This window comes from Danio rerio, chromosome 6, assembly GCF_049306965.1.
Source record: "Danio rerio strain Tuebingen ecotype United States chromosome 6, GRCz12tu, whole genome shotgun sequence".
Taxonomy (NCBI): domain Eukaryota; kingdom Metazoa; phylum Chordata; class Actinopteri; order Cypriniformes; family Danionidae; genus Danio; species Danio rerio.
In genome coordinates, this window is record NC_133181.1 from 16,099,905 (window position 1) to 16,232,500 (window position 132,596).

Here is a 132,596-nt window from a genome sequence, read left to right on the forward strand (position 1 = left end):
TTATAGGCAATTAGACCCTCAGTCAAGTCATCTGTAAAGTTAAATGAACATAAACAGCAAAATAACTTGTACAAAACATACCAGAGACGAATGCGGCATCATATCGATAGAAATGTCTCCTCCTGGTGGCAAAGTTTAAAACAGATTTTTGACGTCTTTCTCTGGATGCCACGTCAAATTTGTGCGACACTAGATGTAACAGCGGGCGCACGTTGAATCAGCACCGGCGAAGACTTCTAACATGACGGTTTTTCACGACGAGGTCGAAATAGAAGATTTTGAGTACGATGAAGAAACAGAAACATATTATTTCCCTTGTCCTTGTGGCGACAGATTCGCGATAACAAAGGTTAGTTTGTTTTACTGAGTAAGCATAATATAGACAGTCATAACTTGATCCATAACTGTACGTTATCACGATCTAGGCTAACAAATTACTTATGTGTGTATGACTTAATGTATTGTTTTTCTGATGACTTGTATGTTGATTGGTTGTCATTGTTTGTGAATGAAATCTGAAGGACTACAATAAAACCACTAATATTATTATACAAATTAGGGAGTGTCAGAATGACAATATTAAACTACAGTCACAATTAATGTAAAATAATAATAATAATAATAATAATAATAATAATACCAGTTGTTTATTAAGAGAAAACTTTTTTTTTTTTTACTTTTTAGGAGGATCTTGAGAATGGTGAAGAAGTGGCCACCTGTCCAAGCTGTTCGCTAATAGTAAAAGTAATTTATGATAAGGTAAGGTCAACATGACAATATTCATTTATACATGTGTATTTTCTTGACTTGTATATGGATGATAAATATAGTTTTTTTTAAATGTATGCATGAATAAGGAATGTGTTATTTATACACTTGCATCAGGGCTCTCTTTGTTATGTTTTGTTTACACTTTTACATATTTGGTAGTCTTATTAAAGCTTTGTTAGACAGCAAAGGTAGCACAGAAACAATACTTGAAGAGGCATAGTTGTTCTAAAATGTGGTTTGGGTGCGAGAGGTCTGCCGTGTGGATGGCAACATCAACAACTTGAGGTACCAAGATATTTGTGCTGTCCTTTACATTACAAACCACAGAAGAGGGCAAATTCTACCCCAGGATAGCACTTCAGCCTCCACATTAAAGTTCCTGAAAGCAAAGAAGGTCAAGGTGCTCCAGTACGTCTTTATCAAGGTTGCTTCGCTGGATCGTGTCTCATTATAGTTGTTAAATGTGATATTCAGACATCCCAAGTCTCCCAGAAGTTCAGTCTATCACCGACCAACCCCCCAACCTGCTTGCTCTTCACATGATGACGATGCCATCGTCCATCGCAATGTTTCACATTAGACATCGTACGATGCCACATTGGTCAACATCGCCCAACCCTAATGTCAGGACCATTAAAGATGAATCCAAAGAATTTTGATTAACTGGGAATCCTGCAAGAATGCTTTCTTTGCCATTCCAATGTCTTTATTAAAAAGTTTTTCATTGCAGAGATGTATGGATGCGGCCTTCCAAGTTGATGACAGTCATACACAATATTGATTCTTTTTCCACTGTAGCATGACTTTTTATTCTATACTGTACATTATTTCTGTTACGTGACAAGACTTTTGTCTCAGCTAAGTCAGACCTTACTGTCTGTATGAAATAATTAAAAATCAAGGCATGATCATATTTTGTTTTGGTAAAATAAACATAATTTAGAGGCCTTTGCCTTTCATGTAAGCCACTTTTGATACTAAATTGCTTAATTGATACCAAGTTTTTTATTGGTGTTCCTAAAACTTGGATGGGTGACGAGACTTTTATCAGGTAGTGTACAAATAAATCCTAAAGTGAAAACTTTAGGATTTTAAGTAGATATTTTAGAAAAGACCATCCAAATTAGCTGTTTTTATTATTTAGTTATAAAAGTCTTTAAACTTAAAAAGATATATGTAGAGAGGCATTAATTTCCCCATGACTTTCTTATATTTCAGCACTAATTAGATCAAGTTTATGAGATGATGTGAAAGTGGATGCTGTGCCATTGAATGAGTTTGATTATTTATTAACCAAGCAAAACCAAGACTTTTTTACTAACTGGCTCTTCTCTCAGAGCCAGAGTGTCAGTTTACAGTAGAGGGCCATTTTAGAACATATAGCACATATTATTTAAGTATTTTCAAGATAAACAGAATGTATAAGTGCAATATATATTAAAATATATATATATATTTGCACTCTTTCAACATATATAAATTTAGCATTGCACAACAAGAATTGTGATTTAACTTTTCAACTATGAAAACAAGTTTTACAAAGATATATTTTGCCACTGATTATTCAAAACTTAAGGTGGTGAACTAGCAGTGTTATGCTGCGTTGAAACATCACTGTCACTGTAAACAACAGGCTAATAAAAATATAACAAACCAGCAATCTTCTTGCTGTGAGGTGGTCAAACTACCCACTGTGCCACCGTGACACCCATTATTTTTATCATTATTATTATTAATATTATTATTATTATTATTAAATAAAAATTAACAGGAGGAGGTGTTTAAAACCTTCGTTCTCCGTGACACTAGGCTGAATATCTTTGCAGATGAACAATGCAATAGCATTAGTTATTGGCGTAGAGCGAGCAGAACTGTTGCGCATGGAAAAAAAAAAACTTGCAATGCTTTTCTCACCACTTTTGGAGCTGGTTGAAGCAGTGCGAAAGCCGGGGATGCAGGGACACTAGAAGATGCTTTCACAACAACACCGTGGCGCCGCTTCAAGTGAGATATCAGATTAGTCGTACTGCCCGCGTATTTTACAGATGCGCGGCACATTTTGCAAATTGCATCTGTCCTGTCATGTCGTCCATCCTTAAATCCATAATGTTGCTTGCCATACTTTAGATTTAAAACTCATTGGGGAATAAAATGTTTGTTTTGCTTCTCGCGCTTTCTGAGGGCGCTCCACTAGCTTCATCCGCACACCTGATACACTGAGTTGTAGTGTGAGTGTACACATCCGCAAATCCGTTGCTAAGGCTTACTTTATGTAGGTCGATTAAATTATGCGCCAAAAACAGGTTGACAACACTTGTTAATAAATAAAAAATACATTCTATATTAAAAATATAAGCTGTATCTCGGAAAAATATATATATATATTATTGCAGTGTTTATTATGAATGATTTAACTGTGCATACATTTGTAATGTTTAAAGTCCTTAAGAAATCTAAATCGAGAGTGTTTACAGCGACATGAAATGTCACTCACATAAGACCTGCCAATAGCAAACAACAACAATACAGGTTATTCCTTACGGAAAATGTGTCACAATATGTAAAAAATACTATTGCAATGTGCATCTAATGCTGACTTTAAAATGGCTTTTTTGTTGTATTCTGTTGTCATAGTATTCTGTGGTGTACATGTATTAATTAACTACTCTTTGCTCTCTGATCATATTAAACTTTATCTGATTTAAAGATAAAATTAGGAGAAGCTATTCAAAATTTTGTTACGTTATTTAAAAGTTTAACATCTGCAATGCATGTTTTGCTCTTGTAGGAGCAGTTCATGTGTGGGGAAGTAATTGAAGCACCAAAAACATCAGAAAACAAACTGGAGTTGGCTCAGAGCTGAGACGCTGATATGACTCCTTCAACTGATAATGGACTGTCATTTCACACTCACTCACTACATATGCAGATGTTTTCTGAAGAAACCGACTGGATCTCATGGACTTGATATATTTAGCGCCAGAATTTTGCACATTAACTACTATTCTTTTCAAGATATTTATTTTTTTAGAAACTTTTAAATATATGCTGTGTTCTTGTTGCAAAATAAACGCACAGGAATTAGGAGTTTGAACACATACATGCATGTTCATTATAAAGACTTTACTTTTTTGGTGCCTTTTCTAAAATGCCGCTTGGTGCTCCGTGTCAGTCAGTACTGTTGTTGGGTTTATTTTCACAATTTTATACCTCTTTTTACCAGATCTGTCCTTACTAGCTTTTTAAAACTGAAAATGATTTGGAACTGTGGATCTTACAACGCTTTTGGCATTGAACACAATAAGGCACAATGAACAAAACTTTACCCCATGACTTAAAAGATCCCTGATTATGATTTCACTTTTTTAACTTATTTAGTGTGTAATGCTGTTGTTTGGGGATAAACAACACTTGCAAAATTGCTCTTCAACTTCAAGTTGTACTTGCTAACCTCCCATCGTCTCAATCGCTGAGATGTACATCATTAATTACATCACACAAGTCCAGTACTGGTGGAATATCTGAATGTTTAAAAAGGTATATGCATCAGTAAGGAAGGTTTTATTAATATACTTGCGTCTTGATTCTTTCTGTTTTCTATACACATTTACATACAGTTGCAGTCAGAGTTCTTAAACCCCAATTGAATTTTTTTCTTTTTGAAACAAAGAATTGCCAAAGCAGTGTAGAATCAAATTACTTTTATCACTTTTATTGTCACATCATCAGCAGCACATGTACTTTGAGTGAGCGTAGGTGCTGGCTCCAGACAGTACAAAATACAGACAGTGCAAAATACAACAGGATACTCCCCCCCACCCCACCACCCAAAAAAAAATAGATTAAATAAAAAATAAATTTAATAGAATAAATTAACACTGTATTAACACATTACAGCTCCCTTCATAAACAGAACCAAGCTATTAAAAATAGCTGACTGACCACCTGTTTAAAGACATGCCACTATAATGTTAAAATAAAGACGTATTTATTACCTCTTAAATAAATTCCAAATGAAGTGCCATAACTTTTGAACACTAGAGGGCGCCATTGTTCATTAAAAATAAAACTCCAGACAGGGTGTATTACAGTAGGAGAACTAAACCAGATACAGAATTTGCATGTATTTGTTTGTGGTCAAATTGAATGACTGTAGTTGTGCTTGAAAACAGGAGCAAGAGCATGATCGGAAACTAGCAGAGCAGTGCTTCTCATCCAGTATACCTCAATACTAGTATAGTTTATTTATTTATTTACTACAAAAATATTGATGATGATTGAATATTTAAATGAACTAATTAAGGAGTTTAACAATTATAATTTTAAACAAAGATATATACATACAGTGCTCAGCATAATTGAGTACGCCCCATTTTGAAAGTGAATATTATTATCCATGTTGAAAGTGAATATAGGCAATTTATTTTGGTTTATTTAAACAAAACATGTTTATAAAACAGATATATATTTATTAAATTAAAAGTTTTGTCACCAAACATTTAGAAATTAAAAGATAATGCAATTAAATTTAAGCAAAATGTTGCAAAAAAAAAAAAAAATATATATATATATATGTGTGTGTGTGTGTGTGTATTATTACAACCTATACAAAATACAAAATTTCAACAAATTTTTCAATTTTTTTGCTTCTCTTGACTTTTCCTCTTTTTTTAAATTTGTATTTAATATTTTTCTATAGCATACATTTGGGTGTGCTAGTTTTTGGATTTATTTTTATTTTGGGTGCACTAGTTAGATAACCTCCAGATTTGGCTTCAGTACTTACTAATCTAATGTAAATGCACAAATATAATATTGTATAGCTTCCTATTAAAAATATGAATTTAAAAGATAGATTTGTGAGGGGTGTACTTATATATATGCTGAGCACTTGTGTGTGTGTGTTTGTGTGTGTGTGTGTGTGTGTGTGTGTGTGTGTGTGTGTGTGTGTGTGTGTGTGTGTGTGTGTGTGTGTGTGTGTGTGCGCGTGTGTGTGCGCGTGTGCTTGTGCGTGTGTGTGTGTGTGTGTGTGTGTGTGTGTGTGTGTGTGTGAGAGAGAGAGATGAACACACACACATATATATATATATATATATATATATATATATATATATATATATATATATATATATATATAGATAGATAGATAGATAGATAGATAGATAGATATTAAAATTAGAAAAGTTGTATACATAAGTAAGAAGTTACATAAAAAATTATAATAAAATGCTATCAGCCTTTTTTTCCTCGACTGTCAGCCGCATATATTTAAGAGTTAATAATAAAACAATAACAATGTCATAATTTTTCTTTAAGCACATTAATCTAAGCTTTTTTGTGTGTTATTTATATTTGACCGATATCATCATAGTTTATTTGTTCATGCTAAAGCTGTCATTTAATAATTAATGGAAACTGTATGTATAATAAGTACAGAAACATTCATTCATTTTCCTTCGGCTTAGTCCCCTATTTATCAGGGGTCACAACAGTGGAATTAACCACCAACTATTCCAGCATATGTTTTACACAGCAGATGCCCTTCCAGCCGCAACCCAGTTCAGGGAAACACCCATACACACTCATTCACACATACACACAAATACACTTTGGACAATTTAGTTTATTCAATTTGCCTATAGCTCATGTCTTTGGACTGTCGGGGAAACCAGAGCACCTGTAGGAAACCCACATGAACACATGCAAATTCCACACAGAAATGCCAACTGACCCACCTGGGACTCAAACCAGAGACCTTCTTGCTGTGAGGCGACAGTGCTAACAACTAAGCCACTGTGAATCCCCCTAAATACAGAAATGTTATAAGTTTCTGTGTGGAGTTTGCATGTTCTCCCTGCCCTCGCGTGGGTTTCCTCCGGGTGCTCCGGTTTCCCCCACAGTCCAAAGACATGCGGTACAGGTGAACTAGGTAGGCTAAATTGTCCGTAGTGTATGAGTGTGTGTGGATGTTTCCCAGAGATGGGTTGCGGCTGGAAGGGCATCCGCTGCGTAAAAACTTGCTAGATTAGTTGGCGGTTCATTCCGCTGTGGCGACCCCGGATTAAAAAAGGGACTAAGCAGACAAGAAAATGAATGAATGAATATATTAGCAATTTCATAGTTGAAACACTGCTTCAGCAACAAGTCAATCCTGGATCAGTGCCTCGAATTAATCCCTTTACTGAATCTATCGGGTATATTCACCAATCATAATTTGGCTTTCATTGAATTCCTGTCATCTCAATCTTGTTATTTGGCTTGTCAGCAGCAGCCAGTGTATGTATGTGTGTGTGTTTTCTGTCCTTCAGATGATATTGAAAGGCTCATCCCTCTGATGGCTGTGGCTTTCCTCATGAGGCAACAGCAGGAAAACTGCATTCGGTCAATAGCATTTTAACTGACCCTGTCTCCGAGGCCATCACTGATAGGATATGGACTGCCACACGCCCTTATATTGCAGTGTTCTAAATACTATCTTGTATTGTACACACTCAAAAATATCTGCCGAGATCTTGGAAGTCTATTCAAAATATTTATACTAACATCTTTTCCACCTACAATGGAAATAATATATAAAATATTTTAGGATATTTAATGCTTGCATGACCAATTTGAAGATAAAAAGTCCATCATTATGCCTTTTTTTAAATAAAACCAAAATTTTACTCTAGCCCACTGTCACCTAGGTCTGCAGATACAGAGACTAATGGAAACAATGAAGTACACACCAACAGTCACAGGAGCAAGGCCCTCTCCCAGCTGGGAAGAGTTCCTATGAGCTGTACCCGATAAAAACAACAACAAAAAAATTAACATTTTTAACATTTCCAACTTTCCTTAGTCTAGTAGACAAGCAGCGTAAGCAGACTTTTAATTTGACTGGTTCCAGATTGGTCTTGGCCTTCCTTACATAATGTGTCTGTCTCTTTCTCCCCCATACCCTTGGTTCGGGTGTATTTACTGGTGGTGCTTCCTGCAGATCACCAAGTTGTCATGAAGACTTGAGCTTAAAATTGAGATCTGATGATCAATCTGAGTATCAAGGTTCAAAAGTTGCTCATGGAGTTCTGAATCACTCATGGAGGTAGGCAGGAACAGACTGAAAGACACATAGATTAATCAGACAAATACAGATGTGTTAACAAAGATAAAGAGAGGAACAAGTGCAATTGAACAATATAGACATGGGTTCTAAAAGTGCCTTTAGCTTTTGTTTAAAGTTTAAAATAGTATTTTTAAAGTAATTTGAAAGCCCTGAAAAAAGCTAAGAAAAAACATTCATATCTGAACACCTTTTAATTTACACCCATATAATATAAATTTTTTTTTAATATTTCCTAAATGATGTTTAACAGAGCAAGGAAATTTTCACAGTGTGTCTGATAATATTTTTGTCTTCTGGAGAAAGTCTTATTTGCAAAATTTCAGCTAGAATAAAAGCAGTTTTTAATTTTTAAAAAGCCATATTACGGTCAAAAAGCATTAGCCCCTTTAAGCTGTATTTTTTCGCTATACCATCATTATACAATAACTTGCCTAATTACCCTGCCTAGTTAACCTAATTAACCTAGGTAAGCCTTTAAATGTCACTTTAAGCTGTATAGAAAAATATCTATTAAAATATTCTGCACTGTCATCAAGGCAAAAATAAAACAAATCAGAAACGAGTTATTAAAACTATTATGTTTAGAAATGTAAAAAATCTCCTTTCTGTTAAACAGGAATTAGGGGAAAAATAAACAGGGGGGGGGTTGGGGGGGGGGGGGGGGCTAATTCTGACCTTAACTGTATGAATATGTATATGTAAGCTGTTTTTGGGTTAGTTTTGTTTTATAAAATAAAATGTGCTCAGACAGGCAGAATTTCTGTTATGTCTGCCTTTTGTGTGTCTTTTAAGGCATGGAAAATAATTGCAGTTATAATGTAGCCCGTAAACCTTTGAGAAACAATTGATTTGTTTTAATAATAATGCTGTTATGAATACAATTGTACTATTAGAGGTAATATTTATTGCATATTGCATCATTTATTTAGATTTTGGATGGTTGCTAATGTGGAAAACAACAATCTGATAACGCTGTTCCTCATCTTCAGATGTATAACTATATTGTTCTGAGCTATGCATGTCTATTTACTTTTTACTTACCGAGTGAAAAACTGCAGTGGACCTTGGGATCGCGAACATAGACTATAAAAAAATATATCGCAACAATGACCCCGACATCAATGAATAATTTAATAGTAAGAAACTTCAGCTAAATATATTTTTTGAACTTAGTACTTTAAATGTAATATTTCTTCAAGTAAAAAAAATTAGTCATAATTACCCTAAACTGGGCAATCAAATATAATGTCACTCATTAAATATAAAGTAAATAATAACATATTTATCAAGACCAACTAATCTCCACTACAAAATACATTATGCAGCCTTAAATTACCACTTAGTGCTGTAAGCCTGTAAGTCCTCGTGGAACAGTTGAACATCACTGGTGAGTTCACAGATGATGCAATTTGACCAATAGCTGAGTGATGTTGAACTCACCATTGAATGGAAGTCCACTCTATACATAAACACATGATACACTCTATACATATGCACACACGAGACACTCTATACATATGCACACATATTACACTCTATACATATGCACACACGAGACACTCTATATACATAAACACACGATACACTCCATACGTAAACACACATGATGCACTCTATACATATGCACAGATGTTACACTCTATAAAAAAGATACATATGATATATCTATGCATATACACACATGATACACTCTATACATATGCACACACACACAATACACTCCATACATAAACACACGACACACTCTATACATATGCACAGATGATACACTCTATAAAAAGATACATATATCTATACATATACATACACTCTATACATATGCACACTCTATACAAATGCACACATGATACACTATATACATATGCAAACATGATACACTCCATTCATATGTACACATGATACATTTTATACATAGACACATGATACACTCTATACATATGCACACATGACACACTTTATACATATGCACACACAATACACTCCATACATATAGACATTTGATACAGTCCATACATATGCACACATATTAAAACATGATACACATACAAACATGATACATTTACACATGTCAGGGTTTGGGATAGAACCCGGGGCTCTGGTGTGAAAGGTGAATCACAGAACCAATAGCCTACAGAAGTTGATGAACTCCTACACGATAAACTCCATACATATGCACACATGAGGCAATCTATACTGTACATATATACACGTTACAGTCCATACATTTGCACACATGACACACTCCATACATATGCACACAAGATACACTGTACACATGTACGCACGATACACTCCATGCATGTAGACACATAACACACTCCAGATATATAGACACATGATACACTTCATACATATACACACAATACACTCCATAAATATGCATACGTCAAACTCCAAACATAAGCACACATTTTACACTCCTTACATATAGACACATGATAAACATACACACTCTATACATATACACATGTCAGTTTCTGGGATAGTACCCGAGTCTCTAGCATGAGCTGATAAACTCATACACAAAAAACTCCATACATATGCACACATACCATACATACAATCACATAATACACTTCATACATATAGACACATGTAACACTTCATACGTATAGACACATGATGCACTCCATACATATGCACACATGTCACACTCTATATATATGCACACGACACTCCATACAAGAAAAAGTCCATACATATACACACATGACACACTCCATACTTATGCACACAGGACACACTCCATACATATACACACATGATACCCTCCATACACATGCACACATGATACACTCCATACATATTGACACATACCATACACATAGACACATGATACACTCCATACATATACAAACTGGAGACATATACACACCATACATACACACATTTCAGGGTATGAGATAAAACCCAGGTCTCTGGGGCGAAAGGTGAATCACAGACCCACTGAGCTACAGGAGTTGATGAACTCATACTCTGAACGATACACTGCATACATATGCACACGATATATTCTATACATAAACACACGATACACTGCATACATATGCACACATAATACATTCTATTCATAAACATACTTGATACACGTTATACTAATCCATATATATGCACACATGACACACTTAATACATACTGTATGCACCAATGACTTCATATATATGCACACGATACACTCCATATATATGGACACAATACACTTCATATATATGCACACATGATACACTCCATATATATGCACACAATACACTCAATACATATGCACACAATACACTCCATAAATATAGACACATGATACACTCCATACATAATACACTCCATACTGTACATATGCACACATAATACACTCTGTGCATTTGCAAATTCTATACATATGCATACACGATACACTCCATACATGTAGACACATAACATACTCCATACATATAGACACATGATACACTGCATAAATATGCACACATGACACACTCCATACTAATGCACACATGATACACTTCATACATATACAAACAATACACTCCATAAATATGCATACGTCACACTCCAAACATAAGCACACATTTTACACTCCCTACATATAGACACATGATAAACATACACACTCTATACATATACACATGTCAGTTTCTGGGATAGTACCCGAGTCTCTAGCATGAGCTGATGAACTCATACACAAAAAACTCCATACATATGCACACATACCATACATACAATCACATAATACACTTCATACATATAGACACATGATACACTTCATACGTATAGACACATGATGCACTCCATACATATGCACACATGTCACACTCTATATATATTCAATTCAATTCAATTCAGCTTTATTTGTATAGCGCTTTTACAATGTAGATTGTGTCAAAGCAGCTTCACATAAATGGTCATAGTAACTGGAACAGTGTGGTTCAGGTTTTAGTGTTTAAGTTCAGTTCAGTTCAGTTTAGCTCTGTTCAGTGTGATTTAATCATTACTGAGAGTTCAAACACTGAAGAGCAAATTCTATATATATGCACACGACACTCCATACAAGAAAAAGTCCATACATATACACACATGACACACTCCATACTTATGCACACAGGACACACTCCATACATATACACACATGATACCCTCCATACACATGCACACATGATACACTCCATACATATTGACACATACCATACACATAGACACATGATACACTCCATACATATACAAACTGGAGACATATACACACCATACATACACACATTTCAGGGTATGAGATAAAACCCAGGTCTCTGGGGCGAAAGGTGAATCACAGACACACTGAGCTACAGGAGTTGATGAACTCATACTCCGAACGATACACTGCATACATATGCACACGATATATTCTATACATAAACACACGATACACTGCATACATATGCACACATAATACATTCTATTCATAAACATACTTGATACACGTTATACTAATCCATATATATGCACATATGACACACTTAATACATACTGTATGCACCAATGACTCCATACATATGCACACGATACACTCCATATATATGGACACGATACACTTCATATATATGCACACATGATACACTCCATATATATGCACACAATACACTCAATACATATGCACACAATACACTCCATAAATATAGACACATGATACACTCCATACATAATACACTCCATACTGTACATATGCACACATGATACACTCCGTACATATGCACACATAATACACTTTGTGCATTTGCAAATTCTTTACATATGCATACACGATACACTCCATACATGTAGACACATAACATACTCCATACATATAGACACATGATACACTGCATAAATATGCACACATGACACACTCCATACTAATGCACACATGATACACTCCATACATATAGACACATGATACAGTCCTTACATATACACACATGATACACATACATACATGATACATTTACACATGTTAGGTTCTGGGATAGAACCCAGGTCTCTGGCATAAGAAGGTGAATCACAGAACCACTGAGCTACAGGAACTGATGAACTCATACACAATATATCACACATATAGACACATGATACACTTCATACATATACACACATAATACACTCCATACATATACACACAGTACACTCCATACATATGCACACATGACACACTCCACACATGATACAGTCCATACAAAAACACACATGACACACTCCATACTGATGCACACATGATACCCTCCATACACATGTGCACATGATACACTCCATACATATTGACACATACCATACATATGGACACATGATACACTTCATAAATATAGAGACTTGATACATATACACACCATACAAAAACACATGTCAGGGTCTGGGATAGAACCCTGGTCTCTGGCGTAAAAGGTGAATCACAGAACCACTAAGCTCAGAAGTTGATAAATTCATACACAATAAACTCAATACACATGCACACATGATGCACTCCATACATGTACACACATGTTACAGTCCATACACATGCACACATGATACACTTCATACAAATTGACACATAAATTATACAGTCCATACATTTTGACTCATGATACACTCCATACATATACAAACATAATACATATGCACACGTCAGAGTCTGGGATAGAACCCAGGTCTCTGGCGTGAAAGGTGGATCACTGAACCACTGAGCTACAGGAGCTGATGAACTCATACTGAACATTGCTGCATCTCTCCAGAACTCATTCTACGCCCACTTTGAAGCCCAGGACAGCGCGCACTGTGCGGCCGATACCGAAACCGCCAGCACACTCTCTGTTTCTGTAGCGGACGTAATGTGATCTTTCCGTCGCGTGTACATCCGGAAAGCTACGGGTCCAGATGGCATCCCTAGAAGTGTACTTAAAGCATGCGCACACCAGCTAGCAGGAGTTTTCACAGACATTTTTAACCTCTCTTTCTCTCTCAGTCTGTGGTTCCCACATTCTTTAAGACAGCTACTATTGTGCCCATACCGGAATCAGCTAAAACCACATGCTTAAATGACTGGCGTCCAGTTGCTCTGACACCCATCTTCAGCAAGTGCTTTGAGAAGCTGATTAAAAAGCACATCTGCTCTATACTGCCCGCTCACACTGACCCTCTGCAATTTGCATACAGAAATAATCGCTCCACTGATGATGCAATTGCTTTCACATTGCACACTGCTCTGTCTCACCTGGAAAACAAAAACACATATGTGAGAATGCTGTTTGTGGACTACAGCTCAGCATTCAACACCATAGTACCTGCCAAGCTGGTGGTGAAGCTCCAGGCTCTGGGGCTACACAGCTCTCTGTGCAACTGGATCCTGGACTACCTGTCAAGCAGAGGCCAGGTGGACAGAATGAACAACATTACCTCATCCACACTGATCCTCAACACTGGTGCTCCACAGGGCTGTGTTCTTAGCCCACTCCTGTACTCCCTGTACACACATGACTGTACAGCCAAACACAGCACCAACGGCATTGTTAAATTTGCTGATGACACAACGGTGGTGGGCCTAATCACAGATAATGATGAGACGGCCACCAGAGAGGAGGTGCACACTCTGATGCAGTGGTGTGAGGAAAACCACCTCTCAATCAACATCAGCAAAACCAAGGAGCTGTTGGTGGATTTCAGAAGAGAGAAGAGAGAACACACCCCATCACCATCAACGGGACACCAGCGGAGAGAGTCAGCACTTTCAAGTTTCTTGCAGTCCACATCGCTGAGGATTTGACATGGACTGCTTACACAGACGCAGTGCTGAGGAAGGCACAACAACGCCTCTTCTTCCTCAGGCATCCCAGGAGGTTTGGAATAAGCCCCCACATCCTCCGCTTGTTCTACAACTGCACTGTGGAGAGCATCCTGTCTGGCTGTATCACCACCTGGTATGGAAATAGCACCAGCAGCAATCGCAAAGGCCTACATAGGATTGTGCGAACTTCTGGATGCGTAGTAGGTGGTAAGCTTGCCTCCCTACAGGGACCTCATGTACAAAGACTTGCGTTGAAATTATACTAAAACATTGCGTACGCACAAAGCTGTAAATGTGTGTACGCAGTAAAAATTTCAGAGGTATGAAACACTGCATACGCCGAATCCCACGCATACTCTCTTTGTACATCCGAATGAATGTGAAATTGTAATGTAATGTGTATTTATATAGTGCATTTATTGTGTATGGCCATACACCCAAAGCACTTTACAATCATCAGGGGCGTCTCTCCACACCAACACCAGTGTGCAGCATCCACTTGGATGATGCGACGGCAGCCACAGGACAACGGCGCCAGTGCGCTCACCACACACCAGCTATTGGTGGAGTGGAGAGACAGTAATAGAGCCAATTCAGTGGAAGGGGATGATTGGGAGGCCATAATCGTAAGGGCCAATAGAGGGACATTGGCCAGGACACCAGGGTTACACCCCTGCTCTTTCACGAGAAGTGCCATGGGATTTTTAATGACCACAGAGAGTCAGGACCTCGGTTTACGTCTCATCCGAAAGACGGTGCCCACTGACAGTGTAGTGTCCCCTTCACTTTACTGGGGCATTAGGACTCACACAGACTGCAGGTTGAGCGCCCCCTGCTGGCCTCTCTAACACCACTTCCAACAGCAACCTAGTGTTCCCTAGTAGTCTCCCATCCAGGTACTGAACAGGCTCAGCCCTGCTTAGCTTCAGTGAGTAACCGGTCTTGGGCTGCAGGGTGATATGTCACATGCACGAGCGCAAAACCCCACCCTGCCTCCTCCCGCATATGAATATGCTAATTACTATACTTTGGCAAAACCCAATGAAAAAGCAATGGCAAAAGCAAGCAAGAAGAGAAACTTTGAACAGAATGTGATTTGGAGGTGCTGCTTTCAGAGGTAGACCGGAGAAAAACTGTGTTATTTGCAAGTTTGTCCTCCGGAATTAATAACAAAAGAAAAAAAAGAGTGGGAGAGTTTAACTGACGCTGTTAACACTGTTGGGTCTGAACATCAAAGAGTTGATTAAAAAAGAAATAGTGCGAACTAAAGGTATAAAATTTTGTAGTGTTTTTAACAGCGTGAGTGGTGTAGCTTGTAAAACACATTGCAACATGTTTTGATACGTACGAGCATGAACTCGGTTCGAATCCAGCGTCTGATGGAGATGTTCCTCTTTTTTCCCCCGCTACAAATCAGATTTTGGCTACTCTTCATCACGAGGAAGACAAGTAGGAATCATTAGTAAGTCTGTGCATCATATTTTATTTGCACGTTTATTGAATGGAAATGTTTCTGATTCACATATACAAATTCATCTTCAGATGGCGCCTTTATAGAAATGTGTGTGTGCAGTCGATCGCTCCGATTACATTGGGCAAACTGGCGACCGCTGCAAATTGCACTTTAATGTTTGGCTGGTCAACTCCATGGTATGGAAACCTTATATACCTGCTAGACATGCAGATGAACCTGTCCCATACAGCTTCCATTGCACGGCTCAGATACTTTGTAGTGTGCAATTTAACACAACTGCCTCTAGGAGTCGCCAAGGGAAAATAACAGACACACACAAGAAATGCACGTACGCCAGTCATGAAGTTGGCGTAGAACAGCGCACATTCCCACGTTCATTTCATCATTAGTAATTAATTAATAATCAATGTAATTTCATCATTACAGCATTTTGAGGGATGTTTAGTGTATTCTCACCTACAGTATTCTCTGATTAGCTATTTCAGATGTTATAGGTCAGACTACAGACAATATTATGCATCTAATTTTACTTTACTTTCAGGCTTAATGTAGATACTAACAACTATTTTATTGTTAATTAATATTGTCATCGAGTGAATATTTCTCAGTATTAAAAAACTGACCCCCATTTATTTTTGGTTGAACTAACCCTTTAAAGATACACACATGACCCAGGACCACACTTTCTGCAATTTGTATGGGTATGTTTGTGCAAATAGCCATAAATATATTGTATAAGTTAAAATTATGGGCAGCTCAGTGGCTTAGAGCAAGGAGGTTACTGGTATAACTCCTGGCTCCATGGGTTTCCATTAGGTTCCTCCGCAATCCAGTCCAAATATATGCGGTAGGTGATTAAGGTAAACTAATTAGGCCATAGTGAATGTGTGTGTGTGTGTCAATGAGAGAGAGAGAGAGAGAGAGAGAGAGAGAGAGAGAGAGAGAGAGAGAAAGGGTGTTAGTTTAGTGCAAGGATGGATTGCAGCAGGAAGAACACCTGCTAGTAAAGTAATTGCTGGTTCATTCCACTGTGGTGACCCCCTCATAAAGCAGGGAATAAGCCTGAGGAAAATGAGAAAGTGGGTCAAAATTCTCAATTTTTCTTTCATGGAAAAGGTCATTAGAATATTAAGTAAAGGTCATGTTCTATGAAGACAATTTAAAATTGCCCTCCATAAATATATAAATATAATACATAAATATATATATATATATATATATATATATATATATATATATATATATATATATATATATATATATATATATATATATATATATATATATATATATATATATATATATATATAAAGATATAAAAAGATTTTTTTTTAAACTCTCAGATTACAGATTTTCAAATAGTTGTATCTCAGTCAAATATTGTCCAAATATACCAAATCATACATCAATTGAAAGCTTATTTATTCAGCTTCTGGTGCACAAAAGTCTCTCTCACACACACACACACACACACACACACTCACACAGATGCACCATTCCTATATCCCAACAGCATGCTGGGTTGTGATTTTAACCCAACCATTAGTTAAAAATGACTGCAGGGCAACGCAGTGGTAGTGCTGTCACTTCACAGCTGGGTCAGTTGGCGTTTCTGTGTGGAGTTTGCATGTTCTCTCCGTGTTCGCATGGGTTTCCTTCGGGTGCTCTGGTTTTCTAAACACATGTGGTACAGTACAGGTGAATTGGGTAATCTAAATTGTCTGCAGTGTATGAGTGTGAATGGATGTTTTCCAGAGATGGGTTGCCGCTGAATGGGCATCAGCTGCGTAAAACATGTGCTGGATAAGTTGCCGATTCATTCCACTGTGGTGACCCCAGATTAATAAATGGACTAAGCCGAAAAGAAAATGAATGGATAAATCACTACACTGCTGGGTTATATATAATCAGAAATTTAATCTAGAAACTTTGGTGATTAAAATTACTCAAAGAAAAACTATTCTACAGCAATACATATTCCAACGATGGATTTTTATTTATGACAAAACATGCAAAAATTTGTCCATATTAATTTAAGCACAATCGCCTCACAGCAAGAAGGTCAATGGTTCGAGCCCCGGCTGGGTCAGTTGGCAATTCTGTGTAGAGTTTGCATGTTCTCTCCGTGTTTGATGTGGGTTTACTCCATGTGCTCTGGTTTCCCCCACAGTCCAAAACATGTGGTGTATAGGTGAATTGAACAAGCTAAATTAGTCGCATAGTGTATGTTTGTTAATGTGAAAGTTTATACATATGCTGGAAAAGTTGGCGGTTCATTCTGGTGTGGTGACCCCTGCTTAATAAAGGCACTAAGCCAAAAAGGAAATGAATGAATGAATAAATGAAAACCATCTATGCTATTCCCTACCCCTAAACCCAACCATCCCAGAAAACAATCAGCATTTTTACAATTTTGTGAAGTCAAGTCCCCTTGAGTCTGTGTGCATTCAGGTTTATACCCCCACCGGGATAGTACACACACATTAACTAAAAGAACCTAAAAGCACAAGGTATCGCACCAGAGACAGCTGTCCCTTTATTTTTGAGAGGGGATCCCTGGGATGGTTGAAGTGTGGGCAGGATATCACTGGTAATATTAATAAGGACACACATTGACAACATTGTGTTGACAATGAATAAATCTTGTAATTGCTTTTCGCTTTTGAACCACGAACAGTCCAGCCCTGGCAGCGGTGACGTCAGCAGCGCTGGGTTGAGCAGCAGGGAGAGCGAGCGAGAGCTGCAGCGGAGTTCCTACAGGGCCTGCGAACGGAGGACTGAGGACAACGAAAAGCACGCTGAACGGGATTTTCCAGCGCTCTCTTCTGCATGTACCCACGCCGAGGCTAACCGGGAATAAAGGCTGTTTCCACCCGCCTCTCTTCGCTTCTCCAGATTCGTCCTGAGGCAACCTGTAAAGGTAAAGAACGGCGAGAGCGTAAAGTTGGTGCGCGAGCGAGCGTGTGTGGCAGCTTCACAGGAGGTGCATTCGGTGTTTCGCGCTGCACTCTAGTAGAGGTTTCGAGAGAAAAAGAAAGTCAAGCCAAAAAGCGAAAGTATAATTTAAAGGATTTTTGTCCTCGCATAAGACTTTTAAAGTCACCCACAGTGAATACGTCTGCTGAATTTGCCGCTGGTTTTTAATGCTGAATGAAGCTTTTGTGTGCCAGTACAATAGCAGCGAGGTCAGAGAGAGTCGAGTCTTCGAATCTTTCCTTGAGATTCAAAGCGCATAGCTGTTGTTATGGCACCGCGACCAGCTGACTTTCAGTCAGTGTTGTTCTTGTTAGTTTATCTTTGACACTGTGAAACACCCTTTAGCAGATGTTTATAATTTAATTTTGTGCTTGTAGTAAAACATTTTACGCGCTGTGCTAATGTAACAACCGCTGCAATCTGTTGAGTGCATGGGGATGTTTTTGATGGCTGGTTATGGTGGGCTCTTCTGTGATTGCTGAAAAGTGTTTTTCCTATGAAGTGCTCTTTTGTTTGTTAGTCTGTTCTAGCCTTTTTTATGGAGGTTACTTAAAAAGTAAATGAATCAACAGCAGATGAATACTGAAATAGTTTTATTTTAAGTATATTTTTTCATGGTAACTGCACAATTAAATTAATGCACCTTAATATTTGAGTATTGTTTTGTATGGTTGTAAAGATAGACTTCAAAAACTGAAATGTTTCTCCTCTGTGCAAAATATCAGCAATAACAATGCTTGGTCATAACTGATTACATGTAATCTGCATTATGTAATCAGATTCCAAAAATGTACGCATAAAATGTAACATTATTTGAATTATATGTGACCCAAGACCACCAATCCAGTAGCAAGGGTCAATTTTGAGAAAAAGAGAAAAAGATAAGATTTGCACATAATCTAAAAGAGGCATAAATAAGTTTTCTGTTGATAAACAATATTTGTCCAAGAGGAAACGATTTTTGAGGTTAAAAAACAAATTTGTGTATTTAGGGGAAATCATATTTAAAGTTGCCTAAATGGCAATGCATTCTTGGCAATGCATATTATTTCTCAAAAATTAAGTTTTTATATATACCAGTGGTAAATTTACAACATCTTATGTTGATCTTTGTTTAATAACTACTTTCTACTTTAATTAAAATCTGCTTTACTTAATATTCTAATAGTTGGATTGACATTCTAATATATATATATATATATATATATATATATATATATATATATATATATATATATATATATATATATATATATATATAAACTGCAAATTTTAAGCTGATCTGTATTTGAAATATACAATAGAGATAATATTTGTAATAGTTATTTGTCTATGCATAAAAAGTTAGTCCAAAAGTTCAAGTCCTGTCATTGTTTACCTACTCTCCTTTCAACCCTGTATGCATTTCTTGTGACATTTAACACTTGGGCCCATTAACTTTAAGCCAAGTTTTTGTTTGTTTGTTTGTTTGTTTATTTATTTATTTATTTGCATTATTTATTTATTTACTTATTTATTTACTTGTTTGCTTATTTACTTATATTTTTATAATTTTTTTATTTTCATTTATTTGTTTATTTCATTATTTATCTTTATTTACTTATTTTCATTATTTATTTTCATTATTTATTTATATATATTTTTATTATTTATTTTCATAATATATTACACACACACACACACACACACACACACACACATATATATATATATATATATATATATATATATATATATATATATATATATATATATATATATATATACACACATATACATATATATATATATATATATATATATATATATATATATATATATATATATATATATATATATATATATATATATATATATATATAATTTTTTTTTTCATTATTAATTAATTAATTTATTTATATAAGGGGCTGCACGGTGACGCAGTGGGTAGTACGTTCTCATCACAGCAAGAAGGATGCTGGTTAGAGCCTTGGCTAGGTCAGTTGGCGTTTTTGTGTGGAGTTTGCATATTCTCCCCGTGTTCGCGTGGGTTTCCTCCGGTGTCCCCCACTGTCCAAAGACATGCGGTATAGGTGAATTGGGTAGGCTAAATTGTCCACAGTGTTTGTGTGTGAGTAACTGTGTATGAATGTTTCCCCATTGTTGGGTTGTTGCTGGAAGGGCATCCGCTGCGTAAAACATATGCTGGATAAGTTGGCTGTTCATTATGCTGTGGCGACCCCAGATTAATAAAGGGACTAAGCTAAAAAGAAAATCAATAAATGAATGAATTAATTTATTTGTATATTTTCATAATTCTTTTTAATATGTTTCATTATTTATTTATTCATTCATTTATTTATTTTCTTACTTTATTTACTTGCTTATTTATTTATTTTCATTATTTATTCATTTATTTCTTTTCTTTTTTTATTTACTTGTTTATTCATTTATTTATTTTCATTATTTATTTGTGTATTTAAATTTTATTTTATTTATTTTATTTTGAACGTTGTTTCCTTTTTAATGATGTTTTAATGCAGTCACCGGTTGTTTCTGGATCCAACAGTTTTATCATAATACAGTATTGGTCAGTTAATATCCCCTGACTGCTTTTCCTTTTAGATTCTGTTACTCAGCCTCTCCATGCCTATGATAGTTCTGTGGAAGTGAGCATCCCTGGCTCGCTCTCCAGTTTTCTAGGCAGTGTGCATTACAGAGATAACAAAATTGGACTGCTTCTCTGAATCCTGTAATTGTCTTGTTGGCTACGGGCAGGTCAGCATAATGAACTAGCACTATTTCCCTTGGTATTTTCATTTGTGGGCTGCGGTCGATATTGGAAATCCGGTTGGTCATACATGAAATATAACAGGATTATTTTGCTAAATTGGTCAGTTTCATCTTGTAACGGAATCTGATGTTTGTTGTCTGCAACATTAGCGATGCTGGTTACTCAAGATTTTCCATTCACAAATGAGTCTGTCATGGTTTAAGATGAGTCTCGTTTATTACAGTAAATGCATGATGTAAAATCCATCTTCATGGTTGCAAAAAACAAACACTCAGTAAAACATTCACATCAAATTGGGTGTAAGTTTTGGCCGAATTGGTCACAATGGCACATTATTAACCCTGAAAAATCTAATTAAATATTTGGGAGAACAGTTAGTTCGTTTGTTCATTCATTTTTTCATTCGTTGGTTCATTTGTTGGATCTTTCATTAGTTCATTCATTTGTTCATTTGTTTGTTCAGTTGTTGGTTTATTCGTTGGTTCTTTCGTTGGTTCTTTCCTTTGTTCATTCCTTTGTTCATTTATCAAAAAGGAAACATTATTTTGAACACCCTTTTACAAGTATCTTTTTATACTTTCTAATAAAATAAGTTAAATAAATAAGCTTCATGGCTCGTATTTTATTTAACTATATAGCTATATAACTTAATATAACTTATAAAGCTATATAACTTAAAACAATGCTTTAGCTTCATTCAGATGTCTAAACTGAGCAGACAAGGTGCAATAAATATTTCTGAAAGGAATTTTTAAATCTGGGAGTGTGTAGAGCAAATGTATTAATATAAGTTGTGATTCTGCATATTTCATATGTCTTTGCTGATGTTTTTTTTATGTTTTTTTATTTCACTGATGGCCAAAAATGATAATTCTCATGCAAAAGGAACCCTTAGCATAAAATGTAAAAGTCATATATATATATTTATATATGTATGTGTGTGTTCTTGGAAAAGAAAAACAAAAATTATTTATAAATAATTGCTAAAATTATTTTCAAGTTTTGTAAAAAGTGTTATTTTCAAATTATTTAGTTAACATAAAGTTAAATCATATTTTTCTGAATCATTATAGATTTGTAATTAATTATTTAGACATTTATTTACTTTTCTTATTTACATTAACCGTTAAAAATCACTTGGATTTTTTTTAATTTTAATTATTCAGTCAGTGTTTCAATCAATAATAGTTATTATTTATAATCCAGTTTTTAAGATAAAAAATGTTATATAACTTAAAAAATTTTTGTGTCTTTTTAAACTTTTCCAAGTCTTTTTTTAAAGCCTTAACAGGTTCACTGGGCCCTAGGCTTAAAACCAATACCTTAGATAGTATTTAATATATAATTCCCCTGAAAAAAGCTATTTTTTTTTAGCTGTGTTTTAATAATAATTTTTTTTAATGATCATCCTAATATAAGCAGGTACAATTTTTTTTCTGATCTAATTATTTAATTAGTTTCAAATTTTCAGGCATCAGGTTTGATTTTGGCCTATAGTCTAACCAACAGCATAATATCACCTACAGGTGAGATGAGTAAAAAGATAATAAGCCCTCTTCTGATTTGTCAAATTTGTACCGTTCACATAAAATAAATAAAAATTAGCACACTTCTTAGCTATACAGATATGGCATATAATATTATAGCTATAACAATAATGTTTTGATAAATAGTGCAGCCAGCCCTTATGCTAAAAACAGCAGTATTGGTCTTTACTTTGCATGACCATTTTTACAGGGCCTGAAAATGTACATTTTAAAAACGTGCATGATTTAAAATTTTATGAATTTCAAAGTGATGATTTAAAATCTGTACTGGTACTGTTTTTAAATTACATAAATCTGCATGAGTACTTAAAGGTCCCATGATATTAAATTAAAGCTTTTTAGATGTTAGAAAGAGTATTGTTAGTTTTAAGGATATCTAAGTTAATGTGCACCAAACAATGACAAAATTCAAGTTTGAAAAATATAAACGTTATATAAACATCCAAAGCTTGCAGTTTGTCACTTCTAACTAAATGGATCAACAATTTTTTCATGTCACCTCCTACTTCAGTTTCTCTTCCAAATTTGACCAATCAAGTCTGACTTGCCCTGCCCCCTTCAAGACCCTTCTCATTGCTTTTCAGTTGATGAGCTTGAGCTCAAGCAGAGCTGTGAGGAAAAACAACACTATTGGCTGTTTTATTTAAAGGGGTAGAACTTAATGTTCCACCCTTTCTTCATGTTTGGATTGAGATTACGTCAAACATTGAATAAAAAGTGCACATTTCGAAGCACTTCACTGGACCTTTTAACAACCAAAACAACTAAAGTAAGTCACAGAATACTGAAAAGAACATATCAGCAACTACTGGATTTGCATAAATAATACAGCATTTATGGCATTTATGGCAGTTTTTTTTTATCTATGTGAGCACGAAACGGGAATTGTCTTGACAAACATTTTGTCTCTTGCAAAACTTTTCAGAAACACAAAGGAAAAGCCTTTTCGTTTGTAAAGTTTTGACTTTAGTTGTGTAAACATGCTCGAAGTTGCTTTAGTCCAGTAAGTGCATCTATAAATACTAATATTGTTATAGTGTCCTTTTAAGAATCAGTAATAATTTTACTAAAAGATTGAAGGGATTCATTCTTTGAATTTAACTTATACATTTAATTGGCAAAAAAATGTAAAATGTCAATCAAGCCTCAAAACGCATTTTTGATTGTATGCAACAAGTCATCAATTTGTGAATCAAACATCCTAAAGGTCAGCTCTGCCAAAAATAACATCCTTTCTCTCCAGGTTTGAAACTCAGGAGTCTTGTCCCATTAGAGGTTGAACTGCTAATCATGAAACAGCATTTCAGAGCTTTTCCTATCAATCTCAGATGATAGTAAAGAATCTGTTTACACAGAGGTTATGATGATAAGCCCTGAGAATTTTTAACCTGGAAATAAATTACACAGTGACAGAAAAAAAGTAAGCATCGTGATTATTTTGAACTATTACGTTTATTAAAATAAAATCTTAAAAAAACAAACTTAAAAAAAGTGTGTAACAGAGTGATGATCTATGATGATAATTTCTAAAAAGGTTTTCAATAAAATATTTGCAACTTGAATTTATAAATGACGTTAAAAAAACTTACAGACTTACAGACACATACAGACTTTTGCCGCTAGTAACATTGGAAAACTACTAGCCATAGTGGCTGGTGATCAAAAAAGTTAATAGCCCTGTTCACAATACTTATCCATCCTCAGAATTTGTAATGTAGTCAAAGATGTAAACACGTAGCTGCGGTTCACGCTTCTGCCTTTGGATGTCTCTGGGACAAAAACAGCTACATGAATGCTAAAGCTTTAAATAAAAGTGAAACCATCAACTAAAGCCCGACCCCTTCTATGTTTATAAATACAAGTGCAGCCGTTTAGAGGTCATTTCTGGTTAATGATGTCAGAATTTACCAGTATTTAGGAATGGATGTGTGAAAATCCGGAATGTCCTTGCTTTGACGTTGTGAACATCACTTTTTTAAATCTACCAGTAAAATGGTTCCGTAAATATTTCGGATATTTACTGTTATCGCTGTGTGATAGGGGCTATTGAAAAAATGATTAGTTTTTATTTATTAATTATTTAGTTTTTTCTAGGGATGCACCGATATGGATCTTTTTTTTTGGCCGATATCGATAACCGATAGCTCTTCAGACTTGGAGGCCAATAGCTGATATGTATAGGCCCATAATTATAAATATTTCAAAATGTTACATTTTTATACAGCTAACTTCATAAAAGATTGAACTGCTTTTATGAACTGAATAGTCTATACTCAAAGCAAAAAAAGCTATCATTTTAAAATTGAAAGGTGATAATATAGACCTATATTCACGATTTCACGTAAATCGGCATGCAAAAAATAAATGATTTCCTTTTCTTCATAGCAAATTAACATGCTGTAAAAAAAAAATAGTAAAAAAAAAAGTTAAATAACAAAATGGAATTTAGTTAACAAACAAGTTAAATATATTTGAAATAAAATGAAAATGAAAGAGCTAAGGACTAAAACCAGCTCAAATGTTCTTACAGTGATTTACATGTGTACAAATCTGTCATGTCCGAAAAAGCCTTTTTTAGAGGTGTTTTGACAGTTCAGAGCCACAGTAAAAGCAAAAAACTAGATATAGATTGTATTACTTTAGAACAGTGGTTCTCAAACTTTTTTCATTAAGTAACACCTCAGAAAAAAATTGTCTCTCCAAGTACCACCAAAATGTGCAGTATTGAAATACAGTAGCGTAGTAGGCCCAATAAAGCAGCTACAACTCTGCACAGTTAAAAAAACGTGGCAGATTACCTCAAAAATATAGGCTATATGGCATATATGGCATATTATGCATAATTTTTTTATACATTTTGAAATGTGTGTAGCATGTACATGACATATTTCATTCCTCCGCGTACCACTAGAAGGAAGCCTGCGTACCACTAGTGGTACACGTACCACAGTTTGAGAACCACTGCTTTAAAAAATGCTGCATAGATTCATCCTATTGGCGTTTTAGATTCTTTTGAACACATGTAGCTGCTGCTTGTCAATCTGACAACGCTTTTGCGTTCGTTCTTGCTGTCAATTGCGGGAAAAATGATCGATGAAAAGTTTATGATAAACCGCTGTGAGTGCGCAGATTTGCCCTTGGATTCAGATTTTGATACCTGAGCATTGAGCACAGATGACTTCATGACAAACACAGAGGATAATATAAAGACAGACTGTGGCGGCGAGTTGAGGGTGCAACTTTCCCCCGTGCTGCGGTGAAGGCTGTCAAATCTGTGTGTGTGTGTGTGTGGTGACAGCTCTCATGCGCGCTCCTTATAATCTATGAATTATCTTATCAAAATGAATACAATCTTACATCAACAACACATGGCAAGCAATGTGTTGATAATTACAAATAATCATATTAGATTACAAACAACCCAACAAGTTGTTTAGCACGTGTGCATTGCTGCTGTTATGTTTACACATGTAATAATTTTTTCTTGAGGCTTAAAGCAAAATACAAAATGGCAGTCAATCAAACATATCTACGATGGTAAGGAGCATGGTTACTTACTGAGTTAATAACACACAGTAATACCACACAAAGAAAGGACAGACTTTAAAGGAATAAACAGTGTGAGGAGAGCTCCATTGTAGTGCACTGGACAAGTCTGAACAAGCATGAGCGAGGCAGGCAGTTTTGTAGAATTACGTAATTTATCGGTTTAAACATATCGGCCTAATTTTGACATTGGATCGATAACGATAATCTTAAAAATAGTATTTATCTGCCGATAACGATATGGTTGCCGATATTTCATGCATCCCTAGTATTTTCAACATGTACACTCACCACTCATAAAGTTCTGTTACTTAAACTTCTACTGACACAAAGAGTACATTTCTAAGAACATTGCCTCTGTTTTAAACTACAAGAATGTTCCCTTCTCTTTAATGTGGGCACTCTTATTAGTCGTGCTGGAACATTGAATTCTCAGCAGCAGTGTGTACAGAACTGTGTGTAAACTGTAAATTATATTGTCATCAAGAAAACTCTGTCTTTATAGTCTTGTACTCTCCCCGCATGCAGCGCAGGAACAGAGCAATTTGCAGCTCAGCGTGGATGATGCATATTTTATTAACAGTCTGGGAAAATGTAGCATCTCAATATTTCATCAGTGCACAGCTTGTCATCGGTGCCAGGAAAAAGTATGAAGCCCTCCAAAAATAGGCTCTGTTAAAAGTTACCGTGAGGAGGAACGATTACAGGAGCTGTGCCTCTTTGTTTCTGACAGGGAATGATTAAAACTTTGGATCTCCAGAATAAGCCCCATGCTGAGCGGTGATCTCAAAAGACCTTGAGAAAGACACTGAACTTTGGGTACTTTCTGTGTCAAAATAATTGGAGCAACAGCATTAAAGAAACAAATTGTATTAGGGCTGCACAATATATCATTTCAGCATCGATACTGCAATGTGCACGTCCACAGTAGTCGCATCTCAAGATATTCAGTGTTAAATGTTTTGTTTTCCATTTACTTCCATTGGAAAAATCTTTGAAAAGCATGCTATAAATTACCATCTATATGCTAAAGACTCGCAAATCTACTTCCCCATAAAATCTGGGAATCAATCCTTCCTTCACCATTTGTTAAATTGTTTGGCTGATGTGAAGGGTTGGTTAGCGAATAACTTTCTCCAACTGAACGAGGGCAAGTGTGAATTGATTGTTTTTGGTCAAAAGTTCAGATTCTAACGGCAATCTGTCACTGCTTCCTGAAAAAATACATTCCTCTGTAAAAAGTCTTGGTGTTATCTTTGACTCTGAGCTTAAATCTGATCGCCAAATTAATACAGTTGTCAAATAGTTTAGTCTCTTTCAGTGATTTAGAGAAAGTTGTTCATGCCTTCATCTCTTCTTGTCTGTATCTGAGTGTAGGCACGGGATGAGAACCATTTTCAAGGTATACCACAATTTGGAAAAGTCAAGGTTTTAAAGCCGCCAAAACATCCCTGTAATACCGTTTTTATAGTATGAGTAAGATTTTTTTATTTACATTTTTTTTTTGTTGGACAACAGCATCTTCAGCAGAAAAAAAAAATCCAAAGATGCTATTTTAAATTGTAAGGAAATCAGTGTTTTTGAAACAAATTAAGAGAGCAGAAGTCAAGGATTCACTTGAATTATTTAGCTTGACATATTTACTGCTCCAAAATATTAGAAACTTTCAAAAAGTAAAATATATTGTGTTCAAAGGGGAAATAAGTTGTAGTTTTTTTACCCAGACATAAAACACACACACACACACACACACACACACACACACACACACACACACACACACACACATATATATGTATGTATGTATGTATATATATATATATATATATATATATATATATATATATATATATATATATATATATATATATATATATATATATATATATATATATATGTATATATGTATGTATTTTTTTAGTTCTTCATTTTGTACCCATGCAATTGTCTGCTTCCAAGCCTTTCGAAACAGACATTTTCCTTCAGCCTCATAATTTGATGTTGCCGTCATGTTGCCATTTTTTCGCTGTACTGGTTGTTACCAGGTTATGAAAAAAATAATGTGCTTATAGGAACGATTTTTGTCTACTGTCCTAAACGTCTTTCACGCTGACCCCCGGCAGTCCTTATTGTTGAGCCCTGCAGAATACAGTTAGACTTTCCAGAAAACCATAAGGTCCATTTCATTTGTGTCCAATTTGTCTTTTATCAATGCATGTAATTCACTCACTCGCTTTCCTTCGGCTTATTCCCTGCTATCAGGGGTTTCCACAGCAGAATGAACCACTTATTGTTCTGGCATTTGTTTTATATAATGGATGCCCTTTCAGCCACAACACAAAACTGAGACCACAACCTTCAGTGCTGAAAAACACCCACACACTCTCCATTTGCACACACACTCACACACTCCGGCCAATTTGATTTATCCATTCATGTCTTTGGACTGTGGGGAAAAATGCAATATAATGTTGATAAAGAGATGACAGTGCACATAAACCTTTTAGAATAATAAAAATGTCAATGAGAGTCCCCATGTTAAATTTTATTATCAAAATACGAGTTATCAATGTTCAAATTACATTAGCAATGCATGTTACTAGTCAGAAAATAAGCTTTTATCAATGTAATGAGAAATTGTAACTGAAACATTACAGGCTCTTTCTTTAAAAAAAAAAAAAAAAGACATAACCTGATGTTGGTTAACCAAACCACCAAATGTGTTTAAAGTGAGGAAGTGGTAATCTTGTGTACAAATTCTTGGTATTATAGTGATTTAAAAAGAAAACTTAGACCTGTTGATTTAGTAAATATCACTATCTTAAGCAAATATATATCCCATATCAATTGTAACTCATGAGGCATATCAGAAAGTGGCGGTGGTTGTGAAAGGGTTTGCTTGGTTTATGGACCTTGTAACATAGTTGATAGACATGTTCTGTGAAATATATTAGAAACCCATATGTGCAGCAAATTGAATATGCCTTCTATGATGAGCAGGTTTTTATATAGTTTCTGAATTACTTTTGAGGCTTTTTAGTTAAATAAAGATCTAAAGTACCGTTTTACTAAGTCAAACCCATTACATTATGTTGTCTCCATAGATTTAATTGCACTTAACTGATAGCCAAATATGCCAACTTGTCAACATGGAGTGTGAGCTGCATGAATTGACGGATGAATATAGACATTTGTTGAACAGTTTGTGAGTGTGATGTGACAGTTGTTGTTGTAGCTGTCAGTTGTCCTTTTAATAGTGACTTGGAAGAAATGTCTACTTTATTAGACAAGACATTCTCCTGTGGTTTTATTTAATCTTTTGGTGATTGCATTTACCATTCCACATATTTCATAATAAGCTGTACATAAACTGCTGCAGAAAGATGTTTGAGGTCAGGACGATTACAGTCTTTGCTTGACGAGAAGCTTTTTTTTAAAATTGCATGACTTGGTTAACTCATCATTTGGTCAACATTTAGTCCACTAAAGTCACATGGATTGTTTTGAAAGATTTGATTCTTTTTCTGGACTTAAGACATTTAAGGCTGATTTATACTTCTGCGTCAAGCGTATGCGTATGCTAGGGTGCTGACGCATAGCCCTACGTCATGGCCGTTGGCGTCGCTGACGTGCACCTCTCAAAAAATGTAACTACACGTCGCAACGATGCGTAGCGGAATCTCTGTGATTGGTCAGCTTGGTAGCGCTGATGAGTCTGGGCGGGACCGAGAGCCCAGTGGAGCAGTTGTTTACAAGTGTGGAGTCCCGCGAAGGAGCTCCTAATGGAAAGTTTTGTTTTGTGTTTACCTCATAGTTAAAGTTGTTGCAGGTCCGCCGGTTCCTGCCTCAAAATGAGCGAGTTTGAGCCACTTGTACATCCCGGAAGCGTTCAGAAGTATAAATGCACAGCCACGCACGTTGCAATGCGCCGTTGGTTACGCCGGTCACTTGACGCAGAAGTATAAACCAGGCTTTTGGGACCATTGCTGTCTGTGAAGGATGAGAGAGCTCTCTGATTTAAAGGGCACCTATGGTGAAAAGTCTACTTTTCAAGCTGTGTGAACAGACAAGTGTAGGTATAGTGTATAGACCGTCATATTGGGGTGATATAAACACACTCAGTCCTTTTTTTTCAATTTAACAACATAAAAACGGTGGACAAATTGGAGCGGCTTTCAGAGCGACCGCAACAAAAGAGTGCGTTCCCCCCACCCACCAATATTGATTGACAGGCGCGTCACCATCCTCAGTTTGTTGTTTCACGTCTGCCATTTTCAGCGTGTGAGTCAAAGCGATATCCCTAAAGGAACACCCTTGCTCTGTTTTTAGATGCAAGGCTCATTGGGCTCAACACAAGATTAATATTCTCCACATTATGGCTCTAATCGAAATTATTGTTTGTACCTTTAGGTAGGTTTGCAAACGTGTACTTTTCTTTGCGTCTACCTTAAACTTCCGCCGTTTGGATTTCTTGCGAACACAGAAGCTCTCTGTGATCTTAGGTGCAGCTGGAAAAGTGCAAGCGCGTTGCCTCATGTGCGCATCTCTCCATTGGAAATAAAAAAACGAACTTGCCTGCAGGTCGCACACCACAAGCGCCACTCGGCGACCTGCAGCAACATGCATTTTAGAATTCTAAACAGGTTTCTATCAGGGTACACATAACGGCACTTCAAGTCGGTGGCTTTTTTAACTAAAATGCATGGCGCTGCGTGGCGCAACGATTTGGGACAATTCATGTTTCAGCCACGCCTAAGAGAGTGTCTGGTGTGCCGTGTCGCGGCTTCGAGCGGTGCATCCGGTGCCTCAGTCAAAGTTAATTCAGTGTGCGTGGTTATTAGTCTTGTTGTACAAGCTCAGAACTTGAAACTATCACACAGTTGGCTGTAAACTACGGTATACAGAGCACAAATGATTTTGTACTCTCTGCTTGGTCTGTGTCCGAGGCGTACATGTACAGCTGAATGCTGGTTCTCTCACTCATGTCGCTTCTCTCTCTGTCTGTCTGTCAGTTGCAAACACAGAGCGGGGGAGCTCTTGGCTCCACCCCCTTGTTACATTAGGCGGGAAGCCGAAACTAATTTTCATGTGAAGCAACACGCCCCTAAAACAGCGAGCTACCCCCAAAATAACACTTTTTAACACATTATGAGAAAAAAATCTGAACTGTGTGTTGAACTGAACCTAAACTGGCACACTCTGAAGAACCATAATATTAATATTAAATCATAAAAAAGGGTAAACTATGTGCCCTTTAATCTAAAATATCTTAAACTGTGTTCTGAAGATGAACAAAAGTCTCTGGGGATTGGAATGCTACAAGGGGGAGCAATTAAAAACTGAATTTTCATTTTTGTTTGAACTTGTTCTTTAATTGAGCATCTCTAAACCTGTGAACACAGTATTATTATTATTATTATTATTATTATTATTATTATTATTATTATTATTATTATTATTATTATTATTATTATTATTATTTATTTATTTATTTTGCCTAGGCTTGAGATTGAGGGTAATAAAATTGTAATTAATGTTCAGTTTCTGATTTTGTTTAATTAGACCTCAATGTATCATTAGGAGCCACATGTATTCATTTAGTGCTTTCCTGTGTGTTTTATTGACTCAAAGTACCAGTTGAGAAAGTCATCTTAAATGAACAATTGACCAAGAAAATCCTTGCTTGAGAACAGCTCTAGTGAAACCAGCCTCATTAAAAGCTGTCAAATCTAACAACCTATTGTATCATTATCTATTAAATGTTAACACCTAATTTCTTAGCTCAGATATGCTTTTATCTCATCTCATGGCTCCTGCACAAGTTTTAACATAGAATAGGTGCGCTTTTGTGCATCCCTGCATGTTTGACTACATTTGTCCAAATTCAGTTCTGTTTTATTGTTTTCGCATTCAGTGTTTTGTTCCATCATGGATTAACTTCACTTGCAGGCATATCTTTTGTGATCTGAAATAATTCACCAAGCTTCCATTGTACTTTACACGTTGGTCATCCTGTTATTTTCTTTTTATTGCACCTAGCTGGATGCTGCCAATCTTGAAATGTGTGTTTGTGTGAGCACTGTCCAGAAAATGACCTTTTGTTGGAAAAGCAGAAGAGTATTTTTTATATAGAGGAGGTTAGAATAAAGACGTGAGCAGAGGGGTTGAAATGGAGTCCTTTTTGGCCATAAAACAACTTGTCAAACAAAATTACAGCTTGTCTCCTGATGGGCTCTCTCTTGCTCTTTTCCCCACTCCCTCTTGGCTGTGAAGTGTTGGCAGGCCGCTGACTCTTTAAATGACTTAATTAACTAAGATAACCTTGGCTGCTTTCAGTGAATCGCGCACAGACCTGATTTTCAGCAGCAAAAGGATTATGTTATCATGTTAATTTTTTATGCAATTCGAGACTTTATATGGAACATTGACATCTTATTTTATTCTGTAGTTTATTTTATAGTGCTGGTTTATGATCTGTGAGGAACTTAATTAAATGACATTTTTAAAAGTTCAAGGAAGCTGCATTAGCTAACAGGATGAAGAAAACCCCTGGATTATGTAAATTTACATAAAATTTACATAAATATACTTGGTTTTGTGCCGAATGAATAACTGAAATTGGTGATGACTCTTCAGAATCTGTTTTATTTTTCGAAGCCCAAAAATAGTGAAGTTCTAATGTTTTTAGGGGTAAATTTGAAATACCTGAGCAAGAGTGTAATGTAATGGTTAATATTTAGACGGATATGCAAATATATGCTATGCGTTTTCTCTCAGTAACTAAACTTTGCATCTCTGCATTTTAGTCAAGTCAAATCATGATTATGTTTATTCAGTCGTTTATGTATTGAATTAAAGGAAGCAGCTCTACAAAAACACCAGCGATTAATGGGAATATTTATTTGCTGGGGCAAACATTTCAAAATGTATTTTACATTTTATTTTACAATTTTCTTCTTTTATATATATATATATATATATATATATATATATATATATATATATATATATATATATATATATATATATATATATATATCAGAGGTGTAAAGAGTACCTGAAAACCATACTTAAGTAAGAGTATATATACCTTACTGTAAAATGACTCCATTACAAGTTACAAGTCACCAATTCCAATAAGACTTGAGTAAAAGTATTAAAGTATCATTTTTTAAACGAACTTAAGTATTTTACTCATATGTAGGCTCAAAGAACACCAAGAAAGGTTTTAATTCCTAATATAGAAATTAAATTAAATATGACCACCCCAATGTTTCAAAATGGCAGAACAAAATAGATTAAAAAAAGAACAAAAATCTCAAACTCAAATGTTCAAAAAAGGCACAAAAAAAAAAAAAAGTAGTAAAGCGTAGTAAAAGAAATATTCAGGGATGACTTTCAGGTGATTCACGTCTCAGTCTCAAAGGGGGCAATTTTTGAGTAGTTTTTCAATTGATTAGGATGTTTTCTTTGTATTAAAATTAAACAAATAGGAGCTGCGTTATTTTTCAACCTAGTAAACTACTTATAAATTCAATGAAAAATACATCACAAACTCGCAGCGCTAAATGCGCCCGATGCAGAACGTATAATTTCAGTGATAAATTTTTTCATGATACATTTTTTCTTATATTTTTAATACTCAGTACAAGTACAAAGTAGACAAAAAATACTTAAGTAACAAAGTCTATTTACTTAAGTACTTTACACCACTGAATATATATATATATATATATATATATATATATATATATATATATATATATATATATATATATATATATATATATATATAATATAATATAATATATTATATTTATTATGTATTGCCAGGAGCTAGCTCTCTTCAACTCACATGGTCACACTGAAGCTAGGCAAGGCTGCCCCCTGTCAGTACCTGGCTGATAGACCACATGGGAAAGCTGGATTGCTGCCAAAGGGGTGTTAGTGAGACCAGCAGGGGTGCCCAAACTGCGGTCTGTGTGTGTCCCAATGCCAAAGTATAGTAACTCTATACTGGGACTCTATACTGCTCAGTAAATGCCATCTTTCGGATGAGACGTTAAACCAGGGTCCCGACCCTCTATGGCCGTTAAAAATCCCAGGATGTCCTCTGAAAAGAGTAGGAATTTAACCCCAGCATCCTGGCCAAATTTGCCTACTGGCCTCTGTCCATCATGGCCTCCTATTAACTCCCATACCATTACTGGCTTCATCACTCTGTCTCTTCTCCCTCAATCAGCTGGTGGATGTTGCACCATGGTGGTGGATGAAGAGATTCCCCTTAATGTGTAAAGCGCTTTGAGTGTTTAGAAAAGCACTATGCAAATGTAAGGAATTATTATTATAATTATAATATATATATATGTTTTATCATTTAGAAATGGGCTTTTAGCAGTAACTTATGCTGGGGTATAAGTATAAATACTTATACACCAAGTATTTTTTTATTATTATACCTGGATATTATCATATACCTTGATGAAAGCTTCAGAAATAATTACAGCAAGAAAATTTGATAGCCTGATCTGAATGATTAAGCTTTATTTGACTTATTTTCTTCTTTGTGAAATGCCTTCAGCAATATGAATTCCTCAAAGCAGATAGAATGAAGATGTGGAAATGAAGAGGGTAGTGAGAGAGGCAGGAATCTTGATGGATGAGTAATGTTTTGATCACTGTGACTGGAAGAGTTCCAGCAATTCATCGGAAGCTTCCAGAAGGCACTACAGCTGAAGTTTGACCAGCTTCTTCTTTTTTTCCCCATCTCCCCCCTCAGGCACCATCTCTCTATTTTTGCCTACTTGTCTGAGACTGGAGCCAGAAGAGTCTTTACCCACCCTTGAATAATTCTGCTGTTCCCCTCTCTGGCTAATTTTAGGAAGCCAACATCTTCATTAATTCACATTACGAATTCACTAGACGTATGAACAGACTTTCTGCGCACAATTCATCTTTTCATCGATTTCACCATTTTGTTCTTGGTTCACACACTCTTGTGTGACTCATTTGGTGTGGTTTGCTAAACATTTACATTTATATCCTACATTTTAAGTCTTTTCCATGTGATCTTAAGCCATCTGTTTATTTTCCCCCCCTCTTCTAAATTAGTTTGTTTTTCTATTGGTTTCTTGGCCGCTGTTTCATCACCGCTTGGAAAAATTATGCAAGAACTTGTTGTATGTGCCAATGGCAGTAAAAGGATCCATTTCAGCTACAGGACAAACATGCTTGAACCTGTGCTCAGCTCTTTCTCCTGACTTCTGTGAGCTCCAGCATGACTTGTTCTTCTCAATTGTTCTGTTATTAGCTTTCTTTATCATGAAACCGCACGTCTTTCTGATCACACCGGAAACAGAGGAGTGGGAGGAAGCCTGCAAACCATGATTTGTCATTTCTGTAATACATAAGCACTAACTAGTAATTAAAGTGCAGAATTCATTTTTGCAATCATTCCCTATGGGCTTAAATGTATCCTTTATATAATTTAATACCATTTTCCATGCATGAGAAGGACATGCATATTTTTATAAACAATGAAAGTCATAATGGGAAGGTGATATTATGTGCAGTTACTGTATGTCATTTGAGGCCTGTTCCACAAAATGAGTTGAATGAGGTCTGGGTTGTAGAGTAAGTTTCTTGGGGGACAAAACCAAACAAATCCAACTTGGTTAAGTCATTTCAGAATGCTTGATATAAACATTCTTTGTCAACTCGTGGTTTAACGCAGAGTTTGTGATTAACTCTGCACTGCATGCACCTGAAAGTGTGGCACGTGCAGCAAACAGTTTGAGTCATTTCTCATGAGAAAGTCAGCTTAATTCACTTCCCTTAAGATTGAGATATCATTATCTGAAATATAATTGAAGCACATTTACAAGTAAGGGTGTCACGATCCTCCAAATCCTCGATTCGATTACATTTTCGATTCGATTTTCGATTATTAATAATTAATTAATTAATTTATGACCAATTAATTATTTGTAGCCTACCGTTTAAACTACCTGACCTGGATGGTCTTTGTTTTACCCATAAACAAATCATACAGTAAATGAATAAAGGCAAGATACACACATAATTACCACCTGTCAATCACTTTTTCTGCGGGACTCGTGAATAGGCAGTGATCTGTGTCGTTATAATGGCGTCGGTAAAAAAGACGCACAACCAACAGGAACCAGCCAACAGTATCTGAGGTGTTCGCTAAAATGACAAAGTACAAGTGAGTGAAAGATTGAAGCAGTCCTCTGACTGCCTGGACCTGCTGTCTCAAGCGCATGGCTGTGTATGCGTCTGTGTCTTTGTGGTCACGTGATTGGCATTTTCCGCGAGCGGATTTGCAACGGGGGCGGGCGGAGGATCGCGATGCCGGTGTTGTCTATCGGACGAACCGTACGTAATACGTACATAGCAGAGCTTGCAAAACTGTTTTTTTTTTGTCGACAACACGAACGTTGTCAACATAACTCACTGGAAATCCAAAATGCTTACACACCGGCGACTTCATTGAAAGAGGAGAGGGTTTAAGCTCTGTCGACGGGTCTCCTGCTTCTGCAGTTTAACAAGCACTTCAACAAGCCTTTTTTTTTCCCGCTTGGCAAGCCAAGCTGACGTGACATGGGGCGTGGCAGCATCAACAATTCTATTTTTTGATTCGATAATCGAAATTGAGCATAAATTTCGATCGATTTCGATGAAAAATCGAAATCGTGACACCCCTATTTACAAGGCAGATAAATGATAAAGATGCAGAGTGAGTAGGAATATTATTATGTAAATGCTAATCAGTCAACTGATTTTTGACAGCTCAAAACAGTCCTATTCAAAGTTTATATGTATTAAAGGTGTTATATGTATGTTTGACACCCAGTGGTTGAACTAGGTATTGCACTCTTGGATAAAAACAAACGCAAGCGCAGGTTGCCAGATTGAGAATAGGAGCAAGAGATTTACATCGTGTTCCAAATAAAAACAACAGCACTCAAATATTTTCTCTATTAAAATTAGTTTTTTTTTTAATTAGCACCTCAAATTGATATATTAGAAACAGCTTCTATTTCTCAGAGCTGAACAATAGAAAACTATGACAATGATCACCTCAACTTTACCTCATGTGCTTTATTCAGTGTTAAATGCGAACAATGTGAGTTTGAATGGCATTTTACATGACACTTATTGCCATACTACTGAAAGCAGCAACAGATCAGGGGCCTCATGTACGAAGACTTGCGTGGAAATCTTACTAAAACATTGCGTACGCACAAAGCTGTAAATGTGCGTACGCAGAAAAAAATTCAGATGTATGAAACACTGCGTACGCCGAATCTCACGCATATTCTTTTGTACATCCGAATGAACGTGAAACTGAGCGCAACATGCACGAGCGCAAAACCCCTCCCTGCCTCCTCCCCCGTATGAATATGCTAATGACTATGCTAATGGAAAAACCCAACGAAAAAGCAACGGAAAAATCAAACAAAAAGAGAAACTTTGATCAGAATGTGAATTGGAGGTGCTGCTTTCGGAGGTAGACCGGAGAAAAGCGGTGTTATTTGCAAGTTTGTTCTCCGGAATTAACAACAAAAGAAAAAAATAGAGTGGGAGAGTTTAGCTGGTACGGTTAACACAGTTGGGTCTGAACATCGCACTGAGTGCATTTAAAAAAGAAATAGTGTGGTTTATATCTGTAAAGTGTTGCAGTACTCTTAGCAGTCTCAGTGGCGCACCTCATAAGAAGCATGTGATCATGTACTGACACGTTCTAGCATAAACTCGGCTCGAATCCAGCGTCTGATGAATTCTTTCTTCTTTTTTTCCCCGCTACATATCAGATTTTGCCCACTATTTATCACGAGAAAGACAAGTAGGAATCATCAATAAGTTTGTGCATCATATTTTATTTGCACATTTATTGAATGGAAATGTTTCTGATTCACGCATGCAAATTCATCTTTAGATAGTGTCTTTATAGCAATGTGCGTGCGGTAGATCGCTCAGATTACATTGGGAAAACAGGCGACCGCTGCAAATTGTGCTTTAATGTTTAGCTGGTCAACAACTGTATGGTATGGAAATCTTACATACCTACTATATGAACCCGTCTCATACAGCTGCCATTGCAAGGATCAGACACTTTGTAGAGAAGAATTTAACACAACTGCCTCTAGGAGTCGCCAATGGAAATAAAACAGACACGCACAAAAAATGTGTGTACGCCTGCCAGAAAGCTGCCGTGAACCTGCGCACATTCCCACGTTCAGTTCATTGTTGGTAAATCCAAACGTGAGCGATTCTGAGCGTGAAACCTGGCGTACGCAAAGTTTTTGTGCGTACGCAGCGTTGATACATGAGGCCCCAGATCTTCAAAATAAAATAAACCGTTTGAAATTGAACTTTGGAACTGTGACTCAAACAAACACATATCAGTGATTCAGCATTCAATCATGTTAAGGAGGTTAAAGATGTATTCAGTAGATTATAAACCTTGGCATTTTGTGAGTGAGTGCATATTCTGTGCTTCTGAATGGCTTTATTTAAATTTCTGTCATGTTTCGTCTGGTGCAAACAGCTAAATTGGTTATCACTACGTATCTCGTCACGTAGCGTGTTGTTAGGATGCGGGTACAATGTAACCTGCTCACCTAATGTTTACGTTCATAATATTTATGTCCTTTGCTAATTAATAACCTCATGTGGAACTCCGAATCTGCATCTCATTTAGGAGGCCGCTACTGGCATTGGGCAGGTTAAAATTACCAAAACAAAGACAGACCAAACACATTTTCAAAGCAGAATATCTGACTTCTGCATTATTTTTTAGATAGACAAGAATGTTCACTTGCCTTGCTTCTTAAATATCTGCAAACATATTATGGTATTTTTATTCTTTAGAAAACTTACATACAGCACCTTTAAACCAATATGTAAATGTGATTGTGTCATTATTTTTTTTTACAATTTCCATTGTAAATGTTATATGACAATTCAAAGCTATTAATGTATAATATTAAATTTATAATATTAAAATATAGAATGTAAAATATGTAAAAAAGATGCTGGGTTTCACACAATTCATTGTTGTTGTCCCAACACAAATCTGTTAAGTTAGCTTAATCTATTCATTCATTCATTCATTTTCTTTTCGGCTTAGTCCCTTTATTAGTCTGGGGTCGCCACAGCAGAATGAAGCATGTGTTTCATGCAGCGGATGCCCTTCCAGCTACAACCCATCACTGGGAAACATCCATACACACTCATTCACACACATACACTAAGGACAATTTAGCTTACCCAATTCACTTATACCACATGTACACCAGAGCACCCGGAGGAAACCCCACGTGAACGCAGGGAGAATATGCAAACTCCACACAGAAACGCCAAATGACCCAACCGAGGATCGAACCAGCAATCTTCTTGCTGTGAGGTAATTGTGCTACCCACTGCGCCCTCGTGCAGCCCTAAGTTGGCTTAATCATTTCTACTAATTTAAGTGGATTGAACATAAAACAGTAAAATTGCTCGCCTAAAAATGTAAATAATTATGTTGCTTCAACTTATTTTATACAAGTAGTTTGAAAAAGCAGCAAAATAATTTTTTTATGATAAGTATAAATGACTATTACATATTCATTTACCAAAGTTATCCACAAGACAGATTGGTGCACAGGCAGTAAATCAATCATTTATTAATGTCTCGGAAGACATTTTTACTAAACTTTTCACTGATAAATTTATCCAGGAATGCTTTTACTCATCCTTGTAGTATGCACTTTACCGACAACCATGCCAATACGATGCATTCGTTTTAAAAATATGTTGCCACTCCCTAATTCCAACAAAGTTCTGAAGAATTGAATAGGACAATAAATGCCCAGCCGTAGTTCTTCCAGCTGTGGGTTCTTTAATTTTTGACCTACAGATAATGTGTAGAAACAAACAATCAAAGTGGAATTTGTAGAAATGTGTAAGGAATAATCTCTGGATGCCTTTCAAACCTGTGGGAAGCACTGCCTTTTTTTGCCAAAGTTTTTAAACGCACTTCATAGAGGCAATGTAATGACAGTGCAGTATTTGACTAAATATGTAAGCATCAATATTTTTCCCCCATAATTGATTTAAATCTGATTTCCAGTTTCTAAGTATCAGCTGATACTCTTCTGAATAAACTTTTTTTTATATTTCCTTTATCATTGTACAATATCTGTATCTCTATTCGTGGAAAAGATGATCAGTATGCCATGTTAAACTGAATGCACACTGGCAAAACAAATAAAATATGACTCTCACTGTATGCACAGACACAGACTTGTAAAAATGTAATTAAAATGACTATTTTTATTCTTATAAAAGACATTTATGAAAAAAGGTTTGTGGGGGGAGGAGTGTCAACAATGTGCTGAGAATCCAGCAAAATAGCATCTTTATATGCATAATCAAGCAGATTATCTACACATTAAGTATAATTACAGCAACACTGAATCAACCTGAACACAGTTTTTACATGCTGACTCTCATCACATAATGTGTCCAGCTGTTTGAATGCTGAATAAAGAGAATGACCGGCAGGTGCAGAGGAGGGAAGAGTTGCTCTCGTTCATTCATTTTCTTGTCAGCTTAGTCCCTTTATTAATCCGGGGTCGCCACAGCGGAATGAACCGCCAAATTATCCAGCAAGTTTTTACGTAGTGGATGCCCTTCCAGCCGCAACCCATCTCTGGGAAACATCCACACACACATTCATACACACACTTATACACTACGGACTATTTAGCCTACTCAATTCACCTGTAACTCCGCACAGAAACGCCAACTGAGCCAAGGCTCGACCCTGCAGCGACCTTCTTGCTGTGACACGACAGCACTACCTACTGCGCCACTGCTTTGCCCAAGAGTTGTTCTATGAACTTTAATTTAAAATTGACTTAAATATTCATCTCTCACTCTCATTAACTTTTTGCAGGATTTCAGATGTAATGAACAAAACTATAATAGTGCTTTCTAACATTTATTTTTCCTTTTTTGTGGAGCTTAACATTACCAGTAACCATGAGTATGCACAGTAACAGATTTGGATAAAAAAATTTTGACAATTACCCAATTCTAGCAAAATAATACTTTTAATGCAAGTTTATTGACCAAAGTTAAATGTTGATTTCTGCTATTTCCGATTACAAATACATAGACACAAACAGGTTAAAATGATTGCTTCTAATGAATAAAAAAATAAATCAATAATCAGGATGTCAAAGGTATTTGTTTGTTTGATGCATTGTGATGCAGACATGGACAATTTGGTATCGGTTCAAGATTATAAATAGATCTGATTATAACATGCTGATTTGCATTGCTCTTTTGTTGCATGTGTGCTATTTTGCAGTAGCATACTATGGTAAGGGAGGCAAGTAGTTTGAGTAATTTAAAGTCCCCATTAAATCAAATCTAACCATATGATTTTGTTAGCTCACATTGCTAGTTTTGTGGTAAATTAATCTGTGCATGTCATTAAGAAAAAAAAGCCCTTTAATCTTTCATTGAAATCTGAAAATGCATTGAATAAATTGTCTAGATTACTACATAACATATTTCTTTAGGAATTGGGCATGGCTAAAATATTTAACATGGCTTTAATATTTAAAATATTTAATATATATATATATATATATATATATATATATATATATATATATATATATATATATATATATATATATATATATATATATAGGGGGGAACTGGGAGCACCGGGACTTTTCCCGGTGGCCTGATCTGGCTTGTTGTATGTGTATTTGTTCTGAGTGTTCCTGTTGTCTTCTGTACCCATATTGTCTTAACATCTGTCCGAATGAGGAAAAGTTGACATTTTGTCAGTTTAATTTGAACAAATTCATACAGTAACTCGTATGACCACAAACCTAAACCCTACCTTTATTGGTGGATGAGCAGGTGGTCCAAAAATTTACAACTGAGATGGTACAAATTCATTCGAAGTATCCACCAAGTAAAAAAAAGTTATGGATTGGCATGAAATTGTGTTGATTGGGAAATGTGGTAAACAGCATTTAAATAAGATTTAAACATGTAAATAAATATTTTTAATTAATTAATTAATTATTTTTTGTGCAATAAATCCATTTTAGTGTTTAAAAATTGATATGTTGCCTTAAAAGTCAATGATTTGAGAGCTCAAGAGCTTGAACCTTTTGAATGCAAATACAGTGCATTAGCACTACCACTAGTTTCCTTCGTCCTAAATAACAGTGCAAGCTCTTATCTAAAGAAGAAAGTAAACAATTATTTAATTGTATAGTACTCTGTATGTGTCTTATTGCATTTAGTCATTTACTCTTTTAAACAGTATGATTTTTTTATGACCTTGTCGGGTTATGATTGATGCAGTAAAAACGAGCTACTGCTCTAAATGTCAGCTTACAGTGTGAATATCTGGTTGTCGGGCAGTGTCTGGAAGATATTTGTTGAAGAAAGGGGCATCATCTAAATGGATGTTATATTAGTCTTCTGTCAGGCCATAAAAAGGAAAACTATTAGTCGTCCTTCTGAGAAGAGCAGTGCTGACAGTTGCAGCATGTCTGATTCACACACTTGTGAGCATCTTTACTCATGCAGACACTCTATATTCTTACACATGCATGCACAATCAGTGTTATGTGTGTGTGTTCTGAAAGACATGTTAAAGAGCTCTAAGTCCGTCTTCATAAAACATTGATTTTATCTGACCATAAAGAGTTTTCACATAAAACCTATTCATAAAGCTGCTGAGATAAACCAACACTATCCTTTTGCAGTTTGTAACTTTTTAGTTTAGTGTCTAATTCACATGAATTATTAAGATCTCATTGCTACAATTTAGTTTGATTTGCTCATTCTCTAATAACGATTGGGTTTAGGGTGGGGTTTGATGCCACGCCTCCTTTTAAAAACTGTACAATTACTCTGAACAAATTAGCCACTAAACTGACAAAACATGAAACGAGTTACATTTCATTGTGAGATCAGGCTGGATGAACAGTTTCTAGGGAGAAGAGATAAGTCTTAAAGGAATACTTTTTTTAAAGTGTCTAAATAGGCTCATTTTACAATTCACCTAGAGTTACACTTGAGATTTTTTAACCCGTTCAGGCAAACTTTGGATCTGGTGAGAAAACTTTTAGCTTAGCTTAGCATAAATCATTAAATTGGATTAGACCGTTTGCATCTCACATAAGAAATGCCATAAAAGAGTTTTGATCAATAGCATTGTCACGATGCTGGAATTCTAAACCAATCTGTACATATATTTTAAAAACGTTCATTTCCTACTAACATTTGAGGGAGAAGTGGTTCTTAAACATAGCTGATTTGCTATTGTGTTCACTTTCTCAACCGAAATTACTGTGATTGGCCGTGAAGGTCATCAGTTCACTGAACTCGCCGCTGTTTACTGAATGCAATCACAGATGCAGGGACACTGGAGCATTTTAAAGCCATGAAAATAAGCTGGTGTGTTTTTAAGCAGAAATACAAGCGATCCGCTGATAAATCGACTGATCTGCACGGCTTTAAATGCTCCAGCGTTTAATTGTTAGGGGGAAATGGACATTTTTAAAATTTCAATACCATATGGTATCGAATTCCAGTATCAAGACAAGACTAGTTATATTGTGTACTGTCAAAAAATGTAAAGTTGCCATTTTTCTAGGCTGATATTATATGGCTATTACATGGATATAATAAGGAGCTATACTTTAAAAAAGTCCCCAGCCAGTTAACTAGGTAAGAGCGCTGCATTGCACCTGCTGTAGCTGTGATTTGTCAGCAGAGATTGTTGATTATTATGCCATAATGAGAGTACAGTGAGTATAGCGATATCACTTAGGTCTTGGTAGATGATAGAACATTTGGATTCTGAAATGGTTTGTTCAAGTATGTGGTTTATAAATTTTTATTTTTATTTTTTTTATTTTTTACAGAGCTTATTCTGCTCTGATTGGTCAGATAGCTTAGATTGCTGTGAATGTGATTGGTCTACAACTAACAGTGTGTTTTGGACACAAAATAACAACATTTGAATTTTTTGTTACCAGGTAAAAAAAACAACAATCCAACTAAATTGAGTGTATTTTTATGCAATATTTAAGTTTTATTTATTTTTAATTACATCTTGGTGTTTTTATTCTTTTTTTTATTCTTTTTTTTTTTGCAATATTTGAAAAGGCACATCAATATAAGTTGGTTGAAACATAGCTTATAATCTTAAGTCAAGATGACATTGGGTCTCATTTATTAAGCTTGTGAATGTCCAAATGGTGTTGCATCCAAATATGAATGTTTTTATGTGAATAGTTTCAGGAGCGTGTGTCTAGAAATACAAATAATCTGAAATTTGATTAGCGATTGAGACCAGTTATGTATTGTTTATACGATTAATTTGTTCATTTTCGCTTGTGCTGTTCCTAGCAATTCCTGAGCAATGATAAAATGTCGAAATGACAAATTCAGTTCTATTGCAGTGGCACTTCAATCGCCAAATGTATTTCAAGCACTGCATTTGATGTTGGAATGATGTTCTTCAGACAGCAGGTAATTCTGAACCTTTAGAATGTCACATGGGAAATAAACAGATTTGATTGCTCTCTTTTACACTGTAGTTACCGCAATGTTCACTTTAGCCTGTCTTTCATGCAAATGTCAGGGAAAATGCACATCAATTCCCTCCTGAAGATGCACTGAAATGGGTTGTGCTTTGTTCAAATGAGCAAATTTACTCCTACTCTTCAAGCTGTCGCCAAGAGGATGCCACCATTTGGAATGGAGACACAACACAGTCCGCTTCCAATGCATGAACACATTCTGTTGTGAAAGCTGACATAAACAAAGAACAGGTGCCTAAACCATTCTGATATTTTTTTTTCTTTCTTGATCATTTATAAATTTGTAAATTTTTCAGAAATTGCTATTTTAATCCCAGTGCTTTGAATCTTTTAAATCAGTTAAATAATAAAAAAGGACTACTTTCACTGATTCAGAAAGTTTATTTTAATTTGTTTTCAATAGATATTTTAAGTCTTCAATAGAGTTTGTTTCTCATGGCCTCTGGACTGCTTTGTTCATTCTGCCTGTATGGACTGTTTTGTTCTTTCTGCTTCTCAACTGCTTTGCTCATTAAAGAGCCCCTATTATGCATTAAAAAAGTCATATTTTGGTTTTGGGGGTCTCCAACAACAGTCTGATGTGCATGCAAGGTCAAAAAACACTTTCATTTTTTACAATATGCATTCATTTTTACCTAATTATCCCAATGTCTCTCATATGATTCGTTCAGCAATTCATTTGTTCTCAAACTCCTCCTTAGCGCAATGCTAATATGCACGATTGGCCGACTACGTTCAGTGTGAGACAGAGAGAATCGCTTATTACGGCATATTAAGGTATTTTTGCAAAAATAAACTCCAACCACTGACTTTTCACAGCCTCATCTTTGGGTAGAAAATATAACACAAACTTTCCCTCACACTTCTGAGCACATTGTTTTCGTGACATAATTCAACCGGGATCTGCTACAGTGTTTGTTTGCGGGACCGGGGTCGTTTAAATTTTCCCGGGTCTGCTCGTGCAGCAAATAGGTGCGGCTTGAGTTCTCTATCGCCGTCACAACAACAGGGCTAAAGATTCGTTACCCCAGGATTAATTTGAACCACTCTGAGTTGACTCTTTTATAGATGAAACACTTTCAGATTTAAGCCTTAGCTGGATATTTCACTCTTTAATGTGTAATTGTATGAACATCTGGTTTATACAGCAGTGTTTTCCAACCCTGGTTCTGAAGGCACACCAACGTAACACATTTTCAAGATTACTGTATTGAAGTTTTTAGCAAGTAATTTAATCAATAATTCAATGAATTGGGGTTTTGTAATTTGATGCATTACAGCAATAAATAGTAAAATAATAATAATAATAATAATAATAATAATAATAATAATAATTTATTCACATTTCAATCATCAATATTTGGAATTTGATAATTGCTGTTCAGTTTTAGAAATATAAATAGAATTTGTATTCATTTAAATTCATAGAATAAAATTTAAAATTGAATGGAATCTTATCGAAAGCTTGTAAATTGAAATCGAATCAGGACATCTGAATCGAGACCCAGCCATAGTCAATGTATTCTCTTTCACACGTTATTCAGTGTCACATTTTTTTTAGTTTGTTCATGACTGTTAACTGCTGCTGTAATTGTTATATATTTAATATAATTGTTTCCTTTTTATGTGATTAATTTGACTTTTTTTTTTTTTTACAGATACACTACCTCGTTTTTGTACTTTAGTGAGGTACTGCAAGAAAATGAATGTTTTGATAAAATTTGTGTCTTTTTTGCCATGTGTGTTTACTCTGATAACATTTTATTTATTAGTACTAATTTCCAATTGTATTTTTTTGGTTCACTTAACTTCTGTCGTTTCAGGCCATTCAGACAAGAAATGTTCAGTTAGCACAACTTAAAAAAACAGAGCCATGTGTGTTTGCTCGGATAACATATAATTTCTTAGTACTAATTTCCTTTTGTATTTTCTTGTTCACTCAACTTCTGTCATTTCAGGCCATCCAGACAAGAAATGTTCAGTTAACACAACTTTTGCTCTTATAACACATAATTTCTTAGTACTAATTTCCTTTTGTATTTTCTTGTTCACTCAACTTCTGTCATTTCAGTCCTGCAGACAAGAAATGTTCAGTTTGCACAACTTAAAAATATTTGTTGTGCTGCAGGTGCAGGTTTCCAGAAAACTACTAATGTAAAGTTGACTCAACTAGACATTTTTTGTTTCACTAACAAATAATTTTCAGTCAGTGTAGCTGATGTTTTCAAAAGTGGAGTAAACAAGAAAAAACAGAAGGAAATTAGTACTAAGATTTTTTTTGTTGAACTGGCTTAAAATTTTTTAGTGACTGGGTTAAATTTGAGAGACAACAAGTTCTTTTGGAGACTTTGTTTACAAATGTTTGCTGGAAATGTAGATTTCTCTCTAATTTGGTGGGAACCATTGCAATTTTTGTTTTGAGTTAAATGCAATAAATGAATGGCTATAAAAAACTCATTTGATAGGATTTCTTTCACTAGTCAACATGTGAAGTGAAGGGAAGGTGCTGGTTGGTTGGCCTGAAGGAGTGTCTGTTTTAACAAGACACTTCACAGGATCTTCCCTTCAAAGCTGTGAAAACGAGTGTAAGGAATAATTAGAGGTAAACTAGAGCAGCCAACACCTCAGCTTACCTCACTACTTTTGCTGTTGTTGTTTTATTTACACTTGCACAAAAGTCATAAGTCTTGCATGTTTCTGTCACCTGGTGTTTCTCTTACACCATCAACAACGGCTTCAGGGATGTGAGTAATGTCACATATTGAAAAGGAATCAGCTGAAAATAGACTAATGACTTTGAAATTTCAAAATACAAGTAAATATTTTGGTGTTTTTATCAGTTGGGAACTCATGAAGAGCTTCTAAAATTTGTAAAAGAATAAAAGGAAGAAAGACATTAGAAAAGAGTGTGACACTTACAAAACTGCAAAGGGCATCTGACAAGAAAAATAGGCATGCTGGCGTATTATGTTTTTTTTTGTCTCACTTCTTGTGAATTCATGTCCAATTTTTTTTAGTTTGTGTAGATGTCTTTTTGGCCCGTTCTTCAATAGCACAAGTAGCCTCTTGTTAGAAAGTAATTCCAAGTTAAAATAGTCCAAAAGGTGATGATAATAGTTAAACATGGCAGTTTGTTCATGATTTACATTGCTGAACGAATAATTTGCTCCTTTGTTTTTTCCGGCTTCTCCTTTGTTTTTTGTTTTTTTTGTTTTTTTTGTTTTTTTTTTGCGCTTCACCAAAGTCCCTTTAAGGCAAGTCATTTCACTCGGCGGCCATCTTTGTAACGCTTCTCGGGCAGTATGCTCAGGCATTTTGTTTGAATAGGGAAACATCAAATTCTCCAAAACTACTTGCCAAGCTTACCATTACATTTCATATTAGAAATAACCAATAAAAGTAAACACCAACATTCTATTTAGTTTCATTTCTAAATTTTCATGTTACACAAAATCTGCTGAAACTCACGTCTGGTCTGAGTCCATTCCACGGAGAATTTTTATTCTATAGCGATCACTGATTGGCTACTGCACTAGAAGGTTGGGCTTCATTCGCCATATTGACAGTTACACTTTTACACGTATACGAGTGACACGTCTTGTGTATTCTAGAGTCTTAAGCCCCTTTCACACATACAGACCTTTCCGGAAAATTGCCGGTAATTTTCCAGAAAGGTGTAAATGTGTGAACAGTTTCACTGGAAAATACCGGTAAATTTGTTTTGGCTATTTTCTGGAAAGAGAAGTTGTAACATTACTGTTAATTTGGCGGAACGCTGTGCTGAGTGAATGCAGAAGGAAGATTGCCAGAAAGAGCGCGTTCAGGTCTAACGCGCTGACGTAAGACTTTAGTCAATCAGAACACTCCGCACGGTTTGAGAATAAAAGCATGTGAATATTTTTCCAGACACATTTAGCTGCTAGATGTTATTCAGATAATTATTCTATGTTCCTTCTTAATGCCAACTGTGTCAAGAAATATTGATAAAATACTTATGATAAACCACTGTTTGTTTACCTTTGCATTTGTCCGTTTCTTAAAAGATCAGATGTCAGAAGCACTTCAATAATCATGCACACGTTATTATCATCAGCTCAAGAAGTTTGTTATTTATAATATAGACGCCCAGTGAGCGCACGCGAGAAAGTGAAACCGCTCATGCTTTAGATGGCTTTTTAAACAACCATGGGGCGCAGGGTAGAATATGCTCTTCTTTATGGCTTTGTGACTGTTCATCAAGACAACGACAAGGTTTGTTTGAGCTCGGGTTAACCATGGGTTGTTATTATGTGTATATATTATTACGGTGTAATATCTTGGCTGTGTATTTAAAAATGGCGCTTCCTTTGATTTTCATTTTCCTGGCTTATGAACGAGCTAGTGAGAGTATCTCTGTAAACCAATATTGTTCAGTTGCACGTTATGCTCCACCTTTTGGTACCCTTTTTTCTAGGTAATCTTCCGAAAGGGCATCCAGAAAGTACCCTTTTAACAGCGGAAACAGCCATGAAAGTGTACCGAACCATACCGTACTGTATCACTCACTGCAAACGAGCCATAAGTTCCATGTTGGCTTTTTTTTCTTTGTCAGACTACATCAATGTTCATTTTGAAGCTATTGAGTCTTGTCTTTTCAAGGGTTTTGGTTGAATCAGACCTGCCAGGTGTGAAGATGCATGCTAAGTGTTTTTACAGAAATTGAAATGCAAGCATATGTTTGCGTATATTGATTTGTAATTAAAAAAAAAAAAGTAGTACTTTTTAAAGGATTGTAGTCTCAGAGCTGGCTTGTGGCTGGAAGGGCATCTGCTGTGTAAAATATATTCCAGAGTTTTCGACAGTTCATTCTATTGTGATGACCACTGATAAAGCAGGGAATATGCAGAGTGAGTTTCCACTAGGGGTGTCAAAATTATTTGTTTCTTCGGTGCACCACGATGCAGAGGCGGACAATTCGGTATCGGTTCAGTAATAATCATAACCGGTTATTATGTACGGATGTCATTTGTCTCCTATGCGCTCTGTCGCGAGAGAGGTGAGCGGGAGTATTTACAACACTCAGTCAACTCAGGGCTGGCCCATGGCATAGGCACCATAGGCAAATGCTAAGGGCGCTGTATATCCAGGGGGGGGCGCCAGAAATGAGCGCGGTTCAGTTGGTTTTGTTTTCGATATTCCTGACACGCATTCAGTTATAGACAGCAATAACTCAAAAACCTCTTACCATAAAAAGATCTAAAGTGTGTTTCCTACAAAAAGACAAAGCTGGTTATGTTTCACAGCTGTCTTTCTTTTCTTTTTCGCTCGACATTACGAGCACTGCTCCGTTTAAGCCCTTGCAATATGCGTTTAGCCGGGAGAGCTCACGCTGGAAGGAGCTCTCAGTAAGGGACCGTCGGAAAAGTGCTTATTTTTTTTCGTTTTTTTTTTCGTTTTTCTGCTCTGCTCGGCGCGAGCTCTCCCTGTTGCGAGGGCTTAAGTGTGTGTGTGTGTGTGTTTTTTTTTTTGTTTGTATGGTGCTGTCAATGTTTGTGTATGTGTTTGAATGAGAGACAGTGTGGTGCTGTGTGTCTGTGTGTTTATACAGACAACATGTTATAGCCTCCCCCCTAAAATGTAACACTGGATATGGAAAGCATCGTCGATGCACCGAGATATCGAATTGAACCGAATCGATGGCATGATAATGGTAACCGTGAGACCAGTATAGGTTCACACCTCTAGTTTTTACTATATTTGAATGTATTTTTCTATAAGGGATAATCTATGGTTTACTGTGTAAACAAATGGTTGGTGGAGAACTGCATTGGTGTGTATCCTCGTTTCATAGCATCGCTTAGAAAACAATCTGTAAAGACATGGTGCAGATGGTCTTTAGCTTTATTGGTCTCTCCGCATCTCACCTTTTTAAAATAAGAGTCTCACGAGGACAGTAAGTTTAATATAAGCTTAGATGAACTTAAAAATAAGATCACTGTTTGTGGTTTGGCTGTTGAACTTCTAATGACTCGGCTGCTCATGCAGGTCTGGCTGACGTAGAGCATGACCTAAAGTACATGCAAATATTGAGGGTGTGCAAAGTAAAAGTGTGTGTTATATTCTGATGTTTTTCAGTAGGGTTTTGCACTCGCATAGATTTATTCACAGAGGGTCAGGAATTATTTTAGAGTTTTTTTTCATTTACTGGAAGGTTTTTTAGTCTGTCTCTATATAAATCTGCATGTAGTTTGAAAATGTACAGTATTATTTACACACATTATTCAAGCAGACAATATGTTGCAGTCTATTCTGCATAGATTAAGAATGTTCGGTTGTTCATTGGAAATAAACAATGTTACATTTGTATGTAAAATCTTTGTTTGCATTGAAATTCACAATTTAATCCCATGATTTCTTTAAATGTATTATGTAGAGGCTTTTTCATAAATTGCATGTAGATTGGATTTCATCCCACTTTACAGCAAAATAGAATTACACATTTGTAGACTTTTAATATGCTGCAGGGCTAAGCTATTTGGCCTAAAATCAAAATCTCGATTAATTGAACATTTTAACTCGATTACGATTAAAGAATTTACAATTAAATTTTGCACTCACGGGATTTACATACGAAGGAGGAAACAAAGGTGTTTAAGGCTTACGGTATGGCCATGTCCATGTGCTGAACTCTTATTATTCAGCTATGTACAAGTATGTCCAGAAATTTTATTTAATTATTTTTTTTTTTAAAGATTTATTTTTGGCCTTTTTGCCTTTATTAGATAGGACAGTATGGAGACAGGAAGCGAAGTGGGAGAGAGGAGGGTAGGGTTGGGAAATGTCCTCGAGCTGCTACAGCAGCATATGTCAGCACGTTAACCACTTAGCTATTGCGCCGACCAGATTTTTTATATTTTAATAATATTTAATATCTTAACAATCTAAAAAAAAAAAAAAAAATATATATATATATATATATATATATATATATATATATATATATATATATATATATATATATATGTATATATATGTATATATATGTATATATATATATATATATATATATATATATATATATATATATATATATATATATATATATATATGTATATATATATATATATATATGTATATATATATATATGTATATATATATATATGTATATATATATTCATTAATTTTCTTGTCGGCTTAGTCCCTTTATTAATCAGGGGTCACCACAGCGGAATGAACCGCCAACTTATCCAGCAGGTTTTTACGCAGCGGATGCCCTTCCAGCCGCAACCCATCTCTGGGAAACATCCACACACACATTTACACACACACACACTCATACACTAAGGAGAATTTAGCCTACCCAATTCACCTGTACCGCATGTCTTTGGACTGTGGGGGATACCGGAGCACCCGGAGAAAACCACGCGAACGCAAGGAGAACATGCAAACTCCACACAGAAACGCCACTGCTTCACCACACATATATATATATATATATATATATATATATATATATATATATATATATATATATATATATATATATATATATATATATATATATATATATATATTATATATATATATATATATATATATATATATATATATATATAAACATTATTTTTTAGTTAAAACTACTGAACTAATATTTAGTTGCATAGTCATTTCTTTGATTACTGCTGAGCATCTCCTGTCAAACAACTTCCGGCACCCAAAAACAGAAATTTCAGCTTAAGATAAATAATCAGTTCCTGTGGAATTTGGGGTTTTATACAGAAACTGCATTTTAGTGTTACCATTGCAGTTCAATTGGGTTTAGGTCAGGGATTGAACTGATCACTCCATTACTTCAATCCTTTTTGCAAAGAAACCAGATTGTTTCTCACTTACTTGTGTATTTGAGGTCATTGCCTTGTTGAAACAGTCCTTAGCAGAGGAACATAATCTCTTTAAATGTTCTGATGTATTAAGGCTGATCTATGAAACTTGGAACACCTTTTGTCCAGATATACTGTAGAAAACCGTTTTAATTGCTTTTTAGTTTTTGTTGACCTCAATATTTTTTCACCTTGTAATTCTTCCACACCTTTCTCTTGTTGTTATGAAGGATTTTGGTTAGCATGGTGACCTGTTGTGAAATGTGTGGCGAAATCCTATACAATTTCCTAAAATATCCATTCAAATCACTGGATTTCATCAGTATTTGTTACCACATTAATGTTCATATTTATTTCCAACTAACTAAGTTGTTTTTACTTCTTAGATAATTTATAATTTATTATTATTTCATATTTTTGTTTCGCCATTAGAAAGATAAGTCCCATTCTGTGGAATTAAACCAATAATAACATCAAGTCAAAAATGGAAATCAAGTACAGTTTTGTGCAACCTTCTATAAAAAGACTACAGACTATATTTGTTTCCTACAAACTTTTTTTATAGTGACTGACAGTGTTTTTCAGCTCGTCATGGAAAACGAGCAGGATTGTTAGTAAGTTTTAATTTTGCTGAGACAATTGTCAAACTTATTTTTTTATATGTTATATCTGTTTTTTTGTTGTTGTTGTTTTTTTTTTTGTCCAACATGAAGGGTCATTAATTATTTTAGAGTGTTTTTTTTTCATTTTCTGGAAGGTTTTTAGTCTGTCTCTATATAAATATCCATCCAGTTGTAGTTTTAGCATTCATGTCAAAAATCACTTTTGAAAATGAATTATTTACACATTATTCTAGGAGGCAATATATTGCAGTCTATTCAGCATAGAATTAGAATTTTTGGCTGTTCATTGGAAATGAACATGATCACATTTGAATGTAAAATCTTTGCATGCTTTAAAATTTACAATTTATTCCCATGATTTCTTTAAATGTAATATGTAGAAGTCTTTTCATAAAATGCATTAAGATTGGATTTCATCCCACTTTACAGCAAAAGTGAATTACAAATGTGAAGACTGTAACTATAGATGTATAGAATCTGTGAAAATGAGAAACTGCTTTTTGGTAATTAAAGTTATTTTTTGTGGAAAATTAACTACCCTTTTTAAATTATGCATTAGGGAACATTTGAAAAAAAAGTACATTTTAATTTAGTTTTATATTTTTGTTTGTATTTCTGAATTTAATTGTTTTATTTTTAGTTTAAGGTTTAGTTTTTTGTTTGTTTGTTTTTTGTTATTGTTCCTTTTTAATGAGATTTTTCTTTCTTAAAAAGAAGTAAGATTAGTTGAGCAAGTCTTATTGTAGTTTAGTTCAGTTGAACTAAAGTTAAACTACTATATTAGCAAAAACTTTCTTCTCTTTAACAACGATGTAAACAATAATACTGATGCATTGAGAAATGTAATTGATAACCTTTTTTGAACAAACTCTGCAAAAACTGCTTTAACTTTATTTATGAAGAATTTATTTAAGATATTATACTAATTCTACAAAAATAAACATTATTAATAAATTAATATGAATTATTAATAAAAAAACTCATTAATAAAGGCTATTGTTGAAATTCAGCCACACTTTCATATATATATATATATATAAAAGTTGAACAAACTTAATAAAAGTTTGTTAAATAAAAAAAAAAGTAAACGAAATGCTTCTGTAAATGAAATGCTTCAACAGGTTTAAATTTGTGCAGAAAATTAATATAACTGTTTAGCAAACATTTGCAAAGGAAGATTTAAAAAAAAAAAAAAAAAAAAAAAATATATATATATATATATATATATATATATATATATATATATATATATATCTTCCTTTCTTAAACATGGAGAACAAATGCCATTTGTTTCATTTTTTTCCATCTACTGTCTCCTGTAGTTTGTTGCTAGGAGACTTTGTTCTAACAAGCACTGCAACACAGCAGTCATTTAGCTTTCTTATACATGATCTAAACCTCAAACAATCACTTATCTCCAGTCTTACCCAGAATGCCATATTAGCTACTAGTAAAATACCATTTGGAATTGTGAATCAGCAAAGCATTAGAGGCTTCAGACAAACCGAAAATTGTTTCTTGACAGCTGTGTGTGACCCGAATGCCAAGTACAGCGTGCTCTGAGATCTGAGTTCTGCATCAGTTCTGCTCCCTCTGGTGCAGTTGCTGAGATTGTGACAGATTTAAAGTCCTCCCCCTCTGACTGTTTTGGATGGTATTGTGGTGTCGGTTATGTTTGTCAGCTTTTAGTTTCCCGTTGTGTTGTCTGCACCTGTGTGATGGATCAGGATGGGAACAGCATTGGCGCCAGATACTGCAGCTGGACCTTATGAGGTCTGTGGTTTGAACTACTAGATTGGGATGCAGTCAAGTATGAAACTCTGAAAAACAGATTTAGCATCCCTTGTGCATTAAAGCCGTGGGAATTTGGGAAAGGGAACAGTGGCTGCCATCTAACAGGGAACGTTCAGAGAGCTTTGGCTTATGTTTTAGTAAGATTATGAACTAATGTTTATGTAGATCATGTTGTGTTAACTTAAAAATAATCTGATTTTGAATAAAGTTCCGGGTTTAATTTCTTAAAGGTGCAGTATAAAGACAATATTAGTTTACCTAGTCATAGTCAACTAATAATCAGTATAGGGAAAGGACCATAAGTCTCAGACATCGGTCTGTGTCTGTGGGTCTATATTTATGTGTGTTTGTGTTTATGGCTCAGCTCATTAAAATTCACGGCCCTTCCAAATATGGCAATATGGAGCTTCTGATTCTATAGGGGTATTTTATAGAGTAATAAACAAGTATTTAAAACCCTTTCTGTAGAATTTTTGAATTGGCCACACTATGCACATTCCAGTGCATATTGGATCAATGCTGTATATGGTACAGGGGTATCGACAGACCCCATTTACTGGTACATGTGTCCCCGTAAAAATCGCCAGTGCCCCGGTAAATGCTTTGAGATATGATTTACTTTGCAAGTGTATTTATTAAGAGTGGTAATCCCTGATTAAAGACGTTATTCTATATGTGCAACTGAACCAATGCTGATGAAAGCAATGTAGTTTAATCAATAAGCAAACTGAGCGTTGTGCACAAAAAACATACTCGCGCGCCTTACACAGCGCTCCTGCTTGATGCTGATGCGCTGCTCTGCTCCCGGTGGAAGTTCAGGTTGTGAACATGCACGCCTGAAAAATAGCCATGCTGCTTACGTGCCGCTCATCATGCGTTGTGAAACGGGCGATACAGTCTTTTATATATAGGTGTCGGCACGCAATGAGTGTTGCAAGTCGCCAAAACAAAGTTTGAATAATAAGATGGGGATCTTATATATACTAAGCATGGCTCCTGATACATTTTTTTATTTTTTTTTTGTATGAAGCAAAAAGGAGGGATAATGAGTTGGGGAGGTATAGACTTAATAAACCTAATTCTCGGCCATAAGTCGGGTAAGACCACACACAACAGATAATTCTATGAAATATCTTTTTTTTGTATTCTATAGAATTGTCGAGAATTAAATTTTGTTGAAATTAATATTCATGCAAAAGATTTCTTAAATTATCTTACCATCACTCCAGTTGTGTCTTTTAGTTACATTAATTTCTTTTATTTATTTAGAATAATATTTGTATAACAACAATAATACTGTTATTTATTTATAATTATACTTACTTTTTAGTTTTATTAAATATATATATATATATATATATATATATATATATATATATATATATATATATATATATATATATATATATATATATATATATAAATTTAATAAAGTTTATAAATTAATAAATAATTTAATAGCACAGCTCCCCCTCAAAAATAATTTATAAAAAAAAGAAGAAATTTTTTTTAATATATTTTTATATATTTATATATATACGGGCCCTCTGACTAGTCGCGGATAGGGGGAATGGGGGAGCTACATAACAAATTGTTCCCATCAATTTGTTATGTAGCAATAAGGACTATTTTTGGCCGTACCGATAGCTGATGTTGCACTTAATTTGCCATCAACCATTATGCAATCATCCAATATATAACCTGATTAAAATAAATTACACAAAAAAACAGAAGGACAATAAAATGAGTGGAAAATAAAGTGATATAGATATATTGATGGTTAAAGGCTGATTTATACTTCTGCGTCAAACACCGGCGTATGCTACCGCGCTGACGAATAGCCCTTCGCCGTGGCCGTCGCCATCACTGACGTGCACCTCTCAAAAAATGTAACTACACGTTGCAACGATGCGTAGCGTAAGCTCTGTAATTGGTCGACTTGGTAGCGCTGACGAGTCTGGGTGGGACCGAGAGCCTTGCGAATGGCGCGAGCGATTGTTTACAAGTGTGGAGTCCTGTGAAAGAGCTCCGGTTGGAAAGTTTTGTTTTGTGTTTACCTAATAGTTAAAGTTGCTGCTCTTCCGCCGGTTCCTGCCTCAAAATGAGCGAGTTTGAGCCACTTGTACATCCCGGAAGTGTTCAGGAAAAACTAAAAACCAGAGAAGAAACTCGACACAGAGGAACATTTACACCTCACTGACAACTAGCGTTTCGGAAGTGTTAATACAGACCGACAGAGGTAAGTATAAATGCACAGCCACGTGCGTTGCATGCGCCGTGGGTCACGCCGGTCACTTGACGCAGAAGTATAAATCAGGCTTCAAGGTGCTGGATGTGCATTAGAAAAAAATTTTATTATGTAATGATTAGCACAGAACAGTCTTAAAGGTACACTATGTTTGTTTGACACCCAGTGGTTGAACTAGGTTTTGAACTCCTAGATCAAACCAAACGCAAGCGCAGGTTGCCAGATTGAGGACAGGAGTGAGTGATTTAAACCGTGTTCTAAATAAAAGCAACAGTATGTGATAAAATGAATTTTGTCATGTAAAATGCCATTCAAACTCGCATTGTTAGCATTTAACACTAAATAAAGCACATGAGGTTTACCTGAGCTGATCATTGTCAGTTTTCTGTTGTTAACCTGTGAGAAATAAGCCATTTCTAATGTGTCAATTCGAGGTGTTGGTCGGAACAAAAACTCCTTTTAATATGGAAAATATTCCTTCTATTGGGTGTCGTTGCTTTTAAATAGAACACTGTTTAAATCCCTCGCTCCTGTCCTCAATCTAACTGTCTGCGCTTGCATCAGTTTTGATCCAGGAGTGCAATACCTAGTTTAACCACTGGGTGTCAAACGTACATACTGCACCTTTAAGAACGCCCTCAACAGCATTTAAATGTTAGTGGGAAATAGCCGGTTTTAAAATTTCAGTATCAATTGGTACCGAATTCCAGTATCATGGCCACCCTAGACTGTAAATTGTTTATCATTTTTCTCAGCATAAAAATGAAAGAGAAAAGTAAATATTATTTAATTCTTGATTTTTACCAAATTTTTTACTGTTTTCTATAATGAAACTGTTAATATGTTTTTCATTAATTTTATATATATTGAAATATTGTAATAGATTTATTTTTTATCCTGTAAAGAAACTTCCATATATGTGGTTTCCAGCATTTAGTTTAGCCCTGGAATTGATTAAAACATTAGTTTATTGGTGGAACCTCAAAGATCACTGCACACTAATGTTTCCCTGAAATTTCCGTCGGATTAAATTTCTTCTTCGAAAAAAAAAAAAAAAAAAAAAAATCCTTTCCAGTACAGTGAGCCATAGTCATGCAAACTTCATGTAGGCGTTCTGGGTTTCTTTTTTAAAAAGTGTGTTAGTTTGCTAACCTAATCCAAGACAAGAAATAGACTTGGGGGAAGTTTCGTTTTGTGGTTTGAACATTAGCTCACTCCCCAGATGGTGAGGGTGGTGTATTAGGCTTGAAGTAACAGTAGGAACTTTGCTGCTCATTTGACTTTTTCACTCAAAAATACGCTTCTGTGTTCTTGAAGGTCATCTGTCTTCCCCTTTAGCCGTGAAACCAGCGAAACCGCAGTGCTCAAGTGTGTTTGTCAAAGACATGGATCTTGTTAGCGGTGATTTCTCCTGTCTTATCTGTCGTGTTGGTGCAGGCAGGCTGAATTTAGTAGTTGAAATGATGGTGTTGACAACTGAAATTGGAAAGCGGAGCAAAGCTTCTTGCTATCGTTCCTTTTCTTTCTAAAACAGTTTGAGTCAAATTTTCCTTTCTGCTGCTAATGAGGAAAACTGGAGTGTTGTTGAGCCAAATATACTGGCAGTTCTCCTTCTCTTTCTACATCTCTTTCCAAGGACGGGTCACCCAGAATGAAAATTGGAATTTAAACTTGGGGTAATAATTTATAATGAATTATTACATGATTTTTCTATTTGAAAGACATTAATACTTGCATTCAGTAAGGAAACGATAAATTTGCCAAAAGTGATTGTAAATATGAAGATTTCAGATGCAAAAGCCTCCAAGTGCAGTCTGAAAATTCCATTAAAAATAAACGTTTTTCTCTGCCACCTTTGTTTGTGTTGAGATATTTCACTTTAAAGGGTCATGAAACACCAAAACACATTTTTTGAGCTGTTGACAGTCGTATATGTGTCCCACACTGCTAAAAACACTATTAGGACACCTATATTTCACCAAAAAGTGTAAATTAGTTGTTTTTGCGTTATTTCAAGCAAATTCGTACTTCCGGTTTGAAACAAATTTTTGAAGCTGCGTCACGGCCATGACATAATAGCGTTATATTCCAGCGTGCAGACTGGACGTCTGTGCCAGAGTGTGTCTTATTACGTCTTACAGTGTGATGCATTAATGCATGAGTAAGGCTTGGATCAAACCAATCAGCGCGCTCTATTGTGCAACTTCATTAATATTCATTACTATCACAGTGTTTAGACGACAGAGACGCCACGTTGTGTTGGCAAAACAAGCGTGAAGTGTTGCTTTTATAGTTTGATGCTGTTAAGTTTTGTTTTCATTTTCTCTCTGTGAGAGCTCAGCTGGAGTCACATGTGGATTAACAGTCGTTAACACATTAGCTTAGAGCAGTTCCTTGAATCAAATATTTTATTTGTCGCGAGGGACATGAATGAATTCCCTGAATGAAAGAGCCAAACTGCAGTTAAAGTCCACCATTTAATAATTTGGCAAATAATTCGACTACAGATGTCCATGTAAACACAGTCACTTTGTCCCCTGTGTGTGTGTGTGTGTGTGTGCGTGTGTGCGTGTGTGCGTGTGTGTGTGTGTGTGTGTGTGTGTGTGTGTGTGTGTGTGTGTGTGTGTGTGTGTGTGTGTGTTTTGACTCTGAAAATCAGCGCACCCAAATAGACACTCCCACACCATGCCTCTTTTCTTCCTAAGACACTCCCCCCTAAACAAAGCTGGACACGCCCACTTTTCTGACTTTTTCCGAAGTAGAGGTGTGAAAACACCCTGCTGAAACGAGGGGGTTCTCATAGCCCTTTAAAGACCAGGAAAAGCACTTATTCTTTGCCATAATTGTGACATTACTAAACATTCTCTCAGATTGGTATACTATAAATACTCATTTTCGAGGAAAATTTTAGACAACATTTAGAGGTTTTTGGATCTAAACTCTTCATGTATATATAACTAATGTTACAAAAAAATCAAATATATACATTTCTAATTCTATATTTGTATACAAAACAATGTTTTAGCTTAAATATTTGGGGTGTGACAAGATCTTGTATGACCAGATCTCACGAGATTAAATCACAACAAGATTTGTCATCAATGTGAAAAGTTGTCTTGTGAGTTGGGATGTTATGATGGAGCGTAAAGGTGAAATTAGCACTGAAGATTGCAGGGTGGATTAGCTTTAAACTGCAAATTAAATGCTTTGCACACCCCTGGCAACCCAGGCTGGTCTCAGAGTTGCGCGTGTCACTTGGGTGCTTGTGCGAGTGTGACGTAACTGCTTTTTTCAGCAGCTGCTACGTCCAAAGGAGGCTACAACTGCAGCCACACACATTATGTTTCATAACCATGTGATGGAATAGCACTTAATACAGTGCTCACTCAGCATATATAAGTACACCCTTCACAAATCTATCTTTTAAATATATATATTTTAATAGGCAGCTATACAATGTTATATTTGTGCATATGCACCAGATTAGTCAGTATTGAAGCCAAATCTGGAGCTTATCTAACAAAATAACATAAGATAATTGTCCAAAAACTAATACACTCAAATTTATATGTTATCTGGGTGTCTGTGGGGTCTTAAAAAGTATTAAAGTTGATAAATTAATTCTGACAAAATGAAGGCTCTTAAATAGTATTAAAAATGTACTTTTTACGAGGTGTTAAATTTTGTTCAAGCGTTTTACAAAGTCTTTGAAAAAAGCCTAACAAAATTTATATTCCTCTTAATATTAGCAACAGCATGCTCAATCCATGCAATTGGTTAGGGCTGGTGTGCGTCCGGCCAAGCTCCTCCGTCCAGGTGATGTCACGTAATTTGCAATAAACGCAGGAAGGTGATGTGATTCTGATTAGACTCATGGTGTTCAAAAAAATAGAATTGCGCGACCGAACTATGTGGAATGGCCACAGTAAAAAACAAAAATACAGGAAAGCGCGGATGAGTGGGATGATGACATTTGCTACGTCAGAAGATGAATTCATATCAAAGAAAAACAGGACCTCGAAATATGGGAATATTTTGCTTTCAAAGTCACAGACATCGACCGAACAAAAACAGGGGATGTGTGAGAAATGTGTTGCCACAGAACTAGAAAATGAACCTTGACTACAAAATTAAATCGCAAATCAAATTGATGCTGCAATATCTGTCAAAAAATTGCAATTAGATATTTTCCCTAAATCGCACAGCCCTAGTACGTTTAGGTAGTTACCCTATTGACTCAACACTTAAAAATTAAAGACTTTTAATGCTAAAGCTGTTTTTTATTTTTATTTTATTTACCCATTTCCTCTTCAGGAGCTGAACATCTTTTACATTTTTAGACAAAAGGAAGTCATTCAGGGATGCTGCAATGTAAGGTTGAGTAAACAATGACACAATTTTTATTCTTGGGTCAACTATAACTTTAAGGTCATATTTCTGACTTCCTGTGTGTCACAGCTGGCTCATAAGTCCTCCTTTCTCCCCCTTCGCTTTTGCTTTTCCTCTCTCTTGATCCCTTCTTCCCCTAGGGTCAAGTTTTTCCCAGCAACTGGGTTACAAGAGTTTACAGTCACATGGTTCAACTGAGACCTCAGTTCCACTCATTAACAAACATAAACACACACACAGAATAAAGCGACTGCAGTGAGAATTAAGTACTGCTGCCAAAAGTGCACAGCAGCCCCCACTTCACTTCCCATTTCTTGCTATCTTTCCCACTGGCCTAGTGTACTTCAACTAGACAACCCCAAATTTCTTCTTCTTCTTCTTCTTCTTCTTCTTCTTCTTGTTCTTGTTCTTGTTCTTGTTCTTCTCCTTCTTCTTGTGACCATCCATGTGTCTAAGTACAATAAACAAGCCCATATTAAGAAATGTTATATGACACACCAGTCTGTTTGTGTCAAATAGAGCATATCTGCTGCCTTTCTTCGTCTTGTGGTTGAGACACTACACAGACTAAAAAAAAAAAAATCATTCTTTTTTTTTGTCACACTGTTATGTGTACATGCGTTCAAGCATGATCAAATGAACTTTATCAAGATGCCATTCTAGAACGATGTATTAGTGTAAACAGTGCACTTTGCTTTAAAGGAATGCAAACAGACTGGTTTATAAAATATCCAAGCCATTTAAATGCAGTGTCATTTAAAGGTGCCATAGAGTGCATTGATTCAATGTATTAAATTGTTCACTGATATCTACATAGTAGGTTTGTGGTTGGCTTTGGTAAATTCATAAATTCTCTAGACACTATTTTATTAATTTATAACCACAGGTAAAACCCCTAAAATTTAAAGCTCTGTTTTGTCTGGATGCAGAACACTTTTATTTGTTGAAAATTGTTGACTGAAAATGATGTTAATGGTTTTGGTCCAAAGCAGAAAATCTGTCAAAAATATGACCCCAAAAGAAGGTTATGCACTTTTACACCTGACGCAGGAAGTGCTGCACTATAAAAACCCATTCATTTGGAGAAAAAGCCAGCAATTTGTTTAGATGTTTATTCTATGGCACTTTTAATGCTGTGTAAAATATAAAAATGTCACACTTGAATTATTGGGTAGTGATTAATTCTATCAATTTAATTGAATTTTAACACATTTGATGGGTTGATTTAATAAGTTAAATTGATTTTGTTCATCTTTTCTTAGTTTTTGAAAATTTTGTCAGTAATTATAAAAGTTCCAAATTAAATTTAAAAATCTATATTTACAAATTCTAAAATAATGTTTAGATGGCAATACATAGTAAATGGTTATTGTTACACTTTTATAATATTTTTTTGTTATAATAATAATAATAATAATAAAAAATGTTTCTTGATTTTATTATGAACCGCGCTTTAATTTGTTGCGGTTAAGTAATCGTAAAGCCTTCTCAACACTGAATATATGCACGGAACAAAACTTGCAACTAAAAGTTATGCCAACTGCACGCTAGTTTTCCGAACTTATATGCCATATGCACCATTTGCATGCACACTGGATAAAAGGCTGGTTTTAACTATGGCCAAGGCTATTAACTAAGGGCCGTTTCACATGTCCTGTCTTTTCTGCGTGCAAGTTCTTTATTTCCAATGGAGACATGTGGCGGTCAAGAACTGACCGGTCAGCGTCATACTTTGTTTGGAATAAACATATTACTACTCCAAAGAGAAAAAATACAAAAGAAAAAACCAAACAATTTTGCAAAATTGTTGATCAAAAGTGCCTTTCAGACAGAGGTTCAGCAGCCTTTGACTACAATTTTTCTTTTTTAAAAGAGAAATATTTATCTATCCATCCATCCATCCATCCATCCATCCATCCATCCATCCATCCATCCATCCATCCATCCCAAAATGGACTACTGTTTTGTTTGTTTTTTTGTTATTATTTTGTGCTGTATTATTTAGTAGATGAGCGGCAGTCAATAAATCAATTTTCTAAACTAGTAGTGTTTTGAAAATAATAAATAAATAATAATCGGGTCACACTTTATTTTGATGGTCCATTTGTTGAATTTAAGTTACGTTGCATCTACATACCAACTACTTCTCATTAGATTTTAAGTAGACTGTTGCGGTTAGGTTTGGGGTTAGTGTTAGTTGACATGTACTTGAAAAGTTTCTTATAGTCAGTTAAATGTCTGTTGAAGGACCATATCAACAGTTATTGAGCAGTATACTAATACTCAAATGGACTATCAAATTAAAGTGCTATTAATAATCGTGATACCCATGAAATCGTGAATATTTCTCAGACTATAATCCTACAACCAAACTCTATAATTGTTGCATCCCTGTTCTTGATCAACAAAACTGCATTTTGAGTCATGTGATGCAGGAGATGAATGCAAGAACTGATGCAAATTCAGTATGGTCATCAAAGCAATACATTTAATTTTAAAATGTATTTTATTATTGTTATTGTTGTTATTATTATTATTATTATTATTATTATTATGATTATTATTATGATTATTATGATGATGATGATTATTATTATTATTATTATTATTATTATTATTATTATTATCATTATTATATCTTAGGGGGAACTTGTCAATATTTTAAGTATTTACAGTATTTTTTAATCTAATGAATGGACCCTTTTTCTTCATAAGAGACTTTCAGATTTCCTAAAAATATATGCTACAATCTTGAATACTGTCGTATTAGTGCTTAGTTTGCTTTTTATATCAGAATAATTGTTACAGTTGACATCTTGGTATGCATAATCCTTGTAGTATTCTTTTTCCTGCTTATTCTTTGTCTACTTCCTGTCATAAAGACATAAAGGGATTCAAATCATTAATTCGACCGTCTAGGATAATGGCAGTGAGGATGAAGACAGTGATTCTAAGAGCTGAATGGGTGTGTTGTTATTGTCATGCATGTGTGTGTGGTTTGTGTGAGTATTGCAGGGATCTGCGAGCAGTCTTCTAAAAAGCTTCTTTCTGTGCCTCTATGCTTCTTCCTCCTCAAAAAGCACACTTTGTCCTCTCTTCAATAGATCGGTATTTTACTTACCAAAAAGATGAAGGCATTGAAACGCTCCATCTCATAGACTAATTTCACCTTATTCATCCATCCCTATGTATTGTCACATTTATTTCACAGTTTATTTAAAGGAAAGCACTTTATTGTGTGTTCTGCCGTTGTTTTCTATGAAAGCGTTCACATAAGAAAAGGTTTTTAGAGGAGTAAGAGATGCTCAAGGTCTTTTATTGGAGAGTTTCTTTTCTTGCTAAAGCTGCGAGACTGGCACATTCTTTTGTTGGGGGAAATTCAAGTGCTCTCGAGTCTTGTATCTTCCAGCTGTCACTTCCAAAGACATCTGCTGAAATCAAGAATGAAACCAAAGCTCCCATAGAACCTCTTGATCTGTTAAATGGGTTAATGATGAATCCTTTTAGGTCAGTGGCGATTAAAGTATTAGTATTTTGGCTGTCAATTATACATCAGTCATTTCCTGAGTTTTCTGTTCACTTTAAAAAGTAGTATGATGCGTATTTGATCATTTGTAAAACGAAGTATGATGCTTATTTGATCATTTTTCATTCAACAACTGAATTGAATCCAATAGAAAATACAAAACAAAGATCGGATTTGATAGATGAGACCCACAGAACCATCAAGATTTTTACACTCTGTTAAAGTAAATCATGTGACTTTTTAAACTACCATCTTCAAAAAGCCTTTTATAAAAGTATTAAATGGTTCAGTACGTTCTTCTTGTGTCCCTCCATTGTTATTACACATAACTAATTTTTCAGTTTTTATTTCTGTCTTTATTGTTTGGGTTTTTTACCAAAGCTTTGTTCAATTCCATGTCAACAGCTCCTTTAGAGAGATTATTCCCATGGACAATACTTCAATACTTATTTCCCCCACTGTATTTTCCCCACTGGAATTCATCAAATGTCTTCACAAATACAGCAATACCAGTGTTTTTTGGTCCTCATAAGGACACAAATCATACAATAAAACAATCAATTTCATAAGAGCTGATTTATACCTCTGTGTCAAGTGCATGCGTATGCTACGGCGTAGCCTGTGTGTGGTCGCATAGCCCTCACCATCGCCGACGATGACTCGTACCTCTCAAAAAATGTAACTACATGTTACTGGCCAGTGTGGTGGGAGGTGAGAGCCATGCTAAACCAATGAAGCCAGTGTTTATAAGTGTGGAGTCCTGTGAAAGAGGTCCAAATGGAAAGTTTTGTTTTGTGTTTACATGATTAAAGTTGTTGACCGTCTGCTGGTTCCCACCTCAAAATGAGCGAGTTTGAGCTACTTCTACATTAAGGTAGCGTTCAGAAAAAAAACAAAAAAAAAAAACAAATGTGAAGAAACTCAACACACAGGAACATAAAAACCTACTGCCAGCTAGGATTTCAGAAGTGTTATTGCAGAGTAACACAAACGGCACACAGAATGAGTTACAAAAATGATTTCATCTCAAAAATCAAAACAGCACAAACAAATATTTTTGTAGTACAAACCAGCACAAATGGAGCACAAATGAATGAGACTATTTTGCTGGCGTTTTGTGTTGCATGTGGGGCCAACTTCATGGAGGTCAAGGTGGGTTATTCCGATTACTTAACGCAAAAGTAAACCAGGCTTTAGGCTCACTTTAGGCTCACAAAGTATACCAAAATGAATCATTTTGAAAATGTAAAACTGCAGTTTGTTTTCTGTGACATGTTTAGTAAGAGGACAGAACACATACAAAACAATTTGTAAAGTAAATAAATATCTTTTGTACCCATGAGACTTGAAAACCCAATGTATGTGTGTATGTGTTGACGTGAGTGCGCTCAATAAAGATATTAGTAAATGTAAACAATCCTGTCCATGAAACTACTGACATGCATATCCTAGATTTTATATATTTTATATACAAAGTTATCAGATTAATTACAAAAAAGATGAAAAGTCTGGAAGGAATGATGCTTATGATTTCAGAATTTCTATTTGTCAGTCAAGTCCAAAGCAAGATGCATCCCATTGGTAATGACTGATCAAATTAAATGGTAATAAATTACTCCTAGTTATTTATTACAAAAAATGTGTATCAAATATTAGAAAATAAGAGTCAAAAAACATAAAAAAAAATCATACTAACTTAAAATGAGTTGAATCAACAAGTTATTGTTTTATGTTCAATTTACTGACATTTGTGAAAATAAGTTAATTTGATTTGGGGCAAAATGAAGAAATTGTGTGGAATTCAGCATTTTTTTTTACAGTGAACATGATTAAATGAAGTCTAGTTTGCAGCTAAAAACAATGACCATGAAACATGACTTGTGCTTCCACTCATAGTTGCATTTCCTAGTAATACTGTTGAGTCTTACTCAGTAGTTTTATTACAAATTCATGTGTCTGAAGAATGTGTAAAAACTAATAGTCAGGATTCTAATTTATTAATAGTTTTTATCCACCAACCTGATTTCACCAAGTAGGACATGTTCCTGAATTAACATCTAGGTTTATCTTGGAACAACATTCCAATCAGCCAATCGGAATTTAGGCATATATTTACAGCTTATGTTAAGTTTAGGCTTACGGTTAGGTTTGCGCACTTCTACATGATTGTTATTCAACTGTTATTCCCCTCTGATTTTGGGAATTCTGACTATATTTTCTAACAAAATTAATGTTCCAGGATCAGCATAGATGTTAATCTAGGATCGCATTGTACCTGGCAAAATCATGATATGCAGTTTTATCAGAGTATATGATACAATTATACTTGTAATGTCATTTGAAGTCATGTGCTTACCAGGGCCCTTCCCTTCCTAGTCAGTCATTAGTACTATTTTTAGTGGTATAATGGAGATTGATTTGTAACCACTTCACCTCATTGTGAATGCTTTTAAAAAGTGGATTTTGAATACATAATCATGTTGCGTAACCGGATTATGATTTTAGACAATGTGGCTGTATGAGCTTAGTGTAATCAGGGATACAACACAGGATTGTAAGCACTAAATGTCCTCTGTTTGTCCAGACCCCACATGTTAGAGAGGATTTTATTTCACAGTACTTAGAGACTCAAGTTTTGATATTTTAAAAAAGAAGAGGGCTAGGGGATGAATTGGCAAATTATTGATGATAGGCTGTGAATTTTTGGAAATTATTAGAATTATTAGAAAAATCATGCATACCCAAGGTGGTGGTGCCGAGTAAAGCGTTGTGGCCTTTATAGCTAAGGTGAACTGCACCAAAGTCTCTTTAAGCCAAGTCATTTTACTCTGCGGCCATCTTTGAAACTCCTCTTAAGCAGTATGTTCGGGCATTCTGTTTGAATGGGAAAACATCAAATTCTCCAAAACTGCTTGCCAAGCTTACGATTACATTACATATTTGTAAGGTCTCAAAAGTTTCATTTCTAAACGTCCAAATCAAACAAAATTGGCAAATTTTCAGGTTGCTAATGCACATGCACACTCGAAAGTAACGAGATTATGACACCGGCCTCATTTATGGCCTTTCTACACATTATCATCCTATATGTTTACATATCATGCATGTTGCTCCATTGGAAATAACAAACTTGTGCGTGCAAAAGACGCGATATGTGAAAGATCCCTAAGAATATTCATTTGTCAATCAGAATCGAGCATTCGACAGGCCTGTACAATAACATGTTATAATTTGCAATAACGTTATATAATTTTACGTGTTATAAATTATTATTATATAATTTATTATTTATAAAAAACCTCATTAATAGGTTAACATGTATAATGTTCATGCTTCAAAGTGAATCTAAACAGGACTAATTGTTTGCTCCAGCAAAACAGCACTTTGTATATATATATATATATATATATATATATATATATATATATATATATATATATATATATATATATATACTTAATTGTACTTTATTATTTCATCATGGTAGTGAAGTGCTATATGTGTGGCTTTACCAATGATTATGATGATCAACTGTAAATATCAGATATTTTAGACAATTTTTAGACAGATATTTTGTTTTATTTCGAACAACTTAGTGTTTAAAATGGTTATTACAGATATAATTGTTTTACAGAAAGTAAATTTACATCTGAATTGTGTCCTTTTTATAAGTATTTGATAAAAGTTAGTAAATAGTAAATTGTTCGGCTCTATGACAAGTGTTTGTCATATTCTGGCAATATAGTGATGTAGTGTGATTTACGTCATTGCGATAATTTTATAGTGATATTTTTTAGGCCACATTGCCCAGCCCTTACAGATGATTCTAACCCTTGCTATTTAAAAAGCTGTCCTCCAAGTCATTGTAATTTTAGCACCCAGTGTTGACAGTTTTATCTGTAACTGGACAGGTTTTCCTTCTCCATTGATAAACAAAAGAAGTGAAGACAAGGGCTGTGTCCAAATTAAAAAAAACATGTTCCATACAGTATGAATGTCAGTAGTATGAATGGAACTCGGACTTACTACTTCCACCATTTTATCATCATCACATGATTTACCTGCGTCAGTTGCACCGCTTCACTCCTATTCATGAGTTCTCTCACGGTGCATCATGGGATAGCGTAGCATATATCGGATGCGCACTTCAGAATCTCACTGGAAGTAGGTCATCTGGGTACTTCTCGCATACTGTTTTTCGAATTCTATGAAATCGGACATACTACTTGGCTCACATATTGTTTTTAAGTGTATATATAGTATGGAAGTATGCGATTTTAGACACGCCTATGAAGATCTGGCAACAATCTTTAACAATAGCCACCGATGCGACATTATAACTGTTCTGAAGTAGCAGTTTATAGCCAAATCTGAGGCTGCCACTTGTTGTTTTGTGTCAGAATCTAACAGCACTTAAGGTCCTCATAAAATTTAAATAAACTCTTTTAGATGTTAGCATCAGTAGGTCCGTCTTTAGGTTATCTATTAGCTGATTGCTGAAAGCAGTGCAAAATGTGATATTATATGATAAATTATATTCTCTGCTATCTGACATCCGCCACCCTCTTTAAGGCGCTTTTTATTTGATGGTCCAAACCTTTGCACCTTCGACCTGTGATTAAAAACAAAAAAACTCTATTGGCTGTTTTTCAAAAAAAGGGAGTGTCTACTCTATCTCCCGCCCTGTCTTCATGTTTCTGTTGAGATTGCGTCAAACATTGAAAATAAAATGCACACTTCACTTCATGGGATCTTTAAAGGGCCATGAAACCCCCTCGTTTCAGCAGGGTGTTTTCACACCTCTACTTTGGAAAAAGTCAGAAAAGTGGGCGTGTCCAGCTCTGTTTAGGGGGGAGTGTCGGAGGAACTAAAGTGGGATGGTGTGGGAGTGTCTATTTGGGCACGCGCGAGTTTCAGTCAAAATAAACACACATGAGAAAGTGATGGTGTTTAACCTACATGGACATCTGTAGTCGAATTATTTGCCAAATTATTAAATGTTGGACTTTAACAGCAGTTTGGCTCTTTGATTCAGGGAATTCATTCATGCCCCTCGCGACAAACGCGATATTTGATTCGAGGATCTGCTCTAAGTGTGTATTTTTCATGCAATGTTTGATACCGCATGGCGAATGAGAGAAAAAAAAAAACTCTGCATTTCTCGGAAACTTAGATGCACACGGCAGGTAGCGTCAGAAAGCCGCGTGTGTTATTCCGGTCACAAAATGCGGTGCTATGTTTGCACTCAGTGCAATAGTTAACTTAATTCGATACGAACAAACTGAATAAACAACGAGCACTGGTCGCTCACTTACCAAATCTGTATCGACAGGACAATCAGCAGCAACTAGAGCCGCGTCTTTATGAAGAGGAGACTAACGTTACAAGCGAATCCGGATTTCAGCGTTTGCAGATGAGAACAGCTCTCAGGTAAACAATGTTCCTCCTTAGACACATAAGTTGTTGTTGTCGAGCGTCGCGTACACTGTTAATCCACACGTGATCCAGCTGAGTTCTCACAGAGAGAAAATGAAAACGAAACTTAATGGCAGCAAACTATAAAAGCAACACTTCACGCTTGTTTTGCCAGCACAACGTGGCGTCTCTGTGGCGTAAACACAGTGACGCTAATGAATATTAATGAAGTTGCACAATAGAGCGCGCTGATTGGTTTGAACCAAGCCTTACTCATGCATTAATGCATCACACTGTAAGACGTAATAAGACTCACTCTGGCACAGACGCCCAGTCTGCACGCTGGAATACACGCTATTATGTCATGACCATGACGCAGCTTCAAAAATTTGTTTCAAACAGGAAGTACGAATTTGCTTGAAATAACGCAAAAACAACCAATTTACACTTTTTAGTGAAATATAGGTGTCCTAATAGTGTTTTTAGCAGTGTGGGACACATATACGACTGCCAACAGCTCAAAAAATGTGTTTTGGTGTTTCGTGACCCTTTAACAAAATCTGTGATTTGTGACGTTATATTGGCTTATCGCTTTTTTTATTGCTCCTGCATTTCATCATTTCTTGCTGACATTATGGAAGGCAGCCTGCTGTCACTGATAATACGGGCAGGGGGCTGTTTAATTATGAAGTGGCCAGTCTTTGTGTAAAGTGTCATGTTGGGCTGCCTGTGTGTTTGTGTGTGGCAGCTGTCAATGTGACTGGAGGATGACATACTGAGTGTCCCTGGAGTAGAACTGTCACAATACCATCATACCTTTTTAGTGACACTCTCTCTCTGACAGAGGTCGTATACTGTAATATTATTCTGTTAAAATTACAAAAAATAACCAGCTGTGGTTATGGTACAGACATTTCTATATTTACGATAAATTACCACATTTCATTAATTGATAGTGTTAATGCACCAATATTTTGAATCATTAACATCTACATAATACAAAAATGCCATCATAATGAACCAAAGCTCATCTCAAAATGATCTCAAAAGCTTTTCCACAAGCAGTGCTAACATGAAGAAGGTGATCAGGATTATTCACATGACTACTAAACTTCATCATGATAGCACGACCCAAAAGTAAAGTAATAAACATCATTCACCAACATCAGATGTAACACAAAACTTGAATGTACATAAATGATGAGAAAAAATTAAAAAAGGATCATAATAATGTCAGAAAAAACACACAAAAAGTGGATTGTTATACAGGGAAGTCAATTTATGGTTATTCACTGTATATAGTAAGGACAGTATTTTGTTCACTAAACCACCTAACAAAAGTCTCGTCGCCTATCCAAGTTGTAGGAGCAACAAATAATAACTTGACTTCTAGTTTATCGTTTGGTATCAGAAGTGGCTTATATGAAAGGCAAAGGCCTCTACATTATGCTCATTTAACTAATGAAATATGATCATGTCTTGATTTTTAATGATTTAGTTAGGTCAGTAAGGTCTGACTTTGCTTAGACAAAAGTCTTGTCACTGAACAGTGTTACATGCCTCCCCTATCTAGGGCCAGGGAAACATGCAACAATTTAACATAAAGGGGAAAATAAAATAAAATAAATTAAATTTAACAAAATAAATTTAGCCAAATTATAAAATTAATTAGAGGCCAATTTTGATGCTATAAAATATAACTAAATAACAAACAAAAAAAAAAAAACTAAAGGGCAAGGCAGCCAACAATCATCACTCTTCTCCTGTCCCAGCACTTCAACAATAAATCACACCAAATCCAAAATGATGTACAGTACAGAATATAAAGTCATGGTGCAGTAGAAAAAATAATTAATATCGTGTACGTCTCTTATGAGCTTGGATGACTGCATCCATACATCTCTGCAATGACTCAAATAACGTATTTATAAAGCCATCTGGAATGGCAAAGAAAGCATTCTTGCAGGACTCCCAGTTCATGAAGACTCATTGGATTCATCTTCAATGCCTCCTACTTCATCTTACACCCTGACATGCTCAATAATGTTTATGTCTGATGATTGGGCTGGCCAATCCTGGAGCACCTTGACCTTCTCTGCTTGCAGGAACTAGACTGAAGTATGAGAAGGAGTGCTATCCTGCTGGAGAATTTGCCCTCTTCTGTGGTTTGTAATGTAATAGATACGAATTTATGAGAACTCAGTAACCAAGTCTGAACACAAACAAATTGAGTTGCAGCAGTTTTGCTGTCATGCTTGCCATCATGCTTTGGTTCCAACCTTTTAAAGGTGACAGAATGCTGAATCTGAAATTGCATACTTAAAAATGCTTCACAAGTAGTGTTTATAATTAATTTGTGTTAGTAAATACATCAACTAACATTAATTGAACATGAAAACCGTACCAGAGCCAAGTAGTGTATTCAAATTCAATTGGTTCAAATTGGTTCAGGATTGGTTGAGCTACGCATCGATGAATTTGCTCTTCAGTGTTTGAACTCTCAGTAATGATTAAATCACACTGAACTGAGCTAAACTGAACTGTACTGAACTTAAACACTAAAAACTGAACCACACTGTTCCAGTTACTCTGACCATTTATGTGAAGCTGCTTTGACACAATCTACATTGTAAAAGCGCTATACAAATAAAGCTGAATTGAATTGAATTGAATTCATGATACGAGAAGATTACTACTTTGGGAATGATTCTGAAGTATGACATACTATGGAGACTTAATTATGCAATAAGGTCACGAGAGAAAATTTATGAATGGAAGTGAACCAGTGCAACTGACACTGGTAGGTTATGTGATAATGACAACATGGCAGATGTAGTACACCCAAGTTCCAGTCGTACTGCTCATTCTTGCTCTAAAGAAAACACATTTCAAATAGTTGTGGTTTGAAAAAGGTTCAAATTCAAATGTTGTACCTAATCGGTACAGGATTTTGGAGAATTGTGAATGTTGAAATTGTGTTATTTCATCGGTTGTGTTTTCTTCTCAAGATGAGAAGAACATCAAGGAGGATCTGGTAATGTTTAATTTTATATCGTGTTGGAATTTAACAGGGTCTGTATGTCTTGTGTTTTTGATTTTTAAATTGAAAGAAGAACCTAGCTAAGTTGATGATTGGCCAGATTACACTCAACTCACTTTAACCAAGTAGATACGTCTCTATACATTTTTATTTGTGTATTGATTGATTGGTTGTATTTTAAGATCTTGTAGTATATACCAAAACAAAAAAAATAGATTGTGGTCCTTGAAAAAAAGTGTACAGATTATGTGAATTCACTCTGTAAATGCTTCTAAATTACACAAATACTTGTAAAAAAAAAACCCTCAAGATAAAGATTTTTCTAAATTCTTGAGCCTTTTTCATCGTTGTTGTTATCTATGCTGATGAACTTCGGCAAAATCACCCTACTTAAGCTACAATAATTCATTCTTTCCAAATATACAGTAGCTATTCATAGTGCAGTATCTGCAGATTTCACAAAGATTAGGATGTTTGAGTCATTATTTATGGCTGTGTCAAACCAATCGGATGTCAAAAGCTAGCAGGGACAAAAGCATCTGTGTTGTCTGTGGCTTTAGCTATGTCTGAGGCAAAACGCTTTTGATCACACCAAAATGACTACAGACGCCTGCCAAATAGCTTGTGTAATCTGTGTCTGCAGGTTCTGAAGTAATTGTCAATATAGGTATAAATTCACATTCCTCTTTCAAAAAGGGAAAGTAAAACTTGAACTGGATATACAAGCCATAATTAAAGCAGGACTTGCATGCCATTTTGAGTTTCAGTCATTCCACTTTCCTCATTCCATTCAACTTATGTTACTATGAAAATATTTGAACATGTAGCATTCAAACAACCTTCTGTCAACAAGACTCCTCAGCTTTATTGCTCTTACTTGCTGTACTTTCGTATTTGTTTGCTGAACTGAATAAAAAAAACAAATCAATCGCTCTCAGCAGTTCATTTCTAATGTAACATGCACTGTAAACGATTTCTGTTGTTTTCACGGTATTATACTGCATTTCTCAACAGTTGTTTACTGTATAAGCTGTGCACAGTGTGTTACTGTATATATTGCTGTTTTCACAGCATGATAATGTATTCTCAACATTTCCATACTGTGAACATGATTAACAGTATGCTACTGCAGATTTTACAATGAATTTTGGGAAAAAATCAGTTACTGTGCATCTAAATACAGTACTGCAAATGACCATGAAAAACTCTACACACACTTTATATTATTATTATTATGTTTATTTTATTTTTTGACAAAGTATTTTGTGAAGAAAAATAAAATAACCAGTTTCTTCAGACTGTTCAGTGCATAAAACTGTCCCCTGGTTTTCCATATTTGGGTGTACTGCACCTTAATTTTATAAGGTTAACATGAAAATATTAAATCATTTTTAATTAACATAACTTTGTGCTTAACCAAAACGTAAACTGGAACAAAAGTAATTGATTCATCATGAAACCAAAGTCAGCTTAAATGTCATAATGACCAGCCTGCTTTAGACGGATTCATGAGGTTTGGGCACCCGTCATCACCATGGAGGTCACATATCTCCGCATTTTCAAAACAATATTTTAAAATACCCACCATCTCTATAAATAAACCACAGACTTGAGTTAAAAACAATTACATTCCCGTATGAAAAACGGTTAAAACTAATTTTTATAACACATTCATTATAGAGCCATCTAAGACCGGGGCAAGTCTCACATGTCTAGCCGATTATAACCTCGTTTCGCCGGATACATGAGTGATGATGGACACCCTGGAGGTCAGAATCTCCGCTATCGGCAAAGCATGCTTAAAATTTACGCATGATATCTATAAATAAACCACAGATTTGAGTTTGTAAGAACTACATTCTCGCATGAAACACTGTTAAAATGTCATTTCGTGACATATTAAACGCAATATTTATAATATTAGATGGGCTTTCTCATCCGCCATTACCATTTGCTTGTTGATGTGAAATGAATTCTGGGAGAAAATATATATATATATATATTTATATATAATTCTCAAAACACTTCAAACGAACTTTATTCTTATTGTCAAGGTCAGATATATGTAATAATTTCGCTGGTAAAGTGAATAAAAAACAATGTTACTATATTGTAATCAATATCACGTTTGCACTGGTTCGGTTCAGCACTCGAGCAACTCTGAATCGTATTGAACCGAATTGAACCGTTTGCTCGGGAATTATTTGATCACACGTGTTCACAAGCACATTCAGCAATATGCAATTAGTGTATAATTAGTGTATAAATGCGTGTGGCCAAGCAGTATAACGAAATAGTAATGAATCATATACAAAAAGGAATCGGTTTTAGGCGGATTCGATTCTTTACTGTTCACTAAGGAGCCGATTCATAGAACCGAACGGACACGACTCGACATGCAGGCAACGGCTCTCCTAATTTGAAATTCACCTGTCGTCTTTCATCCAGCGAATTCATCCTCGGTAAGTGTTTTAAAGTCAAATTCTGTCCGTTAAAGGATTGTTTTATAAGTATTTCTGTGTATTGTGTGTGTAATTTAAAAGAATTAACAAAGTGACATTAGTTGTAGGTTCTTATGTTATGTCACGCTAACCGTTAACAAACGGTATTTTAAACAAGAAATAACAGACGCCAGGCGGTCATTGTAGTGTTTGCGAGGTATTAGATACAGTGAGTTTATCTTGAGTGAGTTTTGACCATACGTTAAGTTACCTGAAAAAAACATAACTTTAACTTATTGTAACTGCATTAATGAATTCTCTATTTCAGCACAACACTGAGATGAAGGCGAAGTCACCATGAAAAGTTAAACGTTTACCGTTAAGGTAAGCTCTGGTCTTCACATAGTCATTATGACTAAGCTATCATTATGGTAAAATTTTTCAACTGTAAGTTAGTTATTTAAACTAAACTCATAATGAAATGAGTCTTAACTGTTTTATTAAATGGAGCTGAAAATTAAATGCAGTTAAATTATTTTAAGCTAACGTTAATATTAACAAAATACATACTAATTGTCTATTTCTCAATAATGTTAATGAGCTTGATGTATAGTGTGTCATTAATTGTACATTTAATTTTTGGTGTTCAGGTGTACCTGAAATGAGTGTACGTTCTGAGTACACAGATATAAGCCAAAGTCATTATCACTATATATATATATATATATATATATATATATATATATATATATATATATATATATATATATATATATATATCCATCCTATTCTAAGATAAATTGATGGGGTCAGGGAATGATTTGTGTACAAATGTATTTTAACCCCATACAGATTGGTATGGTTGTACCATAGATTTAGATTAATTAATGTTAAGTCTTATTTTACTCTTATTATATTTATCTGTTTTTCAGCTACAGTAATTGATGTTGAAAAACTGATGCTACCAATCACTCCTCACTTGATTGTTCAAGGTAATGTTGATGTCTTCTTCATTTTGATTAGATTTTTAAATGTCAAGTTGTTCACAGATTTGTTGTGAGGAGTTTCATATACAACCTCTTTTTCTTCTTCCAGCAGTTCTTAAGATAAAAAAAATCTGGTGTTAAAACAGCCACGCCTATGCTATCTGCCTACCAAGTGCTGAGTAAATATTAGACAAACATTTTTTTCTATAACTGTTGTCTTTGTGTTTATTAGCAATTTTACTGGGCATATGTGTTTGTTTGTTTTTTCAAACAGCCTGGAAACTGTAAGTTTAGTTCAATATGTTATTTTATGCTATTCATTTTTGTGTTAACATAGATTGCATGGTAAAGCTATCGTTTCATAGTGGGAAAATGTAAAAGAGAATCACTGAATACAATGGCATAATGATTCTGCTTGTTCAAAGAAAGTACTTGATTTAGTTTTCCTCAAACGACACATCAGTTTTTATGACTATTGCTTGACACTTGAATTGAAGGGACAGTTCACCCCAAAATGAAAATAATAGCATCTTTGGCATCCTCCACTTGTTTCAAAATAGTTATACATTTAATTTGTTCCGTTGAACACAAACTCAAATTTTTTAAAGAAATTTGGTTCAAATATGGATGTCAATAGTTACTGGTTACTAACATTCTTCAAAATATCTGCTTTAGTGTTTAACAGAAATTTAAACGGATTTAAAACACATAGAGTAATGGTGGCAAAAAAGTAAACTATCCTTTTAAATATTTTATTCTGAGACTTATTTATATATGTCTTGTCTTTTGCCATATTGTCTTTCTAGCTCAGATTGTGATGAACCTGGAATGTGACACCAGTTACTCTTAAGACAAGAACCGAATACAGCACAGATGTGGAGGGATTTGCAGCCAAACTAACTGGAGGGAAGGAACCTTTAGGTAAAAACACCTGCTTTATTTAGATCTGAAGTATTTTATTTGACATAGAGATTTATTGTTTTAATTCTAATTTAAAGCAAACAAGGTTGAGCACCCCTGGTCTAAAAGCTCAAAAATGCTGTTTCCATGATAAGGTTAAATGTAGTTAAGAAATAGATTCATTAGGATCAATGCTTAAATTAAACATTTTCTTCTCTCTGTAGACCAAACATGTTTACTATCCCTCACATTTTAATAAATTTTTTCTGTTTTTGTTTCTTACAGTGTGGGTGAACATACTACCTGGATGTCCAACAAAGGCTGCACAAGAGCTCATTTGATAGCACATATTTTGTCCTGTCTACATCTCTGATGACCTGGAAGTGCTTCGACATCAGTGAGTAATACATCTTTATATTGTCATGCATACAGGATTTCTGTAAGCTTAGCTTTAATGTTAGTTTCTAATCAGCAGTGACTGTTTTAAAAAATTAAGTATTTAAATTATTCTCAACGTTTTACTGATGCTGTGCACAGTAACGTCATGATGATTTAGTTTGAGGAAATGTCACTAGAGGGTTTGTATAAAAAATAAATAAATAAATAAATTGTATGAAATGACTCGATAAAATGTTTATTTGTCTCGCTGACATGCCATCACTGCTGCATATTAAAATACAGTAATATGAATTGACACCAAATATTACCACAAACATTTCATGAAGTAGGCTAGACTGCTCTTTAGTTCTCTACTCAACTTTAACACATTTCCTTGTGTCGCTGAGCCTCTCTGCAGATTTTGCCAAAATGAATGCTTAGTGATTACTTTGTTTTATGCAAACCAAATATCAGTAACTCATCATTAGCATTGTTTTAAAAAATCACCCACAGCTTTCATGTTCTCTAACATAATCTTATCTGTAAGTTAGAAGTGGATTTATACGTGTTAAAAGCCTAAAAGTATTTAATTAACATTAGTCACGTTAAATTAGATTATTTTTATTTATTTAATTTTAAATATGTAGCCTCTTAAAGTGAGAATGAACTGTGTTTACCCCTCTTAAATCCGTGGAAGCACTAGTAGTGTGATCATGGAATCAGATATTCGAGCTATACAGAGTCGGACATTAAGTTAAGATGAGACTTTATTTTTTACACACCTGTGTGGACACCTGACTAGCGATCTTCAAGAACAATGCCCGCTGATCTTTTCCCCATTAACGTTAGTGTAATTTCGAATTGACAACAAACTGTATTTTACCAACAAAAACAATTGAAAAAACTGTTATATATATTATAACTGTTATATATATTTATATATATATATAAAAACAACAGTGCAGTGTTTCGTTTCTGAATGAATTAAATAATTTGAGGGATGATTAGTTTTTACTTCAGTGATTGATTTTGCTTGTCATTTTTGCAGGATCATCAGAAGTGCTCCTGCCCTTTTTCACTGTCCCTTTCCACATCATTTGGCCTTCATCATTTCCTGTCTTGTAGCAGTATTTTCACCTGTTTTTAAAATTGTAATAATTTTTGATGCATTAATTGTTGACTGGTTTTAATGATCAACTGTTTATTAGGGTTCTGTTGCTTTGTTATATTGAATAATTGCTACTGTTTTAGCATGGTTTACACAATAAACCTTTATTGTGAAGTTAAAGTTTCAGTTTCTTTATTTTTCTTGTATTTCTTGAACAGTTAAAATAACACTTGTGCAATTTTTGAACATTTTTACCCATTATAAAGTAGCACTAATAAATAAAATAAAATAGCATTTAATAACTGTAAAATACTATACAGTAATAATGAAAGTAACGTTAAAATACCGTAGTTCTTCATGGTAAAAATGTACAATAAAATACTGTTTTCAGTTTTGCAGTATGTGTATCACTACTGTAATTGGTGTTACAGTAAAAATCAACAACAGTAAAATGATGTATTACATTTTACAGTAAATGTAATACTAATGTAATTAGTATTACAGTAATGTTACTGTTTTATGAAATACAGCAGCTACTGGATAATTGTTGCCAGTAACTTACTGTTAATTTAACAAGAAATCGTTTACAGTGTGCTTAATCAGATAAACTGCCACCAATGTATGGACCCTTAATTGTACCCTTGCCACCAATAATTTTACCCCTGAATCCAGTGTTGGATAGTAAAAACTCTATTTTCTAACTCTTTATTATATATTTTTTATTTCAATCAAATGAATGCCATAGTGAGTATACACGACATCTTTAATATTGTATATAAATAAAGATTCAGACATCAAACATATGTTTACATATGTAACAATTGACATTACATATGTAACTGATTGCATTAAAAAGTATATATTTTAGTCACTGAACATCTTTAGAAATTTAAAGACAATTCATTTAAAGGTGCCGTATACCGCATTGGTTTAATAAGTTCAATTGTTCTCTGGTATCTACATAGTAGGTTTATGGCTTCGGTAAGTTAAAAAAAAAACAATCTCTAGAAATGGTTTTATAAGTTACTCCATAAAATACCCATAGAATCAGAAAGTCTATAATTGACCATATATGGTTCGTGTCATGAATAATAACGAGCTCCGTTCTGACGCGCCTCTCTTACAGACACAAACCAACATAGCATGATGTACGCTTAACATGGACAAATATATACTCAATCATACCTAACCTATTTTGCTCATTAGATGTGTTGTGAATAAAGGCTAAATTATAATTAAACTTGACAAAAGAGTGATAGAGATGTATGGCGTTTTATTTTGAGGCTATGTTGTCAAAGAAAGCACAGCCCAGACTTAGTATAAACCTCTGGATGAACATATGACAGTTGAGCTAAGTGATTTGATGATTCTGCAGTCTACATGTGTTTGTTGAAACGTATGCATCAAATTTCACATCAAAAACGATAGATTACAAAAATGTAACTAAACATACTCTATGCCTTTTCGGAATGGGAATACATTTGTAATCTGTAAATCTTGCTTCCTGAGGCAAGTTTGAAACGTCTCTCATGCTGTGCTTTCCCAGTAATGCACAGTAAGCAATTTGTGGCTCGCGTTTTCAAAATTAAAGTCACACATAGTAAGTGAAATACACACTTAAAGTAACGAGGAGTAAAAAGTATCACTGTTGTATCACTAGAAAACATTTGGCTTATCAAACACAGTCTGAGGCAAGCATATTAATGATCTCAGAGGATTTTTATGATCTCAGAGCTGCATATGAGTCATGTTCTCTTGATGACGTGGCGGCTGATCAGGTCTGGATGAATGATCTAAAGTAGGCATACATGCAAATGATGAGGGCAATGCTCTTGAGTCTCGTCAGTTTGTTTTGTCCTCTGATTAGCCCGTTGTCCACCGATGTTTTACTTTTGTGGAATTTACAGGATAACAAGGAAGAGTGGTGTCTGAGGCTCACAGTATGCCCATTTACTGATCTTTTATTATTCTACTATTCCTTGGTGTACCCAGATTTCCGCTATAGGGCACCTTTAAATTAACATGAAATTGTGTACCATAAAGTCTACAGAATCATTCAGAAGTATATTTAAGTAAAATGTTGTCATTCCCTCTTTGTAAAGACTCCACACAATATTAAAAAAAACATGCCCTTTCATGTGGCTTAGTTTTGTAATAAATTTGTTAACATTCAGCTTAAAGAGTTATGACAACCCCCCTCCCCTATCTCAGCAGGGTGTTTTCACACCTAGTTTGTAAAAGTCAGGAAAGTGGGTGAGTTTAGCTTTGTTTAGGTGGGAGTGTCGGCAAAAAAGGTTTGCATGAAAAGGGGAGTTTTGGTACGTGCAAGTGCTGATTTTCACCTCGGCAACACAAACAGACGCAGGGGAGATGGACAGTAATTGTGAGAATAATCCATCCATAATATTGTAGTGTTAATAACATACTGTAAACTTAGTAACTGAATAATTTTGACTAAGGTATGTCTTCAAAGACTGAAAGAGTACTGCTGACGATACTAACTAACTTTGCCATCTGAATAAACATAAAATAAGAACACTGATCACATGCTTACCAAATCCATAAAGACAGAACAATTATCATGAACTGGAACAGTGTCTTTTTTAAAAAGGAGACGAGCGACAAATCCGAATTTCCCCATTTCAAGATTCTAAAGGCTTCTAAGGATTCTAAACTTATTTTTGTCAGTGTTAGCAGATCACAGTAATCCACATGTGGATCCACACACGAGCTGTGCTCTCATCGCAGGGAATGGAAACAAAAAACAAAAACAAAAACCGAAGATTCTGTTTTTTTAAATGCTACACTGACGACCATTGTCTCCAAATATTTCTTCATCAACTTGTTTAAATTACTGTTGGCATATTAATGAAGTTGCACCTCATTCACAGTGGCTCATTCACACACTGATTGGTTAAAACCAAGTCTTTCTCATAAATTAATGAACAGATGAAAACTCAACGACGTCACTTTGTACTGGCCGGTACAGACAGCCAATCTCCACGCTGGAATTTACACAATGAACTCATTGCCGTGACGTAGCTTCAATTTATTTTTTTAAACTGGAAGAATGAATTTGCTCTAAACAACGCAAAAACAACCAATTTTCACTTTTTAGTGAATTGCATGTGTCCTAACAGTGTTTTTAGCAGACGGGGGTTACATATATGACTGTCAAAATCTCAAAAAATGTGTTTTGGTGTTTCGTGACTCTATAAAGTAAAGCAGTTGTTTCCCAAAACTTGTTTTAAACCAGTTTGTTGATATATCAATTAATTTTACAATGCCTTTGTGAGCATTTTGAATCTTGAAATGACTGGATGGATAAAAAAAACAACCCTCTAAAGCTGTATTTATACACCTTTCACGTGTAGTTACATGTCATTGGTTGTTCTTTATTCAACCCGTTTAATTCATCCTTTATAATATTCTGACACACGATTATTCACGATCTCCATTTCTCTTTTTAATATCCGTCTCTCTCTTTGTCTCTCCTTCAGTGTATCTGCTGAATAATTTACTGTGTTTAAGATGGGAAGGTGAAAAGGGGAGCCTTTAAAAGCTGTTTGAGGGCCAAGCCTGCTGTGAGTGGGGAGTGTGTAAATGTATGCGTGTGTGTGTGTGTGTGTGTGTGTGTGTGTAAGTTGTTCGTTCTGAAACAAGCTGTACCTCCAGGCTAGCTCTTGATCCATCAGTCTTTCCTGTGGTTTCTGCTCAGTGTCTAGAAATCGTCTTGCCAGATATATGCTAGATTTCACAAGAGAAAGACAATCTGCTGTTCTCATGGAATGAATGCAAGTTATTTATTTCCTGTTTTGTACTTATTTTTGTAATAGAGATTATAATTTCTTCGTTTCTTTATATTCCAGAGGGACTCCATGAAAGATGTCAGAGGAGGCGATTGTTATTGCCAAGTGGGACTATACGGCACAACAAGACCAGGAACTTGACATCAGGAAAAACGAGCGTCTGTGGCTCCTGGATGATTCAAAAACATGGTGGAGAGTACGAAATACGTCCAACAGAACGGGTTATGTTCCTTCCAATTACGTTGAACGCAAGAACAGTCTCAAGAAAGGATCTCTGGTGAAAAATCTCAAAGATACACTCGGTGAGAGGCTTCTTTATTGGGATTTATCTGTTTGGCTAAGCAACAGTTATCCAATAATGTCAGGATGATGGATGTGTGAGATGTTTTTAATATCTTAAAGCAATGACATATATGAGACTCCATAATAAAAAAGTAAGAATAAATTAAGACACGATCTTTAAAATAAGAAAATTCTCTGAAGTTATGAAGTAATAACTTTGAACTTTTCTTTATTACATGCATAAATTTGACCGCACACGTCTTAATCAGATGTCAAACATATGCTATTATTCAAATGTTTGAGGTCAATATAATTTTTCTGTTATTTTGAAAGAAAATTAATATTTAATCTTCAAGGACCTAAGAAACTGATCAAGAGTTACAGTAAATGCTTTCATATAAATAATATAGTTTTAAAATGAAAAAAGTATTATATATTTTATCTTTTAAGCGTAAAATCTTTTACAAATTGATCAGAAATTTGAGCACTTCACATCAAAATATATATTTTTAAATAATCCTGTGACACTTATTATTTTAATTATCTGGAATGAAATATTAAACAATTTAATTGAAGTAAAAAATATTATTAGTTGTACAATTTTTTTTTTTTATAGGACTTGTTTCTTCATTCTGATTGATTGTTGAATAAAGGGTAATTTCTAATATATTCAATCCCTTTTTATTTAAGAAATACAAAACCTTTAGAGATGCAAAAGAAAAGCCTGCAACATCAAGGGTGTGTAAGCAGGAAGCACCAATTTAAAAGATTTTGTTGTTAAAACTAATTGGTTTTCCATTTGTTGAAAACCCAGGGGAGAGAAGTGAAGCGGTCAATCAATCAGCCTTGTCTTGGGGCATAATGAGGCAGTACATGCATATGTGATTCAGAGGAGTCAGTCTCTGCCCTCCTGGCTGTGAATTAAGGTAGCCCAGTAGTGCACAACACAGTGCAATTTAAATCCAAACATGAGTGCACAACACAACAAAAACAAGCCAAGATTCCATGTAATCAAGCCAAACACAGATTTCTTTACAATTTAAAATATCCTTGGAGATCTTTTCTACTGGAGATACTGTTGTTCTAAAAAACAACAACAAAAAAAGTAAATAAAAAATCGGACATATCTTAGAAACGGTAGTAAAGAAATTTTTGATGGTTTTATAACCTTGACTTTTTTAAATCGTGGTTTACCTTGAAAACAGTTATAGTCCCATGCCTATTCACAACACAATGAAATTAAGGAAAAACACTATGAAAATACTCCTAACTATTATATCTGTGAAAACGGACAATTGTTCACATTCTTATGCGATAAAAAAAAATATATAGTTACATTTATATAATGCTTTTTGGACTAAACAAAAGACCTCCACAATTACACATTGAATTTATTTAATTCGATGTACAATGATGATAATAGAAGCACTTGTTTCGATGCAGTGACAAGTCTCAGTTTACCATTGCGCATAAAACAAAAATCAGAAACAGGAAAGATATAGAACGAAAACAGACAAAAAAAGAAAAAAATAGTGAGTTAGAGGCTCAAGGGTTACCAAAGTGGATGTAAACATACATTTTAATAGTGGTGGAAAGAATTTATTAATTAATTGGCAAAAAAAAATGTATTGCAAGTACACTTTTAGAAAAAAAATGGTACATTAAAGAAGGTAAAAACCCTTGTCACTGCGTCAGTACCTTTTTATGGAACAGATTTGTAACTTAAGACAAAGAAACTAATTTGTATTATTGCAGTTTGTACTGTTAAGGACATGATTTGTACTATAGGAAGCCAAAATGTACCTTTGGTTTTTTAAAATCTGCAAATACATTATTGTACCTTCATCAAAGGTACAAATCTGATCCATGAAGGTAGTATACTATAGTGACAAGGCACTTTGTCCCTGAACTGTGTCAAATGTGTTCGTTTAGAAGTTATTTAAGGGCATTTCATTGTATCCAAAATGTGTCAATTTATTTTCAGCGAACATAAAACATCAAATACATTTATTAAAGAATGTTTTTAAAAAAGTTCCTTTTTTGTGCAAATGCACCTTTTCTATTTACAATAAAGAATTCTTTAACATAAATCAAAAGATCTTGGTGTGGATATCAATAATAAAACTATTTATCAGAAAACACTTTCCAAATGTTTTAATGAAAATGCCTTACGTTTATTTTACAATACTGATAGTTTTGTTTAGCAGTTCTTTTGAATTATATTAACTTAAAAATTAATGTTCATGAGTTTTTTAAGCATGTTTTTAAATAATGATTCTTGTTTTTATATGGAAATTATTCATAATATCACTTTGCTCTTACAGTCATATTTATTTTCAAAGATATTGTAATACACTCATAGAAAGAAAGGTACGCAAGCTGTCACTGATGTGGTATCTTTTCAAAAGGTAGACATTTGTACTTAAAGGGTAAACTTAAACTGTTCCTTAAGGAACAGTTTTGTACCACTGTGTATCTTTTTTTCTGAGAGTTTAAAGTAAAAGTGTTTCGAAACACTTAAAGTACGTGTAAAAAGTAGCACTTCTAAAAGTCCTTAAGAGTTGAGAATAGTGAGTATTATGCTATAAAAACTGATTCAACTATTTAATGTCCACCTGCAAATTAAAAATGTTGCTTACATTAGTGACATTTTCTTTTAAGGGTGTTTCTAAGTGTAAATGAAATTATTTGCAATTCATGGACTATACATTTAAAGTGTAGGATTAATTTCATGTGAGAACATATTACATTAATATATGCACCTATAATAAGGTGTCAGAAAGCAGGTTAATACTTTTTCATGCAGAGTGAAATCTGTGTATTCTAAGGGGATAAAAAATCTATAGCTGTGTGATATGCTATGTTAGAACTTAGGTCAGGGGTTCTCAAAAAAATCACAGTTCAAAGAATTGAATCTGAATTGTCATGAATGTCCAATGTCTGGATTAACAAAACATGATTTTAATAAATATACACATAAATTAACCATTAAAAATGACTTTTCCACTTGAAAATACAAAAGTAATAATAGCAAGGCTCAGTGCTTACACTCAAAAAATATTGTTTAGACAAAACAATAAATTAACGCAACCGTTTGCATTAATATGTTCAAGTTACGACAACATCAATCAAAATGAGGTTCAGACAACAAACTTTATTTTGTTAGCCAAATCTTTTCCTCCTCAATCAGAGGCATTTTCACTTAGCAAAAAACTCATATTTTTAAGTTGAGTACTCAAAATAAGTTTTTCAAATTAAAATTGAAAACAAATCCAGTGTTATGTACTTAATTAGTTGCATGTTTTCAAGTTTAGATCCTCAAATTAGGAAGCTGAAATAAATTGTTGATTTTTTTTCTTTGTTTTCTAATTTACTGTATAAGAAATACATTTTACAACAACATTTTTGTTTTCCGGTAATTTTTTATTTGTATTAAACCACAGGTTTTCTTTTTTTTTTTTTTTTACAAAACAAAAACATGTGCTGTCCCATTTTATAAGTATAAAAAATAACAAAAAACATCAGTGTGTGGATTTAAAAATACAAAAAAACTCCATCAGTGTGTAAAAATTGAGTTATCACCCCTATTCCGTTGGGTTGCTACAAGTTAAATATTGTTTTAAAGTAACTGACAGATATATTTACCTTTAAATTTGCCACATTTGAAATTTGATTTAATTATCAATGTTTACCTGAAAGCTTAATAAAGTTATTCTGGCTACTTAAAAGTTTTAATCTAATCAGGTTTTTAAGAATGTTTAAGTTACAATAGTGTATTAAACTATGTAGTGGTAACGGACTCTGGTGTTATTTTTTAAAGTGATCGCAGCACTGTCGTCTCTCAGCAAAAAGGTCGCCGGATTTGTTTCTCCCTGTATTCATGTGGGTTTCCTCCGGGTGCTTCGGTTTCCCCCAAAGTCCAAAGACGTAGTACAGGTGAATTGGAGGAATTAAATTCGCCTTATGTAGCTGTATGAGTGTGAGTGAATGGGTGTTCCCCAGTACTGGGTGTGGCTAAAAGGGCACCCGCTTCGTAAAAAACACTTGCCAGAGTAGTTAGCGGTTCATTCACCTGAAGGGACTTAGCCGAAGGAAAATGAATGAATGAACAAGCAGAAAAAAGTCTATTTTTTGAGTGTATTGTGTTGCAAACTCATGTTTGCTATTTAAGTTTCATTGTGCTGTGACATTACTGGGCCACAGTAGGAAAGACCAATGTGACCCAGACTTTCAAGCCTCGATCAATTAGTGTTGACTTCATTTGACCTGTTTAAAGTGACTGTTGTTGGCGTCAGAGCTGTTATTTGCTGAACCATGTGTTAATATCGAAGAGGTGTCAAGTACTGCTAAATGCCCTCCCCATCTCTTGATTTACTGTATGTGCTTCGTTCTGCACAGTGGTTTGGTTTTTACAGCAGCAGCATGGTGTTTTATTGTTATTATGGTGGAGATTCTAATTGGGCCACACTTTGGTTTAACCACCTGGGATGATCAAGCTAAAGGCAGTTGATATGCAGATGGTAGGAAATGAGCCGTGGTAATGGCAGTTGCTCCTGTTCCTCGATGTCCTGTTTAATATTGCCATCAACTACATGGTTGTTTAAACACACATTTCATGGGTAAATGAAACTGAAATGGAGGAAGTATTGATTTAATTTGACTTTTGAGGCTTGCATGTATAGCTATTGGGATTGTTTATTTTTTTTATTTTTTTTAAAGTAGTTCATCATGGCTGGATTTATTTGATCGAAAATGCAGATGAAATGGAAATATTGTTGCATTTTGTTACAGTTCCTTTTGAAATCATTCTCATATGCTGTTTGGTGTTTAAGAAAATGCTGATATATTTTTCCTAGACTTGTCTACGGATGCTGATTTTGGTTAATTTTTCCAATGAACAACTGCTGCTCGTTAACCAAATATATACCATTAACCGGTCAGATTAATATAAATTATTATTTAATAAAAAATTAATTAACATGTCTATTTTGTGTCTGACACATTAAATATTGAACTTTAAAATGACCTAAAACTGATTTATTTTATCACATGAACAACAGCATACAAAACATATTAACTACAGAACATCTTCAAGCACCTGCAGTTTCCAACAGCATAGAATAACAGAATAAACTAAATAAAAAATACTAAAATAAAAGGGCCTGCCCTAGATATTTTCACTTAAATAACAAATGTAGATTACGAAACGAAAACACTGACTAAATTCTTTTCAGAAACAGCTGTTTAGAAAAGAATAAGATTATGCAGTTTTTCCAGTCATATATAAATATATTCAGAATTATTAGCCCCTTTTGATTTATGTATTTCTTTCTTATACAATAACTTGCCTAATTACCCTAACATGCCTAGTTAACCTAATTAACCTAGCTAAACCTTAAAAATATAAAAAACATAAAATATTATGTACTGTCATCATGGCAAAGATAAAATAAATCAGTTTATATATATATATATATATATATATATATATATATATATATATATATATATATATATATATATATATATATATATATATATAATGTACAGTCAGTAAAAGTCAGAGAGAGTTTAATATCTGGCTTAGTGTAGCAACCCTAATAATAGTTAATGTTTCCTATAGGGTATATTTATGCGGTAAAAGACATTTTTTTATTTTAAAGACATGGCACAGAACATTCTGAGACCCACTTTGTATACTATACCAATCAGGCAGTGAAGATTGTTGATTATTAAAGAAAACACAGATTTTGTAACGGCATACAGTTCACCGGAAGCATTTGACCCAGGTTACTGAAAAATTAAAAGTCCTTCTGCATACTTCTGCATATACCATAGTCAGAAATTCAGAACTCTTACAGAAAGATCACATGACATTGATGACTGAAGTAGCCTAAGGATACTGAAAATTCAGACTATGCAGTTACAATGCAATTAATTACATATTAACATTTATATTTAATAATGCAATTAATTATATTTGAAAATGTGTTTCACTATTTTTACTGTATATTTTTAATATAATAAATGCATCAATGATTAAATATTCTTTCCAAACCTTTTTAAAAACCTTTATTATTTACCTTTATTACTTTAAATCTTTCATTATTCAAGCCATTGACCGCTGGTGTATATGCTTTCAGGTATGTTTATAGACTGCAGAGAGACTGGGTCTAGTAGTCAATAAGACATTTACATCCAGAAAGAGATTTATTGAGTGGAAAATCATCACTTTTGGAGACAAACAGAGCAATTAAGAGCATCCTCCTCACCATTTTGCTTTTCTGCTGACAACTATTTGCACATTATCCTCACAAACACACTGTACCCCTCCTTCCCTGTCAGGCTAAATAGGCCCCAGAACTCTGAACCTTTGACCTGCACCTCTTTAGAACATCCTTTCCCGCCCTCCCTCTCTGTCCTCATGAAACATGTAACATGCTAAGCTTAATTACTGACACATGAATCTCTGCAAGGACTCCAAGACAGGAAATGGGAGGATGGAGGGCAAGAACCTCCACAGTGAGACTCCGCAGGCTGTTTTGCTGTCTCTTGTGCATTTAAGATCAGTAGTAAAGAGCTGTTTTGATGGCTCTTGGTTGGTTTTTGGCTCATTTAGTCATTGGCAGACCTTCACCAGTAGAGAACATGAACAGTTTTAAAAAAAAACCCTGTTATGGGTTTTTGAAAATGACCTTCCACACAGTGTGCAACACAGCTCTAAGTGGATGGAAACATCCAGTTGAGGGTTAAATTTGAAAATGCACCTTGTTTAAAAATATCGTTTTTTAATTTTTTTTTTTCAAAAAATTTTACGTTTAAATGATTCGTCGTTTAAATGATTTGTCTTTAGTCTGGATCTTTTGCATGTTTGTGTCAAGGTCGACACAAAACAATACCAAATTATGAACTGCCGGATCTGGTAAAACGTGAACGAGCCTTTCCCTTAAGGGAAAGGGATCGATGACGAGAAGATTGCTTACACTGAGAGATGGCCAGACTGAAATTTGTCTGGTAAAAGTGTTTCCATTGTAGTTTATGCACATATTTTCTTATCGAAAAAAAGTTTATCCTACTCAGTTATGTGAAAAGTTATTTTATTTATGCGCATTTTCAAAATGTATGCGTAGCTTGCTGTTATATCCAAAATGTGCATAAAAATAGGTAGATGGAAACGTAGCTATTGACTTCTATCAGAGTTGGGTAAAATAGATGTTATGAAAGTCATCAACCTTAAGGTAATAAAGTTTTTAGTATTTTTCAAGGTTCACCAGAAGGAAGGAGGAAACCCATGTGAAAATGGGGAGAACATGCAAACTCCACACAGAAATGCCTGCTGACCCAGCTAGGGCTCAAACTTTCCTGCTGTAAGGTGATAGTGCTATCCACTGCCCCATCGTGAAGCCCAGCAGCAGGATTTTGATAAAGCCTAAGAAACATTTATTGAAAATGTTGCACGTTCACTTCAATTTGTGCAGACAAAATACGGAGGTTGTGAATCATCAACATTACACATTATTATCAGACACCAGTGGTCAAGTTCAGGATTTTTGTTAAATGTTACACTAAATTTCAGGTTTGTTTTTCGCCAAACCCTATTACATTGCCTCCAAAAACATGACAAAACAAATATTTGTGTTTTATGACAAATGACATATATTTTCTCTTTTATTGGTGAGTCTTACTTTAGCATCACTGCTGTTGGTTAATTAAAAAGCCCCTATTATGGATTAGGAAATGTTCTTATTTTGGTTTTGCGAGTCCCCAACAACACTTCGACAAGCATGCAAGGTCAAAAAAAATTTATATATTTTTACCTTATTTACTCAATGACTCCCAGTGGTTCAGTACTCATCAATATATTTGACCAAATCCCTCCTTTGTGTGATGCTAATCTGCTGTAAATGGTCTGATGGGACAGTCTGTTATGATTGGTGTGCTTCATGCAGTGCATGTCAGAAACATTTACTGTCACCATTACCGCATTACGACTTACAAGTGATAAAGATTTTATACAGTGTATGAACAGACAACATGGTTTCAATTTTACTTCATCAATTTAACCAAGTCCAACGAGGGAGCATAGTTGCTGATTAACCTTTTTTTTATTAACACACAGGCTGCGGATCCAACTTTGTATAGATTGAGATTGCTGGATTTAAATCCTCGCCTTTTTGCAGTCAAAAAAAAAAAGTGACTTCGAAATCCGCTACAGTATTTAAGGGAGGGGCTCCAAGTTTTCCCAGCTTGTCGGTGGGGAGTATTATTATGTTTCACCTTGACATTAACATGAAACAGCTTGGAAGTTTTGAAAAGGACTCGATTAAACGACTTTCTTTTGAGAGTCAACTTTATACATGGTGAACTTTCAGATTTAAACCTCTGTGTGATGTTTTCATTCATAAAGACCTGTATTAGACACTGCATGAAAGGTAATTTAAAAATTCATAATAGGGGCCCTTTAAAGTATTTTTTACTGTGAAACAATTCCCTAAAATGCTTCAATTGCTCGAAAAATCAATGTTCCCAGATAGAAAAATGGTTGGTTTTACTCGCCAATTTCCAGAAAACCAGATCTAGCACTATGCAAGATTTTTTGGAATTGTTGAATTAGTCAAATTTGTTAGCACACTGTTGAGAGTCAAATTTTCTTATGATAGAATTTTTATTTTCTTCATAAATTTAACAGTTCAATCAGTTAAAAATTTTTTACCTCCTTTTGAGAGTCAGATTTTCTAATCAGATCAGCTGTGAAGGGAACAATTCCTAAATCTGGTTGTCAAGTTTTTGTTTCAGTCATTCTGAAATGCATGTTATTGGAAAAAGTCTATCAAAATGATATGATATAATCATCTCCTAGAACTGTTGTTGTGTTCTGTCTACACACTCTGAGGTGCATGATTTACGACAAACACACACACACACACACACACACACACACACAAACACACACACACACACACAAAAGAGAGTGGCTTCTCCTATATCATCAACTTCCATGTTTCTTAGTAATATTTTTTTCTTAAAGTCGCTGGGTGGAAACAGTGTTTTGGTTTCAAACATTTTATGCAATTTGCGTAATTTGCACATAAACTACCTGACTAAAGTCTTGAAGTCAATCTCTGTTGTAAGAACAACAAATAATAACTTGACATCTAGTTAATTATTTGGAAAAGTGGCAGAAGGTAGATTTATTTTAGACGAATCATCTGTTGAACTGCATCCCAATCATCACAAATACTGCAGAAGACCTGTTGGAACCCGTATGGAACCAAGATTCTCACAAATATCAGTCAAGATTGGTGACTGATCATGGGAAAATCATGGTTTGGGGTTTCATTCAGTATGGGGGCATGCAATAGATCTGCAGATTGGATGGCAACATCCACAGCCTGAGGTATCAAGACATTTGTGCTGCCCATTACATTAACAACCACAGAAGAGGGCAAATTCACCAGGATATCACTCCTTATCATACTTAAGCCTCCATATCAAAGTTTCTAAAAGCAAAGAAGGTCAAGGTGCTCCAGGATTAGACAGCCCAGTCACCAGACATAAACATTATTGAGCATGTTCATTATTTCTGTTAAGTGAAAATGCTTTAGTCTAACCAAAGTCAGACCTTTCTGTCCTACACTGCAAAAAAATATTTTGTAGTCCAAATATCTAAAAAATCATAAATCAAAAAGAATTTTCTAGACATGCAAAACATTTTGTCTTGTGTTTGGAAATAATATGCTAATATTAAGTGAGTTTTTTTTTCTCAAAACAAGCAAAATAGTCTGCCAATGGGGTAAACAAAATAATCTTATGTCAAAAGGAAAAACACGATTATTTTGCCCACCCTATTAGCAGATTATTGTGCTTGTTTTAAGGAAAAACTCACTTATAATAATATTGGCATATTATTTCTGAAAACAAGACAAAATAGTGATAAAATAATTTTTAAATATTTGAACTAGAGGGAAGACAAAAATCAAAGTAAGAAAAGTCAAAGTAAGCATTTTTTCAGTGTAATTAAATACTTGAAAATCAAGGCATGATCATATTTTATTTAGGTAAATAAACGCAATCTAGAGGCCTTTGCCTTTCATATGAGCCACTTCTGATACTAAAATGATCAACTAAAAGTTATTATTTGTTTCTGAAATTTGGATAGGCGACGAGACTTTTGTCAGGTAGTGTAAGTTAAATTAGCAACTTTGTCCTAAAATTTAGCTAATGTCTCTTGATATACAGTACTATGAACATATTTATTTATTTTTGTCATTTTGGTTATTTAATATGGGAATTCTGTACTGTCAAATGGAAAAGTGTTGTCAAGTCATTAAGAATGAAATATTAAGGGGTGATAGCAAGAGTAAATCACATTTTTCCGTCATTCTTTTAACAAAACAAAAAAACAAAACAAAACAAAAAAACAAATCAAAAACACAATCTCTGCCACCTCTAAGAGCTCTCTTACTTGGCACTGGAAGCGAGTCAAAAGCTGTGTCATGACCGCACAGACAGCCTCAATGCTTGGCCTCGGGTGTCGAGTTTTAAAAGCACATCCTCTTCCCCAGTCTATTGGCCTATTGATCCTCGGTGGACAGAGCGAGGACAGCTCTCTCACATCCTCTTTGTTCTTTCAGTGTGCTTTGATAAATGTGCTCATCTGTTGTCAGCGGGGTGAGACTCAGGTGTGTTTATGGGCTACATAAATGTGGTGTGTGTGTGCACGTTTCTCTCTCTCCCTCTCTGTGTGTGCTAGTGTATTGGTGTTTTTCACCTGCTGGCCTTATAATCTCATCTCTGCTAGTGTCTGAGGTCATTCAGTGAGTGTTGCTCATGCATAAAGCCCCAGCCTTCATCCCTGCATCCCATTTGCTGTTGTCAAGGTTACCTCCCTCTGCACATACATTGTGACAAGGTTACCTTCGTTTGCAGGCTTCATCTGTCTCTTTCTCTTTTCCTCTTTCATTTTTCCTTATCTTTATGTAAATGTAGTGTTTTTCCTGAATGATAAAAGTCTGTGGAAAAGGCATACTTGTGTACAATTAAGCTGCCTTTCCACTGCAAAAGACAAGCGATAGACCGGAAGTCATTCATTTCCAATGGAGAGTAGTCCGGGATAGGGATCCAATTTGAGCTGCAGATCTGGTAAAATATTTGAACTTCTGCAATTAGACCGTATGCGACCGGTCGACTGTTACGTATACTCTGTGTTGTATTCCAGTGTGGTCAAAGCAGACCGCGAGAATCCAGCTATACAGCCAGTGGCGTAGCGTAAAATGCGGAGGCCCCCCTGCAGGGATCACTGACGGGGCCCCCTGATGATTGGGGGAAGCGACGATCACAAATTAAGGAGCGGGGAAGGCAGGCGGGGTGGAGCGACAACGCGGGGGAAGCCTTCACTAACTGAGGAGCGATCACAAACTGAAAGCGGCGAGAGCGTCAAAGTAGCCAGAAGTCATTCATTTTCAATGAGAACCGGCGGCGAGAAACAGCGCGGCACGTCTTCTCCGGTGTGTGAGCGTCAAGGAGAGATCAAATCAAGTCAACTTTGAGCAATGATGAAGCTCTGCACAAGACTTTTGGCCAGCGTAGAAATTAAAATGGTTGTGCCCAACTGAGTCTGGTTCCCTCAAGGTTTTTTTTCTTCACTCCCATCAGGTGAAGTTTTTTTTTCCCTCTCCGCTGTCGCCACTGCCTCGCATGGTTCAGGATTGGTAGAGCTACGCATCGATGAATTGGCTCTTCAGTGTTTGAACTCTCAGTAATGATTAAATCACACTGAACTGAGCTAAACTGAACTGAACTGAACTTAAACACTAAAAACTGAACCACACTGTTCCAGTTACTGAACCACACTGTTCCAGTTACTATGACCATTTATGTGAAGCTGCTTTGACACAATCTACATTGTAAAAGTGCTATACAAATAAAGCTGAATTGAATTGAATTGAATCAATGATATGACGTGGTTCGGCGGCAAGCAATCAAAATGAAGTAGTCCACCGCTTCAGAGGTGTTCAGAGAACACAGACCTGTGAACTTTGGTTCCGACCACAGTTGTTCCCAAGAGTTTGATTATTGGGGTTGCTGGATTTTTAATTATTGAAAAGCGCGACGATGCGGGGCCCCCCATCACGCCGGGCCCCCCCGCGATGCGTGCCCTGCGGGCCCGTCCGCTACGCCACTGCATACAGCATGAATACAACCGGCCTCAAAGTGAGCTGCAGAGGATCACGTGAGCTCTACTTGTGCTCCTATTGGCTGTTGCTCAAGAATGTCGCTCTTCATTTGCATAAAGTTAAAGGATTCTCAACTTTTTCAAGTCACTCGACACGCCCATCTGGTCCCCATCGCCTATCTGGTCACTATCGCTCGCGTAGATGGAGATCCCCGACAGTCACTCAAGCCGCCTTTCCACTTCACGCGACATTCGGACATGACTGTCAGTATACACCCCCTTGAAGCTGATTCTCGGGGTGTCTGAAGGAGTGCAAAAAGAGCCTTTATTCTCCGTCCGTTCACCATGGTTAAATGAAAGAATACTAGAAACTTGTAGACCGCTAAAGATTTTGGAGGGAATGTGGAAACAACAGGAAAAAATTAATGAAAAAATTTATGAATAGAAATATTATTTTTTTAATCCAGACTTTTTTCTGATTGAAAAATACAAAAAAAAAAAAAAACCTACTCTTTCTCATCTCGCACACACAGACCTGCTTGGACAACACTGGAATACATAACACCTAGTTGGCCGGTCACATATGGTGTAGTTGCAGAAGTTTAAATATTTCAACGTATCCGCAGCTCAAATCGGATCCGAATTTACGGAGATTATAGGAACTCCCGCACTACTCTCCATTACAAATGGATGACTTCCTGTATGTCGCTTGTTGTTTGTCGTGTGCAGTGGAAAGGTGGCTTTAGAGTCAAATGCACAGCTCAAACTCTGATTCATGCATGTTAGACTGGGGAATTGATTCGCTTACAGGCAGTGACTTTCTATAGCAACTACAAGTGATGTTGAGCCACCGAATAGGGCTTTACGATTTGAAACTGAAACACTTAGTCAAGTTTGATGTAAAAGCTAGGTATTTGAGAAAGGTACGTATTTGAGAGTTTAGCTTTGCATAAATCTGCTAAACTACAGCTGTTTCACACAGGCTTTAGTGTGACTCCGGAATCCAGCTGTTAAGGGTTGCATCCTGCTGTTTTCGGAAACTGTTTCTGTGGAAAACTTTGACCTTGAAGCCTCCAAGTTGCTGTCTTTGGTTTCTTACATTTTTTTTTTCTCTCAAGCTGTTTTTTTTTTTTTTTGGAGCCAGCACATGCTAATAGAGAATATCACTGCTGCAATAAAGCATTGAGATCATCATACCTGAGGGACAAAACATGCAGTTTATTGTTGATGATTATAAAGAAATACTACACTAACATTGCTTCGATACAAATACAGGAAGTTATCTAATATCTAAAAGACAGCAAACATTTATACACAGAGAGGATCTCTGTAGACCATCAAGACTGTAATATTGCAAGTTGGTTACACAACACCACGATTTTCTTTCTTTTAAATTAATTTTTACCTTCAATTCAATAGCATTTTTACATTGTAGCAGCCTAACATAGAAGTTCTAGTAAATTGAAAGTGTGTCAGTCCAGTTTTCAGCCTTGAAGTTCAGTTTAGTTCAATTCAGTGTGGTTTGATTTTTACTGCTGAAAGTCCAAACAAATCCATCGATGCACAGCTCTACAAGTCCCAAACCAAGAAAGATAGTGGCGACAGTGGCGAGGATCAAACTTCACCTATTGACGAAATTGAAGAAAAAAAAACCTCAAGAGAAACCAGGCTCAGTTGGGCAAGGCCATTTCTTCTCTGGCCAAAATTCTTGTGGAGAGCTGCAGTTTAGGCACTGGAGGCTGGAGAACTCTGAACATCCATCGTGGAGAAGCTGCAGGTGTGAGTAGGTCACCGACAAGTGTTCAGGCTGGCCCACAGAATCAATGCAGAGACTCGTCTCTCTCTGGGGTCGTTCAGGGATCAATCGCACAATCTCTACTCCTACATGACCACCACAGCAAGTGCTCAGGATATGGCCTGGTCCAGGATTATGGAGAACTTGGGATAAGTAAAAAAAAAGCAATATATACATATAAAAGGTCAAAAGGCTTCAAATATTATTTTGATTTAAAGTAATTGTTTTTCATGTTTAAAATATAATTTATTCTTGTTTTTAAAGCTTTTGTCTTTACGCTACTTCAGTCATTTTGAAATTATTATTAAATGCTATAATTATACACAAGAAAGTTTTTTATTAAAACACGTTTTATACCATATTAAATATATTTTTGTGCATGCTGTATAAGTGCACATACATTGTTTACCCATGGTGTTAACATGGTCATAATACACAAAAGTAATACAACAAGCATTACTCAAGAACTTGATTGGTGAACATTAGCCAGTGGGGGAGTGTCTTTTGTCTCTCTAAGTGTGAATTATTCATGACCATTGTCACTCCCACGCATACAATATTTTGACCCAAAACATACTTTACAAAATGTAAATCATTGTAATGTTTTTTTTTTCTTTTGAAAGACAGAACAGAATAAGTTTCACCTAATTGGTGAGTAAATATTCTAGACTACAAGACTGGACACTCAAAAGTCTTGTTCAGGCCCAGTCAGTTTGCTTTTTTTGGACCTTATTTCAGTTAAATTTTTTATACAAAATCTATTACCATGCATTATATTTTTTTCTAAAAACACAAACATGTATGTTACATTCCTGTACATTTCTGTGTTGCGTAATTATTATTTATAGATATATTTTTCTCGCTAGTCTCTTTCTTTCTCTCTTTCTCTCTCTCTCTCTCTCTCTCCGTGCTCGCTTACTCTCTACCTCTCTCCCGCTTCCACCTATACAGTTTTGTTTTATTTATTTTTATTGTTTGGATGCCGCCCGCGTCTCATTTCTCCAACTCTCCCATATCTGGTCAAACGTCTTATGCATTTGTCATCTGTGAAATTCAATGTCTCTTTGTAAATATTCAAGAATCTTTCTATATACATTTTTTTGGCATTCATTATTATCACTATTTTTGTAAATAAAATCACGTATTGCATTTAGCTGGTCTTGGTTTTTGTCCCTCATTTATTGATGTTGTGTGGTTGCTTATGTGTTTCACCCAAAAGTTAATGTTACTCCTCTTCCCCTTTATTTAACATCATTTAAATCGTAACAATGTACATCAGTATTTCTCACATATTATTGTAGCACAGTTTGTGCTAAATAAAAAATAGAATTGTATTAAATAGTATTGTTGGCCAATACTATATAATAAGTAGCTGAAATAAGCACACATGTCAGGGCTTGTCAAAACATCTTAGGGGCCCCAAAATTACCTCAGACAACTGAGGGTTAAACTTTAGGCATATTACATTCAGAGATGTTGTTTATTGTCATACAGCTACATTACACATGAACTAAAGTTTAAAGTAGGATGTGATCAAAATGTTATAACCCAATATTCTGATCTGTCTCTGTTTAATTAATAGAACCAAGCTTCTATCATAGTTTTTTTCTTTATTTTTATTTTTGGTAGTTTAATTGCTTCACTTGGATAAACGTCAAAAGTTTGAAGTTTTCATTTTAACGATTGAATGCACCTGAAATCAGTTGTCATTCAGTTTATATTTAGCTCCATTCCATTCATTAAGAAAGCACAACACCAGCAAGATTTTCAGCATATTTGCATGAAAATGCGCCATATCTAAATGTAACATGCCATGCTTGGCGTCTCCGTCTCGCAACACGCCACTTAAAAATAAACACATGGTGTGTCATGCTGCTTTTTGCTCCTAAAACTAGGCCACCTTCACTCTCTCTTTCTCAGTTGAGCGGACACATGAACACCTGCACTCTTTCTCTCTCTTCGCTCATTCTCTCATAGTAAAGAGAGAAAGTTTTTTTGTCTTAGTAAGCTCTGCAGGTGTGCTAAGATGGAGGGGGAGCACAAGAGGTACAATAAGTGAGTGTGTGTTGTTTACTGAGTGTGTAAAGCAGTGGTGAGAGTTTTGTGTGTGTGCACAGAGGGGTGCATGGATGAACTGCTACAGGAAGGAAACTGCTGAGTTCTGTTTGCTCATTTGTGTTACGATGCGTGTTCATGGTTTTATTTACTAATAAGCTGTGCGACTGGAGGCATCCAGTGTTTTTGCTTTACAAATCAATTTAGAATTTACTCCAAGCTTATTAACAACACAATATGTAGATGATTATGAATTTTCATTAAAATATCCCGAAGCCACTAAAACAGTGTTATATATTGTGATGATTTGTGTAAATACAGTTGAAGTCTGAATAATTTGCCCCCTCCTATGTTTTCCCCCCAATTTCTGTTTAATTGATAGATTTTCTAAACATTTCTAAACATAATAGTTTTAATAACTTATTTATAATAACTGATTTCTTTTATCTTTGCCATGATGACAGTACATAATATTTTGTCACCTTGGAATTATAAGTTTCTATCTGTTCTGAATGATTTTGGGATATTGAGCTTCAAGGTTTTTGCATTGCAAATATCAAACAGTATGTGTGAAACATTTGTTTTTTTAAATAAAAAGTCTTAAATGTAAACAACTTATGAAAAAACACCCCATAATGTAAGTAAGTTGTCATTTAATAAGAATATATCAATAACTCAAATTTGACAAAAATGTCAGATAGAACCATGTAATGCTAAGGTCACGATTTGTCAAGATAAATTTTCAAGATGCTGTTATTTTAGCTGAAAGTGCAATTTAAAGGTTTAACTAGATCATTAAAAGGCAAGTTAGGGTAATTAGGGTAAATAATTAATCGCACGCTCTCTACTCCTCCGTGACCACCACAGCAAGTGCTCAGGATACGGCCTGGTCCAGGATTATGGAGACCTTGGGATAAGTAAAAAAAAAAGCAATATATACATATAAAAGGTCTTCAAATATTATTTTGATTTAAAGTAATTGTTTTTCATGTGTAAAATATAATTTATTCTTGTTTTTAAAGCTTTTGTCTTTACGCTACTTCTGTCATTTTGAAATTAGTATTTAATGCTATAATTATACACAAGAAAGTTTTTATTAAAACAGTTTTGCAAACACGTTTTATACCATATTAAATATATTTTTGTGCATGCTGTATAAGTGCACATACATTGTTTACCCATAGTGTTAACATGGTCATAATACACAAAAGTAATACAACAAGCATTACTCAAGAACTTGATGGGTGAACATTAGCCAGTGGGGGAGTGTCTTTTGTCTCTCTAAGTGTGAATTATTCATGACCATTGTCACTCCCACGCATACAATATTTTGACCCAAAACATACTTTACAAAATGTAAATCATTGTAATGTTTTTTTTTTTTTTTTTTTTTTTTTTGGAAAGACAGAACAGAATAAGTTTCACCTAATTGGTGAGTAAATATTCTAGACTACAAGACTGGACACTCAAAAGTCTTGTTCAGGCCCTGTCAGTTTGGTTTTTTGGACCTTATTTCAGCAAAAAATTTTATACAAAATCTATAACCATGCATCATATTTTTTTCTAAAAACACAAACATGTATATCAGTATTTCTCACATATTATTTTATTTATAATAATAATATTATTATTATTATTATTATTATTATTATAAATAGTATTATTTATAATAACTGATTTCTTTTATCTTTGCCATGGTGACAGTACATAATATTTTGTCACCTTGGAATTATAAGGTTCTATCTGAGTTCTGAATGATTTTGGGATATTGAGCTTCAAGGTTCTTGCATTGCAAATATCAAACAGTATGTGTGTAACATTTGTTTTTTTTTTAAATAAAAAGTCTTAAAATGTAAACAACTTAGGAAAAAACATCCCATAATGTAAACAAGTTGTCATTTAATAAGAATATATCAATAACTCAAATTTGACAAAAATGTCAGATAGAACCTTAATGCTAAGGTCACGATTTGTCAAGATAAATTTTCAAGATGCTGTTATTTTAGCTAAAAGTGCAGTTTAAAGGTTTACTAGATTATTAAAAGGCAAGTTAGGGTAATTATAGGCAAGTCATTGTATATCATAATTTAACAATATCTAAGTGGTTTGTTCTGTAGACTATCGAAAACAAAAAGTTGATCAAGGGGCTAATAATATTGACCTTAAAATGGTTTTGAAAAAAACTTTTTCTAGCCAAAATAAAACAAAAACATTTCTTTTTTCAAAAGAAAAAAAAAATGTTAAAGGAAATACTGTGAAAAATTCCTTGCTCTGTTGAACATTATTTGGGAAATATTTGGAAAAACAAACACAGGACAGCTAATAATTTTGGCTTCAACTGCACATTATCCCAAATGCTTTAAAGGATGTTCACATCCAGAAAAATGTACACATCCATGTTCATATCCAGAGCAATTTTAACTAGTGAGGCAAACCATGTCCCGTGTTTTTATGCCACTAGTCAATAACTGAATCAGTTGTGTATTGTGCGGGAGTGTTGCTGTTGATGTTAATATAATTTTGATATTAATTAACATTGTAAAATTAAAGGTTTGTAAAGTCATAAAGCTCCAGATAACTCAAAACTGCAACCACTTGTCTCTCCTCCATCTTCAAAAGTTTCTGTAGTTGTCTTGACAACACAAACACTGTAGGCACCTTAATGGAAACCCCGCCTCTGCTTTCATTTGATTGAAGAATGAAAAATACGCGACTGACGTAATGTGTTTTTTTCCATCCAGAGTTGACTTTTTTTTTAACTGTGAACGCAAAGCGTGCAAAATACTCATGCCCGTTAGTAAATCATTTTAAAAAGGCGCCTCTCAATACAAAAAGCATGTTCAGTGTGATAGTCCACTTAAGGCTGGTTTACACTTCTGCGTTGAATGGGTGACCCACGGTGCCTGTGCTCTGCAACGAAACTTTCGAAACACTAGCTGGTAGTAGGTTTTTATGTCGAGTTTCTTTATGTCGAATTGGCTTTAATGTGTGATATGACTAAAATGTGTTCATGAACAACCAGGGCTTGACAATAACACCAGCCAACCCGCCAAATACAGGTAGATTTCATCTGTGGGGGGTTGAACAGACACCCTCACTAGCCACTTTGATGGGTTGAAACAAATTTTTAAATTGCCAGTGCTGCTTTGTCACTATGCTAGCATATGTGATCTTAGAATCGGGAAGCAGCACGAATTAACTTTTGGCGCGAGAGAAAAAAAAAAAAACAGGTGAATATTGAATGAAAGGATGATCAGGCACATGGTGAGACAGTCGATCCTGGCTCACTGACGTCATTGTCTTAAAAGCTCTCATGTCCCCTTTCCCTGTTTCAAGCAACTGTGCTTAAAACGCAACTGGTGCGATCATTTCTCTTTACAATAGACTGGAAGCTCATGTATGCACAGTCCTGCTACTTTTGAGAGCTCGAGATATTTTGTAAGCAGCAGCGGTTGCTGCTTTCACTTTAACAATTCTTTGATCAGATTAGTAATGTTATTAACGTTAACCGTGTGTGTGCACGATCATCGGTTTTACTATTGCACACGGAATGTTTTTCACCGGCTTTTTTTTTTTGCTTACATTTATTTTTTGTTTATGGATAATTATCATCCTTTACAATAACATTGCTTTAATTAACAAGAGATTAACTCTCCATTTATCTATAGCAGGGGTCACCAATCTCAGTCCTGGAGGGCCGGTGTCCCTGCAGGGTTTAGCTCCAACTTGCCTCAACACACCTGCCTGGGTGTTTTAAGTATACCTAGTAAGACCTTGATTAGCTTGTTCAGGTGTGTTTGCTTAGGGTTGGAGCTAAAATCTGCAGGACACTGGCCATTCAGGAACAAGTTTGATGACCACTGATCTATAGTATAGTTATCTGGGGATCTAGGACCTTTAGCCTCAACAGACTGCTGTGTATAGTTTTAGATAAATGAGAATAATTTGTACGTTTTTTTTAGAACATTTTTGCTGAATAAAAAGTAATAATTTGCTTGTTTTGACCCATTATTTAAACTTTGTAGCAAGGAAATAATAAGTTTGTTGTGGCCAGATAAAAAAAGGTAAATCCCTAGTGTTGAGCCCTGAAAAGTCAAATAAAACTAATTGCAATGCGGCCCTATGAAAACACAAAACATTTGCTCTTGCTCATTGATCAAGATTACAACTTACAAAAAAGTTAAAGGACCGAGGAGGCATGTGGACATAACACAAAAACTAAATCAAGTAATTTTAGCATGGCAAAGTCAAATTTATGCATATAAAATATATTTTCCCAACAAAAAAATTGCGGCTAGAAAAAATGGCGAGTGGCTTGTAATGGGGGTAAACTACTAACCACAGGAGCTGGTGATCAAAAAAGTTCATGTCAAGCCATGTAAACAACTATTTTCTCAATTCAAATGAGTAGTGGCTAGGACCCTGAAACAGTGTTCCATATGTTGCAACTTACCAAGCTGATACCTTTGTTTGTTGCAAATATGCATCCTCTAGAGGTAAAAATGACATACTGAGCCTTTAATCAGTGCCTTTTTTAATTTTAATTTAATTTTTATTTTATTTATGCAGCTACAACAACATATTGGACTAATTAAGCATTGTTTTTAAAAAGTCAAATATGGGGCAAGTTTCACATGCATGCAAACATCTGCTATTGACCTTCTTTACTCTTTTCTTACCGTTCAGAATTAATTCCCCGCTGTGTCCCTGCTCGTACTTTGAGATATAACTTTGAATATTTGCTTGCAGTACACAAATTCCATCTAACTTGTGTGGGTGGTAGGGCTTTCTACATTTCTACTACCACACGTCTCCAAGTTATTTCTTTACTCCAGACCTTTAAAACAGCTCTTAAAACAATTATTTACAACAACTTTACTGATTGATTGTCCTTATTTTGCTTCCTGTTTGTTTTGAAACTCATCAGTATAATGGATATAATTGTATTTCTGTCCCCTGATTGGTTGTATTACACAAATAAAAATTATTTATTGGATTTACTAAATGTTTTTAAGGTTAGTGGTTACAAACTCATTTATATAGGCTGAATTTAAACAAACAAATTAAGTTTAGTCACAAACAGTGGAACAAAAATCACAGTTTTCATGCCTTTTCAGCACAATTTTTTTTTTAAATCTTGAGTAAACCTTGAGGTTTCTTATTTCCAGAAAGTGTTTTGTGCAAGACAAGTGTTCTGACTCTGCACCTACTGTCCATTGCAAATAATGAGTTTTGATATTTGATATTTCAGAAAAAAATACAAGCAGATGAGCAAAACACATGTCATTTGTTAAGGTTGCCAGTACCAGCAGAAACACTCAGTAAAATGGCATCAGTAATTTGAAAAGGAATTATACAATTGAATAAATACTCAATTTTCTTAAGTTCTTTGATGGGTTTAACAGTTTTGTTTTGCATTTTTGTCATAATTTATGCTGTTCTAATAGCACTTTCCTTTTATACCAGGTTCTGACTACTAAGTAATGTTTGTTGCAATGATCAAGAAGGTTGGATGGATGAGTGAGAAACAGGAGCATAAACAAACATTGGATGATGAAGTGACATTGTTTGTACTGGCTGTCTTGTTGTCAGGAAAGCTCCACCAACATAGGTCCTTATTTATATAATTCCTCCATTGGATCTTTTACAGTTTGTCTACTAAAGACCCTGCTTACATCTGATATTAAGATGTTTTCCTCAGTCCAATCACAAATGGACTATGGCTAATACGGGAATAAATGAGATCTAGCCACCATGCTTTTGTTCTTGCAGGGAAACATTCAGTGCAAATTCTCATAAATGCTGAGTTGCTGTCTGCTGAGACTGATCCTTATCCTGTGCAGCACTGAGTTGGCAAGCAATTCAAGCAGCAGTCTTGAACCGATTGCTCATTGAGATTTTCTGCATTATCCTGTCCGTTTTTCATGGAACACCATTTTGTGGGGTCTTGAATGACATTGTGAAGATGTAATACTCTAAAAATCATTCTAGATTTGGAATCAGTATACTCTTGGGATGGTTGAAAGGGTAATCCCTTTGGTGTTCATCTGGACAGAAGGGGGTGGTGGGGTGGGGGGAGTAATTTTTAGATGCATTGTTCTGCAGATGATTCTGAATCAATTCACAAATGTCAAAATTAGATTGTTTTATTTTATTATTTATTGTGTTTATTAATAGCAAGTTCATGGAATGCAAAACTCAACTGTGGTGAGACAGCCTGTGACGTGTTTCCAGTCATTTGTGTTTTAAAGACTTAATGTTTGTACCTTGACATTGTTTTTAAATTATTTAATTAGCTCATAAAAAATACCCATTACTGTTTTAATATGCTCAATAAATAAATTTTTAAATTCCCGATAAGATAGCATTTTGCAAGTTAATTATATCATAAGAAACACTCAACAACAATAATGCATATTTTCCCAGTATCATGCAGTCCTAAACTAGAGCGAGTGGCTAAGTGCTCTGCTTTTGGTGTGAAGCCAGCACAAGACAAATCACAATGAGCATCATGATATTATCTATTTAAAATGTTTAAATGCAAAACTGTAGCATAATAACCCTTGTATAGATCTGGGCTAATAATTCTGACTTCAACTGTATAAGGGCAGAGTCATGTGTGTGTTCCTTGTCTGACGTAGAGAGTCTAAAGGCTGATTTATACTTCAGCATCAAGCGCACTCATATTGTTCAGCACAGTCTTTGCGTGGTCGCATTGCCCTCCTGTGGCCGACGCTGATGCATACTTCCCAAAAAAATGAAACTACATGTCGCAACGACGTGTAGCGGAAGTTCTGTGATTGGTCGGTTTGGTAGCGGTGCAGAGTGTGGGCGGTGTTGTGAGCCATGAGCTCATTGGAGCGAGTGTTTACAAGTGTCAAGTCCCATGTTTTGTGTTTACCCTTATGATTAAAGTTGTTGCATGTCCACCAGTTCCTGAATGAGAGTTTTAGCTTCTTATGGCATTCAGAAATAAAACAAATTCCCACAAAGAAACTCGACACAGAGGAACATAAAAACCTACTGAAAAAAAAAACCCAAAAACCCAGCTAGCGTTTAGGAAGTGTTATTGCAAAGCAACACAAACAGCACACAAAAGTATCAATGCACGACTACACGCAAGGCAGGCACCGTAGGTCACATGGGTATACTTTTGTTCGCTGTTTGTTATGCTCTGCAATAGCACATCTGGGGTCCGTTCTTCGTACGTGGATTACTCGGTTAGCTGGATTTGGATATTGACGATTTGACACGATCCAGGATCGTTTCGTTCTTCAAAGCTGATCCGAGAGTTGTTGTCATAGCAACAGTTCTGCTAGCTCAAACCCGATCGGAAGCAGGTTCAATTCCAATAAACAGGATTAGATCGGCTCAGTTCAAGCAAAGATAATAGAGAAAGTATATATGTACCGAATTCTCATATTTTCTTACAGTAGTAGTTATATATATTTGGGTAAATAGTTAATATTTTAAATATATATATATAAAGTTATAGTTATTAATAAAATAAATAAAGTTATATATATTAATAAAACTTATGCAATCTGCACCCCTGAAATGAAAGTACAACGACTGCCACCTGGTGGTGCAAAGAGAAAATTTATTGATATGAACTTTTTAGATCGCTTTAGTACATTTTGTGTATGATAATAGAAATGCAAAATATGTGACTTTTTAAAAAAGAAATAATACATTTATGCAGTCATGAACATGTTTTGATAGTTAATATGACGGTGATTTGATGCTTCACAAAAGTTGCAGACGCCTTTACCAATATCAAAATGCTTTTGTAAACATCCAGTTATTCCATACAGCGATTAAAAAAATGGCTACTATAATAAAGAAAATCTTTTCTAAATGTAGAACTAAGTACATTGATATGCATTGAAATACATGATGAATACTCTTGACACATGAAAATTGTAAAGCCTGCAGCTCACAACAACTGTGGAAAGTTATTGCGTGTCATATTTAACAAACTGTTTACTGCTAATTTGATGTACTTTGGCTCACATTGATAATTAAATATTAATCAGATGATGTCATTACGCTGCTGTGCCTTCAGCCAATCATGCCATTGCTGATCATGATTTCGAGGATCGATAGATCTGTCTTTCACAACACACGCAGCGATCTCAGATCAGTTCATCCAGACATTCTAATCTGATTCGCGAACTTGTTTGAAAAACCAAATTAGCGAGAGATCAGTTATCAAGATTAAAAGATCCCAGATCTGCCAAATCATCTTAGATCATTTAAGCGAGGTACGAAGAACGGACCCCTGAAACTCTACCTAGATGTAGGTTTTTGTTTCTCTGTGTTGAGTTTTTTCGTGAGTGTTTTGTTTTTTCTGAACGCTACCTTATTGTACAAGTAGCTCAAACTCACTCATCTTGAGGTAAGAACCAGCTGACGTGCAACAACATTAATCATTAGATTAAATTATATTAGATTAGATTAGATTCAACTTTATTGTCATTAAACATGTACAAGTACAATGCGACGAAATGCAGTTTAGGTCTAACCAGCAGTGCAATAGCAGCAAGTGCAGGATAAAGTTATAAGTTATAAAGTGCAGTTATAGAAAAACTATGGTGATATTTACAGATGGATATACTATCAAGATTATATACAGGTTGGATTAGCTATGAACAGATTTACAATATATGAAAATTTGTACAAGTTGCTATTAATAATCAGTAGTGTGCAGATAAATAAACATGATTGCAAGTGTATATGTACAGTGGGTGTGTACATAAGGTCAACACAAAACAAAACTTTCCATCTGGAGCTCCTTCACAGGACTCGACACTTGTAAAGACTCGCTTCAATGGGTTTTGTGTGGCTCTTAGTCCCACCCACACTCCTCAGTGATACTAAGCCGAACAATTACAGAACTTGCACTATGCGTCGTTGCGTTGTGTAGTTAAATTTTTTGAGAGATGTGCATCAGCGTCGGCGAGAGCTATACCACCACGCAAAGGCTGGGCCAGAGAATACGTGTGCACTTGGCGCATAAGTATAAATCAGCCAAATTCAAAATGTTACCTGTGGTGAAAACAATAATAAATATTTAGATATTTTCGGAGGAGCGATGGTGCCTATTTCGGCTCTAGGAATGTGAGCAAGACATAGAGGACACTTAGAGGAAATGAGGTGGTCTGCAGTAATGATATCACATGTCTTCTTTCAGCAGGAATTGATTCGTATTGATGAAGTTACTGAGTTAATCAATAGTGCTGCCCTTGCTTTTCAACTTCTAATTAGCGTAGCTCTGAGGCTTAAGTTTAACATAAAGATCTTTACTGATGTCTAATGCCTCTCCTTCTCTTTCTCAGGCCTGGGAAAAACGAAGCGTAAAACTAGCACACGGGAAGCCTCTCCAACACCCAGCACAGATGAGTACTCATCTAATGGAGGAGGAGCCGAACGAATATATGACCTGAACACTCCGGCCATAGTCAAGTTTGCCTATAATGCAGAACGAGAGGACGAGCTCAGTCTGGTCAAGGGGTCCCGGGTGATGGTGATGGAAAAATGCAGTGACGGCTGGTGGAGGGGCAGCTATAGTGGTCAGATGGGCTGGTTCCCCTCCAACTACGTCCAGGAGGAGGAGATGGAGGACACGTCGGCTGACCTTCCAGCTGTCTTCTCCTCACAGCCGGGCCTCAGTAATGGCCAGAGCTCCAGAGTGCTTCACAGTGTTCAGACGCTTTACCCTTTCAGCTCCGTCACGGAGGAGGAGCTGAACTTTGAGAAGGGCGAGATAATGGAGGTACTGGAGAAACCAGAGAACGACCCAGAGTGGTGGAGGTGTAAGAACTGCCGTGGGCAGGTGGGTCTGGTGCCAAAGAACTATGTGGTTGTGCTCAACGATGGTCCATTATCGACAGCCTCAGGCTCACATTCCCAGCAGAACAGCCACACGGGACCATCCCACACAGGGCTGTTCGCCGGAAAAGACTGGTACTATGGGAGCGTGACACGACACCAGGCTGAGTGTGCGCTGAATGAGAGAGGGGTGGAGGGAGACTTCCTCGTGCGGGACAGCGAGTCCTCTGTGAGTCCACAGTTGTTGTTTTTTTGGTCTACTCAAAATACAGATACTAGATTACAGTTTTAAACACAATAACTACCAGACTGTAACTACTAGAGTTAACATAGCAGTCGTTCTGACCATTCTCTTATAAGACGCCATATTTACATTCAAAAAATCTATTGATTTATTAAAATTAAAGGGGAAATGAAGCACTCAGTTAAGTTTACATTATTTTGTACATAGGGTTCCACTATAATGAAAATATATTTAACAAACTTGATTAATGTAACCATTGTGAAGAAAACGTGATGTTTTACTTTAGTTTTTAGACCGCCATGTTGGAATCTGTCGCTTGGTTACGTTCCCTCAGCTGAACAGATACAGTAGAAGTAAAGGACTGAACACGAAGACTGTAAGGCCTTATTTAACCCAATGTGTGAAGTTGTGGATGTGGCGCTGGTGCAAATACAAGCATCAGATGTGTGTTTAAAATAAAAATTTATATATTTATTCTATTTTTCTTTTTTCTCCTTTTAATTATCAGTCATTTGACACACTTTGGTCCACTCTGTATTACGCTGCCTGACTGCCATGGTAGTAATAGACTGAACACAGAGACTGAACAGCCTAATTTAACCCAATGCATGAAGTTGTGGATGTGCATTATGGAGCTGGTGCAAATACAACAAATGCAAGTATTTAAGTTGTGTATTGTTCTTTTGTTAATACAAACAATTTACATTCAGATTAATGCTACACATAAAATCATAGGGTGCTTTCACACGTGCCTTATTTAGTTCGGTTGATTCGTTTTAGAGTTCGTTTTCTCTCTTGGTGCGGGTTGTTTGGGCTGGCGTGAATGTAGCAATCGTACTTGAGTGCACAGCAAAAGCAAACTAAAAAAGCATATCGAGACCTCCTAGAAGAGGTGGTCTCAATATGCTTTCAAAACTAACCTTGGAGTGGTTTGTTTGTGGTGAGAATATGATCCAAACTAAAACAGACCCAACTACAAAAAGTTAGGTGCCTTTTTGGACTAATCCAGCTGCCATAGGCCGATGCGCTGTGCATTATGGAATGTGGAGGAAAAATATTTGTTGACAGCGCTTTACCAACAGACAGAGGGGGAAAAACACTCCCTGATGGATCATTGGTAATATTTAAGGAAGATGACTATGTCGCAGTTTAGCTAAATTAATTCACGCCTCCTGAAGTTACCTGCAATGTGCCATCACCATTTGCAATGCCTTAAAACATTGTTTTCCAGCTGCAGCCTTGCTTCATTTTCAAGATGTATAGTCTGTATAAAGTGATGTGTACAAACTATATCCTATAAGCAGGGATATAATCAGCCAGCGCAGTCGTATCTCCATAGCGACATTTTGTGTCTGTTTGTTTACTTAGGGGAGTTCCATTGGAATTTCCCGCACGTGAATTCTGACCGAAAACAGTTTAGGAAATTTGTTCAAAAACCATCTGGCCACTGTGTGATGTGGACATTTTCAGATGACTGCATTTTGGCTCTTTTCAACTGATTTGGACCAAAGCAAAGTGTAAAAACGACCTAAAGACGGCGGAAAATGCAACAATGTATCATTTGTTGCCCTTGGTCCAGACCAAATGAAGCGATGTCTAGAAATATTACCTTTTAAGTCGATCAATTCAATCTCTCAACATGTATGAAGCAAGTAAACCTGCCATGTGAAAAACCGCAACTACATTAGTTTGATTTGAACACAAAAAGAAGTGAGCAGCTGTAGTAGTGAAAAGTAAAAAGAATCCTCCCCATTACATCAGCACCAGACCTTTTTTGAAACCCATACAGGCAGTCAAGCAGCATAATACAGAGAGTGGTCCAAAGCGCATTAAATGATCATTAATTAAAGGAAAAAAAGAAAGAAAAGAAAAACAGAATAAGTATTTATTTTATATTAAACACACATCGGATGCTTGTATTGCTTGTATTCACATCCACAACTTCACGCATTGGGTTAAATTAGGCTTTAAAGTCTCCGTGTTCAGTCCATTGCTTCCACTGTATCTTCAGCCGAGGAAGCGGAACCAACCCTGTGACATCAGACACAGCGATATTCCAAGATGGCGGCGCCTTAGGTCTAAAATCTATAGTAAAACATGCCATTTTATGCTAATGGTAACATTAATCGAGTTTGCTTTATATATTTTCATTAAAGTGGAATCCTATGTACAAAATAGTTTAAGCTTGGGTGCTTCATTTCCTCTTTAAGCTTTGAACATCTGTTGTCATATATACCTAAATCATCACTCTAAAAATATGATATTTTTAGTAATAAAACCTATAAATGTATAGTTAAGCTACTAGACCACCCATGAATTTTCGCACCTCACTTTCATTTTCACTTTCACAAGCAAGGGAAAGAGCTTTTATATAGGTGCTGAATATGCTGTTTTGACAGACATATCTGAAGTAAAGTTATGTTTTTGCAAAAAGAAAATAATTGTAGGAAGTTGCTAGGCAACAGAGGCATGCATATTTAATCACAGGGAAAAGTAGCAGACACTGAAATGCATGTGGTCTTATTAACTGCTATGGTAGTTAAAGGTAGAAATACTTATATCTCTTTTGTGTGTTCGTGATTCTGATAAAATAACAATGTTAGAAAGAAATGAAGAGTTCAGATGCAAAAGCTGCTAAACACCAATTCTGCCAAAAATGAGATAATGGCATTGAGTGAATGTCTTAAGCACATAATACACCATCAACAACTAGATTTGCTTTAAGTCATTTAAATCACAGCATCAGCGCATTCAGCAATAGCAGTTTGTATGCAAAAGCCGCTAAATGCCACCTGGCTTTGACCGCAAAAGCCTCTATATCCCGAGAACCAATCAGAAGCGCAAATCAAATCATATATTTTTAATGTAGCAGCACGCTAATACGCTGGCTATTATGAGGAGATATATTCCGCTTTTGATTTTGATTTTAAAGGACAGAGTTTGATGAACTGGATTGATGGCAAATGAAAACACCCCTTACCTCAAAACTTTATACGAAAAATAAAACACATTGTGCAGTCGGAAGTGTAGCATGCATCCAGTACGTGTTTTTTTGCAGCGATGCCACTTTGAATGAGTCCAATTTACTATACAATAAATGGCAACTCCATCCGAGTTAAGATACTGTTCTTTTATCCGACGTGGATGCTACCAAGACCTTAAGTATGGTGAGAATGAATAAATGACAGTTTCTAAACTGTCTGACTTTCTCTTTCATCCTTTTTAGACAGCAACAGTCTCAAGACATTTAAAGTTCTGAAAAGGAACCAAAAACTTCAAAACATTCCATGTGGCTTAGTTCAACTGTAAACATATGAATCTCCAAGAAGACGTTTGTTTGCCCCAAAAACTGTATAAATTACTTTTTTTAACAATGTTTTCTGTATCAGATCAGGGTGCACGTTTACTATGGGCAATATGACGTTTTTTACTCTAATGGCAATACGTCACATTGCCCATAATAAACACACACCCTGATGCGGGAGAGGAGGTATGAGCAATCAGAGGCATAATCACGTTTTTTTTTTTTTTTTTGGCCAAGTTTCAAATTAGCCCCTCACTTCATAATTTTAGGAGCCATGATAGAGTTTCAACTTTTGCGAGTGTTCAGTGCCATCATAACTTAATTTTGAACAACAAAATTCAAAATTAGACCATTCATTTGTGAGCAATGTCACATCCCTGACACAATATTCATGCCCCCAGTTTGCCTTGCTACGAATAAATTTTGAAGACAAAATCAACTGGTTTGTATTGATTCATTCATATTGTTATACAAACCTCTTAATTGTTAAGCATTTTTAATTTTACATTTAATATGAAGCTTTTAGCTTAAATTTTTGTACATAAATATATGAAGATAACATGCAGAATGTGCTTGTAGTGTATATATATATATATATATATATATATATATATATATATATATATATATTGCTTGTGGAGTGCATACATTTGTTTGAGTAACTTTGGCTCTTTCAGCTTATCATTTTAAATCAGATATTGTTTGATTTAGTGGAGTTTAAAATATGTTTAATTTAAAGTTTAGTTAGAGTTTAAATTATGCCTTACTGACAAAAAAAAAAAAACAGCTCAAACCAGCTGGTTTAACCTAGACAACCAGCCTGGTTTTAGAGCAGTTTTAGCCATTTCCAGGCTGGTTTCCAGCAATTTGCAGCCTGGACTTAGTTGGTCAGGCTGGGAGATGACCAGCTAAAACCAGCTATGTTCACCTTAAACCAAGCTGGTTAAGCTGGTTTTAGCTCATCATTTTTCACCCTGACCATCTAATACCAATCTGGAAATGGCTAAAACCGCTCTAAAACCAGGCTGGTTGACTAGCTAAAACCAGCCAACCAGCCTAGGCATTTTTTTTTTCCAGCAGGGGTATACTTTATATAGAAATTGCTCATGTTCAGCAGCAGTAAAATGTTAATAACACTTGAGAAGTGATTCATGTTTACCAGGTTTCGTTGCATGTGATTTTTGTTCTCTTTTTCATGTGCACATACAATCATAAACTCAGGATTAAAGCTGGGGTTCAAAAGTTGACTTTCAGTGTTGTTTTGGAACCAACAACTTATATGTATTATAGGATTGGTTTGATTTTGTAAATTCAAAACCAATCCTGTAACTACATTAATGGTGCGTAATGTTAAATGCTTGTGGTCATTCACATACTGCAGGTGTTTCTAAACTTGCTTCAACACACCTACACGGATGTTTCTAGAAAGCCTAGTAAAAGCTTGATTATATGGCCCAGGTGCGTCTGATTGGGGTTGGAACTTAACTTTGCAGGACACTGGCCCTTTAGGACCGATTGTGGACACCCTTGACATATCTTTTTTTCTTTTTTGCAATAACAACAGGCCATTACAACAAATAGAAATACGAAACTAATAAAAGTATAGTACAAGCAATACAAATATTACTTTTTGCAACAAGAAAAAATTAACAATTTAATACAGGTAAAGCAAAAGAAAGACAAAGAAAAAGAAAAAGAAACAAAAAATAAAATAAAATAAAATAAATGTGGGCACATGACAAAAAAAAAAATAATGCAGAATATTAAATAAAGCACATGTTTTATACGTTTTAATAGCTTTCTTGTTGTAAAAGTTTGTGATGGTTTTTAAATAAAGTTCCAGTTCTTGTTTAAAAAACAAAGGTTTACATTGAGTATATTTGCATTTGTGTATAAAAACTTTTCAATAAATAAAATGAGGTTTATGCAAAAATTTGAATTAAGGAATTTTTGTTTCTTCAATATAAAACCCCAAAACAACATGTCTATAGCTTAAAGAAGAATCATCACAAGCCATTTGGACAAATAGAAAATTCACATCAGACCTTAACGATTTAACAAAGGGACATTTCCAAAACAAATGAGCAACAGATTCAGAAGAAGTCTCACACAAAGAGCAAGAGACGTCAATGTCATTTTTGAATTTTTGTAAAAATTGTTTGACTGGATAAAATCTGTGAATAATTTTAAAAGATATTTCTTTAGTTTTATTTGATAAAAAAAATCACATACGACCATATAATCAAAAAGGTTGTTCCAATAAGATATAGAAGAAGGATTTGAGATGACTAAAAAAGGTCTAAAAAAAAAAAAAACTGATTTTATGATTGGATTTTTTTGTGGAAAAACAATTGGATCCAACAACAGTAGAATCTGGACTAGGGGAGCAAACAGAAATCAATGAATTATTATTATTTCTAAAATGCATACAAATTTCAGAGGAGACCCCTGACATACATACCTTATAAGAAGCACTTCAAATGCTGCCTGTAACGTTTGTAGAAATCTAGGACTAATGGCGCCATCTGTAGGCTTTACTAAACATCAATTCTGTTTCTCTTTGTTTTATTTTCCAGCCGAGTGATTTCTCAGTGTCTCTGAAAGCAGTCGGGAAGAACAAACACTTCAAGGTGCAGTTATCCAACGAAGTTTACTGTATCGGTCAGCGGCGCTTCAACAGTATGGATGAACTCTTAGAGCACTACAAGAAAGCTCCCATCTTTACCAGCGAACATGGCGAGAAGCTTTACCTTATCAAACCCCTCCAGTGACCTTCCACACACAAATGAGCCTTACAACCAGACCTCACCCGAGCCAAGAGATCTGCAACTCCTACTAAACGCTCATTTATTACCAGCAAACGGGACTTAACACCAACTTAAAGGATTTTACAGAGTAATAATGAGGCGAACTGTCATTTTGGGCCGTGTTTTATGGAGCTGTTCAATTTGGAGTGGTTTACCAAAAATGATTGTCGCCTTTTCCAAGAGATACTTGAGGCACTCGGGCATTGCCTTGACCGACAGTAACTATTCTGCTTATTGACTTTGAGATACAAGGAAAACAGGTGAAAATATAGAGCGTTTGGGCAGCACAATATTCAAGATTGTCAAACGAAAACAGTCAAAAGTGGAAGTACAAGAAACTGTATGTACATAGGAGTTGCCAAAGAGCGAGTTGGTGACAGGTACTCGTCGCCCCCTGCTGGATGAACTGAGAAATGTCAACAGGAGGGTCTTTATGTGATGAATGTTTTTGTAGACGCTTAACCAAATGTGCCACCTTCACATTCAAGCACTGCTCATCTGGTATATATGTAATTTATATATAGAAGAACTATATCCACCTCATTCAGATTCACACATCTGTATCGACGTTAAAATGTTTGGTATAGAGTTATTACAGCAAAACACTGTTTGAATTTCGAAACGCTGCAGTTTAAAAAATGGATGGTTGGGTCTGTTTAATAATGAGTCGGCTCATTGAATAGTTTCTGAGCTTTTATAAAAGTATGGTACGCCTGAATGTTACTGAGCATTGTTATTTAAAATCATGTTTATTTAAGCAGAGAATTAAAAGCTGCTGAGAAGAAATGTGTAGTCAGCTCCACCTCCATGATAACTGTGCAAAACGTTGAAATACTTTTGTTTAATTAAAGATTTTGCAAGAGTAATACGTGTCTGCTTGTTTTTTTATAGTTAAGTAACTATATTTTTAAAGAACTCGTATCCTTCTGGATTATGTGTATAAAGAGCACCTATTTTTCCTCTTTTTTTACAAGATGCAAGGTAAGACTTTGGTGTCTCAGATTAGGGTTGGGCCATATCAACCTATTTGTCAGTGTGCAACGTCTAATGTGAAACATTTTGATGGATGATGGCATCTTTGTTGTAGGTGGCAGTGAATTAATTATTTACGAATATTTATATAATTCATAATGAGTTGATTGTTTGTAGGCTACTGTTTTAACTACCTGACCCACATGGTCTTTGTTTTATCCATAACCAAATCATAAATACTTTAAAAAAGATAAGTTACACACAAATTACCACCTGTCAATCACTTTTTGCGCGTGACTCTGGCATGAATAGGCAGAGTGATCTGTGTGGTTATACTGGCGCTGACAAACTTGGTTGGCAAAAAAGGGTGCACAACCAACAGGAACCAACCAACATTATCTGAGGTTTTTGCTAAAATTACTAAGTACAATCGTGAAAGCAAAAGATTGAAGCAGTGAACTGACACTGTGACATTTTACCTAATAGATTCAAAAGACTGAAGAGTTGATAGAGACAAGATTAATTAAATATCACCTTTAACGACTATAGTGAGAGGCGATCCAGTGGTACATCCCTGACAAACTGTCCGACGTGCACTGCTCTCTGGGGTTTTGTGCTCTAAGCACCTGTTGACTGCCTGAAGCTCAGACGTGAAACGCCAGTGTGTGCATAGATCGTTTTCCTTCTACAATGCCATTTTAAAACTTAGACATATTAGTGTAAACTGGGCTTAAGCATGTATTTTTCGCGAGTGGGTTGCTGCTGTGATGGGGGCGGGGCAGAGGATCGCGATGCCGGCCCAGCATTGTCTGTTGAGCCAAACCTACTCCAGAATGTGCCTGTAAAGTTTCAGCCCAAAATACCTATCAGATTAGCTATTACCTAATGTAGAATCTACCCGTTTTTGTTTTTGTAGGAAAAACAGCGCCTCAGTACCGTCCTCGTCAGGGGGGTTGGGTAAAGGGTTAAATCCAAATAAGCTGCTTCTCCCCGCCCACCGTTTCCACGTGCGTGTCCTCTTCTCTTTTGTTACATCAGATGAACAGCAGTCAGTAGCTATGTTTTCATCCAAGGATGCAAGATGCAAAGATTACATACTTTATATATATAACTACATCACATCATCATAAGATGTGCGAATAAAGCTGCGTTTCCATCCAGTGACTTAAAGAGAACAAAGTTGTCACTTCCTGATTAACTGGCGCCAAATATCAAAATTAAAAATGGAATTTATTGAGGTAGCAGAAGCTGCATGAATCTTTTCCTTATTTAATAAACGACTTGGACCTCAGAAGACTATGCCGACATACAGTGAACATGTTGTGGTAGTTCTGGAGGTCATTAATAATAATACCACTAATACTGAAACGCTTAAGGAATAACCAAAACAACTATTCAGATGTTTTACAGTGCTCAGCCTGCTGGTTTGTCCATTTACACACATTTTTATCATCATATGATCTCTTATAACATAACATGACTTTTTTTAATGCTAATTTTTTATGCACATTTTCAAAATTGATGCGCATCTTGCCATTTTTTTATGCACATATCCAAAATGTGCACAAAAATTGGTGCATGGAAAGATGGTTAGTAAAAGAAACAAACACGGATGAATCTGAAATGAGGTCATTAGTCAAGTAAGATTATTTGATGTATTTGTGGTGGAGATTATTCAAGCCTTTCTGAAATGATGAGTCTCACACATGCCGTTTGCAGTACACACATACAGTTGAAGTCATAATTATTAGCCCCTCTTTGATTTTAAATTTTTTTCCCCCTATTAAATATTTCCCAAACGAAGTTTAACAGAGCAAGGAAATTTTCACAGTATGTCTGATAATATTTTTTTTCTTCTGGAGAAAGTCTTATTTCTCTTATTTCGGCTAGAATAAAAGCAGTTTTTATTAAAAAAAAAAAAAATGTTAACGTCAAAATTATTAGCCCCCTTTAAACTGTATATTTTTCTGACTGTCTACAGAACAAACCATCGTTATACAATGACTTGCCAAATTACCTTAAAGCTGTCACTTTAAGCTGTATAGAAGTGTCTTGAAAAACATCTAGTAAAATATTATGTACTGTCATCACAGCAAAGATAAAATAAATTAGTTATCAGAAATGAGTTATTAAAACTGTTATGTTTGGAAATGTGTTGAAAAAATCTTCTTTACTTTAAACAGAAGTTGGGGGAAAAATAAAATGGGAGGCTTATAATTCAGGGAGTCAATAATTCTGCCCATTTACTGACACCATGTGGCCAAGGTCATTATAGCAGTTAAGCAGTTCATATTTTTCAAAATACAACTGGCAGAGCTTACTGCTACTAGATTGGATGACAAATGCCTAATATTATGGACAGCAGGATTTAAATTTGAGAAATCCTCCAGAAGCAAAAAAGGAAATTGACCTGACGTATAATGTTTACTGCAATGGAAGCAGGATCCCAAAAATATTGCAAATTAATATAACTGTTTCCTGCTTTATATTTTGAAATATAAGTTATTCCAATGATTGTAATGCTAAATATTTAAAGGGCACCAATGATGAAAATCATCTTTTGTAAGCTGTTTGGACAGAACTGTGTGTAGGTATAGTGTCTTCTGTCATATTGGGGCGATGTACAGACAATAAGTCTCTTTTTTTTATTTTTCTGACATCAAAATAGTATCCAAATCCCTCCCATATTGAGGCCCAATGCAATGTGATGCAGGAGTGCGGTCTCCCCACCCACCGAATTGATTGACAACATATTACAACTTCATACTAACGCATTTAATCATCCACAAGACAGGATTTGTGCAAAGCAAATCTGGATTAAAAGATCTGTTCAGCTCTCTGTGATCATCAATCATCATCAAATGTGACCAAGAATTACTTTTACCAGTTTAAAACGTTTTTAAGAAATTATAGGGATTTACTTCAGCTTTATCACCACAGGCGCAAGTCAGTGCAATTATTAAAGATGACACTTCAACCCCAGTTAGTGGATGTTAAATCAGGTTTATTTTGTACATTAACATAACGGATGTATCCTGTCACAAACATTAAACAAATTTGCTCCCTTCATGTCTGTCACTGTGCTGTTTATCTGACGCAGCTGGACTGATTTTGAGCTGAAACTTTACAGACACATTCTGGAGACACAAAAGACATCTCCTAAATCTTGTGGATGGTATACAGTTTACCGCGAAGACCAGTCTGTCAGGCGAAGAAGAGCCGGAAAGCCATTAAATATGAGCCATTAAATAATGTTTAATTATATTTAATAAAAATAATGAGAAACAGGATGATGAGAAAAGAATAATCGTTGATCCATGGTGACACGGATTGGAAGGTATAAATCTGAATCCTTCAGTCCCCCCTTTTGACCCATTCGGATCCTTCAGTTGAAAAAGGGATAAAATAAATACTCTTTAACATTGCCCATTTTGTGACTAATGTTACAAGTTTTTCTTTTCATAGATCATTCTAATATACTGATTTAGTGCTGCCTAGTATTTATAGAAAGAAACAAATCCAGGATTTTGTTGATGAATGCAGACTTAATAAGCGTGATAACATCATGTTTAATGTTGAAACCAAGATAAACTATAGCTCATAATATTATCGTACATCTCCCACAGTACTCATTTTATGACTTGTGTTTTCTTGTAAATAAGAATAGTCAGCATGTACAGTGTTTCTCTTCATTTTCAGCTGCGGCCCCCCATTGAGTCAAATTAAGCCCTCAGTCGTGCAAATTGAGCAACAGCTGGATATTTCCATTTTTGAGCAATGTAGGGGGGCTTTAGACTTGAATTCCAGAAAATATTTGCATAAAATTCCATATTTTTATGCAATAATTTCAATAACATGTTATGTGCTGATCTATTTAATGGACAAATGTGCAAAGAAAATATTTCCAGTGTTTTCAGTGAGCAAATTCGTTGTATTCTAGAAACATAAACACATTTTGATCCCTGCAACACACTCCAAAAAAGGTGTGACCAATGCAAAACAAAAGTGAAAATGCATGACATTAAATTAAATTGAAGCAATCCACAATTAGTAGGTCAATTAGTTATAGACGAGAGCTTCATGGTTGGATAAATGAACATCACGTCTCTGTCTTTGCAAGTAAAGCAGGATCGTGGCTATTTATTTTGTGTCAAAAATCTAAATTATGTTTCAGCTGGTTTTCTAGAAAAAACAAACATTGAGATCCTATAATCTCAAAGAGCAGAGAGATCATCAAAGCAAACATCTGCAAGGGGTCAGGGAACAGTGGCGTAGTGTCAATCTATTTATAAAATGTACTCTGGGTGTCATACATACTAATATTTATTATTTGTATTTTAGGCGGTTCATTCCGCTGTGGCAACCCTGGATTAATAAAGGGATTAAGCTAAAAAGAAAATGAATGAATTAATGAATGTATTGTAATATACTTAGTAGACTGTTTTACTATCAGCATGCTGTGTTTGCCTGTGCTGAGCACTAGATGGCGCTCTAGTATTCAATCACAGCAGGCACGTGAACTGAAAACCAGAGACTCGTCTTTCAGACTCTCAGCAAATTATACATTCCTTAAGTAATATTAACGAGCACTATTACATTCTGATCAATTTCAAGATAATTCATTTGGCACCTGCTGTATTTATTTTTTATTCGGTTATTTTCTCACCTCTTTTTGAAATGTTTATGAAAGTTGAATGCAGAATTATTAGCCCTGCTGCAAAAACTTTATTGAAATTGATTTTAATTCAATTTTAAATATTTCCAAGGACGTTTTTCACTGTATTTTATTTTATGTTTTTCTTCAGGAGAAAGTATATAATAATAAATAAATAATAATAATAATATATAATTTCATTTTATTTTATCCGCTTTTCCAGAGCCGGGTCGCGGGGGCAGCAGTCTTAAGGCGTACTTACATTATGTACAGTTGTCTTGAACCGGGCTGAGGCACGCTTGTCTCACCTCCCATCATCGATAATGCAAAGGTCAGTAAGCGCTCTCGCTCAGCACAGTGGAGATTTTTTTTAGTTATATCATAATTCAAATGCAGTGACATGCAATCAAATATTTCGCCAAACAGATCAGCCACTTTTGACGCTCAAAAACAGTCCTCGTCCTCGTGCTGCAGGAGTTCTGAGGTTTGCTGAAGTTGCAGCTGTCGTGCAGTGAGGGGTTTGCATCTTTAATAATCTATGACAGTATGTGTTTATTGAACAGTAAGAATTATTAATAAATACATATCAAACAGTCCCTTAAAGTCACGTCTCGTCTTCAGTTTCGGACTCAGGCACGTTTTGCACTCACACTACAAGCTTATCACGCCAAAACCCAAGTGAACCATGCTCTGGCACACCTCTTTCAACCGGGCCAGGACTGGCCAACCGAACTGTACCTGAGCCCAATTCAGAGTACTCACACTTCTCAAACGATCTGGGAAACGGGCCTCGGTAAGGTTCGGATAGCATAGTGTGAGTACGCCCTTAGTGTGACCTGTCACCTTAGTGTGATCAGGGGCATTACCCCCTGACAACATAGCTCTTAGGATCACTCAGGCACTCAAACCCCTCCACCACAATAAAGTGGCGGTTCATGGAGGAGTTAATAATACACACACACACACACACACACACATGCATACATACATTCACCCATTCAAAAATTATACTGTAATACATTTTGTTATACATTGCTCTTTTCGTGCTCTTTTAAATGAGTAACCTACAACATCAGAAATAAAGGTACAATATTTGTGTCTTGGGCAGTCTATTTTCAAAGGGCACATTTTTGTTTTTCACTAGTCCTTAAACAACATAGGGTCGTTCTCAAAACAAAGCCCAAGTATGTAAACATTTCTGGAAATTGTAAATTATGTAGCCAGAAATATATATTGCTCCATTTAACTGTTCCATTTCTCACTTACCATCTCACCGCTTACCTCCGTATAGACGGCATTCCTGCTGTTACCAGTTAAGTTAGTTGGCAGACATGAGATGCAGATCTCAAAAGCATACACAGCGGCCTCTAGTGGATTTGCAAAAACAAAAACTGCGATAAAACGTAGCTCCGTTATTATAGGACGTTATTCGTGCTCTCCAGAATTGTACATAGCGGTACGTTTTTAAAATGAACCTGTTCTTAAAGATACATATTAAAAAAAATACAAATGTGTACCTCTTAGTTCCTTAAATTTAAAAAAGTAAACTTAAGAAGCTTAAAATTAAATGTTAAATGTATAAAAGTAATCCTAAATGCACTAACTGATTACATTTCTGTTAGTATTTTCAACGTCATTCATTCATTTTGTTGTCAGCTTAGTTCCTTTATTAGTCTGGGTTCACCAGAGCAGAATGAACTGCCAACTTATCAAGCATATGTTTTACACAGCGGATACCCTTCCAGCTGCAAGCTATCGCTGGGAAACAGCCACACACACACTCATACACTATCGAGAATTTAGCCTACCAAATTCACCTGTACCGCATGTCTTTGGACTGTGGGGGAAACCGGAACACCCAGAGGAAACCCACGCGAACGCAGGGAGAACACACAAACTCCACACAGAAACGACCCAGCCGAGGCTCGAACCACCGACCTTCTTGCTGTGAGGTGACAGCACTACCTACTGCGCCACTGCCTATTTCCAACTTATATGGACATAAATGTAACTAATGATCTGAAAACAATTAGACAACATACTGCTATCAGTTCATTAATTTTCCATCGTCTCTATAGGTCCCCACAGCGGAATGAACCACCAACATTCCGCTATAGAACATATCAATATCAGAATAATAGCGCTTTTTTTTTCTTCAGTTTTCTGTCTTCCTAAAAGGACATTGATTCAAGATAATGTATTTTTTCAGAGCTGCTACAGACTACACAACAGATTTCTAGCAAATGAGCTAAATTTTTAACAGGAAATGTTTCTCTTAAGCGGCAACACACGAAGACAACATTTATTCTTTAATTGAGAGGTGGAAAAGCAAGGGAAGGTCTTCAGTCTGGGAATATCTGGATGGCAAAATGTCTACTTCAACAAGGCATTCTTTCAGCTGTGGAGAGAAGTGTGAGAAACTCCAGCAAACAAAGAGAGCAATAGAGTCGAAGAGCAAAGAAATGTAAGGTATGACATATGAAAGGTCCATGTGAAAGATAAACACCAGCGTTCTTCTTAAAGACCTGAGCGCCGTCATACAGACGAGTCCAGGAAAAGCTGCTGCAGGTAATCTCATCCAACATTCAGCTCTGTGCTCCTTTTTTAATATATGTTTTTTCTGTTTGAAGTTTGAAATTAGATCTGAAAAGCATAATGGTGAGTCTGTTTATGTGTTATTTTCAGTTGGAGAACATGTTTCGTCTGGGTTTCTCAGTTCTTCTGTGTGTGGTTTGGCTTGGACTGCTCTGTCTTACAGGTAAAAAAAATTAAGGAAAAAAACGAGTGTAAACTCATTAATTTTTGCATGTACATTTGAAGACATTTTAGCCCCCTTTGATTTTTTTTTTTTTAAATATTTCCCAAATGATGTTTAACAGAGCAAGGAAATTTTCACAGTTTGTCTGATAGTATTTTTTCTTCTAAAGAAAGTCTTATTTGTTTTATTTTGGTTAGAATAAGAGCAGATTTTAATATTTTAAACACCATATTAAGGTCAAAATTATTAGTCCCTTTATGCTATATTTTTTTTCTTGATAGTGTACAGAACAAACCATCATTATACAATAACTTGCCTAATTACCCTGACCTGCCTATTTAACCTAATTAACCTAGTTAGCATTTAAATGTCACTTTAAGCTGTATAGTGTCTTGTAAAATATTATTTATTGTCATCATGGCAAACATAAAATAGATCTGTTATTAGAAATGAGTTATTAAAACTATTATGTTTAGAAATGTTTTGAAAAAAATATGCTCTCCATTAAACAGAAATTGGGGGAAAAATAAACAGGGGGCTAATAATTCTGACTTCAACTGTATTTTACGGCAAAAAATTTTCTGTCAAATGTCTACTGCATATATTTACATTTGAACAGCATTTAAACACTATCAGCATCTAAAATAAGTAAGTTAAGTAAGTTAATTACATATGAGCAACAGTGTTTCTGAAGAATCCCTATATGAATGCTGAAATCATGACACTAACATTTAGATTATATTAAATTCAGATGTCACATCACTGGGGTTTTGTAGATTTAATAAGATTTAAGTACATGCAGTTTGTTCATTCACTTAATATGAGAATAACAGCATTTCATTCAAACTGCACCACATCACCAAATCTGTTTGCCTAATAAAAAGGTTTATTAATGTCAGAAAAAATGTCAGCATTCTTTTTTCAAACATTTGGAGAGGGGTCTGGCTGCAGACTGGTGCAGATGCAATCTGAGCTGCAGCCAGTGCTTTTTAATGTCACCTAACCCCACACCTAACCCTACCCCTCACCACGATGTCACTAGAGTGTGTTGTGTTTGACACTGCATCTCTGAGCAAAGCAATCTCAGCTTGCGTCATAAAGGCTGCTTCAAGATACAACTAACATTTCGTAAACGCTGTTTATTTAAAGATTAATACATTTTTTCCCAACACATTATAAACAATCATTTTAATGAATAATGTCTAAATAATAACTCATTTAGTTTGTATTTGCTATGATTACAGTACATCATTTTCTAGTTATTTTGCAAGATTTTTTTCAGCATAAATTGTGTATATCTAATTTGACTCTGGCCAAACTTAAAGAAATAAAAGAAAGAAAACAATATAAGTAAAAACTTTATTAATGTAAAAACATTTTTTTGAGAAATATTTGAACATAATATAAAACATCTGAATGTTCTGTGTGTCTATATCAGTGATTCCCAACCCTGCTTCCCTGTAAAACCCAAAAAGTTAAGGTAACTCAAACCGGTAACTCTTTAGAATAACTATACATTATAACTAGTAAATAATCATTAATAAACTGTTAGTTGATGATTATAATTATTTATAACTGTGTCTTTTAGACCAACAGATAACTCACAAGCTGTTAGTTAACAAGTTATAAAAGACTTGTTAACTGTATTTTAATGATTTATAACTATACCTAATAAATACTGGTCACTAATACCGGTGAACCTTTTGTAGAACTTTTCTAAAAAAATGAATTATTTATTTATTTTGTTTTCATTTTTAGCACAAAAAGTGCCCAAACCTCATGGGCTTGTATTCTGTTGTATACTGCTCTTCTGCCGTGTGATGGCTCAGTCTGTGTGTTTCTACTTTAAACACAATGTTCAACACCTCGTCTGTGGAGTTTCTTTGGTAAAATATAGCACACAGAAAAGCCTATGAGTGCAACAAGGTTAAGTTCTAAACATTTTATATTTTAAATATCAGATTACATTTCTGTTGCTTGAACTTGTTCCATTCATTTGCTGTTCTACAAAGTTCCACTGGTACTAGTAGATGGTAAACAAACTATGAACAACTGATCTGCAAAGTGCGAGTTAATCTATTAGTTTAGTGTTAGTTATTAGCTTATGTACTTGGACGTTAGTCTAACGTTGCAACTATTCCTCATTTACTAACAGTTAATAAATGAAGAATAATTGCAAATTAAGAATAACGTCCCAATAACATATATAAACTACTAAGTGATACTTAGAAAGTCTTAAGTAAGTAATTTACCAAAAGCTTGTCCATGATCTATTACTAATTTATTAGGTATAGTTACACATCATTTAAATACAGTTACAAGTCATTTATAATGTGTTAACTAACAGCTTGTGAGGTATCTGTTGGCAATAAGGCACAGTTATAAATGATTAACAAACTATTAACTATTATTCAACAGGTCATTTATAACTCATCAACTAACAGTTTATTAATGATTATTAACTAGTTATAACGATTAGTTATTCTAAAGTGTTACCCACAAACCGTTTGAGGAAACTGATTGCAACAAAACATTTAAGTTCAATAACTAATCCTATGAGTACTGTGAACTTAATCCATTTGAGTAAATTAAGCAACCTGAGAACAGTAAAACCCAATAAGTTAAGACAACTCAAACCGTTCATACCTGTCAAGCCTCCTGTTTTTTCTGGGATTCTCCCGTATTTTACAGTTTTATCCTGCTATCATCCTGTGAAAGTATTTTCCCATATTTCTCCCATATATTCAGTCTTTCTCTGAAGGGTGGCAATAGTGGTGCGTGACTGTCAGCTGACGTGTTCATAGTGATAAATAGACGCTGTTTCCCAAACGGATTCTGTACACGCAATTTAAAGCGGAGCAAAAGTCTGGGTTTTGGGTGCATGTTAAAATACTCATATACACACAATAATAACAATCTAAAGATGTTGATCTTGGTGCGTTTTTTTTCTTGACCACAACTGATTTTGTCCTAAATGAACATAAAAAGTTAGGAAAGCAGTCGAATGCTTTATTTATGTTAGATGTGTGCATTTTTAAAGTGACACCTCTGTTATTTAGTGTAATCAAACGGAAAAGCCAAGTAAATGAGATAAATTTGCTGCTCCTTAATTTGAATGTGTAAGTTATACAGTGAAGAAAAGATTAATGAGATTTGATAATTCTACTTCTTTATAATAGCTATTATTTTAATAAGCTGAACTGTTTGTAATTGATATGCTGCTTTTGTATACAATTTTTCATTTTATTTCTTGTAAATAATAATAAAACATATTACTGATTGTTTAACTGTTTATTTAAAATAAAACATAAAAGGGGAGGGGGGGGTCTCCTAATATGGTGGGCATAGCCCTTATTTTCACATCCCAATGTTGACAGGTATGAACCGTTTGGAAAAAAAACTGATTTCTACAAATCATTTGTGTTAAAAAAATTAATATGTGTTATAACCGGCTCAAAGTTGCAACATTAGAGAGACAATACGGACCAGGTAAATTGAAAAGAGAAGTAATTTATAATCAAAAACATGACTAACAAAAATATTTAAAGCAATCAAAGTCAGTATAAATGGAAGTCAGTAGTGAAAAGCCTGTGTATGGTAGTATCATGATCCAAAATAAACTAAAGTAAATCAACGTCCGGCTAATCGAGCGCTACCTTAGAAAAAAATGTTGGATTCTTTATAGGCACCACAAAATGGGAATCAGGTGAGATGACCCACCCACCAATCTGCAATGATGCAGGCTCTGCAAATCACAAAAACACAAACAACAAGCAGGTTCCACATGGGACCTAACAGTATAAGTACTGTGAACTTACTCCATTTAAGTTGAAGTAATGAGGTATTTAATTAATGTATTATCTTCAACACTGAGCTCAAAACTCTTTTCAAATGAGTAGAGTTTGAAATTACATTACATTTGATAAATTTGAATGTTGGGTTTTACAGTGTGAAGGAACATCAACAGTACATATTTTCGATGTCTCCCTTGTTTGACCAATTTATTTGAGGTTTTGGAGTCTCTTCTAACATTCTTATGAGTTGATTCAGGTGTGTTCTGTTTGGGAGAGGTTGAAAATACTGTTGGTGGCCTTCAGGAACAGGGTTGAGAAACACTGGTCTAAATCAATAAATTATGTACTTTGGTTTACTGCAAAATGTATATATTAAAGTTTTTAAACAAGTTCAGTGCTAATTGTCAAAAGCTATTCATCTTTTTTCATGATCTAAATACAATCCATGCCAAACTGATATTTACCATTTGTTTTTTAGAAAAACCAGCAACTTTTTTATTAAATCTATATTTACTGAATCAAATACGTATCAAACTGAAGTAAAGCTTGAGAATACAAATCTAAAGGTGTGTCACAAACTGCATACTTATGCACTATTCTATGCCATTTTTTTAAATAAATAGTATAAGTAGTGCGTTCACACTGTAAACTCAAAAGAATTAAGTGCACTGGGGATTTTACACCTTCCTAACTTTAAATAGTAACAGGTTCTGACCCCAGTAAGCTGCAAACACAAATTAGGTATCTTTGGGAAGAAGACACTTTGAGCTTTACTGTGGTAAAAGTGGAAATTACATGTTCAAAAATATAAAAAGTTCTACATTATGAAAAAAATTGTATTGTGTTTAATATTTGTTTTTCCATATACAAACACAGGAAAACATTAATGTAATCTACTAGAACAAAATATTACACAAAAGCCAAGTGTTTCATGAGTTTTTTTAATTTTATTTGAGGAATACAGCATGCAAAATGAGATTCCTGTAAAAAGTTTTCCAAGACTATGTCAATGTCCTTCTTTACCTCACCGTCAGGCTCTTCCTTAAAAATGACCTTCCCAAACTAAACATTAACAGTTGCTGAATGATTTGGCCTACATTCACAGTTCATGTATCTTTGGAAAGAAGACACTTCAGGCTTTATTATCCATCATCTAGAGTTTATAATGATCAAAATGAAAAAGTTAGCAATGCCAACACGGAAAGAACATGCAAACTCCACAGAGAAATGCCAACTGACCCAGACGAGGCTCGAACGTGCGACCTTCTTGCTGTGAGGCGATTGTGCTACCCACTGCGCCACCGTGACGTCCTTTAACTTAATATTGAAAAAATATTTTGGGGCATAAAAGTCTGCACTTACAAGACATAACTTACTTTTAAGTATAAGATTATAACAAGTATATTAAATTATATTATAATGTTTTTTTATGATTGTTAATACAGCTTATATACAGTATGTTTAACCAAGAATGCCCTTATAATACATTACAAACAAAGACTAAAGTGACCAAAATCGCCTGCTTCCGATGTTTTAACCTGATTGAATGGCCGTTATCACTAGATATAAGCTGATAGATATGGGTCAGTAGTGGCCTTCTCTGCCAACTGGTAGGCTCAGAAGGCTCTGTCCATCCATCAATCAACTATACAAATAGAAAAGACTCCAGATCTGTTTTTACATTACTGTGATATTTGGGTTTAGGGTTGTGGTAGGGGTAGACATTAATAAAATACAATCAATGGGAATTAAATTTAATATGAAATAACTAATTCTTGTTAACTTCCGGCTGCAGCCGTATGTGATCTATAGCTGATTAACCATGTGAATGGATGATAACAGCCTTCTGAGCCTACCAGCAGGCGCAGGAGGCCCCTACTGGCCCATATTTATCAGCTGATAAGCACTGATAACACCCAATTCAATAGAGTGATAACAATCAAATTGGCTGAAATCCGGATTCTGTTCTTTTTTTCTCAAAATAAGCTTATTTAATTTGGTGTTTCCCATGTTATCGCATGTTTCATGTAGCCCCTTTGGTTCTGGAGAAATTTTGTGCAGTACATGGTTGAAATGACAATAAAATCTTGACTTGAAAAAGCAAAGAATTGCTGAAATAACATGAAAACTGCCAAAGGCTAATAGATTTAAGGGGCTTTTTAACCGATATATTCAGTCTTTGTCAATTATTGCTAAAACCCTAAAGAACATTGGCGGAACATTGAGAACAAACAACAGCTCAACTGTTCCTCTCGAACACGGGAACGTTTTTTGTTTCCACCTGAGTGTGTGTGCGTGTGACTTGTCAGCTGCTGTGCACATTAACAGACAAGGATAACTGATGAATGGGAGCTTAAGAATAATGTGAAATCCTTGGTATTAAATCGAGACCTTCAAAAGCCCTGTGCAGTGTATATGCATGAGCTGATCCTCTCTGTGTGCCTATAATTCACCCCCTATTTGTTCTATTCAGAAGACTTACTAAAAGCAGGACTTAGGCTGATTAGTTTCAAATTAAATAAGTACATTCATTCAAAAGTCACACCGCTGTCTCCTTTCTAGACCGACTGTATAATGTTCATGCTTTTCACACCATTGAGTGAATAAATCGTATGGAATTTTATTGGTTTCTTGCTTTAAGCTGCATGTGCTGTAATAAAATCTTTTCAGTTAATTATATATTCAGTGTTTCTATTTTTTTTTTTTTATAGGGGCAGTGGAAAACCAAGGTGAGTTTTAAAAATACTCTTATATGAACGGTTTCATTTGTAATCTTTATACAGGCACAATAGTGAGACTGATAAAAATAATGTATAGCCCATATACAATGCCTTACTTTGCCTTATTGACAACATTGGTAAACTAAAATATACATAAATTATCATTAGGTCAGAGGAATAAATTAAGTGTAAAATATGTGCAAAGTGATTCACAATGGGATTTGCTTAATTAAAAAAAAAGAGAAACCTCAAAAAATGTAAATAAAGAAAACAAAATTAAAATAAAATTATATATATATAAGTTAAGGAAGTTATATATATATTTCATTTATTTTTGCGATAACTCATTTGAATTGAAATGTTCTCTCTTTCTATTTCTAAAGGTGTTTGTGTGAACTCATTTTAATAGATACGATTGTTTAATAAAACTTTTGTTTATCAAAAATGCGCCAAAAAATGTGCTTTTATACTAACAAATAAAAATTATATTTATGTTTTTATATATTTTTTAATCCAACCAAAAAAAGAAAATCAGTTTATGGTAAGAAAAATCAGTTTATAATGGTATTCACTTTTTTATTCTATTTTTTTTTTTTTTTGCAATTATATACAATAATATATTTAAAATATATGCAGTTGAAGTCAAAATTATAATTTTTTCACTGTGTTTATGATAATATTTGTTTTATATATCGGCAAGAATAAAAGCAAGTTTTTAGTTCTTAAAAAAACATTTTATGATCAATATTATTAGCCCACCTTAAGCAATATTTTTTTGAGATTTTCTACTGAAAAAAAAACATTAATATAAACTGATTTTCCTGATGACCATTACTTAATTAAGTCTTTAAATTGCATTTTAAGCAGAATATTTGTATCTTGAAAAATATCTAGTAAAATAAATATTATGTGCAGTCATCATGACAAAGATAAAAGAAATTAGCTATTTAATTAGTTATTAAAACTGTTGTGTTTAGAAATGTATTGAAATTTATTTTTCTGTTAAGCAGATATTGGGGAAAAATATACAGGGGGGCTAATAACTATATTAATATAATATATAATTGTTATACACATGTAAATGTTATA

The 132,596-nt window shown here is 35.2% G+C and overlaps 3 protein-coding genes across 5 annotated transcripts in view; all 3 read left to right on the forward strand.

Moving 5' to 3' along the window:
* Positions 1 to 162: 162 nt before the first annotated feature.
* Positions 163 to 4,104, forward strand: dph3 (diphthamide biosynthesis 3). Its single transcript, NM_001159824.2, has 3 exons — positions 163 to 349; positions 685 to 759; positions 3,560 to 4,104. Exons 1-3 carry the CDS (start codon positions 242 to 244, stop codon positions 3,632 to 3,634), a joined length of 258 nt encoding a protein of 85 aa, NP_001153296.1. The 5' UTR covers positions 163 to 241; the 3' UTR covers positions 3,635 to 4,104.
* Positions 4,105 to 18,846: 14,742 nt separating this feature from the next.
* On the forward strand, positions 18,847 to 117,475 carry nck2b (NCK adaptor protein 2b). Of its 3 annotated transcripts, none has more exons than XR_012407313.1 (4): positions 18,847 to 19,024; positions 84,177 to 84,418; positions 109,762 to 110,921; positions 111,134 to 112,349. XR_012407313.1 is itself a non-coding variant. In NM_001003492.2 (4 exons), the coding sequence occupies exons 2-4, from the start codon at positions 84,193 to 84,195 to the stop codon at positions 116,571 to 116,573; spliced, it is 1,143 nt and encodes a 380-aa protein (NP_001003492.2). In that variant the 5' UTR covers positions 18,847 to 19,024; positions 84,177 to 84,192; the 3' UTR covers positions 116,574 to 117,475. The 3 variants fall into 3 exon arrangements, 2 of the variants coding, with proteins under 2 accessions (NP_001003492.2, XP_073808925.1); NM_001003492.2 differs by lacking the exon at positions 111,134 to 112,349 and adding an exon at positions 116,379 to 117,475 and having other exon boundaries at positions 109,762 to 110,483; XM_073952824.1 differs by lacking the exons at positions 18,847 to 19,024; positions 111,134 to 112,349 and adding exons at positions 83,892 to 84,101; positions 116,379 to 117,475 and having other exon boundaries at positions 109,762 to 110,483.
* Positions 117,476 to 124,777: 7,302 nt separating this feature from the next.
* otos2 (otospiralin 2) overlaps positions 124,778 to 132,596 on the forward strand; it is a 9,059-nt gene continuing 1,240 nt past the window's right edge. Inside the window, exons 1-3 of the mRNA NM_001386742.1 lie at positions 124,778 to 124,803; positions 124,921 to 124,993; positions 131,499 to 131,516. Of these exons, the coding sequence (NP_001373671.1) occupies positions 124,930 to 124,993; positions 131,499 to 131,516 (82 nt within the window). The 5' untranslated portion in view covers positions 124,778 to 124,803; positions 124,921 to 124,929. The remainder of the gene's footprint in view (positions 124,804 to 124,920; positions 124,994 to 131,498; positions 131,517 to 132,596) is intronic.

What these genes read in the sequence shown, in the direction of transcription:
- dph3 (NM_001159824.2), top strand. Translation starts at nt 242, where the DNA reads ATGACGGTTTTTCACGACGAGGTCGAAATAGAAGATTTTGAGTACGAT. An exon ending in ACAGATTCGCGATAACAAAG is followed by an intron (nt 350 to 684) that starts GTTAGTTTGTTT and finishes TTTACTTTTTAG; the next exon opens with GAGGATCTTGAGAATGGTGA. An exon ending in TAAAAGTAATTTATGATAAG is followed by an intron (nt 760 to 3,559) that starts GTAAGGTCAACA and finishes TTGCTCTTGTAG; the next exon opens with GAGCAGTTCATGTGTGGGGA.
- nck2b (NM_001003492.2), top strand. Translation starts at nt 84,193, where the DNA reads ATGTCAGAGGAGGCGATTGTTATTGCCAAGTGGGACTATACGGCACAA. An exon ending in AAATCTCAAAGATACACTCG is followed by an intron (nt 84,419 to 109,761) that starts GTGAGAGGCTTC and finishes TCTCTTTCTCAG; the next exon opens with GCCTGGGAAAAACGAAGCGT. An exon ending in TGCGGGACAGCGAGTCCTCT is followed by an intron (nt 110,484 to 116,378) that starts GTGAGTCCACAG and finishes TTTATTTTCCAG; the next exon opens with CCGAGTGATTTCTCAGTGTC.